Below are 118575 nucleotides of genomic sequence, written 5' to 3'. Positions count from 1 at the left end.
TGGCCTTCTGCCTCCAAGGTAACTGATACTCACTTGTGACCTGTGACTTTGCTAAGATGTGGAGCAGGAGGCAGCATGGGCCAGTATGTGGGGCAAAGAGGTGGGGCATTCGAGATGGAACAGTTTAAGGGCTCATGCAGGTCCTGGGCCCCCATCTTTTTCCCATTAGCAGCTGCACTGTGATATTGATGCTGAGAGACCCCTGGGCTGGGTGAAAACTGTGGGGTCTGGCAGAGTAGAGTAGAATGGTAAAATGTGTCATGGCGTGTCAGGGCTGCTAGGACTCACATTGGGGAAGTTTAGGGGTTCAGGCTGAAGTGTTGAATTTTAGGAAGCAAATGATGAACAATATACCAGGTTCTCCTCCTGTCCCTGTAGTCTTAATTCATGCTGAATGGGTCAACTGTCCTCGGAAACTCTCAGCTCCAGGAACTGTCGCTATGGATATGAACACACTGACGCATGGGATCTGTAACAACATCATAGCAGGAATTTCTCTCCTTGCCACTTCAATCATTTCTGAATCTCCGCTCTGAAAATCCTTAATGCCAAATGAGAGAGTTAGGAGGGTGGGATTGAGCATGGAGGGCAGTGAGAAGGAGGCAGGGAGGGAGAGTGGTGTGATTCTGCAGAAAAAAGATCCCCACAGCCATCTCCCTGCTCTGCAGCCTGCTGCGTGACTGTTGGGTACCTTCTCCACATTCTGTTTACTCTGGTGGTCCTAGCGGGGCTTTGGACACACTGGCACGCTGTGCAAGTATTTCAAACCACATTTGTGGTTGTGCTTCATGTGGGTGTATGTTTGTAAGACTGCCGAAAAGCCTGCACACACAGCACTGTGTAGGGAATGTTACGTGTGTGTATTTGTTGGCTGCATGTGGGTCAGTTTGCAGGCATGCGAGGTAAATTTGGTGGGGTAATGCTGCAGTACACATCGTTTTTTTGTGCACAGCATGCTTGTTGTCAGGCAGTGAACACGATGTATGTAAATAGAATATTTATGTACATGTTCTTGCTTGCAATCCTCACAGAGTACAGGAAGTACTGATTTAATACATCTGCTGGCAGTCTACACTGGCTTTTGTTAGGTTGTAAGGTATGTAAGCTATGTGAGGATTCTTCTATAAATTTGTGTGCGCGTGTGTGTGTGTCTGGCTGTCTGTCTGTCTGTGTAAGACTGATGTAATATTCACAATTGTTTGTGCAACTGAGTGACTGTGTGTAGGCATTTGTGTCCATTGTGCGGTGTACGTCTTTGTTATTTAAAGCAAACTCAGGAACACATGCAAGGAATGTCTCAGTGTGGCTCAGGAATTCCTGGCATTCATCTCAGGCCTGTTCATAGAGTGAAAGCCTTTTCAAATCGGCACTCTGATAAAAACACTCCCTCTCTACTGTCTTATAATGGTTATCAAAACTAAAGGCTTTGCATCAGATTAAACAACAATGACAATGAGAGACAATGAGAATCGGGTGTGTCTGCGTTCCATATATTGTGTGGCATTGTGCACTTTTTTGTGGATGTTTGTATGTCTGTGTTTGTGTGTGTGTTCCATATATTGTGTGGCATTGTGCACTTTTGTGTGTGTGTGTGTGTGTGTGTGTGTGTGTGTTATTGCTGTATTTTCTGTGTGTGTGTGTGCTCTCCTTGCTGTACCCATGGGACATGGAAGTGTATTATTACAGTGTGTCAATGGAAAGTGACAAGTAGTATTTTTAGCTGGATGTTTCAAGGATACACATTTATTAGGCCCTTAACTGTCTGCTAAATAGTCATGAGATTTTTCCATTACATTACAACAGTCCCAATAAAAGAAATGGGCTGATGTGGCACCCCCTTGTCTTGCACCGCACCTCCAGTTGGCCTGCATGTTTCAGTGCTAGCTGGATTCAGCTTTGTTTTATTTGGAGAGCTTGTATCTTGGGACATGTGTACTCCCTATTTCAGTCCTCGTGTGCAGTTACCTCCGCCTGACGATGCCCCGGCCACCGAATTGTCATGCGTGGAGAAGTTCAGTCTGCCTGTATTGTGTCAACGTCCCATAATGACCTCACTGTTTTGGGCTTTGCACAATTCTAAACCCGTGACATACCAACACATCAACACTGACAACCTTCCAATGTGTTGTGGCTCCTGAAGGGCACTTTTTTGGCAAAAACAATGTAAGGGTCTTAGTGAATATTCCGCCAAGCACTGCCGAAGTCTGCGATTCATCTAGTTGTGGAAAATATCTTTGATAAGCATAGCTTTCTAAAGGTGGGGGTGGGGCACTTAAAAACTGATTTGTCAGGAAAATAGTTATATTAAAATTAAGAATCACAGCTTGATGTGACGTTCTGTATTTGTATAATATTTCATACCATTTGGCCTCCAGTGCTAAAAATAATCAAAAGTACCTGTCTCAAAATTATTTACTCCAGATGCAGAACAAGGTGTGCATGTACTAGTGCAATGATAGCGTTTAAGTGTTTATTATTATGCAACAGGCACGGCAGTAGAAATGCTGGTGAAAAGAAAATGTCCTTGACATTGTTTTCAGGAATGGGTTTTTTAGTTTTGTGAGGAATAAACAAAGGAGACTTAAGAAAAGCTAGGAGTCAATATTGTATATGCGAGAGGCAGGAGTACACCCTGGACCGGCTGCCAGTCTATCGCAGGGCACACACACCATTCACACACCATTCACGCACCATTCACTCCCACACTCATACCTATGGGCACACAGAAACTCCACACAGAAAGGCCCAGGCCAAGATTTGAACCCAAGACCTTCTTTCTGTGAGGCAACAGTGCTAGTGACAGTGCTTTGTCACTAGCACTGTAGCTTTGTTTGTTTTTGTTGTTTTTTTTTTAGCCAAATGTATCCTAGCTCGTCTTTGTTCAGTCCCCTCATGTTTTAGCTCATGGTCATATTCTTAACCGAGGGCATAGACACTGAGAACAGGAAAAAATGTGCATTTATGTGTTATTAAGACAGGTATAGCTACATTCTATTGTGGTCTCACCCTTTTCTATACAATTCAGTTTGGGCTAAAATTATAACGTGGAGACTATCTAGGAGCAGAGAATGCCTTCTAAGTGCAATATGTCATGCATACTTTAACGGGGAGTGCCTGCAAGGTTTGACAGCTTGATTCAGTTTTGACTATGAGATCATAACCTCACCACACCTGTGTAACTTTCTGAGCAATGTCAATCTTGGCATTGCTCGAGGGCTCGCCAGCAAATTGGCATGTTAAAAAATTGTAGCAATGTCATGAGTTATTGAGAGTTTAACATAAACAAATACGAAATGTGCTCCTGTTCTCAGTTTCAGGGTTGTATACACAAGGAAATCTTAAAGGAGACAAAATCAAAAAATTTTGTTCTCAACTGAAATTCTCAGTGCCGAATATTCAGACAATATTCAGATAACAAAATGTCTGCCACTCTGGGGCTTATGCCAGGTGAGTCACTGAATGACTCAGTACCTCCTTACTTTAAGTATCTGTTTCCTTCCCAATGTCAAAAAATTGCTCACAGCCCCTGACAGGGTGTCACAAGATGATTGTAAAACTAACCGGCTAAGCCTGATTTGAAGGCCTAAAAGAAGGCCTTCAACGTCACACCATTGATTTCAGGTCGAGTTAGGGTCAAAGAGTATAAGAAATGAACAGGACTGATTCATAACTGGCAAAATACAACTCTATGGTATGTATGTCCTGCAAAAGTTGTTGCAGTTTTATTTTGCCTAACTTTTAAAGCTTAAATAAGTGTATTAACTTGTGCTGTCAAAAATAACTTAAGATGACATGCAAGGGGACAAACAGTTTGGAATACTGTTGGAAACACTGTGATCCAAAATGGTTTGTGCTTTCTGGTACACTTTCTCACACCTGCCTATCAGTCATTCTCCCGGAAAAACGCCATTGATTGAAAAACATATTTAAATCTCTTGTTCTCAGTCAGTGGGTGTTTATTTAAGCTTTTTCTGTCACTTCTGACAGCATTATCTGCTCCTGGTGTAGGGCCTAGCAAATAAACCTGGGAAACTAACCAGCAGGTGAAATTTGCAGAGAAAAATATGTAGTTCTTAGCTTGGGGTGAATTTAGGCAATGCATGTAAATTCATATTCTGTGTTAACTGAATTGAACTCAAGCCTGAGTCTAATCCTTCACCTACCTGTCAACTTGTCAGTTGCTGTACCTCCTACAATAAGATTTTTTGTATTTTTATACGCTGTTTCAAGTCTCTTATTTTATAAAGGCTTCAAAAGGTTTCGAAATGTATTTTTGGGATTTATGTTTTTTGGGAACTCCCTAGATGACATTTGGCCATATAAAAAAAAATTATTCTGGATCATTTCATTTTCTTTGAAATGTTTCATAAATAAAATATCGTGGATTGAAATCTGGCCCAAACTTGTCTGGCTCGCTCTGTGTGAATGTGGTGTAGTCTGTGTGTGTACGTGTGTACGGTTTCATGCGCATGTGTGTGCATGCGTGGTGGTGGCGTCAGATGGGGGTCATGTTACATGGGCAGTCTGTACAGCTCGTCAAGATCACAGCGCGCTGGTGGTGAATGAAGTTGACGTGAGGGGAATATCCCTGTTATACAGGAAGGAATGCTAACACTAATTCTCTATTTCAGCCCCAACTGAAGGGTGTTTCTGTTCCATCCCTCAGGTCAAGTTCACTGTGTTTTTCCCTAAAATGTTATTGCTGTCTGTCCTGTTCAGTAGTTTTCCTGATCTACACCCACGCACCGTCCAATAGAATCTGTCAATGTGGCCGTTATAGAAATTGGGAGGCATAGAAAACGTGTTTCAGACCCAGAATTCATTACGGCATTGGTGCATATTGGTATCGCTATGAATCGGTGCTGTGGAAACCTCCAATCAGGTCACCTCCGGTACTCCTGCCGTCCAGTGATGTGTAAACCCTCTTATTACCCACCTGCGTCAAGAGGCTTTGTCTGAAAGACAAAGACTATCAATCCGCCGTACCTGTGATTGCTTCAATCATGGTGGTGGTTCCTAGGAGGTTTCTTGTGGTGTAAAGATTGTGGGCACAGATTGGCTGCCCTGTCATAACAGGGCCGTGACTGCGAAGGTGGCTGCCATTGTTTGTGTGCGCCCATTTGTGTAATCGCGTGTCAGACGGTGCCAGTGGTTATAATAGAAGATGTCTCATTGGATTGGATGTACAGTAGGGGCCCACATGACTCAGTGACATGCATAGCTCAACCCATTGTTGCTTGCTGCATCTAGGTTAGGCGAATTAACCTTTTCTTCTCCCTCCAGTGTTTCAGCTGGCTGGATTAGAGCGATTTGTGTGCCATTGTGTGGCTGGGTCCGAGGATCAGAGCTTTGGGAATTCCAGAGACTCCCTCCTCCTGGCCCTTTAACCCCCAGTGGGGACACTGCAATCGGCCTTCTCTGGCTCTTCTGCTGGAGAGTTCCGTGTATAAGAGCACACAGTCCGTTGGTTTGTACATGTGTTGTTGATCCCTCCTGTGAATGGAAACGGCTTTCTTTAAATCTAATCCCCATTGAGCACTAGAACATAGGCGCTTAGTCTGTCCTGAGTTTTCAGGCAGTCTGGCGGGCTTCCTGTTGTCTCATGCAGCGCTCCTTCATGGCCTGTCTCTCCTTGTATTGTTCGGGGTGTGAAATGCTCGCACCCTCTACTCCGTGTTATTTCCACCATTTGTTTGTAACGTGTGCATGTGTTTGTGTGTGTGCATATATTTGTTCTTGTGCAGGCCAGTGTGTATGTGCGTGTGTGTATGTCATCTCTTCGAGATACTGTGCTTCTAGTGTAAGAGATAAACTGATTTCATGTGCAGTTTCTGTCCCCATTGAAGTTTTGTTTGTGTTGTTGCATCTATTAGAGTAACTGAGATTGCTGATAGAGTTGGATCAGAGTTGCTGACATGCCCGCAACATTTAAATTTGGGCACATTAGAGCTCTTCCCTAACATTTATCCTACATTCTAAATTGAAACCTACTAATTAGTGTCAGTTCCCCACCAGTGTAAGCAGCTCCTTAAGGCCAAGATAATCACAGAGCGCCCTCTATCTTACATCCTCTCAGTGCTCCAAGAGGTCGTCTTCCTCTCCATCTCTGTCTTTTTCTTTGTCCCTCTGATTGTTTTTAACTGCAAATGGACTGCTGAAATCACATTAGCTGTGTGCCAGGTCATCAGACTGTGGCCCAGTAGGCCAAAGAGACAGCAGTCTCACTGGAGAAAGGAGAACAGCTGAGGACAGCAATGTTCTCTTTTCTTTCTGTTTTTGTACTTCTTTCTTCCTCTTCCCCTCCCCCACCTCTCTCCCTCCCTCTTTGTTTGCTAGCTCCCTTCAATCAGTTGGTTCCCACCCGACAACAGTTCCCGGCCTGTGATTGGCTGAGAGGAAAGCCGGGGGAGGGCCAGGCTGGCTTGTTGTGATATTTTTCTAGTCTCCAGCTCGCTCTGGGCTTCAGTTCCAGAATCGACCAGAGAGAGTCAGACACGTAGTCGCAGTCGCACAAAAATTACAGCGACGATTATAGCTGAAACATTTTTTTTGTGCCCACCGTAACGTGAGACACATAGGGAGATCAATCTGAGAGCTGGGAAAGCTCGACTGGGGCTGTTTTTATTTACAGGGTAAAGGAATAAAAACGGCGAGCCACTTTCTCTTTCCTTTCCTGTCCTCCCCTTTGTCTAGTCGTGCCGTGGCCTGGAGATTTCAGTATCGCTGACAGAACGAGGCACTTCCTCTTAGTCTCTCAGCCGCCTCACTGCGCCTCCGTACCGGATCCCAGCGTGGCCTCGGTCCCTGCACCTGGAGTCTAATGCTTGTGGAGGATGAGTCCCGCACTAGAAGCTATCATGCAGGCGGAGCAACAGAGATATTCTAGCAAAGGGGTGCTGCTTGAACCCTTTGTACACCAGGTGGGGGGTCACTCCTGTGTGCTCCGCTTCGGCGAGCAGACCATCTGTAAGCCCCTCATCCCACGGGAGCACCAGTTCTACAAGAGCCTCCCGGCCGAAATGAGGAAGTTCACCCCGCAGTACAGAGGTAAGTTCCCCCCGCCATGATGCTGTGTGTTCCTGCTGCTGTCTTCTCTCTACCCCCCCTTCTCTTCCTCCTTCTCTCTATTTCCAGTAATGCGCTCTACTGGGGGTTAGGGACTGTTGGGTATTGCGGTGTTGTTTGATGAAGGGAGATTATATCAGGGTTTGTTGGGTGGTGTCATTGTTTCTGTGAGCCACAGTACCAGGTAAGGTTCGAGCGGAGGGTCGCCTTTTTGTGAGCAGGTGTGACTATCTTTAAAGGTAGCGGGCATTTATCTGGATTGGTGATTTGGGAAAACCATGTTAACACACTAGGCTGCCTTCCCACCCTTCCACAAGAAGTGTAGCTGTAGTATGATGACCATACTTCATCATGAAGGTGGCTATATGTAGGACAGCAGGTAAGTCACAGAGACAGGTGGGATTTTTAAAACATCTTATTTTGTCAAGTTCCATTGGCACATTGCATCATGTCTTCTTAGACTTACGCAGAGGCCTAAATCCCACTGTGTGTAACTATGATACAGTCCTTCAAGACTGGGCTCTGTAGTATTCCATAATGGATACTACAGAGCACTGGAACCGCTGTCTGACACCATCCTGGGCCATAGCCTAATGGGATCTGGGCCATAGAGCCGGGATAGTGGCACACTGTGCTGCCAGTGTTCTGAAGGAGTCTCTGGTTGTGGGAAAGGAGATACAGCGAGAGAGTGCCGGAGAGATTAATGTATAAACAGGATAGGAGCTGGATTACAGGACTCTGACTAGTGTACCGCAAGGGCATGTTGTGCCTGGACATTGGTCAAGTCAGAGCCACTTACTGTAGATCTCCTGTTAATGGACCTGAAAGCAGGGGCATATCTCCTGTGTGTTTCAGGGTCTCAACCACACACACACACAAATGCCCCACATGCACTGACGTACAAACAGACCCCCATGCCTACACGTCATTCCTGCGCCATGCGATAAGGCAGTGAAGTCGCTGCCTAAGCACCTGACCCCATAGCAATGTCTTGGGTGTCTATAAAAAGAATACAGTGATGTGGAGTATTAGTGAGAAAGGCCAGCGCATTGAGGGTGTTTCTAATGAATATGGGACAGGACAGTTTGTTCCCAAGCCTTCCAATTCAGCATTTGGAGTTTTCAGAGTGACAGAGGGTCTCGGGTCCACTGAGATGCAGCAGCTACCCCAGGAAAGGGTTAACTGAACATACAAAAGGCAATGACATCACTGTCTCTGACATCACTCTCAAGGGAAGAAGCTGCAGAAGGCTACAAACTGATGGGTCCTAAAGCTCAAAGATTCTTCAAATTTGAGTCATTTTTTGTCCCTTCACTGAGCAAGCTTGTATTTGCAATCCTTTCTCTTTTCACATACGTTTATTGTGATAAGTACTATTTTTTTGACTTATCAATTAATGAATGGCTGACCTTGCCAGACAGTTTTGCATTTTTGTGTGAAAATGAGTTTGATTTTCATACGTTGATGCTGTTGTAAGAAAGAAATTGAAACTGTGTTGCTGTCAGGGTTGGGCCTTGTGAGTCATGTGTTGAGACTCAGTTTTCTCTCTCATTCCCTGGTTTGCTTTTGTGCCAATGACCCCCCCACTCCCCCCCCCCCCAAAAAAAAAAAAGATCTCAGTGTCCCTCTAACACCCCGATCTATGGACATGACCTTGCTGCTGTTACATTGCTTTCACACCACGGAAGAGACTTTCATAAAGGACATTTGTTATCCTTGCATTTTCGATAAGAGACTCCTGCTGCTTTAATATGAATTGCACAGCAAACAGGCTGGAACAAATGGACATGCGTCTATGAACAGAGGCGCTGAGGCTGGGACATGACATGATTGTGCTTGCATTCAGACGCTTCAGTTATGTGCAGTTGTGTTGTTTTAAAATTCTGTCTATAGATGCCTCCATGTATGGTCTATCTATGGTGTGGTCTATGGCACTATGTATGTATCACTATGTTTTCTCTGGAATTCTGTGTCTGGTGTTGTCACAATGTGAGGTCCAGAAAAGCATATGTATACATATATTCTTGTGTCTGTGCGGCTTTGTGATACATTGCTGTAATGAACAGTTGTTCATTGCAAATAAAGCTGAGATTTTCATCAACTAAAGCTTCTTGTGGTTTTTGGGGGTCTCTTTCTGCTTGTTGCACTAATATTTGTTCTCTGCTACACACGTTGCATACATAAAAACATTGGTTACATTTGTTCTCTGGAGTTGTTGTCTTCCCATCCCCAATCCTCTCTGAGCTGGAGTCTGTGTGTCCTTGTGTTGTGTGTCTGTAATGGTCTTCAAATCCCTGCCAGGGTTAAGATGTACCTGTGCAGGCAGAACATAAGCTATGTCAGGCTGCAGGCTGGAGGGGTAAGAGCTGTTCAGTTCCCAGCTTCAGTCTTTTTGGATGTGATGTGTGATTTTGAGTTTCTCTTGCAGACAGTGCCTTTGTGTTGTTGCGGTTGATGGTACTCAATCTCCCTCCCCCTCTTTATTGCATTTTTTTAGGTGTTGTATCAGTCGGCTTCGAGGAGGATGAGGAGGGGAACCTGTGCCTTATCGCGTACCCCCTGCACAGCGAGCCAGGGAACCTCGAGAACATGGACCCCACTTCCGACTGCGAGCCCAAAAACAAGATGGTGAAGTGGGGCAACAAGAAGCCATCGGGTCTGCTCCTGGAGAGTGACAACTATGGCAAAGACAGAACCAGGCTGATGCGCAAAGATGACAAAATGAAGAGGTGAGGGGCCGGGGACCCACAGAGTCGACAGACCAGAAAGGAACACAGAGTTTAGACGCATTAAGCTGAAGTGTGTCCGACTGATTTGTGTAGTGAGAAGCAGCTGTTAGGAATCAGGGTTAGCGTGAGATTGCAGGTTGCATAACTTTTCTAGAATTTCAGACTGACGGAGGCATGACCTGCAGGGGGCATGTCGGCCAATTTTGGGAGTGCTCTGGTGCTGATGGTATTGGATAGGAAACAATGACCTACTAGGTCATGTACCCTATATATATGTATGTGGAAGTCAGGCATGTACCAAGCCCCTTGCTGTCACCCACCACATGGCTAGGTATTGCATTTTACTGCTGCCACTGATCACTTTACTCCCCCTCTCTGCAGTCACAACCGTGAGGACCTGCAGCAGGCTGAGGTTCTGTACTACAGCCTGGAAAAGGGCAATGTGGTATCACAAATCAAGCACAACCCCTGGAGCCTCAAATGCCACCAGCAGCACTTACAGAGGATGAAGGAGAACTCCAAACACCGTAACCAGCACAGTATCCTTTCTGTCATAAACCATCATGTCCTCTCTGAGGAAACATAACACTGTGTCTCAGTTTTTACGTGGAAACTTATCTGGGCCTTCCCAGAGGAAAATCAGCACATTGACTTATTCACTTGGAAACCATATATTTGAACATTTAAGAACAGTAAAGATTACTTAATTATTCTTAAATAGTCATACTTTGAATGCAGTTCTTAATTTAAACCTCATGTAATTTGAATTCCACCATTTTTACTTGGAGAAAACCTCTAAAATGCAGTAGATTCCACAAAGTTTCAAAAGGTTGCCGCAGTATCCATCAGAAGCGTAGAAGCTGATACTGTAGATTCATATCCGCATAGGCTTCAGAGAGATGAGAGGTGATGGTTTCCGTTTTCTGTCGATCACTCTCCTTGACTCACTGGCCTTTCAAGAATTCATCCTGCTGGAGAACCTGACATGGCGGCACACAATGCCCTGCGTGCTGGACCTGAAGATGGGAACACGTCAGCATGGGGACGATGCCACGGAAGAGAAGAAGGCCAACCAGATTCGAAAGTGCCAACAGAGCACGTCAGCCTCCATTGGAGTACGGCTTTGCGGCATGCAGGTAAGTTCGGGGAGCAAGGGATGGGAGCATGGAGGAGAAAAACAGTGCAGTCCCACAATTCTTTCTTTACCGGGTGAATCAGGAAATCATTTCAGGTTATTTGCGCATATCTGTCCCTTTGATATTACGTGAGCCTGCACTGTAAATCTAAATACTGAGTTATGAGGTAAATGAGTGGGACCATAGAAGCTTGGCAACTAAATCAGAGCAGTAACCCCTCCCCTTCTTCCTCACAGGTATATCAGTCAGAGTCAGGGCAGCTCATGTTCATGAACAAGTACCAGGGGCGCAAGCTGACACTGGCGGGCTTCAAGGAGGCACTCTTCCAGTTCTTTCACGACGGGAGCCGCCTGCGACGGGAGCTGCTGTCCCCGGTGCTGCGGCGGCTGCGTGAGATGAAGGCCGTGCTGGAGTCCTGCGAGTCGTACCGCTTCTACTCCAGCTCGCTGCTCATCATCTATGACGGCCAGCCGCCCCGCGCGCGTCACCCGCGCCACCGAGGGGGCGAGGAGGGCGAGGAGGACGAGCTCTCTGAAGAGGAGGAAGAGGAGGGGCCAGGCTTCCCCTGCGGCGGCGCGGCAGCCGGCGGGGGCGGAGGCGGGGTGGGCGTGGCCGGCCGCTCCCCCATCGGGGAGGGGAGCCCCTCGGTGGACGTGCGCATGATTGACTTTGCCCACACCACCTGCCGACATTACGGTGAGGACAGCGTGGTGCACGAAGGCCTGGACAGCGGCTACATCTTCGGCCTGCAGAACCTCATCACCATCATTTCTCAGCTGGAGGAGCACAGCGCGGACTAGGCCCCACTCCGTCTCTGAACTAACTTATGGCATGTGGTCACATACCCACTTCTCCGTGTGTGAGTTCACAAATCACGGATTTCCCGCCTTCCCCCGAGTGGGCCTGCGTGCGGGACGCAAGAGCATTTAGGAGAGCGAGAGGGGATGTCCCTAAGCCCTGGTGGCCGACCCAAAGGGACAGAACTGCTAGAGCTCTGCCAGTGCTCTGCCAGGTTTCTATGACAGCACTTGCTGCTCATTATGTGCAAGGGATGGCAGCAGCGGCGATTTTAAGAGACTACAATCTATGGTGTCTTCACTTGTTTACTGACTGCTCTTCCTCTACTGTTACAAATTTCAGGTCCTTGGTAAAAATGACGGAGTTGACGTCAAGTAGCAAGCAAAAGCTTAAACTGCAAAATAAAATAGAAGCCAGTTATGAGCTCTGTGACCCTTGAACCTTTGCTCACGCTGGCCATTCTGAAAAAAATGGTACAGTGGAGGTTCATCAATCAGACATTTTGCATGTGTTTTCATCAGCTTCCAGAGCTGTGCAGACATATCAGACTGGTCTGTACTGCTGAAGAGTCTGGAAGTAAAAAGACCAAGTGAGAGAACGAATGTTGAACTGAAAGGAGAAGCAAGATTGAGAGGCTCAAGGGAGAAATAAACTTCACTTCAACTCAGCTCTCCCACTTCCTTATCCCTTGTAAACCGATGAAGGGATAATCCTAAGGTGAATGAGAGACTAAAATATTTAGTATTTACAAGGGACAGCATCAGCACAGTTTATTTTTCCTGATATTCTGTCCCAGCTCTTCATTCCTGCAATGGTGGAAAAGGAAGAAGATATATTGAAATTAATAATAGAACTATATACAGATTTTTATTTATTTGACATATTTCTTAAAACAAACTAATTGAATGAAGACCAACTACATTCCATATTACTGTTATTCGTGTTATAATAATAATATTAATTAATATTGTTATATGACTGATACCTTTGTCTTATATACCTGTGTCGACAGTATGTTGGGAGAAAAATAAAAATATGATATGTTTCCTGTAAATGGCCTTCTCTGTTCATTTGTGTGTGGGGTATGTATTAAAGCAGTGAGAGGAGTGGAATGAAGCATTTGGGGGGGGGGGGGGTCAGTGAGTCTCAGAAGAGAGACCGGGGGGCCAAGGAGGGGGGAGTAGTTAAAAATGGTGCATGAAGACACCACAAATAGCATTCAAGATTTTCCAGCAGCCTGAAGTCTGCCCCAAATAATTAATTCTTGGGAGCAGAGGGAGGTGGTGGGTGGAATTAACACACCCCTCCGTTTTCAACTTATCAATAAAAATTATTTAAAAAAAAAAAAGTTTTCTTTACATGTTATATAGCATAGATTCATCTAAAAATTGCCTCGTGAGTTGCTGTTTATGTAATTCTGCAAAAGCAACAATTATCCTTACTGTTTGACTCTCTGAGAAAATCTATGCTTAAACCAGCTTAGGTTGCCTGGGCCGGTATTAAGCTTGTATCGGAAGCAGCTATTTCCCTCCAACAGCTCTGTGTGTGGCTCAATGAATTTTGTCCTATTTACCGGTATCCATCTGTGACTAACACGGGTGGTCCAGCACGTTCCATGAATGATAATCCACAGGATTAATTCCTGAGTTGTTGAAAAGTACTAACATTGGAAGAAACGAGAAATGAGAAGGTGGTGTTTGGGGCACGAGGCATCGAGCATCGTGAGGTGACGCTGCAGGATGCCATTGCCATTTGATCCTGTTGGCAGTGCATTCTGAACTCTGAGCTATTGGCTCCTTGATGGTGGAATGCTGAATTGCAATGTGATTCATTCCACTGATTAAAATGGAAAGTATGAGAGGAATCCAGCTCGATTCCATTCTTCCACCCAGGGCCTGTTGTGATGTGATTAAATCCCCAATGAAAAGGCAGAGCAGAAAATATGTAAAGTAGGAGCCTGATGTGTACTGAGAGAGGAAATGACTGTAACAGGGTGTGCACAGTGAAACTACAGGAGCCCAGCTTTTGAAGAGTGTGAAAGGCCTATAGCTTCTGAATAGGTTAGGGCAGGACAATTGACGCTGGTCAGTTTCACTTGTGGTTCATCCAGTTTCCACAACCAGAATATTCAGTTCTTTTGTGTAGAGTGCACACTGCCATAGCAGAGTATAAAGCAGTGGTTAAGGCCCTGAGCCAGAAGGCTAGGTCAGTTTCATTAGAACTCAATTCAGGAAATGAAATGAAATTCAGTTAATGAATTGGAAAATCCCTAAAATCTTATGTGGGTATGTTTAACTCTTGAGTGGAATTTCACTTCATTTCTGAAAAATGCCTTGAAATGGAATTGACACTAACACTGTTGAACCGAGAGCTTATACTTGATTGCTTCAATCAAATGCTGTTTAACCCCTTCTGTATCTGCCCCTTTTTTAAACACAAGCCTGAAAATAACATAGCCATAACAAAGCCAATAAAGTGGTTACTTGAACCCTTTGGACTACAGGCATAATCCTGCTCTCTTCTGAAAGGTAACCATTAGGAGTTTTCCAAGAGTCAGAATTACTCCAAATGTTTCTGAAAAAAAGTAACAGAAGCGCAAGCATAGTGGAAGTGAAAGATTTTCTTACGTAAAATATTATTTTTTGAGGGATACAGATGCTTGTGGAGCCAATGATGCCACAGCCATAGCACTGGAAAAATCCTGGTTCAAATTTGAGAACAATACCACTAAAATGAGCATTCTGCATTGTTAAGTTATGCACTGAAATTATGTCTAGGCGGGTTTCAAAAAATGCCATTTGGAGAAGTTAGCAGAAAATGAGCTCACTTTCTCCCTGCCTGTCACTCTACCCACTTCTCCCCCATCTCCACCTCCCCTCCCTTTCCCACTGGCAGCAACAGGTCTGGAAGATTGTAGAAAATAACTAAATAACTATGTTAGCTAATTGATTACTAATCCATTGATTGAGGTTTATTGATTGAAGTTTTCACCAAATACCCCACCCCCATCAAACATGTCCCACAGTTTCATACACCACATTTATTATTCAAAATCAGGCCTACTCTTTATTTATAAGCCTACTGAATAATAATAACTGAAGATAATGGCATTCATATGTAGGCTACACAATACTTTCAGCATATTTATAACTGTGAAACAGACAAAAAGAATAATAGTTTATAAAGATAGAATCGTGACACTTTCAAATGGTATACTGTGTGACCAGACTAATTGAAAATGTCACCATAAAAAACGCAAATGAATGCAAATAATCCACTTCGGATAGCTGTTTAAAGCCTTTAAGGGGTGAGCTACCCTTGCCAGTAACTGACCTACATTCAGGAACTGTAACTGTCCTGGTACACTACAGCACTCATCTGATTATTATCAAGGCATATTAAATGTTCCCATGAGTAATCACCAATAATCCACCTATTGTATGCACTATCGGTTATGCAGGCTTGTGGAACTCATGGTGCAACAATGGATTCAATCATGTAGTGCATCAATGGTTGTTTTTCATCATTTTTCTTATCTCTTGCCTTTTCTCCCACTCATCAGCCTGTATTAGTGCTTCCTGTCATAAGCCTTTGAGGATTTTAGCAGTCTGTCCGTCCTTGAGCCAGACAGCTTTCATCGCATAACCCTGTGGATTGACCCAGCTCTGGCAGCTGCAGGGATGTTATGGGGATTTGTCATTTGTGAGAAAAGAGCAGGGGAAATGAAATCAGGATTACTCAGGATAAATCGTAATCACAGTACAATCCCTAAATTTTTATTTTTGTGTTAATCCTTAGTGCACGCTCAATCTCTCTTAAATTCCAGTGATGAGCTTTTTTGTTAGTAGTGTTGACATTTCTCTTGCTAATATGTGTTGAACAAAAGTTAGGCATGATATCCAAAACTTCAAGTCTTGTCATTCCTCTTGACAGCTTCCCTATATTACCCTCCACTCAGGTGAAAAGTCTTGACATCATCCTTGACCCCTCTCTCTAATTTCAGCCACACATAAAATATATAAACTGCCATCTTTGATCTCTGTAAAATATCCTAACTCAGGGCCTCCCTATTTTATATTGCAGACATGTTTTTGCTACATCTTCTCTGGTGTAACCTTTACCCATTCTCACTGTCCTTCTTGTCAGATCCATCAACAAACTACTTCAGTTAACCCAAAATGCAGCAGTTTGAATACTGACCCATTAAAAATCACATGATCGTATCTCTCCAATTATTTAAGTCCCATGGGAGGCCTCAATCTGCCATAGTGACCTACAGTAATCTTGGACTGGTCACCTGCTCACTCACTGTGCTTTACCGCTGTGAAGGTTTTAACCATCCAGCCTCTCCACTCAAGGTGATCAAGCTTTCTCTTGTACAGCACCAATGCTTTAGAACTGTCCCCACGTCCATAATGGTGAGTCATTTCAATGTAAGAAGCATATAAAAACAAACCTTTTCACTCTAGCATATATGCGAACAGTACATAATCCCCCCACCCAACCCCCCGCCCCTTCTCTGTACTTGTAGGCGGTTAATCCTTTCCTGTGCAGTGTATTAGCATAATCCTGTCTGATTGGGGATCATTTGTACAGTGTTATTCGTACCTTACAGTGATGTTTGTATGTGTTATTTGTAGTCCCGTAAGGTGACTTTGAGTAGCTAGTAAGGCATTGGATAAATACTGTACATGCATTATTATTATTATTATTATTATTATTATTATTATTAGTAGTAGTAGTAGTAGTAGTTGTAGTAGTAGTAGCAGCAGCAGCAGCAGAGGCTGCAGTAGTAGTAGTACTATTGACAGTACAGTTATCCCTCTAGAAATTCTACCTGTAGTTTTATAATGCATCTTCACAAGGACATAGAAGACATTGTGTCCCAAATAAACAAATGTTTCAGTGCCTTTGTTGTGAAACATATACTGGAGTCTTTTAACCTGTTTGCATTTTTAAAAAATCCTATTGGCCAATTTCTGTATTCATCACTGCCATAATAATGCGGATTTGATTTCTGTACCATAATCAGTTACCATATCTTAATCTCTGATGGTGTCATTAGTGTACAGATTATAAAGACTGTAGCACAAAATATAAATGCTTTTTTGATAAAGAAATTATAGATACTCTAATACAATTATAGCTGCACTGTATATTTGTGTATAAGGAAACATACCCATACAAGTAACAGGTGTTGACCTACAAATGGAGTAGGTAGAGCATGTACCATTTTTCATAATTGTTCTAAACATGACTGTTTTACATTAATATGTGTGCCAGTTTAAATGAGATACAAATACTGGCAGCTGATTCCTTTTTAATTTGATTACATGTGGTATGTTAGCCTTTGTACAATTGACAGGAAATGTTATTTGCAAAAACATAAAACAGAATAATCATTATAAAGGGATTTCTATTCTCTTTGCTAAAATAAAACTTGTAACCCAATCTCCCTCATTTTGTTATTAAAATGGAAGAAAATGCACGAGGGTAGTGCTTCCACACTGAGCACAATTAAGCAAAAAGAAATTGCTGCTAAAATATTTTTTAATGAGAAAAATCCCACTGGACCACTAAATGTAAAGTTTCTGCTCAATGGGCGCCTCTGAAACAAGCTTTTACATGACATATCTTTCTGTACTCTTTAGAGCTAATCCCTCAATCCTCATTACACTCAATGAATGCACAGTACACTCTAGCAAGTTCAGTATTTATGCTTTAAAAAAATATTGACACTATACTCCACAACAGACGATTCACACCATGCCTTATCCAATGCGTCATTCACACTACATCTTTGCCAATGAACCATTTAGTCCACACTGCAAACAAACTAGCTAGTGTTAAAAATGTTCCATTACTTTGTTCACTAAGACTGCAATCTTGCTTTAAGATTTGTCTTGAGCTTTAGGTCACTGGAAATGAATTGCTTAAAGTTCCTTAAAACTTTATCTTTCCACTGGATTGACGTCATTGTTTTTGAGGACTTTATCACATGCTGAGGATCAGATTCTTTGCATTGCTAACTGCAAATTCAGGTGTGTGCACGAGCACGTACACTTACAGATAAACTTTTTTTTTAAAATTTTATAATATAACCTCAGTTTATACAAAATTTCACCAAAAATTGTGCTCCACTTTAGGCACACGTGTACCCTGATTCAGTAAGAACGCTGCAGCGATAACATTTGTATTGTATTTGTATTTCAACATCTAACAGTAAGATGATCAGGTTTTCCACAGACCGCCATCCCTCTGGAGAACAACCTTTGCACAGCACATGACAGCCGCTCTCACCAGTGGGGCACCAACATACAGTAGCTAAAGGCAAAACAGCCAGATCCATGTATGGCAAACACAGAGGGCTACACCACAAAAATAAGCTCTATCAGCTAATAGCTTATCGGCCGCCTCTGTGGCCTGCATGGAAAGCTGCTTGACGTCCCTACTCAGTCATTTCAACCTTCGTACCAGCACCAGTGCCCTGATTAGCATTATGTAATCAGCTAATTGATGGCCTGACCAGCTGGTTAATGAGTTTACTTAATAATGGTGGAGTGCTGAGGGATATGACTATCAGTTTGAAGTTTGGACCACAGTTCAGGTGGCTTGACAGAACCAGGAACATATCTCAAACCATATTGATTATTCTCAGAATGTAGGTTATTCGCCCATAGGACAAGTTTTGCTGTGCTACCCTGCTTGTTTCACTTAATTACAGTTCTGTATATCTGACAGTTAGTCACATATACAAATACACATCTACATTACATAAAGCCACCTCTGTTGTATATGGAGGCCACAGCCAGGTACACTAGAAATGTAGCATTTAAAAGGTGTAATTTCATCAGGTGTGTGTGTGTGAGAGAGAGAGAGAGAGAGAGTGTGCGTGTGGCTCAGTTGGCAGTGATACTGAATGCCCAGCCTTGTACATTTTGTTGAGCAAAGTGCAACAGATTTGTGCTGACAACGGAGATCTGCTGCTCTGTAGCATTCAGCCTTTGAGTCAAGGATCAAAGTGTGATCTGATGAAAGAAGATTAAATAAAAATGAGCAACCCTGTGCTGTAATTCCATACAAAAACAACACTGTAACCATTGCTCACAGACAGAATAAAGTATATGCATTGCCACACTTCCACATAGAGAAGAGAAATGCAGAATAAAACAGGCAGTGCATTATGCTGCCATGTGGCTCAAGGTCATGAGATTTGCTTTTGCTAACTGCCCAGAGCAAATGTCATAAGTGTATTGTACTGTAGCAGCACGACCATTAACTCAGAGATGGCAAAAAAAAAAAAATTAATAGGGGTTTAAATGAACTGCCAAATTTTCCGTTAATTTGCCAAAAGCTGCTGAGGATTAAACAAATACACCTGGGAAGTTTTGTTTGTTTTGTTATTTTTAAAATGTACTTATTTTTAATCCATTTAAAGATTAACCTGAATTTCTGATTTAGCAAACACAGGCTCGGATGGCACTGTTTGTCCAGTCGGCTTACCAGGGAGATAGATATAACAGTGCCCTGCCACAGGCTCAAATTCCCCGAGCATAGCGAGGTTGTGTCCATAAGGATGGGCTGAATGACCAAAGAGAAAGCAGAAAAGAAAAACTTTTGCGTAATGTTCATTTTGAAGTTGGTTTTGCTGGGACAGAAAGCCAATGGCCACTATCTACTCAACACCAAAAAGGTTATTAAAATTTCAAGTATTTAACTGACATAATTTATGTGATAAAATCAAAATAATAATATCTTGTCCCCCACTGTACATACACTCTTACTATGGCTGAAGAGGGTTAATGCAATAGGGTGGTAACAGTGTCAGAGCAAGCAGACTGAAGAGAGAAGTACCCAACAACCTCTTGAGCATTTATCAACGGGACAGGGAAAGTCTTCAGACCACTCTTATGCTACAAAACAGATACGGTAAATCTGGCACCACAAATAACAACACAGAAACCCTGAAGATATTTATGGGATCCTGTCACTGGCTTAGTTCCATTCCAGCGGCTTTCCCTTTTCAGTGGAAATCTCACTTAAGGAACAAGCGTAATTTCCTGAACTGATTGTAGATTCATAACAGGAAAAGGTGTGCAAAGGAAGCTGAACTTTGAGCAGCACTGGAATGAGAAGACAGCTGCTGACAGTGAAAGGGGAAGTTGTTTGTATTTTTAATTTTTTTTTTTTTTTGAATTTGTATGAAACCTGGACGAATAGTTCTAACTAATTCATTGTTTTCTAAATAAATATATTTTTTTATGTTATTTGGGATAGAATGAAGGTGAACTCAATGTTGAACATTCTGAAATGTGAGCAGTCCTGGAACTGATAAAGGAGATCTTGCTGAATGCCAAATCATTTTGGGATGAATTTCAAAACATCACAATGCCAGCATAGCGGTAGAGCACAGTATATTTAGTTGCCACTAAAAATAAGAAACAAAGGAGAAAAACAGTTAATCCGTTTGAGATAGCTGGGTGTCTTCGTCATACCAGGTTGCAAGTCAGCACCCACGCTTCATCCCTGAGAAGTCATCTGCGTATTTCTCTGCATGCATGTTGCTTCATGTGTGAGCGTACTTGTGCGGGAGTGTATGAGCCAGATGTCAATGAGCTCGATGTAGCTTATGGTATTTGTTGAACTTGGCTGCTTTTAGAAACTTCACCTTGCATCTCAAATGACTAATACCTGAGTGGCTTGCTTTCAGTGACATCACACCACTGCTCCTTTATCTCACATTACATCTATTCCTGCATAATCAGTGCTGATGTCACACTAGATTTCCTGTGAAATGGGGTATTGTGCCTCTCGGTGATAAATACTTAGTGATTCATTCCTGCGGGTAAATCTGCATGGGCATTTACTCGGTGTGAAAGTAGCCCAGGTGATCTGATGTACAGGACAAACCGTGTTCATATGACAGCATAGTGTAGTATCACAGTCAAACAACTCTAATTCCTGTTGGAATTTGTTAAGTACATGTCATCTGTTACAGAATTCGTTGGGGTGTCTAACATTTTCCTCAAACTCTTCTCTTCATCATTCCTCCGTTACCTACATCTTTCCATTGCGCAATTCCTGTTGCATTCGCTTTATGATCCCTGTTCTTTCTTGTAACAATGTTAATCATTCTCTAGCTCTACATTATTACTATCAAACACTCACACACCTGTTCTCATCACCTACTCTCATTATCTGCTGTAATCAATGATAGTAACTAGAATATGTGATATGTCTGATATGTCATCTGTATGTTGTGTCACCTGATCTTTGCGTGAACTACTGGTCATCTGCATATTTTGTCGTTGTGCATTTTAACAGCTCACCCATACTCAGTAACTCCGATGATAATCAGAGCACTAAACATTAAGCAGCCATTTTAATTCCCCTGGACCCATGTGTTTGTATTTCTGAGTACATGTAAGTGTATCTAAGGTGCTTAAGTACAGTGAATGTTACATTTTATAACACTTTATTGCACTGAATAGATCATTTCATACAGATATCAAAGATCTTGCTATTATTGTATTTCCCATTTTTTAGTGAATGGAGGAAATGTAAGGATAAAGATTTGTGTATTTAGTAAGGTTGTGTAAAAGGTTATTTAATGCTCTGATGACACATTGCCATGTGGGCCATGTTGTTCTTCATTAGAGGATGATGATCCTGAGAGAGGTGGGGGAGGGGTGAGCAGAGACATTGATCCACAAGATGTTTATGTAACTGGAGGTCAGAGACACAATGTTCTCTTGGATGACCAGTGAAGGGAAATAAAGGACAGGTTAAACCTCCTGAGAAATGATTGGCTCTCCCAGAGCCGTGACTCGTCCCCCTTGTGTACAGAGCGGCCCTTTAATCGAGACATGCTTCCTTTCCCAGGAGAATACTGGCTGTTTGTTTACCTCACGTCTCCCATCAGGAACACAGTCTGAAGCACCAAACTTGTAACCAGCAACAGCTGGTTTAGGTCGTACCCAGCGGGAGTATAGAAACAGGAAGCAGCTTATTCAAGGCAATAAAACTACAGTTTACTGAGCTTACAAAAGGGCCAGAGCGTCGCCTTTTCTCCAAAGTTCCTCTGTGTTACTGATTCCTGAGTTTAGTCAGTGTTTGGGGCATTTTACACAGATGGACCTCATGCAGGTCTTGTGACTGCTGTGGTTACTGCTGGTTACTGCATGGTAACACTGCTGGAGCCTTGAACTCACACTTTTATACTCATACACAAACACACATATGTACATGCACACAAACACACAAACACACACACACATATCCACGCATGCTCACATACAGACACACACACACGCACACACACACACACACACACACACACACACACAGACACAGACACACAGACACACACACATACACACACACACAGAGTCCAAAAAAAAACAACAGGGGTGATTTTGTAACAGGTCATCTGTATAAACACACCCCAGAGAGCCTCTTTCTTTGAAGTCAACTGCAGTGTGCCCTGATCTGACCTCTGCCCCCCTTTCATGTCAGATGACTTAGTAAATTCTGCTGCTGGAAGCACTGCTCTGACATTCCCCTGGGGGCATTGAGAGCTTTAGTTCAGTTATAAGCACATCAGACTGGTGCTCTGAATAGTGAGGTGCATGATAGTAGCGGTGTGCTGAGCTGTCCCAGTCTAAATCAAACCCTGGTGCTTATGGCCATCTTGGTGGCGTCCATATTGTCTATAGGCTAAAGGAACATATTATCAGGTAAATAAAAAGAGAAAAAACAATAAACTCTAGGTTGGTCCAAAATGGAAATAACAGCCTTGAAGTACAGAAATGAATAAACACACACTGTAGCCTGTTCACCCTGCAATGCAGGTCCAAAGAAAGGGATTGTAGTGGAAATTCTCTAGATCTCCAAGTTCGGTGAGAAGAGTCAAATAGACTTTCACACAATATTCAGTTCAAACATTTATTTGGCCATATTGGAGAGTTCACACAGAGAAAAAATTGTATAGGTTTCTAAGCTCCGTGTTATGAAATAGTGGCAATCAACTCAAAATTAAAAAAGGAAAAATCATCTACAAACTGAATTATCCAAATTATCTAAAACATCACAAACCCATCCGGGGCATTTTACAGAAAAATCTCCATCTCCTAGGTACAGCTGTAGTTCTACAGTCTGATGCTATTACAGGCCCCAGCTGTGAGTGAGATAAAGCCCAAAGAGATAAAATGTGGTGGGGGTGGCTGAAGATGGCCTGGGGGTGGTAGGATGTTTATATTGATAGAGTTCTCAGTATACCTCTTTCTATTGCACAACTGTTTGTGTGAGTCCATGGTATTCAGAGTCATCATTGACAACATAGCAACATCTACGGCAGTGCCATTCAACGGGCAGCCTATGGAACTCTATGTGGCCCTCGGCTCATTGACAATAATATTGTTTTTTTTTACCATAGTAGTCTTAAATGAGCTCTCTCACCCAAGACTATAGCTCTTGATCTTCCTTTCTCCTTCCTCTCTCAGCCATGTCTTTATATCTTGCTGGGTTCATCTTTACATAAAAAAGAATTTTGAAAGCTCTGTTCACTGAATGCATTTTTTGTCAATGAAAGCCCCTTTGTACTTTGGTCCACATAGACTTCTGTAGTGCTAACCTTGCAAGGAGTTCAGAAAAATTAAAGTTGCTATTGAGAAATGCTTGTAACCAATTGTAAAAAATAAAAAATAACTGTCACTGTTGGGCCAACCCACCTGTTGGTGCAGAGAATTGAAAAGAAGAATTGAAGAGAAGAGAAAAACTGAACTCAGTATTGAGAAATGCTTGTAACCAGTAAAAAAAAAAAAAACAGTAATAAAAAAAACATTATTCATATATACCCTGCATCAGAAACTCGGAATAACGATGTCCTATCCAGGTCTGTATCTGCACAGCGTTAGCAATCCTACAATTATTCACCGAATATTTAACCAGCTGTGCATATTTTGAGAAGGCATCTACTTTGTTTTGACACATCTTGTATGTACTTTTATGGCAGTATGTGTAAAATGTTTGGCAGTTAAACATCATTTTAAAATTTCCTGGAAGTAGTTGAAGAATCCTGATTTGCAGCGTAGTTCCTAAAAAAAATAAACAGTTCAAAAGGCAAGGTGCTATGACCCTCTTTCATGGAAGAAGTGATTTTGTGAGAACAAAGAAGAAAGAGTGACAGGGAATGAAGGAATCACATACGTCAGCAAGCAAGCAATGTCACCAGAGGACAGAGGGGCAAAGGAAACAAAAAGGGCAGCAAAGCGTTGGACAGAGCATGCTGGGGGTGGAGTAAGAATGTATATATTCAGTCCTCTGACTGTTACATAACCAATCAGAACAAACAATCTTTGTGAAAGGCAGAGATTTTGAGTGCATGCCCCTATGTATGTGTGTATGTTTGTTTTTGAATGCGTGCATTTGTACAAGCAAGCATCAGTGAAGATACTGTTTGTGTACGAAGTCTATGAACTATGTGTCAGCTTTATCAGTGTCACTGTGGAAAGGGGCCAATGTCATGGCCATGCATGTGAGAATTGATAATGTATAAATGTTTTGCGGTTAAGCACACACGCACACATGCACCCACACACACAACCTACTTTTGCCATTCATTTATTCATTTGATTGTTTTCTTAGTTTTTATTTTTATTTTTTATTTTTTACCACAAATACATTCCATCTGTGTGCATGCTCTTTCTTGACCCCACAGTGGTTCATAAATATGCACTTATCTGAAAGTGGTCCTGGATGAATGCAGATAATAAAATGTATTATGATGTCCATCTCTAGCTGGGGCAGGTGCTGCATTTGAGGTTATCCCATGCTATAGATGCATAGGCAATAATTGTCCCTCTACTGGCTATTCCCAGCATGCACTATGAACTCAGTTCCAGTCATTTCCATGGTTAAATCATATTTTATGCAGCTCACTTAATAACTACCCTGTATATTGCAGAATGTTGCCATCTCCATCTGGAAACTAATGTAGTGTTTTGCATCTTAGCTACATTAACCTTGCATTTGGTTGCCTGGCAACAGGGTTGCACATCCTACCCTGAGGAACCAATTTATCTCCCCTGTGCTGCTAGAGGGCACAAACCAGCATTATATTCTACTCAATTTCATGCATATATTTTTATTTTGCAAGCAAGATTCTCACCTTTAAGAGTCTGAGCAAGCTAATTAAAGGTGTGTGTGTTATATGAAATAAATAAAACTTTGAAGGGAATACATACAAATGGCCATATAAAAAGCATTGCATTTTGGACCTGAAATACACAGTAGACAGGATTTCATGGATGTGACTATATCTGCATTGTATTCTTTATGTATGGATGAAACCAATAACTGCACCAAAAATTGTATACTGCAAGGAGGCTAATGGAGTATGCCATTCATTTAGGCCTACTGTTACATTTAAATAATGATACACACATTTTTCCAAATTTATAGTAACATAGTTGGCTACCCGGCCAGGAGTGCAGAAGTGAGACACAGAAAACAAAAAATAGGCAACTCCTTTTTCCATTGTTTATCCAATATTTTAATATGTCCTGCAAATGAACAAATTTGTACCAATGCTAAACTAAGTAAAGGTCTCATAAAGTCATAAATTAGAAATTTGTCTTTCTCCAAAATTCTGTACATCTCTTGTTATGCATGACACAAAACCTCAATTATTTGGTGGTTTTGTTTCATAATAAAATTAGGTATTATTTCTGTGCTGTCTATATATTTAAAATTTGTTAAGGACATATATACATATATATATGCTTATATCCATGAAAATCCTTTTATAAAAATACATTGTGCAAGTTAAAATAGCTTTTTGAAGATTTCATTTCAGGAATTATACAGCAAATTGTGCCACCTTGTGGCACTATATTAATATGAAATGTAGAATTTGTTTTATTGATTTTCAGAACATGAACGAAATATTGATTATATTTTGCTACAGGGAAGTTCTTGCTTAATATGGCTGATACTTGATAACATGTGAAGTTCAGTTAGCACCCTCATTCCATGCACTCTAAAACACTAGCCCATTGGAACACACCATCAAATCACCATCAACTGGGCAGTGCAAACCTCACTTTTACAAATAAATAGATTGTACTTGAGAGCACTTCTATTGATTTTGGTAATAGGACTTTAGTAATTTCTTTGCAGATACTTTGTTTTGTTAAACTATAAAGCATTAATGCAATGGACAACTGTGTTTACTTGTAGTTATGCCTTGGTTGGGCATGCCCCATACCAACACAGCACCGAGAGTTTGGTACTTTTCAGTTTCCTAGAGAAATACCTACAATGACCACATACGCTCCGCCCTTATGAAAATTAACTTCAGTACCTTCCGACCTCATGTAAACAGACTATTATTACATTAAACACATTATTTAGGTCCATTAAACAAATATTGAATCTTACAAACCTATTCAGACATATGTTTGCCCCATTACTATACTATATGTTTGTGGGTCAGATAAAGATTAGCCAAATAACTATCATAGTATAATTTATTTTACAATGTTAAAAAAATTTTTTAAAAAAAACTTTACAACTTTAAAACTTTAGAAACACAATTTTCTAAATAATAAACAAATTAATAAATTATTATTATGATTGATAATAATAATAATAATTTCCATATGCACAAAGCATTAGATGCAGACAATCTTATAAACATACAGTGTAGTCATTAAAACCTTTTTATGTGTAACAGTTGAATTACTTATTTCCACTACAAATGATAATGACACTTTCATAACACACATAAAGTCTGAATGACCATTTTCTCTTCAGAATTGTAAAATGAAAAACAGGGCCAAGTTAGGCTATATTTGCTAAATAATTTAGGAAACATTGGGTAGCATTGCTTTGGAATGGAGCTTATTTAATTTGTTCAGCTAAGATTTTAAAAAATTATATTGTTTGTTGTAACTTGGCCTCATTTTACTATCAATACTTTTAACGGCAAGCCTAGTTTTTGCTAGTTTCATTAATGATTAAAGACAACACTGTTTTGTGTGTGTGAGTAAATCACAGACATGCATACACAGGCAAACACGCCTTCAGCTAATCTAAGCTTGTGAAGTCCCGGAAGTAAGCCTGTACCGCGCGTGTTGAGGACAAAACATTGGAGCTCCCATTAAAATTAGTAGGGGATATCACTATTGAAGGCAAAATAAAACACCCTCAGTGGTATTTTGAAACTCGACTGACGACAGTCACGTTTCATATGAAAAGCAAATTGAAAAATATGCATTATGTAATAAAATTTATATGCTCATTTTATATATTTTCCCATGACTTCTGAACCAAAACAATCATTGTTTCAGAAACTGCTGCACATAATTTATGATAACAAAAAAGGACCGATGAGGTTTTCTTTGTTACTTAAATCACCTTGCATTTCTACATTGAATTCAATGGGCAGCAAGCGATTTTGCCCGGTACTTCCTAGGCTTCACCGCATGGGCCTGTACACATTTCTGTACCTTGGAAACGTGTTTTTGTTGAGACCTGCCATAAATAGGGCCATCTCAAAAAAGGGAATTTTTAATCTCATTTTGCAATCGTTATTTCACAGGCGGAGTAGGATCGAATATTCTTTTTATTTTCTGAAGCAAGTATCGCGAGCCACAAGCCAAAATGTATTTTTATTTGGATTTTGATCATTGAAATCAATTGCAGGAACAGGCATTGCTAAGATAGCTTCTACGTATAAAAAGACCTGTCTCCGTCTTGACGTAACAAAACGCGAATACGTAAAGGGAGGAGGTTGAAGGTCACTAAGTGAGATATGTAATAGAAATGGAAGCTTGTCCCTTATGAAACCAGGACGAATTTACAGTAATAAAATAAATATACTAGGCTTGCGGAGCAAACGGCTGCGACAACAGACATGTCATATTGCAGAGAAGAAGGTATGATTACATTGGTCAGCTATAGGCAGTCAGACAGACTTGAATACAGAATACAGTAGACTACTGAATGAGGTAGTTTTGACGGTTTCATTCATTTGTAAGATAGCGTGTTTGAACTAGCTGGTACTTATTACATGCAAGGGAGTGACTGCAGCTGTAGCACAAATCCAGTCACATAACGGCAGGGTTAATGTTGACCTTGTGTCTGTACGGCCAACAAAGACGGAGCAAGTGTCCATGAATGTTTGCTATAGTTAACGTTATGCAGGACCTGTGTAGGAACACGGATGCACTTAGTCGACTGTAAGCTGGTAGCCTGCCTGTCCGCATCAATACATTTACTAGCGTTGTATGCATAATTGATTCTCGTGGATTTGCGCATTTTGTGTCACACCCCGTTCGTGAGCAGCCAGCGGTTGACAACCGGGTGGAATTCACCACGATTCAGTGTTTCCAAAATATGATTTGGATATCCGCAAACATTATAGCACAAACCGACTTCGAGCAAAAATAATTTTGTAACAAAGATAGCTGTTTAATTTAGTCATATAGTCTGAACTATAATAATAATAATACTCTACTCACTACATTAGTACGTGAGCGGCACATTTACAGCAGTCGTATAGGCACCTCGTGAAACGACGTTAACTGCAATCATATTTGAGCAAACCTCTATTTTGGACCTGATGTTCTGATGAGGCAAGCAAGCACTCTAGAACAGCTAGCTACACTAATAAAGGAATCATTATCAACAAAGCCTATACAACATCTAAAATGCAATGTAACCTGGCTGACTCATTCTGTCAAAATGGCGTGTGCAGTGATAATGATTCCTTTATTTAAAAGTGTAGACTCTATTAATTTCCCCTGAAATACAAGGCAACTTAGTGTATTTTTTAAAATTCCAATGTACCGTTGGGCTCCTCTGCATTTAAAGTGAATACTGTATTCTAAACCCTTAAAATGCAAAATAGCTCATTCTGTCAAAGAGAAATTACCTGTAATACTAAGAGACCCACACAATGAGAGAATTGTCCTTGCATGCTTTATGTCCCAGCTCAGGTGTATTGGTATAGGTGTACATGAATGGACATGAGGTGAAAAGACCTCAGTATGTACGCACATGCCCTCTTAGTGTAGCTAGCTGTTTCAGAATGCTTGCTTGCCTCATCAGAACATCAGACGTAGTTTTATCAGTTTAGGAATAAATTGAATCCATGCTGGTTGAGCCCCCCTGCGTTCTACCTAAAAATACAGTTGAATTCTACTACTACTGTCAACACCAATACCAAGTTTTCATTCAAAACTAAGATTAGATGGTGCTGCTGGGTTGCGTACCCAGATAAAGAATTTACTCTTTTTGCATGGATGCATGCCTGTGCTAACTGATCATTAGCCTCACAGGGTAGGCCTAATGCATGATCATCACCTCACTGAACCAATCTGCCTGTGACAGATGTGCATAAAATGCAGCTTTGCAGCACAGATGCTGCACAGATCAGCTTGTGCCTGCAGACTGAAATGCCTGTGCTCATCTGAATTGATGGAAGATGTTCTAAGATAACTTCGTTCCATTTCTGGGGATTATGGAGGCAGTATTACTTTTTCAGTCCACTGGGTGGCGCCCAATGCCAACCATTTTTTATTACGGACTCGTATCGGAATTTGAAATGGTATTGTTGATTTGTTTAAAAATGGCAAACCAACATTTAAATGTATTTCTACTGTTAATCCAAGGTTCAGTTTACAAGATCTCCTGTAACAGTGCCCTTTGCACATTGCGCAAGTATAAGCCATAAGAAATATAATCTTGCAACTTGAGGTTCTGTTCCATCTCCAAAGCAATTGTATATTAAAAGCTTTGTGTTTCTTTGAAGCAGGACAGCAATTTGCAACAGTTTGGTTTTTTTGTTGGAACACTGAAGCAGAACAGCAAACTCTGGTGGTCAAAGGCTATATTACATTAAACTAGACATTATAACAGTATAAAACTTAATTTAGCATTTTATCATGAAGGGGTTATGGAAGGGTGATATCCACAGATCATAGCTCATCCACAAATCATAGCTGATCACTATGTTGTGTATTTTATACATACTTTTTGCTCATCTTTATCTAGAGTGCCAGTAATATTGAAGAGCACTGTTATTTATTGTGGAAAAGTGTGTATATTTCTCACAGCTGTGTGCTGCTGCCTGTTAATCAATGTTTCAATGAAAAACCTCTGAAGTTATTTAGTAACTGGTTTCGTGACGGAATGCTTGGTGTTTGTTATTGCTCTGTGGATAGCCTAGAGGTTTGAGAGGGTTGAATACTGGCATATTGTCCTGTATCACTGATTCAAAATTCAGGTAATTTTATTAACACAGCAGCGTGTATATCTGGAAGCACAGCGAGAACATTTCCTTTTGAGCTGTGTTATGAGCACAGAAAGGGTGGCTTGATCCCTATGAAATGTAGCCTAACTGCTCTGTCTCCTGTGGCAGGTAAAGATCGTATCATCTTTGTAACAAAGGAGGATCATGAAGCCCCTAGCAATGCTGAGCTGATAGCTGAAGACCCCGATGACCCCTATGAGGAGCACGGTAAGGAGGAGTGAAGGAGGCCCAAGAGGGCAGGAGGAGGGAAAAGAGTAGAGATACTGAGGAGGTCAGGTGCTCAGGGTGTTTAAAGAGTATTGATCAACTCCACCCTGGTTTTCTCATTCTAGTTTGGATGGGGTCTTCTCTGTAATTGGGAATCAAAGAGTGTTGACCCTACCCACCACTTCTTGCTCCCCCAGGTCTGATCCTGCCCAGCGGGGATATCAACTGGAACTGCCCGTGCCTGGGGGGCATGGCCAGTGGCCCTTGCGGAGAGCAGTTCAAATCAGCCTTCTCCTGCTTCCACTACAGCAAGGAGGAGCTGAAGGGCTCGGACTGCCTGGACCAGTTCCGCGGGATGCAGGAGTGCATGCAGAGGTACCCCGAGCTGTACCCCCAGGAGGACGAGAAGGAGGGCGCATCCACTGACGGGCCTCCTGAAACTGAGCCTGCCGCCCCCACCTCTGCCCCCACTCAAGACTCTGCCCCCGTTCCCGCCTCGGCCCCCGACTCCCCCTCTTCCTCTAAAGACACGCCCCCCACAGACAGACCAGCCAATAGCTAACACCAAAATCCACTTGCATTCTTTAGCCAAGCCCTGAGCAATCAAAGAAGTAAGAAGCCCTGATGAATTTGAATACATGTATATGTCCGTATGTATGAGCGTCCCTGTCCATTTGAATTGTTTTTGTAACTGACATTTTTCATTAAAAAACCGCAAAAGTCGAGACAAAGGCTTTCATTTTCAGCCAACTTGTATCTTACATCAGGCGATTTCAAGCCTTAAGAGGAGATGAGAATCATGATTTTTTTTGGGTGGGGGGGGAAGTAAAAATCTGACGACGTGTATAATGACATATTTCTGAATTACACATTTTGGTATACATTTTCGCATATGAGGTAGCACAAACTCTCCAATTAAAAAGGCAAGGTTGTATTAACTATTGATAATGGTGGTATCACCATTTGATAATATTTGATTGTATTTGACCTTACACGATGGGTAAGATTGATCTGATTAATGTTGGCCATTTTCGAAATGTTGGTCTCCTTATGAACAATGCCACTTAGTTGGAATTCCTATGTTCGTATTCCTGCTCTTGGCTACTTGTTGTCTTTAAGACTTCAAAATCGAAAGTCTCTTAGTGTGTCCTCTGTCAAATTCTGCATGTCATGTCTGTCTTTAAAATGTTCTCTTGAAAATGATTTTACACTGCTAATCTTGTGTTTTCTTGTCATCAAGCTCCTATAGTTTTTTTTGAAAAGTTTTGTCTATATTGTCTGTGTGTTGTTGGTGAGTTGCTACATTGCAATTTAATTACAATGCCATATCAGAAGGTTTTAAAGAGCAATGACACAATTTTAAAAATATTTTTACATTTCTGAATGAAGCAAGCTATATGTTACTTATATTACTAGCACTATAATTGTGTTGAATTCTACCATTGTCTGAACACACACTAGCTGCTATATCACAGAAGGCACAGGATGTTGTACCTGCCGGTCAGTATGCGTTACTAGTCCCAGTGTAATCATGTCTTGCTCTGAGTAATTCAGTCTCTTCACATGCAAATGGTTTAATGAATCTGGTATGTCAAAATGCTTCTTTGTCATTTTTTTGAAATGCGGATAAATTTCATTTGTTGTATTTATTTCTTAGTTTATGTAATTCTTATTGTGATGTTTTTTTTTATTTCTCAGGTGTTTGGTCACCAAAGTGAGAATTAAACTTCTGTTCAGAAGTATTCTCTGAAAGATATGGTGCTGGCAGTCCAATGTTTTGGGTAATGAATGGAATTATGATTTCAGTGTGGCAATGCAAGGGTATAAAATGTATTTGGGTCTTGTCTGGAACTCTTCAGTCTTCGGTCACAGTTTAATATATCACCAAAGAACCAGTTCCTGGCATTATAAATACATGTTCTGCAAATCTCCACATGGGTTAAAAGGATTTGTGGGTAATTCTGAATAAGGCTTCTCAAGGTAATTCAAATAGCCTATGAATCATTTCAGAAAATGTGTAAGTGCTGTCACAAAAACACACAAGTAAAATTAAATGCAAATATTTGTAAAACGTGGGATTAAAGAACAAACCAGTTGGAGATTGCCCCAAAGGGTTTTAATATTCAGCTCTTCAACATGCAGTCAAGCCAGTACAAATGAATGGAAGCAATTTCACAGAAGAATTTAAACATCAAATGGCCACGCCAAGTCCATTTTCATTTGGATTTTTTTTTCCAGTTTAACCAACATTTACATTATAAAAGACTGCAGAGGACTTGTTTGGTAAGATCAGTCATTCTCATGTGACGACACCTGTTGAATAATGCGTAACCTTGCGAAAACTGCAGTACTGTAATCGCAGTAGGGCTGAGGTTTTCAATGCGATTGTTTAAACTTTAAAGGGGAGAGCTCTAGGAAAGAAGATTTGATTGTAAAGTTGTCTTAAGGTTAGCAGGTGGGCTTTTTTTTCATTGTCTTTTTTTTGCCATGTCTGTTTCCATCAGGAGGAAAGTTAGTAGTGTACATTTAGAGAAGCTTCACTGGGAATGTGTGACACAGCATGTTATATTGAATCAATGATTAGCAGGACACCTAGCCTGCCTGTGTTTGGGATTGGTGAAGCACAGAAGGGAGCTGGGGTTGAATGACCAATGGGTTGTAGGGGAGGGGATGAGGGGTGCACACCCCGCCCCCACTCACACACAGACACTATAAGCACATTGACACATGTCTTGATGTATTGCCAGTTTGCCTTTCTGTTTCAGACTAGTTTTTCAAGCTCATTATCTTGGCATCTCTCTGTCATTCCCTCTGTGGAAAGAACATGTCCACTCTAAAGGAGCTGTGTGCAGGCTTGCCCCTGGATCCACTTCCCCCAAACAGAGGCAGAGACCCCAGCGTCCCACATGCCCCCATCCGGACACCCAATCTTTCACAACAGGAAGAGAGGGTAAGTGCTCAGCTCCTGGTTAAAAAAATAAGCACTTGGCCACGTGTCAAGGAGTAGATGTCAACCGAAAACATGCTTTCGGTGTTTATAGGGCGTCTTAAAACACGTGTCTTATGTTACATGATTTCACTTTGAGTGATTTCATGTGGAATTAAAGCATTACAAAAGTTGAATGCACATCTCCAGTTCCTCAGAAGTACTTTTACAGTGTAATTTAACTAAATTTTTACTTCAGTTAATATGAATCAAACATTCAGATCTGGCTCAATGGATACTGTTGCACAACTTGCTGTGGATTCAAGACTACACGCTGTGAAGTATTAATCTATTAGATGTCATTTCTGACACACCAATGCTCACTTCCAGTTATGTATTTTTTTTAAGGTCTGTACGAATTACATTTTTAGCATAATTAAAAATAACATTACACCTGTTAATTGTTGCACAGTGTATAATAAAATAATAATACATTCATAAATATCACTTTGTTCAGAATTTCTGTATGGATGTTATTGATATATCCAGAAACTGGAAAAGCACAAATTCAGCTTCATGGAAAGGGCTTAGGTCTCTTCAGGACTGCTAAGGCTGAAACAGAATAGTTTATTTCAGAATATGAAGTGTTTACCTGCCCAAGCAGCAGACATGTCTGGTCAATGATTAGAAGAGATAAAAGAGTTGGAACAGGAGAGAGGGAGGGAGAGAGAGAGTGCAATCGACACATAGCTGTACTTCATAAAGAAATCAAAAAGTGTCAGGAGATGAATGAAAAATGCTTATTTTTCATTTTGCATTTGAACTAGCAAGCAAATTGAAAGCAGAATTAGCCAGATCTGTAAACAAACAAGTTATCAACCAGCTAAATGTTGAACAGATGAATGTACCAATCAATCTATCTTTATTTTTGTTTGGCACCATTTACAAACAGTGTGGCACACAGTGTTTCAGTATTACATTTTCCAGAGGGACTTTTAAAAAACTAGAAAAGTTAGCCAATTTGGGAAAAACTGGAAAATGTCTCCCCAGCTTCCCCAGGTGATAAATCCTATTGTAATTGGAGTAAAAGTGGTGTTCTCTCCGGACCTCTTCCTCTCAGCTGGCACTGAGGAATGCTCTGCGCTACTTCCCCCCTTCCCTCCACTCCACCCTGGCCTCTGAGTTTGCCCAGGAGCTGCGTCAGTATGGGCACATCTACATGTACCGCTTCTGCCCTCCTATCCGCGTGAGGTAAGGCCTCGCTACCCTGCTCCACCCTCGGGCCTGTGCTTACATGCCTTGACACAACCAGTCAGATCAGAAGGTCTGTCGCAGGTACACTGACAACCCACAAATACCCAACAGCAAGTAAGCTGCATTCCAACCATGCAGGAGACAGAATGCTGAAGGTTCAGTGTTAGCTTGAATCTTTATACACTGACCTTTGTAATTTTCCCTTGGCCGTGACTCTGCCTGGTTTAATATTGGACTCTCTGCTGTTAGACTGTTGATATCGTCCACATTGCTTCACTCACTAATACTTCACTAATACATTTGACTTTTAATCCACCTTCAACTTCTACTCCCCCCTGTGTATATAACTCCATTTTATACCCCTGTTCTTCTCCTAACCCTTTCTGCACCCTTCATCTCTCCATAAAATCTATCCCTTTGTCTCTATTGTACATCCATTTGCACTACGTCTCAGACAAAAGAAATTAACGATAGTTTCTGCAGTTCTTGTTATCATAGAGTAATATATATATATATTATCTAAGAGCTTAATGCAAAAATGTTACATTGTTTTTTATATCAGTTTGCTTGTGTATGCGTGCGTGTGTGTGTGTGTGGATCTGCATCTGCGTGTTTATATGTATGTAACGCTGTTTGTATGTACTCCACTTTAAGGGCATATCCCATAGATCAGTATCCCTGCCGCACACGCCAGGCAGCGGCCATCATACACATGATCATGAACAACCTGGACCCTGCTGTAGCACAGGTAACTAGCCCTGTCCCCCTGTCTGTGTTCTCACCTTAATTGTGTAAGATCTGCTGTGTCGTTGTGCCAGGGATTCTGTTTTGTGTGAAACACAGAAATATAGACACTGCATTTGGCAATACAGTGATGTAGTAGCCACCTACTACCTGTTATTTCAGAAGGTTTTTCTTCATTTGTGCATAGCTTAAATGTTAACTTCTTTTTTAAATTTCTGGAATATTACTAATTCAAATAATGAAAAGTCATCATTGTTAGGTAGTACACCAGTTTTTCCATTCATGAAATGAGTATGTGTTGAACCACTGCACTCCTGTCTCTCCTTCCTGTATTCCAGTTTCCTCAAGAACTGGTGACCTACGGTGGAAACGGACAAGTGTTCAGCAACTGGGCCCAGGTGAGGATACGGACGGATTTTGAGAGATGTTTTTTTTCTTTCATTTTTTAATCAATTTTTTTCTCAGACACCACTGATTTTAATTAGTGCCGCTCAATGCATTTCCTTCTGTGTGATTAGGCCTCATGACCCCTTTGCATTCAAAGGAGATGTCATCAAGTATTTACATTTGCATGAAATTGAGCTATAGCAAAGCAGTATTAGAGGGTCTCAGGCACACAGGTATTGTGTCCACACTTGGACTTTTCACTTTGATGTTACATTAATTAAGGTGACACATTTACTGTTGTTAAGGGTAAATACGGTAGTCGTGTTGGTGTACTTATTTTGTGTAAGTTGTCCACAGCTGTTGGAGAGCCTACAGTTGTAAATGGGGCACCTGTGTGTGCTGCATTGTCTCTGTAGTTCTGGCTGGAGTTGCACTACCTCAGTGAGATGTCAGAGGAGCAGACGCTGGTCATGTACAGTGGACACCCCCTTGGCCTCTTCCCCAGTCTCCCCTCCTCCCCTCGCCTGGTCATCACCAATGGCATGGTAAGAGCCCACATGCCATCCATCCGTTTGTCTGTTCATTAATGTGCTTTTGTTACTTTTTATCCCTCCCTTTGCACACACAAGCCTCTATTTTAGTTTACGTGACCTTCAAGTCACAATAACAGTATTGTTATATTTGCCAGACAGCCCTCTCTGCTGGATTTTCTCTGTCAGAGTTTCGGTTATTTCTGATGAATTTAACTTATGAAAGGTCTGTCTGTTGGCTGTATTGTTCCACTGTTTTGGGTCTAAGATCATCCCTCATCTCTCCCCCTCTGTCTCTCTCTCTCACTTTTGCTTTCTAGGTCATTCCAAATTACTCCTCCAGAGCAGACTATGAAAAGAACTTTGCTATGGGAGTTACAATGTGAGAAATCTTGGTGTTTTTACATAATACAACAAATTCCATAATAATAATGTAAAACAGTATTAATGTGTTGATTGCAACCCACCCAATTTTTTATTTTATTTTCTTTAATGTGCATGAAAAATGATCCCTTATATATGCTAAATAGAATATGTGCTTGCTTGAACTTGAATGAGCAGAATTGAGTACGAGTCAATATATCAATGTGGCTAATTTCTGGAAATGAAAGTGTTTGTCTTTTTACGAAGGTATGGACAGATGACAGCAGGAAGCTACTGCTACATTGGACCACAGGGAATCGTGCACGGAACCTTGGTGAGTTTCAGAGTCCAACTGTAGAGGGCGCTCTCATGTGGCGTGCACATAATCCAGAGATACCAGCCATAAGGGAAGGAATGAGAAAGTCTGTTAGTTCAAATCCGAAGCCTCCGTCTACAATGTCAGAATGAATGAATGAATGGTGGAAAGAGAGATACTAATTCAATTGCTTCATGAAATTCCTTGTTGACCCGGTCGTGTTCCTCATGTTAATGGTAGACAGCAGTTCCCAAAGACTCACAGCTTTTCTTCCTGAGGAAATAATTCTGTGACGTCCGACATGTTTTCTGTCTGTCCGTTTTGTTTCCCTGCCAGCTGACGGTGCTGAACGCCGGTCGGCGGTACCTGGGCACGGGGGACCTGGCTGGCCGAGTGTTTGTGACCTCTGGCCTGGGAGGAATGAGCGGGGCTCAGGCAAAGGCTGCGGTCATCGCTGGCTGTGTGGGGGTCATAGCCGAGGTTAATACCAGCAGCATTTCACTTCTGAACTGACGCCATGTGTAGTCAAGGGTCTTTTATTTTACATTTCAGTCATAGATGTGTTGCACTCTGTGTATGTACTGTTTTTACCCGTGTGCCCTGTGTGTGTGTGCCTTGTATTTGCTGTATAGTGGAATGTTGGTGTGTGAATGTGTGCTGCTGTTAGTCTCTTTAGGTTTACTAGATTCTGTGTTGTGTGTATTATGTTACGGCCTTTGGTTATACTGTTTTGTATCTGCTGAGTGTGTGGTGTAGGTACGTTTTGTAGCTCTGTTGTGTTTTCTGAGGGTGCATTTCTGCCTGTCGCCCAATGCGTGCTGGGATAGGCTCCGGCACCTATCCCAGCATGCATGGATGGATGGGTGTACTTTTTGCTGTGTTTATAGTGAGTGCTGCACTGGGTATTGTGTAGCTAACCCTGCTGTGTGTCCAGGTGGATGAGGCCCCTTTGAAGAAGAGGCATGAACAGGGCTGGCTTATGGAGGTCACCGCTGATCTGGACCATTGCATTCAGCGAATCCGGTAAGTGCAGTTGGTCGCTCGCTCATGTGGCTAAATAACCAGGGTGTGTTATTGTATTTTTATGTGAATTACATTCAGCCAAAGTACATCTGCCATATGCATGTGTTTTAAGTGTATATTTGTTTGTGGTTTTGCCATTGTGTGTCCCACAGAGACTCAAAGAAATCCAAGATGGCCCTCAGTTTGGGTTACCATGGCAACATTGTGGATCTCTGGTGAGTATTTCAATTTGTGTTTATGTGCAAACGTGTTTGTTGGGAGAGAGCTGGAATCTTGTATTATAAAATCAATTTGCATAAATTTTGTGATTTGCAGTGGACTGAATCAGTTATATATTTTGCTTAAATAACACATCTGCACAGACTAGGAGTGTTTTATTCTGGGTATGTTACGGGAGCAGATCTGGACAGTCTCCTGACTGGTGTAGTGGAGGGCTGCCCTCAGTAAACGCAGGAATGCTGGGAGTTGTCAGTGTGTGTAGAGTGATGGGGCCACGCACCGTCGTGTATCTTTCAGGGAGAGACTTGTGACTGAATATGAGTCTACAGGGGAGCTACTAGTGGATCTGGGCTCGGACCAGACCTCCCTCCATAACCCCTTCAGCGGGGGGTACTACCCAGCCGACCTCAGCCTGCGCCAAGCCAACCAGCTCATGGCCACTGACCCCACCCGCTTCCGTGCTGCTGTCCAGGAGAGGTGAGCTCAGATCCAGAGCACCCAGTGGATAACCATCCCTACGCCTGTTTCATGTCCTTCACTCTGTTATCTCACTGTTGCGTGTCTGTTTAACTGGATATTGGAGACAAATTTTCATTCAGTTCATTCAATTCAATACACGGCAGAATTCAGTTTGATTTCTCAATCTGTCTGCCCTTTTCTAGTTTCTGTAAGTAGTTTAGTGCTTTGGGGAGCTCCATGTAAAGTATTTTATAAGGGATTATACAGGGTTACACTTATATCACCATATCAAATATGAGGACTTGCCCATCTGACCAGCAACATCTGACCTCCTCCTCCTCCACAGCCTCTGTAGGCAGGTTAAAGCTATCAACAAGCTGGCTGAAGCAGGGATGTTCTTCTGGGACTATGGCAACGCCTTCCTCCTGGAGGCCCAAAGAGCAGGTAAGTGACATGGATTGAACTTTCCCTTCTGTTATTTCAGCATTCCTCTGATATAATTTAAACAAAACAAAGCATGGAAGAGATCAATCCCCTTTCAATGAATATAAGGAGGAGCCAAATTAGTTCAGGAGCTGCATCTTCACACATGGAAAATTATAATGGACATATGTTGCCTTTGGCCCTTATAAATCACTATCAAATTCTGCCTGTAATTTTGTTTTATAGATTGAATCAATTTCAGCATATAGGAAAGATTTAGATTTACAATTTAAAATGTAAAATTTAGTGGCCATAGGTCATTGCAGGTGATTCCTGTTCCAGCAAATGTGGGAGCAGTAAATGAGTGCATTGTGGGTAAATCTGGCTCTCTTGTGCACTCTGTCTCCCTCTCTCTCTGTCAGGTGCGGAGGTGGAGAAGAGTGGAGCTGGGAAGACAGAGTTCAGATACCCTTCCTATGTTCAGCACATCATGGGGTGGGTATCCCAGGCTGAGTGTCAGCCTGCTAACATGAACCAGTTCACTGAACAACTTAGGTAAATGTCCAGAGGCGGCACAACACTCTCTGTTAGAAAAATTCAGCTCAAAGTAGCAACAGAATGTTTCAGCCTACATCAGATAAAACCTCAAGAGCTGGACTGGTTATTTGGAAGGTAACGAGACACATCCCGGGTGATTACTGAATTACACCCACCGCAACTTCACTGCCTCGATGTTTATGTCACTTCTACAGGGATATCTTCTCCCTTGGCTTTGGGCCCTTCCGTTGGGTCTGTACGTCCGCTGACCCCCGTGACCTGGCACAGACTGATGACATCGCTGCCGCCGTACTGGAGGACATCAGTGCCTCAGGTGAGGGTATTACAGTGTAGTCGGCCAGAAAATGTGTGCATGAGATTTTTTTCTAAATTCACAGTGTCAATATATAATTGACATCAGTTTATGTGGGAATGATCTGAAGTATACCTCCTTGTGTTTTAGAACATTCAGAACGCGTGAAACAGCAGTACAATGACAACATCCGCTGGATCCACCAAGCAGGGAAACACAATATGGTGCGAGCCCCTAAACCCCAGTGAAAATAAATCTCAATAATGACAGAGACACAACAACACTAATAAAGACACAACAAAACATACTGAAACATGGCACATATTAAAATGCAACACATGTCTAGTAACACACAATGACACAACACATGTACAACAGCACATGTGGGTGCTAACACACACAAATAAGCACCTATGCACTCACACAGATCTCCAGACCCACAACACAACCGCACAACACCAAACAGGAACATTTTGTAAATCCAGACATTACGCTTGAATGTCTGGATTTTGCTCAAAGTTAACCACAAAGCTTAATTTTGAGACACAATAACGATATCTCACAAGATTACATTATTACATTATAGGTTCTTAGCAGACGCTCTTATCCAGAGCGACTTACAACAAGTGCATTACAATACTCAGAGACAAGCGCTTTACAACATTCCTGCAAGAGAGCTACAATAGGTATAACTTTGCTTAGGTATAAGTGTGAATTGTACACCCTTTTTTTTTTTTTTTTTTTTTTTTTTTTTATTTATTTATTTAGAAAAGAAAATGTTAGAGGGTAGTGGGGGGTGATGAGGTGAGATGTAGCTTGAAGAGGTGAGTCTTCAGTCTACGTTTGAAGACGGCCAGGGTCTCTGCTGTTCTGACTTGCACAGGAAGGTCATTCCACCACCGTGGGGCTAGAACAGACAGGAGGCGTGACCGGGTGCTGGTGCGAGCCGGGGCAGGGACCAGGCGACATGTGGCAGCAGAACGGAGAGGTCTAGCTGGGGTGTAGGGTCTGATGAGTTGGATGCAACAGCTTACATTTAATTGTTCATAAGCTTTTCTTTTCATACCCAAATGTTGACCTACTAGGATTTGTAAATTCAGGAGATTACGTTGATTCTATCTGAGTGTTACTGAGTGTGGATAATAGTTTGTCTTGTTGGCTGTGTCTCTGTATGCAGGTGGTTGGCTCCCAGGCACGAATTCTCTACTCAGACCAGAAAGGACGAGTGTCCATAGCCCTGGCCATCAATCAAGCTATTGCTGATGGGAGAGTCTCGGTAAAGACTCTTAACTCTTAACTTCAACTAACAACAATCCCCAAATGGTATTTCTTCACATTGTCCCAAACAAACAGGTAGCTCTAGCTTTTCCAGACAGTCAAATGGCTGCTGAAACACACCAAGCATTTAAGTGTGTCCCCCGCCCATTAAACAGTTGCAATTAACACTGAAATACTGCCCATTCCCCCAGTGGAATGGGGGAGTGAGGCTTCATTGGCCCTAAAAAGCATAGAGTGCTGTGCTCATTTATACTATCACTTATTTGATTGAATCACAGTGTTTTCAATGCAGAGCAGATATTTAGTTTTGAGCAAAGTACCATTTTATCCATCAGTATTGTAAATCCCATAAGTCATTTTTTTATTTGGCTGTTGACAAATACTTGAATTATTAAACTATACATAATTACTCAATTCATCAACTTGATCACAACTACTTCACCATCAAGTCAGTTACTAATTAGAACTTCAGCCTCTACATTATTTAGTGCAGTTTTAAAATCTGCACAGATATTTTGATCTATTTATTAGCCGCTGTGAAGGCTGATGGGTAAAACAATTTTCCTCACTGTTGATGGTATTAAATTGATGTGATCCTTCAAATGTAGTCTACATCTCTCAGGTGATGGCCAATCACTCTCATTTGCATTTTCTTTTTTTTTAAAAACAAGGGAAACACACACAAACATGCTGTGGTATTAGCTAATTTTTTGCATTCTAACTTGATCTGCACCTTTGGGGGGACACTGACTTTGGCAACATTTGGAGGTTAGCCTACTCTGATATTCAGGTAATTAACAGCTACTTGATGAATCTCAAGTGCCTAGTCACCTAATGTACCCACTGTGGCCAGACTGAGGGATATCTGTGTGAGGTCTGTGGCTGTCATTTTGGGGTGTGTGGGTTTGTTCTGTCTCAGGTATGGGTGATAGTGTGTAGTTCCATGTTATGGGATTTTGTTGAAGGCAGCTTTTATTGAGTTTCCTTTTCTCTGGCCAGGCGCCTGTGGTAATCAGTCGAGACCATCATGATGTCAGTGGCACCGACAGCCCCTTTAGAGAGACCTCCAATGTGTACGACGGCTCGGCCTTCTGTGCTGGTAAAAAAGAAACACCTTAATCATCAAAAGAAACTTGTTTTCACCAATAGAACTAAATCCTTTGTGCTTATCAAACAAAGCACTTTGGAAATCATGCTATTATATATCCTAAAAACCATAAACACAACCTTAGCACAGTGTTCATACAAATCTCCCTCAAGCATAGTATATCTCAATCAATTTTATACCCTCACAAGTAATCACTTATGGTCCCTAATCATATTACTTACAGTATCAAAACATTCATCTAGAGCACCTAAATTTTGGATATCACTTTCTTAACTACTGAATGGTAATTATACTCATTTGTAAATACTCTAATGCTCTTTAAGTACCTTGGACAACTAGAAAATGTATTTTAGGATACAGCTGTTTAATTTCTTGAATTTAAAAAAGGTTTAAACTTGTCCTTCCTAACCTTGATCCTCCTCATTTTGAATCCTCATCATTTGTTTGGGAACCACTGAATTTCACTCTCTCTCTCTCAGACATGGCAGTGCAGAATTTTGTGGGCGATGCCTTCCGTGGGGCCACCTGGGTATCGCTTCACAATGGAGGAGGAGTGGGCTGGTGAGGTTTAAAACATCAGTGCACCACAGCATCACAACAGTGACAGAGCACTCTCAGCACAGACAAATAGATTACTCTCAGCACTGACAAAAATATTACTCTCAGCGCTGACAGATTACTCAAAGCACTGACAAAAGGATCAGTCTCAGCACTGACAGATTACTCTCAGAACTGACAAAAATATTTCTCTCAGCACTGACAGATTACTCTCAGCACTGACCAAATGATCAGTCTCAGCACTGTCAGATTACTCTCAGCACTGACAGAAAGATCAGTCTCAGCACTGACAGATTACTCTCAGTGCTGACAGAAAGAGCAGTCTCAGCACTGACAGATTACTCTCAGCACTGACAGAAAGATCAGTCTCAGCACTGACAGATTACTCTCAGCACTGACAGAAAGATCAGTCTCAGCACTGACAGATTACTCTCAGTGCTGACAGAAAGAGCAGTCTCAGCACTGACAGATTACTCTCAGCACTGACAGAAAGATCAGTCTCAGCACTGACAGATTACTCTCAGTGCTGACAGAAAAAGCAGTCTCAGCACTGACAGATTACTCTCAGTGCTGACAGAAAGAGCAGTCTCAGCACTGACAGATTACTCTCAGTGCTGCCATGAGCAGGACACTGACAGCATTCCGTGCTCCTTGAGTTTTTGCCTAATTCTTCTGCATATTCTACACACTGGTTACAGAGTATATATACTGGCTGCATCAATTCTAGAATATGCATATTTGAATTGTATGGATAGATCTTCATCTATTCATACAATTCAAATATGTCTACTCCCTTCTGCTAGGTCCTCTGAATTTTTGTTTACTGTATTTCCAGGGGTGAGGTTATAAATGGAGGGTTTGGGCTAGTCCTGGATGGGTCAGAGGAAGCGGGTCGGCGTGCTAGCATGATGCTCAACTGGGATGTGTCCAATGGGGTAAGAGAGCGGATGATGTTGCCCTTAATTAGACCTGGGTCATATATGTAGATTAAATACACTAAGGCTTATGATGTAATGATGGTTTTAAAACATGGCTGCAGAATTTCAACAGCATGTTATTATACAAATGTTACAATCAGAGAAAGATTTAAAAAGAAAGAATTTTGTTCTGAATATTGCTGAAGATAGATGTTTGTTTTAACTGTCAGTAATCTGAAGAAATACATGGGTCTAAAATGTTAAAGTATTTCTAAGAAATTGTTTGCCCAGATCTGCCCTTAAGACAAAGATTCACTAAGAGCATGTCTACAGATGATTCACTGGAGATGCTTACAGGACCACAAACCTGATTTTGTCCTGTGTGCACTTTGATCTTTTGACCTCCAGGTGGCACGGCGGTGCTGGTCTGGGAATGCCAATGCCTATGACACCATCCAGCGCACAATGGAGGAGCACAGCCATCTGCGGGTCACCATGCCTTTCCCCGTGCAGGACGAGCATGTGCTGGACCGGGCCCTGCAGGGCTAAACCACAGCTTCTGAACACTCACTCACCTGCTCCATATACAGTACACAGCATAGGATTTCCACAGAAGTCAGAACATTACAATTATATGCACCTTCTGAAAATTAATTTATGAATGACTTTTCCTGACAGTTCCTTAGGACACCGTCTACGCTGCAATGTTCTGTACTATAGTATAGTATTTGAAATACCTGCACCTTCCAGAAGTCGTCCTGTAGTTAAATAGCAGAGAGCATGGTTGGAATGCAAAAGTTGAGTATCTGGTGGGTCAGTAAATTCTATTGACCAAAGGCCTTTCTCACCTTAGTGCTTGTGCGGAGTTGAAGTCTACATTACACATCAACATTTGATATGTTGTGCTTGGGTTCCAATGAACACGATAGTCTTGGGCAACACTGTGTTAATTCTATGATGTTTGGTTTTATACCATATTATTTATCAACTCATTTCACATGTAGTTTTGGAGTAAAGCCTTTGTACATATTGATCTTAAAGTTTAACAAACAAATTATATTCACCCTGCAATCAAACGTCTGTGTCTGCTGTCGTTACTGCCAACAAAACATGCAAAATTATATGACACTATTTCATATTAATAAGCCTAACAATAAGCCCCCTTCCCACACAACACTTTTACTATACCCCTCTACAGTCTACACTATGTTTCACAAAATCATAAGGGTAATTATAAAACCTATGGTTCAAGTTTTCAGTCAATATAGACTTGTTATGTTAAATAAAAATGTATTCTTAGCACAAATCATTATCTACTGTATAAATCAGTTTTTGCAAATCATGCATAATATAAACTATTACAAAATTATTTCGTTTCCACAAATGTTGGCATTTATTTCAAGCAAGTGTGTACTGCCATATTTCTTAAAATGGCAGATCTGCCAACCTGCACGCATTTTGTGTACCAACCACGCAATTCTTGGTCAGAATACGCAGGTACGAAATGCCAGCTGAAACTACGCAAAAAAAAAAAAAATATATATATATATACATATATATACTATATATATATATATATTCACTTATGGTTATCAGTTTATATAAGCACACATATCATATAATGAAATATTAATCATGAAAAAATTGCTTTAAGCAGGTATACTCAAACTTTTGACTTGAAAGTATATCATAATATAGCCCAGTGCAGTGCAAGTGATATTTTAGAATCAGGTCAAATTATACAATTTTGCCTGATCACTTTAACAGTCAAATGTTATGTACATTATTATCATTATGTACATAACACTACATATTGCTTATGAAGAAGCTATGTAGTGCTTAAGTTATATAGCTCTTATGATGGACCAGCCAAAAGAAGTCACAAAAATGCAATAACAAGCAGTGTAATGCATTTTTAAAACATGCCATGGAACTATTTTAATTTTTTCATAAGCATGTGTGATACTTAGTTCCTGCAATTCATCTCTTACAGCAGAAAATTCCATTATTATTCCCATTGAGCATTGAGAGTTTTGATTGTATTATTCCCTTTGTCCCATCCTCCATGCTGTTTAGAATTATGTCCACTAGGTGGCAGAAAATGTTTTTAAAAAAGGTGGTGAAACCTCACCGTTTCAACTTCTGCATTTGTAATTTAATTTGAGTTGTTCTCTGGAAAAAAATAGAGTACTCAAAATAATTAGGAGATACAGACCAAAATGAATTATATTTACTGTTTTTAGTACATTTTTAACAAATGTGGATTGTACTCATTTCAGTCATTAGAATAAGGAATTGAGAAATGCAGGAACATACGATGTATGTCAAAGAAAGGTTGGCTGAGGAGATCTGAAAGCTAGGATAGAACAGGATCAGACAGACTGACAAAGCAAGCATAATCTATCCCCAATCACAGACAAGTAAAATTAAAAATAAAATAAAATAAACGGTATCCTCACTCTCAGACTTATCAAAAACTAGTTTATCACTGCCCATGGACAAATCAAACAGACAAACCAAGAACAGGTGCCAAGACAAAAGAAAAATACAGTATCCTTGGACTGTCCTCCATGCCTTGAAACCAGAAGAGGACATTTTTATAGAGTATGAAAAGGCACATGTAGATCTATGCCATTAAACCAGGCCTCAGACCTCCTCAAATGCCTAAAGAAATGTGACACAGATTAATCAACCAAACAAGTGCGACAACAATTGACTCAGGAAAAGTGCTGATCTATAGCAATTCACAAAAAAGCCACAGCATTGGCTTACAGTATTTGTACCACTTCTGCTGCACTTTCTTGTAGAAGTATCAATAATGATGACAGAAGAAACCAGTCCTTAGACAAATTCATATTTCTGTCGTTTATATCACACCAAAAGGTGGTATTTAAAGACTAGTCAGTTTGATTGTAATAATACAGGTAATATAAATTAAAGGCTTACATGCATTATTTTATCATGGGATGTGGTAGGAGGTTGTATTGTAATAGGCTAATAATAATAATAATAATAATAATAATAATAATCACACACGATAATTTAGGTTAGGCTACTCATATTAGTTAATATTGAACGATTATTGAAATAAGGCCTGTAAAAAATGATCTGGCCATCATAAAGTTTATATATAGTGGTGCTATATTTATTTCACACCTAACTGAAAAACAAACCACAACCGGAAATGTATTCAAGGGGGTTGACAGAGAAATGGAGGAGCCCTTTTCTCCTTTAAAAGCTCAACCCCCCACCCCCATTACATTGGAGCCCCGACTTACACGTCTATCACAACTTAGAAGCACCACAGCACAGCTGAGCTGCAACCGTGACACGATCTCTCTTTCCAGAGCTTCACTGAAGTAGCCTATTGCATGTCTGTGCTGTTTTGGAAAGATCATGGGGAATCAGCGCATGGAGCCGATCATTTCCACTGAGTTCAGAGCTTGAGCCGCCTGCTTTCGTCTGCATCACTATTATGTTGGAAAGGGCTCAATGATATTTTCATTCTAAACTCAGCTATTTTGGACCACAGTCGATACAATACTTCTGTTTCTCGCCTCGCGCTCGTTGTAGCTTGCTGGTACAATGGGGTGTTGCAGTGGACGTTGCACGTTGATTTTCCTTTGCATTTTCCAGCTGGTAAGTAAATTCACTGGTTGACCTCTTAAGACATATGAGAACGATATCAAAATAATACGAACTTTGAGTGGATTTAGTTTAGTGCTTTAAAAAGTGAATATAAAATAGACAGCGTCCAGTGATGTCAATGGGTTGCAACATCCCATATTAAGTTGTTCTGTTTAACTGACAAAACATATTCATGTTTACTCAATAGCAAATGATTTAATTGCATCATTGTTTATTGTGCATGTCGTATTGTTAGAGAGAGGATATGGTGGCATCCATTGTGGAATCTTTTAACATGATGCTTTTTAAAATGCGTGTTTAGAGGGTTACTTTGTTAGAATAAGTTGTACAAGACAGATGATGTTTTATTGCGCAAATGATGACGACAGAAAATGTCAGAAAAATGCGGTTTTGGTAATGTTGAATTGACGATAGATATCCCTTTGCACAGTACCGTTTACTCACTTATTGTTAATAGTTGATGAATGGAAGAATTCGATTCACGCTGTATGGTGGGTGTTAAAAGGGCAACAAAGCACCGTGAATATTGATTCACAGTTACTTGCAGAACTGTGGGGCCCACATTGAAAGCGGTCGATATGATTTTGGTTAGGTGACAGGTTTCACGCACGGAAGGTTCAGAATTGATGGAAGGATTGCCATTCGTTTATATTGGTTTTTTTAATTCGATTTCATCCTGTGTGTATACATATTACAGTATCTTGTTGCTTCTTTGTTATTTATTAGTTATGGTCTAATGGTCAGTGTTAATGATTTTATGTTGCCAAAATATATCGCTTAAAGTTTCATACAAACATTTTAAATGTAACATGGCACCAAAAAAAAAAAATTGAAGACAATAATTAGCCCACTTTGGAAATAATGCCTTGTTAATGAAAGCTTTCTCTTTTATGACCTGGAAACTTTTTTATTATTATTTTAAACTTTAAAAAAAAAACTGCATTCAGAATTTTCAAAGGAAAGCCAGTGAGCTTGGAGACATGAAACTCCAGAAGCAGATACAATAACTGATCAGGACTGATGGCAGCATTGCAGCTGATACCTGGGAGATTCCAAGCTACGACTTAAATTGAAATACACTCTATAAACCCATTCACGGGGGGGGGGGAGACAAATGGTGTTTATCCCTTGTCTGTTGTCTTTCCAGGTTTTCAGGTGGAAAGTGTATTGGTAGCTATCAGACACTGGTGCCTTCCCTAATTGTCCAGATTGATTATCTTTGTCGGAGGAAAGTGGCTTTGCCTTGATGCAGGAGCAGTGGTTCCCTGGGAATTTGGGATCCATTTAAAGCAACACTGGCAGAAAAAGGCAGTGCCTCCTCTCCCCCACAGAGTTCAGTGGAAAGACTTGGCTCTTAAGGAAAAAGCAGTGCACTGAAGGCTTTATATTTACTCCCACACACAATGAGTGGGACTTTGTCATTGTGCTCTCTTGTCACACACAGCACAAAACTTACCCACTTACTAAGAACTTTACTGCTTTTAACTTATGGCCCCACCAAGTGATTGAGTGCAAGGAGATCGTATTTTATTCTGTTGTCATGGGCAACACATCCAGCAGAAAGTTAGTGGGGTGTAAATGCTGGCAGCCAATGCATAGGTCTACAGAGATGAATGCCAAAAAGCGTATTATCGTTACATTCTGTATCAGAGGCAGCTGTCTGAGCACAGGAGTAAAGTTTTCCATTTGTAGTCCAGATTAGAATTCAATAGAAGGAAGCTGTGAAAAGAATAATACCTTTCTCTTATCTGTAACAGAAGAGTGTGTGGCGCTGGGGGCCCTTTTATTTTTTACTTTGAGAACAGGGGAGCAATGACCATAGGGGAGAAAGAAAAGACGGCGTTTCTGGAGATGTGCTAGTTATTTGACCAGGGAAATGGTAGTGTTCCCAACTGAATAGCACACCATATGTTTTATGAAACAAAACTTGTGTAAACACTATTATTATTACAGTGTTGTCTAAACTGTAACATGATTGCTTGGCATGTTTGCTTGTTGGTTAGGATAAAAAAGTGCATTTTTCTAAACTCGAACTACACATGCCACTGGCCGTGTAGTGTTAGCTGGGTAATACTGGATGTGTGTTTTCTGAGATGCCAAAATTGATCTGTCTAGTTGATCTGTCAAATGGAGTACATCTCATAGAATACACAATGCGTTTACTGATCCGTTTAAAGTGTGTGTCCTTCATAAATTGTCAACTCTGAATATAAGATTGTAATTTAATATATGCAATAAATCTTGCATAAAAAATCTGTGATTGTGGGTGTTTGTTCTGGATGACCTAACAGGTCACTGAATCTCAGCAGTAGCTATCATGAACCTGGCATTTACTCAATTATCAATAGTAATCAGTGCTTCGGTTTTAACAAGTGCTTATAAGCTTTTGAATTTGAATGAAATTGCTTCTGAGGGACGCGAGTGGTGAAGTTAATTTTGTGTTGTTATTTTTGACCTTCAGTGCAATTCTGCGTTAGTTCTCCAGTTCAATTCTATGGGCTTCAGTTTGGTCTCAGATTCATTGAAATCCAGCCTGGCTCTTTCATATGGAATTCAAATTATAACCTGTCACCTTCTGATGTGTTTTTCAAGGTGCAAATGGGGTGAGAAAAGATAATTTGGTTTCATGAGTGAGATGCATGGCATAGATTCTTTTTTTATTTTACAACTCAAAATATGATAATATGGATCTGAGAGTCATGTTACTCATACCAGCATTCCTTGCAAATACAAATCCAGCTCACTCAATTATCTTTCTGATGACTTAAACTCCCGTGCAGGTATCACAGCCAAAATTATGCTTTGTAGATGCTCTGATTTGTCACTGTGGGCCAGTATGATGCTAGGTCACATTATTATAACCTGCGTAATACTGCTAAATGTCATGAATTGTAGTCCCATTAGTCCAACCAGCGTATAATTACAAATGTCTCTGCCATTTTTATAACATTTACATTCCATTTATTTGCCAGACGCTTTTGTCCGTAGCGACGTGCAATAAGTGCATACTGAAGATCATTGGAATAACTACAATGCACAGGTTCGATAAAGGTACAGCACACATAATGTAACAGTTATCCATAGCCATGAACACATTAAGTCCAGTTCACACAGGTCAGAAGGCTAGGTCAGAAAGTTATGGTAAGTCAAATTAGGAGGCATGATGACGTGCTACAATATCAATATAAGATAAATAATATTAAATACAATTGCTAAATGGAAATACAAGTTAGCATGAAAGTGCTACAGGATTCAAGTGATGAGAGCGATCCTAGATTGGGAGTGATGTGTAGAGTAGTGATGGTTAGTCGTGTAGGGTTGAATCATGTCCTGTAGGTAGGCATGGCCAGTCCTGTTGGCTACAATGTAGGCCAGGGTCAGGTATTTGAACCTGATCCTAGTGGCAACCGGTCGCCACTGGAGTGACCTCAGCAGGGGAGTGACATTTGAGAACTTTAGGAGGTTGAAGACAAGTTGGGCAGCAGCATTCTGAATCAGTTGTAGTGGCTGTATGGCATAAGCTGAGATGCTTGCAAGGAGGAAGTTGCAATTAATCTAGAAGGGAGATTACCATAGCCTGTACGAGTAGTAGCTGGGTGGAGTACATGGTCAGGTATGGTTGAATCCTTCTTATGTTGTACAGAAGGAATCTGCAGGACCGTGATGGTGCCATAATGTGCTCCTTGAAGTTCAGCTGGTCATCCAGGACCACCCCTAGGCTCTGTGCAGAGCGAGAGGCAGCCACTGTGGTACGATTGACAGTAATGGAGAGCTCTTGTAAAAGTGAGGTCTTGTGAGGGATGAAGAGCAGCTCCATCATGTTGAGGTTGAGCTTCTGGTGATGCCTGGCCATCCATGTCGTGATATTCTCTCATTTACCTGTATGGCAGAGGAAGGAAAAGAGAAGAAGAGTTGTGTATCGTCGGCATAACAGTGATAAGGGAAGCCGTGTGAATTAATGACTGAACAAAGAGATTTGGTGTAAATGGATAACAGCAGAGGACCCAGTACAGATCCCTGTGGGACTCCTGTAACAAGGAGATGAGGTGCAGAGATAGACCTCATCCAGGTGACCTGGTAAGACCTATCTGCAAGATAGGAAGCAAACCGAGAGATGGCAGTCCCAGAAATGCCCATCTCATCCAAATTTGAGATGAGTAGTTGGTGATTGACTGTGTTGAATGTCTTGGAGGATCTGGACAGAGCAGAGAGATGAGGCTATCGCAATGGCAAGTGCCTCCATCACAGCCAGGAGGGTAGTATCTGTTGAGTGCCATTATAATGCCATAAATAGCCATGTTCCAGTATATTCACAAAATCCTATGAATTTCCTTATTTCTGATGTTTAATGGTAGCTGTGTGGTTTGAGAAATAAATATATTAAGTGAATCGTTCGGACTGTGTTCCCCAAGCAGCATCATCTTCTTTTTATGTGTTCATTGGAAGGACTGCTAATGTACTTCAATACCTACCATAAGGATAGCAGACAATGTCCTCCAAAGAACACCTTTGCTGCTGAATTATTTGCAGATGATCAATTGCCTCCGCTTCAGTCGGTGGTTACATTAAACCCTATTGTCTACATTGAGAATGCAAAGGGATGAGTGTTTCGATGATGTGGGTATTGTGTGACTGTCGAGCCCATTCCCTGCTGTTGACAGGGGAGTGGGGCTAATAGCCACGCATGTGTCCTTGTGCAAGGACATAAGGCGCCCCTGTATATGGAACACCTCCCCTTTAGTTCATCTCTCACCAAACAAACCGTATTATTAGCCCAGTTCTTCCCTTGGATGGCTTCATTTGAGCAAATTGCTTGAGTGTGATTGGTTTTTACTGTCAAGGCTTTGCTACCATCGGATTGCTCAGATGACATTGTGAGCGTATATATAGCTGTCAAAATGTATACCTCACCCTCTACAGACCATTAAGCTTAAGCAACAGTTGTATATCTTTGATGTCTAGGCCCAGCATCGGACCTGTTAGAGCCAGAATGGCTCACCACTGCAACACTACGTTATTATCTAGGAAGAGAGCGGCATTGCTTTATGATAGTTTTTCACATAATAGTATTTTCCACTGTAACATTTGTAAACATGTGAAGACATCATCCCTAAGCTGAAGTGAGAGGCCAGCACAAGTGCCACCAATACTTGTTTGACTAACAGCCTGGGGTTAGTGGGATGTTTTACCATCGAGTAGACCAGAGGGTGAAACACCAAAGCAGTCAGTCTCTCCTAGCTCTGTGCAACACCTGTTTTTGTATTTTTTTCTCCTTCTCATTCGAAAGGAACACAATGGAGTTTGTTTAGTGGCACGTACAGCTGTCAGCAGCCTATTTCCGGAGTCCCTGTAGTCAGATAAAACCATTTTTAATGGAGGGCTTGGTGCATTTAGCATCGATGGAAAGCAGTGCTCTATAAGGTATTACTTCTTCCTCTTTGGAGTCAAGATATGATCTGAGGGTCAGGTTTGAATTTCCCCTCACCGACGTCACTGTGCTGTGGAGTGCTTTCTGAGTGAACTTAATGATTATATTTCCTGTGTAAGCTGATGGGCCACGAGGGCATTGACACCACTTAAGGTATCGTAAATTAGGAAAACTGGCCTTTCGCCTGGTCTCTCAACTTTTGCCGCTGGATATTTGACCAGTACATAACCAACTGTGCAGTATACCTCTGGCTCTTGATGCAACAATGCTTTGCATCTGTGTGAGCTAAATGTACAGAAATAGCAGTGCCTTTGAAATTCTTTTGCAAAGTGTTTTTCTTTATTTTTTAATGGACTTTAATGCCTATTTTTAGTCATCTGGTATAGTTTGCTGGTCATTTCTTTCCTATAGAATTCGATACTTTGTTCTCTGCAAACTACATTTGCATTGAATGGTTTTTCATTATTAGTGTCCTCTGTTAGATACAGCAATCAACTGTTAGAGCAGTAAGCTAGATCTCTGAAATATGGAGACAGAGACACACACACGCACAATTTTTCAGTGGAGTGCAACCATGTACCATCTTAAGACTTTGATTGGTTTCTTTATCTGTACTCAGCATGGTTATGGAAACCAGTATTTCTGAGCTTTCAGAAGAGAAAGCCTACAGAGAGATTTGTGACAGTCACTGAAAATGAAAAGGCGCTCTAAGGCAGGAAAAAACACTGTATATCGATGGCAATGTGGATGGCGAATAAGCTACCGTGAATAACATGATTGATGACTGGGGACCTTTAATTGGACATGGTAGCTTTGTCTACTCTATAAAAGGGAACCAAGGCTGCCACAGGCTCTGAGTAATGAGGTCAGAGCTGAAGAGAACTGACCACCCCCCCCCCCAACTCCCCATGATGGTCTTAACTTCATCCACCATTTATTCTGGTACTGGCCTTACTGCCCTAACTCTAGCAAATGTGAGGGAGTTATGTTGTATTGTCTGGGGATCCAAAATGAACTTTGCATGCCAATGTTGTGAAAAAAGCATAGCTGCTCACTCTGTGGTGTTTTGTGGAATTTCTGGGATATGAGAGACATCTGTAAGAGATTTGATAAGATGTAGGCTATCAGTATCATATTCAAATACTCTTAATATGTAGAACTCATTGGCCAGGAGAAAGGATACAGGGCTTGTGTGAGGACCTGATCGAAGCTGTGATTGGCGGTTGGTGAAATGCAGGCAAGCGTACTCAGTGCTGGGTTAAGTGGACATGCCTATTGTTCTGGGGGGGGGGGGGGGTGGAGAAAGCGGCTCTTTGTGTGTGGCTGCTTGGGGTGGAGTGAGCAGTGGGCCTGCTATCTCGGCACCTCCCCCAGCATTTTGGCATCTTCATCAGGAGAACCAGTTCATCTTACTGCTGCAAACACAGTGTGCTTTCACAACACCCTCTTTCTTAACCCTTAAATGTATGGGTGGGGTCGTTCTGGACCCCAAGAATGGTTTTTGTCTCTAATAAATGCATTTGATTATCTGAAATTCCAAGTGTTCCTAGAGTAATTTGTTATGAACACTCACAAATTTTGACATTTGTAATGTATTTATTTATTTATTAAAATTTTTGTGATAATTGTGCTTTAGTGCTCCTCTTGTTTAGGTTTGTGGTTTCTTTTTTGACCGCAATTAATTTTGATGGGAATTATTTTCAAACCATTGATTCCTATTTTATTCATATTCAATTTTTTTAAGGCATATTATACAGGATTTTGCCTTGAAAATATAATAAAATAACGATGCTAAGGCATATCTATGATGCACTGGCAATCTCTGTCTTCATGCACTTTTGCAGAATTTGTGCACCTTTGCTTGTATTTTGATGTTCTGTTATGTGTTTGGGATGTTTCTGGGCATGGCACTCTTTTCTGTGTGGAGAGGGGTGGGTGTGTCTACAGAGCCTGTGGTTTGGGGTCAGATTTCAGCAGAGTGTATGGTTGCCAGTTAGCTAGCTGCTACAGGGCTCCTTCAAGAACTGGAGTTAACCTTGGAATTGCTTTCCCTTGGTGGGATCAGCTGAAGTTCGCCAACAGAAAAAAAGCAACGTGGAGTTGACTTGTTTTCTGTTGGACCTGTATGTAACATTGCCTCTGGCTATCCAGCTAGCTATGTCAGGTAGCTTGACGATTGAAGACAGGTACTCATGGTGAGTGGGCGGCATTGAAGACGGAGGTGGAGACTTCTTTGATTGTAAACACAGGACCACAGCAATGCCAAAAAAATCATGCATGGTGTGCCTTTAAACACATGTTCCTAATGGCAATTCAAGTCACCGAAGAGATGTTCACAATGTTGAGGAATTGATGAATTCTACTATTAATGAAAAAATGTAGATATTTTCTTGATTGACATTATGATTTATCTGTCACAATGTATGAAAATGTGAACAAATTATATTATTTTGTCATAAAAATCTTTTTAGATTGTCAAATTCATAACGGAAACAAATGAGTAAGTATGTTTAAGTACACGTGTTTCCATTAATAAAGGAAAAGTTTGTTGGATGGGCCAAGCATCTGAGGGTTAAGGTAAGACTCAATGTGCAAAGTAAATATTAAAAGGCACAGGAGGTGTCTGCATGGAATCATTCCAAGGGGAGATGGGGGGCCAGGTTGAAACCTTATGATATGCACAAAACAGTGAGATTAGCTGCAATATTAATGTACCTGTGCGGTGTTGTCAAAGGGAAATGCAAGGAGAGGCATTCAGGGGCATGCTTATTCAATTCCCAGCTGCAACCAGAGGTTTACCTGCCCCTGGCATTTGTAATGTGAAAGAACATAAAAGGCACAACCCCAAAGGCAACTTTGAGCAGACAAAGCTCATATTTACTGTGGGTAAATGGGTTCCAAGATGCAGTTCTGGATTTCTAAATTTATTCTGTGGTTCCCTTTTGTTGTATCTCTCAAATTACAGTTGTCTAAAAGTCAACTGGAGAGAGAGAGTGCTTTCCTCTAGAATTTGTGAAGTATAGTCAATGCCAGATGATCAGTTTATTCCAGGAATGTCCATGAGCAAAAAAATGTTAAACAGTTACTGCCTTATTTTACAAAAGTCAGCTACATGCAGGCTCAGCTATAAAGGATGTATCCACTATATGCTCAACCCTGTATTGCTAACAACACAACTTATTATTAATGCATCACAACTGTCAGTAAAGGGTAATTACAACAGCTGTTATAAATGAAACTGCAATAAAACAGGCTCCCAGTAGACCTAAGACCCACAGGCAGGAGGATGTCTACTGTTTCCTCCTTCACATGAGAACTCAGGAGGTCTCATGGGATAATGGTGCATATAGTATTTCCAGTGCTGATGGTGGTCCCATCTGAGGAGCATTTCTTTCCATGTATGCGATCTGACAGCCGTAAACACGTTGAGATGGGTGGGGGTTGCGGGTGTGGGGGATGTGCTTTAAAAGTTAGCCATGCATTCATATTTTCTGCATGCTGTGAGGTCGGTTGTGTGGTACGAGAGTGAGTCTGAGCCGGCACAGACTCTCTCAGCTGTGACAGTGTGATATTAGCTTTAAAAAATTGCAGCGCACAATTCATATCTCGACAGGCAGGGGCATATTTATTTATGTGCTTCACTTTTGTTTCAGTCTGTGAAGCTAGGCTCCCTGAGCAGTGCAGAACATGATTAAGGATAAATCCAATATGCCTGTGCAGCAGTGAAATAACTGGTAATGCATATTAAATAGGGCTGGCCGTGCACAGTGCAGGGAGGCTGAATGGAGAGCACAGCGGAGACCGTGACCTCAGTATGGAGCTGAACCTTTGGCTCTGGCCTCGACAATCATTCTGTTTCTAAAAGGGTGCTTTCTGTCTTTTTTTTTTTTTTTTTTAAGCGAGTGAGAGTCTTTTCAGCACTGGGATACGTATGTGATGTAGCTTCATGCTGTCTCATCATGTCTTGTGTGAATGTGGACAGTTTCCCCTTGACTCATGTCTCAGGCATGCTGTACAGGGCACCCAGTGCTTTGTTTAAGTGTTTTTGCTTAGTGAACCTTTTCGTTTGAATTTCCTTCCAAAATTGCCACATTTTAATGGGAGAGTTGCAGGCTCCTCTGTTCTGGCTGACTGTGTTTGGCCTCTGACTGTGTGTCTTATTACTTCAGGTTTTTCGCTCAAGTTGTTGTGTTGAATGGAGACCATTGGGGTCCCTCCAGGCCTTATGCTAAAAATGAACAGACCCATTATGTGGGCCCTGTTTTGGCTGGGTCTACTGGGAGGGATAGCGTGAGCTGTACACCATGATTTCGGGAAGTTACAAAAGGCTAACACTGCAAGGAATCCATAAAGGGAATTCCAGGATGTACTGTGAATAAAGAAAGGGAATTGACCTCCACTAAAAAAACCTAAAATGTTTGTATTCTGCCAAAAGAAAAACAACTTATTCACTCACAGTTGTTACTTTTGGACAAACTTGTCATGCCTCATTAGAGCTGAACTGTGCCCCTTTTTAAGGAGTCGGATCCACTGAGGAAACAGCATTTGTGTGCCATCCATTCTCATCTGCTGTAGACCCTATAATGGACTGAGGATTCCTGTCATGTTGAAGAGCTGTGCATGAATATTTAAAGAACAGTCTGGTCTCAGTGTGTTTTTAGCATGCCTCTGGTGAGCATCAGAGCGTTCCTCTCTTCTGGTGACAAGGGGAAGCAATGGCCAAACGTGCCTAAATTATTGATTGAACCTGTGATTTATCACCATTCATGCTGGGGAGAGGGGGATCCCTTGTGGAAGGCCTGCTCCCATGACCAATTAAATGAGTGACCTCATAGAGTGAGGTGGATAAGCACCTTTTGACACATTTTGCCCTTGAAAGTGTTTTTTTTCTCCAATATATTTGAGTACATTTAGTTTCCATAAGGAATTTACTCATATGGATTGCCTATACCATTCTTCCAACATTGCTGTAAAGCAGTGTTGCAAGAATGGAATGCAGTATTAACCTTACAATGTTGCAGAAACGTTGTGAGAACGTTATGTATGAGCAGGTTAGCATCTCTTTTAAAGAAACTGGGTGTCTCTGTTTACTGTTTGCTCCTTGGCAATGGCTGCATACACTTGGCATTAGGTCATCCACTATTTTTTCACAAGGTGCTAGACTTCCCGTACCCGTTTGGTTTTTTTTGCAGGATTTCTTCTTTGAGCAGTTGTCTTGGACATCAGACTCACATGTGTTTTTATAGATTTTTAAACTAGAATGTCAGTAGCTCAGGGTAGATCAATATCTGATGTTTTTGTGTGGAATACTTTGTCTTTGTCTCCATTTGGTTGATTTGCCAGAAAAATCAAATAACCCCTCCATCTGCCCTATCCTACTTCAAGCTTGCCAGGTTAGTTTGAAAATTGCGGTCCCACAGTCGTCCGTCTGCCACACGCACTGGGTGTGCTGGCTCTCCCCACATGGGTAGCGGTTGAGAATAACGTTCCTCTGTCCCAGAGCCTACACAGGAGAGACCCTTTCCATCATTCTATTATTACAGTTTCATATTGATAACGATGAGTGATTTGAATGCTCACAGTTTTACTGTCTTTTGATGACTGGGTCATTAATCTTCTTGCTTGGAAACGTATCATTACCATCTAATTTGCGTTGGGGTATCAGACGAGCGAGAAACATGTAATCAGAAAAGATGATGCCTCCTTGGACTGGGTTCAAGGAGAGCACAGCTATTCTGCTGGCAGTGTTTGAACGAGATTTACACTAGTAGGTGTTATAAAGGCTTTAGATGTAGGTGTTAGGCATTTGCCTTGAGACATGTTTTCAAATCCTGACCTCAGCCCAAAATGAGTATGTGCTTGCATGTGCACACGTGTGAATCTATGCCTGTTGTGGGTGTGTTTGTGTGTAGTTTTTTTAGTAGATGTGTCTCATCTGGGCCATTTATTTTGTTTTTGAGTTCCAACATGATTAAAAATTATTCTGAGAAGATGTGTTGTCTCTTTGGATTGAAATTGAACTGTGAAAGCCACTCAACTATGACATGTGGCACTGCATTGGAAAGCAATGGAACACTGTCTTTTTTCTAGGTTTCCCCTTTTAAAGGTTTTAACACCCAGCCAGCTAGACCCACGAAGAACAGGGATGAATAGCCACCATGATGTTTGAATTGATCCCACTGATAGTGCTGAAAGGGAGGGAAACGGCTATGGTGCCTATGTCTATGGTATCCTGTCTGTTTGGTTTTTGTTTACTTTTCCAAACATTTTCTGTTAATTACCTTATTTTAAGCAATTAGAAACTGGTTCATATCAGGGAATTATGCAAGGCTGAGGCGTGATTGTGTTAGGATTAAAATATTTATTGCGTATAAGACTGATTCACTGGAAAAAGAACACATCACCAGCTGTATATATATATATATATCGTCTAGTAGATGTTTGTTATCAAGAGAGAGATTACTTTTATGACAAGCCTAAAATCATTTTGGGTTGTCCTTGTTTTTACAACTTTCCCTTTCAACAACCTCCAGAGTAATGTAACTGTTATGTCACATTCTGTCTTAAGCCAAAGGCTGCTTGTGTATTTCTTTTTTTTCTTTTTTGTCGAATTACCCCTGGAAGTAAAGCAGACACCAGAGAAAATAATCAGACACATGCAGAGAACTGGTACATTGTTAGGAGTATATGCTACCTTCCCAATTAATCCTCAACACTGAGCATATCAGATGCACGGAGTGATTCTTATGAAAACATAAATGTCATTTCAAGAGAATTTATTCAACATGAGACATTTTTTGTGGCCATAATGAGAAAATAAAATGAGGAGAAATGTCTTTTGAAAGTAATGTTCTTTTTTTTTTTTTTTTTTAAAAGGCAGAAAGCCCTGCATTTATTTGGATGATAAATTACAGTTTTCTTTATATCTCTCATTAACAGGGCAGAGGAGATGGAGTAATGTATGTGGGCTGGTAGGAGAGGGTTGAATGGCTAGGAGAAGGAGGAGGGGGATGATTCGGTGATGAAGGTAATAAGCTGTGATGGGGATTGTGTTTTTTTACAATGATGAATAGGATCATGATGATGATGTTGGGGGTAGTAATGAAGATGACAAATATGAGAATATGGATTAGTATGACCGTGGTGATTATGAAGATGATAAAATTATGTCTGCACATCTGATCTTCGGGGGGCTGGAGGAGACTTGAGGCGCACAGTGAAACCGCTTCATTGGTCTGTCTAATGTTCACATGTTTGTCAAACCCAAAGGGGAAGGAGATTAGCCGTTTTATCTGCAGGCCACTCTGAACCATATAGGACCTGCAGGAATTGGTTCATGGGAGAAATTCCTCAGTGTGCATGGGAACCCCGTTCTTTTACCATCACACAGAGCTGTTACATATCATTGAATTGAAGAAGATAAGAAACTAATTAACTGTCTTGTTCTGTGTCAGGGGTGTGTGTGTGTGTGTGTGTGTTGGGGGGTATAACAGGGAAAGTGATGATAATGAATTTTACAGAGTACAGACAGTTACAAGATCCATGACAGGATTCCTCTTAAGACACCCACAGAGAGACGGAAATGGGGGAGATGGAATATGGGGCGTGGGAGGAGATAAACTCAATCTCCCTTCTGCTTTTCACAAATTGTAATGTGCTTTAGCAGAAATGGTACAGAATAGGCTATGACCAAGGTCTTTGCATTTTTTCACATGGCATTTAGATGGATATGGGTTATCCTACCAAATGCACCGTATACTCATAAAGCAAGCTGTGCTTTACAGGGTTTAGTTATGTGTTCAGTCACTCCGCATTCTTCAGTTGTGCCCTATAAAGACCAGTTTAATTGTCTTAAACGTAGACTTACTCTCAAACTATGATACTGTATTTTAAAGCAATGTCACCATGCATTCATTTGAGTTTTTTTAACTTAAAGCATTTGCTGTGAAATACAACCATGTCCTGATCTTGCCTGTGCTTGGGAATGTTTATTCAGCTCACATGGAGGAGTAGAGTGCCATAATGACTGGAACCAACTTTCTGCATAGAAAAAACTCCCATTTGTATTCATTTAAATGCCATTTGAATAAGAAGGTCTGTAGCATTTGATTGTAATATAATAGCTTTATTGATGGGATATTGAGTAATGAGGGTCTCATCAACTCAACAAGAAATGGCAGTGTTTTTTGAGAGGGCTAGTATATCTGAGACAATTTCTAGCATATTGTAACTAGATTCCAGCCACTTATGGCATTGTATTGCATCCAGTCTGTAGCAAGGCACTTTCTTTCTTGCCAGCTCTTGGCAACTCTCACACATAATCTCTCTCTCTCTCTCTCTCTCTCTCTCTCTCTCTTTCACTCTCTCACTCTCCCTCTCTCTTACTCTCTCACTCTCACTCTCTCTCTCTGACACATACTGACACTGTCACACGGCCACACACGCACGGAATTTTAATGCCTCTCATGCACCTTTTTCCAACTGCCGTTCTCATTTTCTCATTGTGAGCATTGTTAACAGCATGCTTCATGTCTGCCTGTTTAAAAAAAAAAGAAGAAAAAATCTATTTTGTGGTTGCCCATGTTTCAGCAGTGGAAATGTGAGTCCAGCCTATTAAAAGGAAGCTCTGACTGACCCAATGACAGACCTCACTCGGAGAAAAACGATGCATTACTGTCATTGATTCATGGGATACATGGACCTAATTCATGGAATTGGATTATTTTGAAATTGGTGAATTTGATACAGAAAAAAATCAGTTTCCAGTACTCTCCCTGTAATCTGTTATCTGCTATCTATCTACCTTTAAAAGCATTGACCCTCTCCGGTGAGAGTTAATGAATCCCTTAGGTGGCTGATTTAGTGTGCTTGTTCCTCTGCCTTGTTCCTCTCTCGCTTCTTTCTCACAGATGGAAGCTTTGCAGCAGGTGTCTTCAATCAGGATGTGTGAAATAGCAAGATGTGAGCAGAAAAAATAGACCTCGCCACTTTTGTGTCTTACTCTAGTGCTGCACCTATTTACTCTATGGACTATGATGTTTGCACAATTATCAAAAAAACTATTTTCATTTCACTCACTAGATATGTTGGTCTGCTCTGTGCATTTCTTTTTCAAGAAAAAAGGCAACAGACATTCCATAGTAATTGATAGCATAAATATGTGCTGCAGAAAGTTCAGTTTCTCTTCTCATTATCAGTTGCATGGCTTGCTTAACACGTTTATAATTGCGCTGAAGGAGAGAACTCTTCCCAGCTAATTTTAGGGTTTGTATACTCTTGTCCTTGCTTGTGATAAGTTACTCAGGAGACTTGAGTATTCATTTGGGGCTTCTCAGCCCCTCGTTTGGTCATTAATATTTTAAGATTGAAAACAGACGCTGCATTGTGTATGCAAGATACCCAGAAACTGTCTGTCTCAAGATTGCAAGTGATTCAACCACTGCTGTATATCACAGAGTTTGAACTCCCTCCAGTGAAAAGAAATGTCATTAGTGTGTTATGTATTGCTTGTTTGTTACTTATTTTAAAACGCCATGAATTAGGTGGTATATAGCATGCAGATGTATCAATTATGGAGCCTCATTCAAGGTAGTTATGCCATCATCACAGACAACATCACATTAGATTATGAAATTGAGCTCTTGCCACAGTTGGGTATTTCTTTCCTTTTTTTGGCGACTTTGGAATGTGAATGGTGTCTCTTAGAGGAAAATGGAGGGAGGAATTTGTGACTAAGTGACAACATTTGCACGGTCTTGCCCATCACTCTGGCACAGAACAATGGAGGGGAGAGAAGACATTAGCTCACCCGGCTCCCCAGGGGGCGTCTGTACATGGCCACACTTGAGAGCTGTCGGTGCGATGAAAAATTCATGAAACACACGTGCACGCGTGCACAAACACTCTGGCACGCATTTACATATGCACACAGACACATGCATACATGTGTGCACACATACACACGTACATACACATACAGTACAGACGCACAGATGCAGCAGCCTCAGTGTAAGGAAGGCGACCTGGTGTCCTTCTGAGTAATGTTTTGGCTTCTGGGAAACCTCTCGGGTTGTCGTCACTTAAAAAAAGCAACAAAAAACAACAATTCAGATGATTCATTCGCCAGTGCGGTGACAGATGTGCACTTGCCGTGGCTTTGTGCTTTTGAGAAACATTTTTCTCATTTAAATCAACCATCAAATTGGGGAAGAGAAGAATTAACAGCTGAACTGAACTTAAAACGTGAAGTGTTGTATTGTGCATTGATGAATGAAACAGATCATTTTAATAGAGCTCTGATCTACTAAATTACTTACAGCAAAAACTATATAAAGTAAATGTATAAATAAGTAACAGTCATGTGCTGCTGAGACTTGTGAAGTGTCTTCCTAGTAGTAGATTGCAATGGATTCAAGGAAGATTCATTATCTCACACCCAATACTCACTCAATACTTTTGATGGCTTACACAGAGTTTATAGGGGAAAAAAACATTCATAACAACATAAATCCATTGAAGGATTTATAGCTTACAAGATAAAGGCATGTTGTAGCTTGTCAGGAGGGTGCTTCTCATAAAAAAGGTTTGGCAACTGAACAGTCTTTCAGTGGTATGACCTTAAAGTGAGTCATCACAGTGAGACCTCCAATCATGTATAAGTCTGTTCCTTCATTTCAAAAAGATGTCTCAGGAAATGCCTAGTTGGTATTTAGTGACAGAACATTTTAATAGCAATAGGTCTTTGGTGTTTAATAGTGGCTGTTAATAGTGTGGCTTTGTGCATAAGAGATAATACTGTTATCTGTGATTCTCAAGTCTAACAGCAAATTTGCTCAAGCATGCCAGTGGTCATAAGAGATTTCAGTGAGAATTATTGGAAAGCTACTGGGGCAACCGTCAACCTTTCATAAATAAGCTGGATTAAAAAAAAACCTGTCCTAGCCTGTTTTGAAGGATTTCAGTCTGTCGTTATTCAGCTCTTAATTGTCCTTAAGAGAACAGACAATAAATCTCCTCTTAGCACATAATTCTTGACTCTGTCTCAATGGGTACACAAGCATTATACAGACTACTAGAATTTATCTTGAAATCGCTGATTCCATATGACTCTCTGAGCAAGCCAAAAGCATTGGCTTTGTTTAAATGCCTGCTCGCTGTACTGCCTGGCAGTCTGTTACTGGCGTAGCACAAGGTGTGGCTGTGTCAGAGTCTTCCTCTCATTCATCATCATGGTTTTTCACACTGCTGACACATCAGATTTCCGCCTGACTCTCTCCATCTCAACAAAGCAGTTCCAATTAAGCGTTGTGCTCTTCCACACGAGGACTCCATGTTTTCAAACTGTATTTTAATTAAATTGATGCAAATTGGGACTCTCCAGTCAAAATTAGGATTACTGCTCATTATTTTGCATGCTGAGGTAACAGAGGAAAGTGTTGGATGTGGGTGTGTAGAAGCCGTTCAGTCAGTTGATTTGATAGCCCATCTCCCTTCTAAATTAATGACTGAATTTCCCAGGGCTGTTATTATCAGAACAAGAAAGGATGATCTGGGCACAATTTCTGGGTGTGATATTTCACAAGTGGAATGTTGTTCTTCTGAAGGGGAATGTGTATTTCTGTTCAGTTAATTCAGTTTAGAGCAGTACTTATGTTTTACTATTATTAATCTAATAGCCACTGGCTTAGATTTGAGTTATTTGTGAGAAAAGCTTTTTGTATTGCCAAGCACATCTACGCAACAACTGCTTTGGAAGGTCTGAGTGAGTTTTAGCCAGTTAATCCATTATTGGTCATTTTGCAAGGCTCCTACATTATGCTATTGCTAGGAACACCTGACTGAGTCACAGGACGATATGGTCCATACTGTATATGAATTTAAAAAAGGAAATCTTTTTTTAAATTGTGGTTGAGGCTATGACTGTAAAATGGAGATATGGGTTTACATCTGACCTGGATACGTTGTTCACTTCTGAGTGAAAATGTTATTGATTAATTATTTAGATACTGCTTTTAGACCATTTGAAAATCATGTTTTTTACTCCTACTATTGCCATTATCAGTCTAAAAATACAATTCTTAAAAATAGATTGATTGCGTATGTCATATGAATGGTACTTGCTAACAAAGCTGTTCTCTCTTTCCCTGTGGCAGATGGTGGCATTGGAAAGGCAGGTATTTGACTTCCTGGGGTACCAGTGGGCACCTATCCTGGCCAACTTCTTTCACATTATCATCGTCATCCTGGGCCTCTTCGGCACAATCCAGTACAGACCACGCTACATTGTGGTGGTGAGTGCTTGTGCTGCTTGGCTTTCTTAAAAGTAACCGTACAGACAGACAGACAGACAGGCACACAGATAGACCCGCAGACATACAGGCACATAGACGTGTACGTTTACACCCGGACTCACCTCCTCGTGAACAGCAGCAGAAATCATATTTAAATGCCCTGCATATTTTAAGGCTCGCTGAAGATGAGCAAGGCTGGTTAATAGACAGGATTTCATAAATCAGCTATATGCCTGCTGTCCCATGAAAGATAATACTAAAGGTAACAGGAAGTAGCAACTGACTACATGTAGGCAGTTTTGCATTCCCCCCAGATAAAGATTCCATTTCTCACACAGCATCAACCAACTTCATTTTTTTTTTTTTTGGATGGATACGATTCTAGTTATCAAAAAAAACCTTCCAAACACACAGTTTAGTTATCAAGGGAAAATAAATACCTGTCAAGGCAGATACCCGAAGCAAACCTACATCAGTTTTCATCAGTGACTTCACAATGAAATTGTTTACTTTGCGTATGCTGTAATAAAAATATAACAATAACATTAAGAAGAACAATAACATTATGGAAATAGTTATTGATTTTATTCATCATTCTAGTGGGAACTATTATATGAAATACTTTGGACAATCTCCTTTGTTTAGTGCATGACTACAGCACAACACAAAATAAACAGTATTCTTGAAGTGAGTGGGATTCTTATAAACATGCCTGTTAGATAATTTTTTCACAACTGAAAAATTAGCATCTTAATGTATTCTTTCAGAATGTGAACTATGGGAACGATTTTCTGGCAAAGATTTTATTCAAGGTTTATTCCAGAATGTCATGTAGTTGAGAGAGCTCAACCATACCATACCATGTATAATTCTTTGTGCAATGTCTGTAGGGTACAGCAAGAGCTTTAATCATGTTTCATCTCTAACTCAAACAGAACCTGATGCTTGGCCTGCTGAAATATTGTTTGTAATCTTAAATCTTTTAAATCTTCTTGTAATTACAGTAAAAGCACTAATTAGGTTCATAGTGCCAATCAGAAAACCCAACCCTGCGTAAAGCCAACCCCACCCTAGTTTAATGGGTTTAAATGCATTAGGAACTGAAAGCTATTAGAAGTAAGCGTGGGTGTCCTGTTTAAAGGGCACACCTTAAAATGTTGACCACAGTACCTTAAACACAATTGTCGGTGCCCTTGAAGGTAACCAGTGCCTTACATTCCTGATTCAGATTTGTCCTCCTCTCACTTTCCCTGATCCAGATATAGAGGTAGGAGATTTAATATTCTACAGGCTCCCCACAAAGAATGACAGACTGATTTATTTTTTCCTTTGGATGACCTGCCCCTACATGCAAATTACAGCACCGACTGTAGCGACCTGCTGTGGAAGCCAATTGACCAGGTGAATTATTCCATCAGTACAGTTCCTCATCTGGTTCAATTTGCACCGTCAACATTAGCCTGCTTGCACTACCTTGGAACTAAAGTCTCTCTAAAGCGCCATGGGAGTGTCCCTTTGGGGGGGTGAACGCCCAACCCCCCAGGCTCTCAGCACGCCACTGAGCCACCCATCCATTGCAGATGGTTTTGTCACAGCCAGCAATGGGTGTTGCTTCACAGTCTGTCATAGTATTCGTTAACACATAAAGAAAAAGAATGATTGACATCTAAAAGTTGGCAATCGCAGCTAGTCATATAGGCCAGACACGGTGTTGATTAGTGGCTAGACAATGTGGCTCTGAGTCTAAGGGAGTGTTGCAGAATTGTTATTCCGCTAAGCCTTAAGCTACTTGACCTCAGGTACTCAAGTAAAATTGCTGGGAAATAAATTGACTGCATGAGATGCAAGGTATCAAGTCTTAAAAGTAATGACTATCTCTAGGTGATGTTGCCTTTGTAAACAGACGTTTGTTTAGCAATTCAGCATGAAAAAATGTATTAGTTTTTTTTATAACTGCTTTGGATACCATAAGATTGAGCACCAGTAAACTTTATATAATTCTCTCCTACCTCAGTATTAGAAATACTTTGCCCTCATCTCTTCCATTATTACACACAAGTAGATCATTATTATGAATGATTACCAATATCTTTTCCCCTCAACACACATAAGAAAAGTGGTCCAACGGTGGTGCTGGGCAATGTTGATTCGCTTTATTTATGAAGACGCTCTAATTAGTTCTAATTGACTAATTATAAACAAGATTAGGGAACAATGGCCCTCTATCTTTTCCTTGTGTGAACAGCAAGGCATTATTAATGCATGCAATCAGCCATCAGATGAGCATGGTTGCTTAAACTTTAGAGGAGACTGATTTCTAATGTATGACAAACAAAAGTATCAACAGCAATAAATGGCCTCTTGCTAACAAGATTTTTTTATTTGCTAATATGCTTGCTTATTCCTATGTTTTTCCTTTCCTTAATGCCATAATACCCTGGAGGCTGTGGGTTTAACCGTTCATCACAAGATGTTAATAGTCTGTGGGATGCTGACTGTGAGGCAATTATAATTCCTGCTGTACTGTGCTCCATAAGCAATAGGCATGCATGCATTAGTTGTAGTTCTCCACAGGAAACTGACAGCGCACCAGCAACTGTGATAGTATTTGTGGTAAAAGGGTGAACTCTATGGAACTTTTAGCACTTTATGAATACATAATAAGATTAGGTCCTTGGCGTTAAGCATTGTTTATATGATTTCAGCTTCAAAGTTTTGGAAAATATTGTAAATTATGTGTAAATTATGTGCAGTGTCTGGATGTACTGGCTATGTCTGTGTGTATGTGCATGTGACCTTATCTAAAATTCTATGGGTACATTGACCTTTGGCCTCAGACCTTAGTATGATAGATGTGTCCTTAGCATGAATATTGATCACTCTGTGTGTGTGTATGTGTGTGTGTGCATGTGCGTGTGTACCCATGTTTCTTACAGTATGCTATTTGGACAGCACTCTGGGTGGCATGGAACGTTTTCATTATCTGCTTCTACCTGGAAGTAGGAGGTCTCTCCAAGGTAAGACATGTTCTGTTTGTCTACTGTCTTCCTTCACTGCTCCCCAACTGCGGGTCAGTGTTATCACTGTCTTGACCACTAATGATAAACGAACCAGTGTGACAAATGGTAATCATTGTTGCTTCAGCTTGTGTCATTTTTGTTTAAACTTGTGTGAATTATTCACCTGGAGTGTGTGCACGTGTGTGTGTGTGTGTGTGTGTGTGTGTGTGTGTTTAAAGGTGGGCATGAGTGTTCATGTTTTTGTTTGAAGTGGTCTACCTTGCAATCTGTCATTTTCACAAACATCATAGAAACTGCACGTTTAATAAGACATGAGACCCTTCCTGAGATTTCAGCAGTGGTCCACACTAGAACTTGATCTGTTCTGAGACCCTGGATGCTCCTTTGGAAAAACAAGGCTGGCTTCTCCCCTGCTTGCGCCTCCAGTATTTCTAGTAAACCACAGGGAGCAGCTGAGCCGCAGGGCCGAGTGAAGACAAGCAAATAACCCCTGTGCCCCCCATCCCCCCGCCCCACCCCAGACCCAGGAAGCAGGCTGGGTTTCCTGCGGCGTTTTCACAGGCGAGCGTCTGCATGTGCGTGCACGCAGGGCCCTCCGAGTTTGCTCTCACACGTTGTGCCGCTCTCAGGATTATGGTAATGTTTCCTCTTTCCTCACAGCGTGAGGTGTGCACTGGGCACAGAGACCGCCCCGTAGTGTTTGATTTACATGCTGTTTCTGTAGTGTCCTCCAAATACGAGGGCGGTTAAGTCATGGGGGAGGCAGGGGGTGAGGTAGGGGGAGATACAGGTGGTGTGAATAGGGCTCAGAGCTGTCCCCTAAATCTCTGGCTGTTGTCTAAAAAAAGAGAATAATGGGATGAATTTAGCTACAGGCACACTGATTAGAGTGAGGATCTGACTCATGGAATGGTCCAAGAAAATGGCTGCTCTCTTTGTGTGTGTTTTTGGCAAGTTTTTGGACCTTGAATTGCGGGGAATTAATCAGTTATTGTGCCCCTGCCTCCTGCATCAGAACAGGAGAATTTGCATAATTCACAATTGGGGCCACAAGTGCCATTTGTGAATACATCGGAACTTCACTTCCGCAATTCAAACATCTGAGAAGAATGCTTTAGAGTAGAGTCATGCAGCAGGCAGTGTAACCTCTGTGAATTATACCAAGTGTGGAGGGCAGAAATTATTCAGATGTGAACTAGTGCATCAATGGGTCAGAAGTTATGGTCAGGGCTATTGCTCATTAACAGCTTTATTGGATGCTCACTGGCCTTTTCAACCCTGCCAGAGATTCTCATCACTCTTTTATGAGAGTCGGTCATGATGAAAAGTTAGTCCTTCCTCCACTGACCTTCGCGTCACTGATGGCAAGCGCACAGGGGCTAACATTCTGTTAATAGCTATTATGTGTGTCTACCAGTGTGTCTACTTTCGTTTAGGTTTTTTTAATTTTAAATTGAACATTTTATACTGTTACTCCTGCTGAAAGACAGCTCCATAGTCTGATGCTGGCACAGCCTTGCTTGGTAGGTGATGAGATGAGCTGAAAAACATGCTTTTAGAGTGTTTGGTCTTTGGCCTCGTCAGATCACGAAATCTTCTTCCAGAAGTGGCTTCATCAAGCCTTGCTCCCAAAGAGGCCACATCTGTGAAGTGCTATAGAACTTGTTGGACGGTTTCTCCCATTTCAGCCAATGAGCAACTGTCTGTGTTGTAGCTTTCCTCATGGCCACTTCAGTTTGATAGGGTGGCCATGATCGTGATAGTGTCTGTTGTGCTCCTAAGAAGGTTCGTAACCTTGCCAGTTTTTTTTATAACCTTCTCCTGCTTTTTGCCTCCAAATAACTTAATTTTGAAATTCCACCGGCAATTTGTTGGTGTTCATGACAGTGTAGCTGATTTGATCTGCAGTTTCATTAATGAGACCATATGAAATTGGTGATATTTATTCTGTAATCATATAATTGGACCCAGGTCAATTCAAAATCAACAGGCGAACCTCTTTAACATATAGTGTGATCATATACTAGATGGAATACACCGGGCACAATTTAGGTTGTTAATACAAAGGGAGGAATACTTATCAATGAAATAATTTTATGATTTTTTAAATATATGTATAATTCTGACGTCGTCTAAATAATGTGCTTCTTTTGACTTCAATGAGAGTTGCTTATGTTGGCCAGTGGTGCCATTGGCAGCTATGGCCGGTGGTCTGATTGGCCCAGTCTTGCCCATAAATGAAGCCGGCAAATTCAGTTGATCTGTTTGCTCTCTAGCGGCCATTCCTGGTCCAACCAGGCACCCGTGGACGCTCGAACTCAGAATATGCTGACCTTGTTATCCTCTGATGTCATGAGCAGAGTATAATTGGTGATACGTCTGCGGTGTAGAAAAAGAAGTGAGAATAAACATCGCATGAATCGGAGGAGTCGCATGTCTGCCATCTCCTATAGGTCGCTGCGGGAGATCAACAAGTTCATTTGAGTTTGGGTTGGGAATATTGGGGATATAACTGGGGATAAAATATAAAAAAAGAGAGTTGCCTTTGTTGGAGTGGAAAAAAACCCCAGTTTAAATATAATTTATTTTGACACAACAAAATGAGAAATAATCAATGGGGGGGGGAGGGGGGGAGGTGACAGGAAATACATTATCTACCCTTCCATCTGGTCTGGCCGTCCGTTTTGTTTTTGGAATGCTGCCACTGGACATAAATTGGCATCCTTGACTACCTCAAAAAGTACCAGACTGCAGCCAAATACAGAGTAGTGCACAAGATGGTCTATATTGATGGTGGTATGAATTGTATCTTTATGAATTGGATGCTGATGGTATTTCTGAAGAAATGTCAGTTGAAAAAGGGAAATTTGAAACACATTTGCACTGTAGAGTAGTGCTAGTTAGATCCTGCTCTGCAAGGAAATTGGTGATGCAATTGATACAGATGCAGTCTGTTTCATTTATATTCGATTCCTCTGTTCCTTTTAAATAGTATGCACTAGAATGATGACCACTTCATCGGAGAATGACTTATAATATTAAATGCAGGCTCCTCACTTAGCTACCCTGGCAACAGTTGTAGTTTAACGCTTTCCTAGATCCTTCTTATGAGATTAGATGCCCATTAATCTTGGTAAGGTGAGTAATCGAAACTAGCGTCTTCTGCCACCCCTTGATCCTTTTCCCACTGCCGTTTCTTTACTTATTCCATTGCTTCCCCTCCACTGCCATCCTTCACAGTCAGCTAGTGCTATGAACAAACCAACAAGGCACTCTTCACCGACTTCTTTATAGATCCACCTTGTGCTTTCGGCAAACACCAAGTTCCCCATGAAAGCTAGAACATTTATGGGAGAAATAATTTTGCTATAAGGAAAGCCTTTTACTGCTTCAGTTATTCCTGGAGAGAGTTCACGGTGGGTACTATTCTCTGGAGAAAAGTGTTTGTACTTGATGTCAGTGAAACATGCAGCCTACATTTATTTGACAGACTCGTTTTAAGTAAGATAAATGAGTCTTGTGTGAATCACAATGGATTTGTCATAAGCATTCTTATAAATGTCAGACCAAGAGGTAATTGCAAGAATATATCATAAACTGGTTTTCTCTCGCTTGGTACCCTACCACTCGGTACACTGTAAACCAGCATTTTCTCCACTTATTACCTTCTACTCCGTAACTGTATTAACTAACACCTTCCCTCCTCCTATACTCTGTCCCTGAAAACCTGATCCCTGCACAGTATAAACATATAAATCGTTCCTGTACCCCTCCCCTCTGTACCCCAGCTGCCTAAGAGTGGGATGCACAGCAGACAAAATGGTTGTCAGCCACCCTCCAATGAACAAAGCGCTTCTCTGTCCGGTCAGAGTTCACAGAGAAATGATGCAGTTGAGCAGAACCTGAGAATGGGGCCCTGGCCATTTCCAGCACTTTCGCATTCAGTAAAGGATGTGGATCTTGAGTTCTAAAGCAGTTGTTCTGCCAGCAGGACCGATGACTGTAATGGTGGCTCCCCCCTGTGAACGGGTGCACCGCCTCCATTAGCCCACTCTCCTCCCGCCCACCATATGCATTAAGGTGAATCCAAGCTGTGTCCATCTGTTGGGTTAATGCAGGCGGAGCACTGGCAGCTGTGCTCCTCATGCCTAATTATTTACTGAAGCCCTCTACCGGCTGGCCCCCTCCCCCACTCCCCAAATCTTGCCGCACCAAACACTGCCTGACAGCTAATTCCCCCATAGATCATATTTAATTTCTCAGGCATCTGTTGGATGGAGCACCAAGCCACTATCTCTCTTTTGTTTCTCTTACTGTTGGTCTTTATCTTTCTTTCTCTATGATTATGTCTCTCCCTTGATCATTCTGTGCTCCCCCTGCCTCAGTCCTCTGCTCGTTTTCTCCATTTTCTTCACTCTTTTCTATCCTCCCTCTACTCTCCCCCTCCCTCCAACCTTCTCTCTCTCATACCCCATCTCTCTTTCTCACCCTCCCCCTCCCTCTGTCGTTCCCTCCCTCTGTCTCCTCCTATACCGGTCCTCGGGTAGATAGCAGTCTCTCTCCTTGTTCAGCTGGGGTTGAGCAAATCCGTTTTCAGTCCAATCCCGCGTAGCCCACATGCAGGCTGAAAGCAAGCCCAGAGCAGAGCCCCTATCCTCAAACCAAATCAAATTGATTCCTGAGAAAGTTTGCTATCTCCACACGAGCGTGTTGATGTGAGCTTGCTTTGCGGCCAAGCGAGACCTGTGAACAGTGGCAGTGGGACGGGGGTAGGGAGCTGTCAGTCAGGCTGGATGAATGTGTTTAATATGCTATCAGCACTGACAGCTCCCCATGTCGCTTTTATTGATTCGCCGAGGCCAGACACTGGGCCTGGAGCATTGCCAATACCGTCTTGTCTGACAGAGCTGCTGCTCCTGCTCCTGCTCTAGCTCAGAAAGGACATGCCGTTGGTTTCTAATCAGATTGCTGAGGGAGAAAACTAAGTATACACTCTGATGATGTGTGTGTGGTAATTTAAACTGTGCTGAAATCCACACAGACCCTGGGTGCAACGCTCCATTTCACATTTCTGTTAAAAAGTGTGGATGGGTCCATACATTATGTTCGGCACACAAAGAGGGTCTCTGTGATGGTCTTTGCTTGTGAAAATGTTGTTTTTAGCCAAGGAACTGTATTCAGTTTTTTCAGGTGTTTATTCAGAGATTAGCCAATCACCCACAGAGTCAGTGTTCCAGTGGAAAATGAGAAGGGAAGGGAGTTTATGGGGAGCTTTATGGGGCTCCCATTACCACCTTAAATGCTCCATTTAATCTGCTCACCTGTATCCATGTGTATGTGTGTATGTACTGTATGTGAATTATGTGCATGTGCTTTTCAGTGTATATGTGTGTGTGTGTGTGTGTGTGCGGATGTGGGGTGAGAGAGATGAATAATGATCTGCTGTGGTGAAGTTGCGGCGCCTCTGTGTCATTGTAGGAGAGTGACCTCCTGACCTTCAACATCTCTGCGCACCACTCGTGGTGGAGCGAGCACGGACCCGGCTGCGTGCGCAGGGAGATGCCCACCACGGGCGTCCGCAGCCTGGACAGCCAGTCCTACATCTCCGTCATGGGCTGCCTGCTGGAGTACCAGTACATCGAAGTCCTACACAGTGCTTTCCAGATCCTTGTTGCTGTGAGTTTGCTTGCATGAAGTGCACATTAACACAGTCTGCCTCAGTGTAGGGTTGGACAGCGCCAGATCTGATTCAGCACCAGATCAGGCCCCACACAGGTTCTGTCTGAATACAGAGACAGGTTTATTACGTGGCCAGGCTTCACTCAGGATCTGCCTCAGCATAGGGGCAGGCTTAAAATAAGGTCTAACTTGTCAGGCACCTTTATACACACCACAGACTGGGACAGTACGGTGCCACATGCAATTACATTATTAGGATTAAGTTGCTCAGTTTTAGTTGGTTGTCACTGGGATCGTGATCAGATTTGTCTGTCGTAAAGAGCATTGCTTTGCAGCTGAAGGAACGCAAAGGACACAGTTTCACAAGGTTCATACTCTCTCTTTTTCCCCCTATACTCATACCCTTTCTCTTGAATTTGCCCTCGATAAAAAATTGATTGCTTTTTTGTTTCGCTCCAGTGAATTGCACTTTGTGAGTCACTGTCAGGTCACTAAAACACTTTAATCAGAAAGCAGCTTCACAGTGCCATAAATTTAACTGTACTACCATGTCAGATAAATATAATAAAAAAAGATTTGTTGGCCTCTCGTGCAATATAGTCCTGTACCACCGAGTAATTGATGTTTGATTCATTCCTTCTTGTGAAATCAATTGTTCTCGGCTGTTTTCAGATTCAGCCAGATTCAGGGATTGTCGTGGTCGTGTCTGAATACAGCGCAGTTTATGTGATTCGTTTATTTATCCAGGGTTTTTGTTTTGAATCGAGTTTCGGCCTCACTTAGACACTGTCGAACAACATTATCGAAAATCCCCTACCTAAGGGCAATCTAAAACTGCTGAAAGGCACAGCGACTGTCATGTTTCCAGCCCTGCCCCATCAATGACTAACCCTTGTCAGAGGTGGAGGTTGCTCACTTGGCTCCCGGTGCTGTCGTACCGTACGTGGGAGGGGAATGCTGAAATGAGGGCGAGGGCGTGTTCATCGCTCACAGCTCCACATTCTCTCTCTCACGCCACAGTCAAGTACTTACAGGCCTCCAGTGGAAGGGAAAGGATTAGTCATTCGATAGGTAACTGTGCTACTCCTCACAGACGGAGGTACGGTATGAGATTCCTCTCCAACCTGCTCTCTGAGTCTCTCACATAGAGGCTTCTGAATGGTATTAGCCAACTGCATTTTCAGTGTCTCCCTGGGAAACAGGCTCAATAACCAGAAAGAGATTGATTTTTTATTTTTTTATTTGCTCCATTATCTTTTTGTGTAAGTGGAATCAGTTGTTCATAAGCTTGCTTGATGTTAAACATTTTGAAGAGTAAGGAAAGAGCTGTTACATTGTAAAAAATAAATGTAAAAAAGAAAGATGCTATCATCATAAACAAGGCCTCCTGTTGTTTTTTCAACAACAACAGGCCCTCCTATGGGGACAAGTGAACTATCAGCATGGCTTCTCTGCAGAGGCAAGTTGGTGCATTTGAAGTTGTGTCAGGAAGTGGAGGATTAAGAAGCCGAGTTGAGAAGCCTGGGCCCTTGTTTAATAATGGTGCCCGGCTCGTTTCTGGCCTGCTTTGTGGGGTAGAGGCTGGGACTCTGATGAGGAAGGGAAAAGACCAGAGCCTGGGGCATTAAAATTCCTCAGACCATAATGAGAGCCTGTCTGAGCTCTTCTTCCCAAAGTGGGTCACTCTGGGGAAAGTGACTGATTAGAATGTATTCTGGAAAAAATGTCAACCAGTTAAACTGCTGTAACCCCATTCTCAAAGGGAATCTGGCAAACATGCTTCCTGTGAAGTGGCTAATAATAATAATAATAATAACAATAATAATAAAAATAATAATTATAATATTGTCTGTGCCAACCTTGTTTAATTTTCTCATTAGTAAGTGTCAACTTAATGCTTTAGCCCAGAAAAACATCTTGGCCATCTGTTTCACTTTCTGTTTAATTGCTCAATTAAGGCTTCAAAGGATACAAAATGGAGCACACCTGTAGTGTCACACAAACAGTGCCCTTCATCAGTCTTTGTTTTTCTGGATTTCTGGATTTTATCATCTCCCTCTTTGTTCCCATCCTTAAGTAGTTTTGGTTCATATGAAAGATTAAGGCTTTATGTCCTTTAACATTTCATTTCCTTAGCTAGACCTCCCTGCTCCTTAACACATTGGAACCCCAGCTCCTGATAAATAAAAGATTTTGGTAAGATAATGAGACATTCGAGAGATTCAGGGAAATGGTCAGACCAGTTAGAGGGATGAATATGCAGCGAGCATCAATTTCTTGCTCGAAGTAATTTATTCCAGTTGAATGTAAATGTAAGATAAAAATAAATATTAAAAAGACATTTTCATATTTTCGCATTTTCAATTCCGACAGTGTCCTTAAAAAATGGGAGAAAAGTCATTTCCCCAGGACTAGGTTTTTCCTTCAGTGTGTTATCACTGAAAGTGCCCCAGGAAAAGGAGTGCTCTCCAAGACAATTTCCATCCAGCGACAAGGAAGGGAGTGGTGCCTGGCAGCTCACACAAGCTGTAAACACTGCTGCTTTTACACAATGAGTACTGAGTGTGGCGACTGAGGTATGTTTGGCTCTGGTAACAATCCCCCTACGCACGCATAGTGACAAATCCGGCTTTGCTTTCACTCAGTATAAAGATTTTCAAAAGCTTCTGAAGAGCCAGAATGCCAGAAGATAATATTGCTTAAATTATTTTAACGATGACTGAAAAAAGACATTTTAAGAAGTGGCACAGAAAGAAATATGGCTTCCACAAATGTTGAAGGACTGCTAAATAAATAATGTGTTCAGTTAGTAGTTTTGCATAACCTCTTTCTCGATTCCTCCATTGTTTCTACAAGACTTAACTCCTTTCGGGCTTTCCTTGTGGACCTCTGCTAGTATCTATTGGTTCAATTAATGGATCTGAACCAGTTACCAATACCTATACATTTAACAGCCTGCTTTATTAACATGAGCCTAAATAGCCAAGGCTTTGTTTTAATTTTGTTGGGTTTATAATGATGGCAATGATGGCATTTACTCAAAGGTTGTAAGAATTAATTTTGTGAACCTGTTTGATAGGGTATCCTGTAGTTGTAAATCAATACAATAATATGTAACTGTTACAGATTTCCTATGTGAGTGTGCATGTTGAGTGAGTATTGAGTGTTAGTGCGAGTGTGCGTACAGTCTCGTAACTTTAGCCAGTTGCTGGATGTTATTTTTTTTACATGGATAAAAACATGGAAGGCTATTGTTAAGATTATCTGTTGTCGATCTGACAAACACACAAGTACAGTCATACACTTACAGGCATGTATTTGCTGATGAATTGCACTTTTATATCCTCTCTTTTCTTACAATAAAACATGTTCAGTCCTTGACAGTTCGTGAGAAACTGGTTTAATTCAGAGGAAATAATATCTTTGTGATGGGCTGAGAGATGAGTAGCTGTCTTAAGAGAACAAGAGATGGCATTGGAGAGATATGTGAATACTTATTTGGCTTTAGGGTGATGGCGGTGCGCACATCCTGTGAAGACGCAGTTGAGACAACTAAATAAAAAGCTGCCTGCCTTTGTCACCACCTTGCATTTAGAGTCTGTCACTCCTCCGGGGAAAGGTATTGAACAGGACAAATGGTAGCTTGTAAAGAGTTGGCACCCTCATTAGTGACATCATTGAAATGATTAGTGTCTGATATTTGGCTTTAAAGGAGGAATATAAAACACAGCCCCTGCCATTGAAGAGAACTATATGGGAAATATGTTCGTTTATACTAGATTTTTGTCTATTCTATTTACCACTGTTTTGGGGGATAGACAAGTAAATTAAATGCAACAGTGTAATATGATTTTGCATAGTTGCAAAAGGGAGGTGGGAGTTACCGTACACTCAAAGTTCATCATAATCTCTGATATTAATGTATTGTCGAATTAAACTCAAAAGAATTGTGGCAAAGTTCATGACTCCCTTTCATGGGTCTGGTGCGGCTAGCAGAGCTCAGAAGAACAGGGATGTCTGCTGCAGAAGGTGGTGTTATCCCCCTGGGTCATGGGAAGAGTATGATTGGGTCCCTTGCCAGAGACAAGGGTATCGGCAGGCTAACCATATCTCTTGCATCTCTTTGTGATACTCTATCTTGGCCATGGAGCCAAGACACATACATACACACTCATATCTGGTGTACATACAAAAGTTGTAGTTGGCTTATTATCATTAATGTGATTAATTTTCCTGCCTTCACGTGCTTGGCAAGTGTGCCAGTCCTCTCGCTACCCCCTGAGCCCTGTGGTCTGCTTGTTTCTAAGACTAATTATGTCTGTGCTCCCAAATATAATCCCGCACAGACTCAGTGTGTCCTGCAGGGTAGCTAGAGGGGACGATCAACGAGGCTGGGAGAGGGAGAAAATCAATGGCTGCCATCAAACCCTGGAATGGGATGGTTCTTCACTGCATGTAGGACGGAATCTGCTATGATATAGATCAATGAAATGATTGAAGGCCAGTACGGCTCTGCTCAGTTCAAAGGAAGGAATCGCACTCTGTGTACTTATCTTTGTACACTTCATGTCAGAGTTCATTTGCCCCTGGCAAAGGAAACGGCAGAAGTGGAAAATTTCATTGCTCGCTCCACACAGAGTGGTCAGTCGACCCCAATATGTTCTTTACTATTCTGTCAGCTGGTATGGAAAGTATTAACTTCTCTTTGTTTTCATCATATTTTATGTTCAGTCCTGTTAATATATCACTCCTACCTAATGCATTTTTCAAGAATTCATTTTACGGTAATTGCATATGTATTCTCTATAGCAGCTCGCAAGCCGTTGTTTTCCCAGGCCTTCCCCAGCCGTACAGTTTTCCGCTCCTGTACCGAGAGGATGTGCTAGCAGTGCAGGGCTTACGTAGCCGCGCGCCGCCGCAGTGGCTGAGCTGGGCAGGCAGATGCGCCGCCCGCAGCCTGGGGCTTTCTCCCACTCGCTGTCATTCATTACGGAGAGCTGATCTCATTTCAGACCCTGCAGGGAAGCGGGAGTAGGCATCAGGTAATTAACCTGCCAGAGAAGTGGTGTCTTCCCTCCCCTGGTTCCTCTGGCACTCTGACAGGCTCGGGCGCGTGACGGACGAGGGGTTTATCTCAGCCCTTCTGTCAGGGTCGGCCGTGTTCTAAAACTGTGAAGTGTTTACCTAATTTTGCAGGCAGCCACATTTAGGGAGATTGGCTCCCTCACCAGTGAAATAATGAATTCCTTATCTGCTGCCCTTTCCAGGGAGTCTTAGATTGACTGAATTTTCTTTCACACTTGGGGCCCATGGCTGGAGGACTCCTATTTCAATTTCCCTGGCTGTGTATTGTAAATAGCTACTTAATGAAATATTTGTATGCCATACTTTTTAGGGTCATGTGTGTATGTGTGTGCGATATGATAAACAAAAAAATCATAAAGTTATGTGAAATATTGGATATATGTTGATTTTTATTCTAGTGAATTTTAAATTAATTTAAAGCAACTAATACTCATGTGAAATGATTCTGTTATTGGTTCACGTATTGCTCATTTTCCAGATAAAGAGTTGATATGCACTTAGGTTTATGTGCCTGACAACGAATTGCACGACTGTTGCAGAAACATGGGTGTATTTTGTTTTAGCAGGGATGTGGGGAGGACTGTGTGCCATTTAAGCTTGGTTTAGTTTAGTTTCGTTTATTAGGATCCCCACTAGCTGTTACACATTTAAGATCATCCTTGCCACATTATATGGTAGGTAAAGTCTTTAATTCCCCAGAAGATGCCTCACAACATTTGAACTTGGTAATATATTTCCCTGTGTGTGAAATTTTCAAATTGGCGATTAGATGGGTCGTTCTGGTTTATCACTAGTGATTTTTCCTATTGTTATTCTTATTTTGAATTGGTAGTGAGGGTCATTCATCGCGCTTGTGGTGGCGGATCACAACAGTCAGCTTGGCAGCTACTATTGGGGGATTTAGATCCATAGAACAGGCATGTTTTCAGCATCCAATCAGAGAGGGCCATGTGCAGAAGCATGGAGGGTTAATGGAGTCACAGTGCAGGTGGTAACACAGCTGAACAGATTTTGACAGTACCAGAGAGGAGGGAGGGAAACCCCTCAGATAGTGTAGTTTCATAAATTATACTATGTCGTCATGGGCCCTGAACACAGTGTGCATGCATTTTTAAAGGTTGTACCCCCATTCTTTTTGTACCTGTGAAATTAAATTGGTGGAAGGCATGTCAGTGTGTGTTTGTGTGGTGAATAAAGCTATGCAGTTGTCTCCAGCACTGTGAATGTGTGTACTTTCCCCTGGCAGTCATTATGCGAAGTCAAGCAGGTGAGAAAGATGACTATTGCACTTAGTGCATGCACATATCCCAGTATGCATCAGCTTTACCTGGTCCTTACTGCCCATCGGAAACCATGGTTATATATTCACTGTCCCAGCCCAGGGACTTGGGTGATTAGGGGGGATGGGCTGCAGAAATATCTCACCCAAATTCCCAGAATCCTCCATCGCAGAGCTTCCTGATCCCTAGCCTGGAGTCATAACTGTGGGTGGAAGAGTCTTTAGAGAATATGAAATCTCATTAATTTTCAGTGTGCCTGTTATAATGGCTGGCCTTTTAGGACTGGCCTTTCCTTAACGGAATGTGAATGTGCTCTTCTTTCTGTACGTGAACCTCTGGGTATTGGTGGCATTTTTACCCCCGGATTGCTTTTTGAAATGTGACATCCATGACCATGTTGCTAAGTGACACTGACCCATTGATTTTATGTTCACTGGGGAAAGACTTTGCTGTGATTCCTAATTAACGGTTATGATTCATACATATATACTCTGCTCAAATAACCTTAACGAGTTGTCAAAATGACAGAAAAGCATATGTAAATAAACAATAATGGGAGGTGAGACCACAGGTACACGTGACACAGGAGCAGTCAGGTGATTAATCCCAAACCATGAGCAAAGTTTGTTCCTCCCAGTCCCCTGTGCCTCTGTTGGGCTATCTGCTGAGATTCAAAACCCAGCTAAACTGCATGAGCATTTATTTATTTATGGCTTCATCATAACATGTTTTTTTTAAACTAGTTTCTGATGCCTGTAGAAGGAGCAGAAGGTTTTGATCAGTGATCGGCGCTGCCTTCAGGAGTTCACTGGTTTGCGGCTCTGTGCTTCTGGGCACAGGAAGCTGTCCACAGTGTTATTTTCTATTAGGAGATTAATTAGCCCAGTAGGCTACTGCTGCCAACACAGATATCGTCTTTAGTTAAGCTTCTCTATAGGGAAAAAAAGAGTAAAAAGTTAAGAGTAATTGACGCTGTTGAAAAAGATTTTAGTAATGTACCAACAATGCTGAAAAAGGCTGGGTTTTTTATTTTTTATTTTATTTTTTTACTGGAGGGTGAAAGTCATTTAATAGGCAGTGATATTATACACATTGACACTAAGCTAAGCTAGGTTCTAACTTTAGTCTATTTGATGAGGACTTGAACTCCCACAGATTATGAAATGTGTACTGTATGTTTCGCTTGCTACCTCAACCATTATTATTTTATATACAGGTGAAAGATTTGCCTGACTGCAGGGTATGACACAGAAATGTGTCGTCAGTTGACCTCAACTGTTTCATACTTTGATTTTATATATATTTTTATATTTAGTTTGGATTACCAAGGAAGTTAGTATGTGCTGAGAAATAGATATTACCAAGGAATCTTTTTTTAATGGAAAAAATATATCTTCCTGCATTTAGCATGTTTTAAACCTGGGTGACTGACCAATCAGTCCACTCATTAGTCAAGAGTGGGTTCTGATCAGTGGAGGCTTCTGTTCTACAGCGCTGTGTTTAGTCTGGTGTGAAGGGCACATGGAGGGAGCGGCACAAAATGGACTCCGCCAGCTTTCTCTTTTGCCTACAAACTCTCTGCCTCTGTATCACTATTTGTCTTGTGTCTCTGCAGCTCCTGGGGTTCGTGTACGCCTGCTATGTCGTCAGTGCCTTCACAGAGGAGGAAGACAGCTGTGAGTATGAGCGCCATAAAGTGAGGGAGCACAAGGCCCTGTGCAACTTGCTGACCTCCCCTCCTCCTCCTCCTCCTCCTTCTCCACTAGCCTCACCCACACTCCCTCCCCCAGTGCCACACCAGCTGGGGGGGGTTTCTTCCTGGAACCTGAATAGCTCATGTCCCCATTCCTCACCCTTTACCCCCCTTCTTCTTTCCCACCCAGGCTGTGACTCCCTCCCTCACCCCACCACCTCTCTCTTTCCTGTCTCTCCTTCCAGCAAACTGAGTCACTCCCTACTTTCCTGTTTGTTGACAAATTCTTTTCTTGATCCTCCTTTCTTTTCTTTCTTCTTTATTTCACCTAAGGGAATTATTCATAAACACATCCTTAGAAATCCACAACACTACTTACTTTCCCTTAAGACCCGCATATTAATTGGAAGCCAGAGAACAGCAAATTTAGCATTTATTTTGTTAGATCTGCAGTTTGATTGCTGTAGTAGATGCACCTACTGTAGGTATCAATGGTGGGTCACATAATGACAGATTTCAGTGTGTCTTTTAAGGTCATCGGAACAAAAGGTGCGACTACTTTGCCTCAGCTCCCAATAGACTCCCCCCCCCCCCCCTCGCACAAAGAGCAAGTGTCAGTCCTGAGTTCACCCATCTGAATAATTACTGGTGAAAATGCATCAATATTTGAAAGCTTTCTATTGGAGGCCTCCCCTGGTGTCTTGGAAAATGTACTTTTCAGTTTCTGTCCATTTACATGTCTGGAGCTGCAGCTACATTTTTTAATGTGCAAAAAGCAATAATTTCTTAGCATTTTCTTCAGCTGGTGAATGGTGTTTTTTTATTTATTTCAAATTGTAGATTTGGACTGGAGAAATCCTGGTGCAAAGTACCTGGCTTACATTAGTAAAGAGCAGCAGTAGACTTACACTGACCTTCTGCTGGAAGGTCAGAGGTCATCTTCAGGCGTGGCCTATTGGGGGAGAAGCAGTGTGGGAAAGAGGACATTTTAAGTAGCATGGTAAAATGAGTCCTCTGTGGCTCCTCCCAACAGGCTCATGCCTTTCTGCTGCTTATTTAGTACAAATTAAACTTTAATTTGGGAGATGCTGTTTTCACTTTGCTTCCTCTTGCTTACATTTGTCTTAGTCAACCAATTCACAATAAAATGTAATCCCATTTAAACTGGGACCTAAAAGGCCATTTAGCAAAAAGTGATCATGGTGTAGTAATTAGAGTTAAGTGAACGGTACAGGTGAATAATGTGTGATACCATACTTGGGTGGTAGTGTGCATTATGAGTGTCCCTAAATAAAGCTGGATCAAAACGGGAGAACCTCAAATTATAATCAATCTTGACCTTTTTCTAGAATTTTCCAGTTTACATGTTTGTTAACATTTCATTTGTCATTTACCTTGGCTACAGTTTTCTGAATATTTAAGAGACTATAAATTTCAAGCTATTTTTAGATACTGTCCCTGATCTCAAGGGAATTCACCAACTGCCTGTGGTCTCTAAATCTGATCAGGGCTCATCTTCCTGATGTGAAAAGAGGTAATATAATCAGGCAATCCTTGTCAGATTGAAACCCGTTTAGTTTGGCAGTGTGTGTGTTAAACTGCCATAATATTTTCAAACTGGTAATGATATTGGGTCAGGTTAACAATGCCTACTTTATGCATTTCTGAATCCCTTTGAAAACTAGAAAAGTGAAAGGAGAAGTTGAAATGGGGCTGTTGAAGAATTGCCACTCTTTTCATGAGGTCACATACCAAGGATTCAGTGGTTGTGAATGTTTAAACCCCCTCTGGCATGGGCTGTACCATTGTGTAATCAATCACTTCTAAGTAATCTCTGGAGGGCTGAACCATTCTGGCTGGGGTACAAACACCAAGAAACAATTGACTTTTCCTTGCTGTTTCTTCCTTCTGTTTTGTTTTTTCATTGCCTTTAATGAGCATCAATCTGTCCATGTACCAGCTGCAATAACTAAGTAACTGTCACACTTTATGAAAATATGTTTTCCAACGTAGTTTGAAAAGACTATGAGCAATGGCTTATGGATTGTTATTAAATTTAAAATTATTTTATTAAATTTTTTTTGCTACACATTTAATCTCTCCTAATGTATCAATTCCATCATAGTTTATAGTTCAGCCATATAGATCTCAATCATACTGCTCGAACTCAGGGACTTGAGAAATCAGGTTCTTGACAAACCTAAAAGCTTAATTTTCCACAATGAAATAGTTAAAGTTGGAGTCTGAATTCCTAATCTAACCTTGCAAGTCTGGATACCTGTTTTGTTGGGATAGTGTCTACACTAATGTATCGAACGTGAAGGCATTACTCTCATCCTCTCCCTCTCCTCCTAATGAAAACTGTGGATAATAAGGCTCAGGTCTCTGACTGACCACTCATTCTCACTGCCTCATTAAGCATAATGGCACCCGCAAATTCCCTTGCCACATTTGTTTATGTGACTTGGGCAGCAGAAAGGGGAGGAGGGGGGGGTTACCTGGAACAAATGAAGGGTTGATCAAGGCTGAATTCCCCTTGAGTAGACTGCAGTATGTTTTGTTGGAAAAGAAAGCAGGCTTATGTTCTTCTGGCAGGGAAAGAGGTGGCTCAGAGTGCTTTGAAGAACACTTAAAGAAGGAGCAAAGCTGAGGCATGCAGTAACAGTCTGGGTCTTATCCATTTGGGTCTCAGTATTGGAGCTGGAGTACCATCCATGTGTAGTTATCTGCCATGTGCAGATACTCAGCCAGGGTGGGGGTGGGGAGGGGTTAAAAATCCTCTTAAATCTTGGTTTATGTAGCTGTGTTCTCAGTGTGAGTGGGGCTGCTTTCTGGTGCCGAGTCACATTATTTATACATTATCATCGTAACCAAATAGGACCCACCGAGACTTTCATCTAATCACATGACACTAAGGAGGACTGGAACTGTGAGGGAAGGACACAGAGAGGAGGAGAGTGAAGGAAAGGGAAGGAAGAGGGGCGGGGGGTAGGTTTGTGTTATTAAATGATTCCACACCGTAAGCATGCTGAAACAAGGGGTACACTATCCAAAAGGTAAACAAATAAACTAACGAAGAGGGCAAACACACACTCAAACACATAAAGAAAAATGAGATTTCAGTTTCTCCGTGACTGAAGCTCTCTTTTTGCTGTTTGTAACAACAGCTGGGGGCCTTCAAATCCATTTACCTTAATGAGACGGAACTTTCCTGTGGGAGGCCCATCAGCTCTGTGAGCCGTGTGCAATCCGTTGATCCATCAATACAAGATCCACTCCCCAGGTGTAGTGATGGGGAATGATGGGGATAAATTCCTCCCATCAGTTCCACCACCCTCACTTGAAGATGAAGATGCTTTTACACACTTGCACGAATGCACACATGCACTCACACACTGACACACGTACTCTCGTTTGCGCACACACACACATACACATAAACCACTAACATCTAAACTCAGATTGGAATATGGCGTTCCAGCATTCAGGCAACATTCTGTTTGCAATGAGGCTTCAGGAAATTGAATTTAGAATTGCCACAAGACTAAAACAGGAGTATACAACAAAACATATTATTATTATTATTATTATTATTATTATTATTGTTATTATTATTATTGTTATTATTATTATTATTATTATTCATTCAGGCAAGTCTCTCGCTCTGTCTGCATTTCTCTGTCTTTCTTTGTCTCATACTGTCTGATCTGACACGTATCAAAACAAGGGTGTGTCCCAAAGGACAGCTGAATTTGCAGGTTTTCATAGTAGCTGAAATCTATGGTGCTTCTTGGCATTCAGGCCCCTGGATTAAGCCCAATATCATTTCTGGCTGCTGGGTTGATGCAAGGTGGATCAGAACAGAATGGAGACCATTTGATTTCCATTTGACTGTAATTACTCACTTCTCACATTGTGATACATAACCTTTCATCCTTTGACCCAAGAATATCTCCTCTTCAAGAGTCTCCATTAGGGTGGATCATTTGAAAGCAGTGTCCATGATTGTAATCTTTATGCATTTTATTTGGCACGTGCTATATCTGGGGAAGATTAAACTGGAAGGCCATGATGAGAAAATCCCTGATACAGAAAAATATTGGTCTTTGTTCTTTCTTCGTGGGTGACAGGATTCATAAAAAAAAACAGGTTCTTCCAAATTACTTGATTGTGTTGCTCTTTGTATTTGAGTGGCTGCTTTACCAGTGCAGGGGAAATGAGGAATTATACAATTATACGCCCCCCAAAAAAAAAAAAAAAAAAGAAATCACTGCAGCCTGCTGGAAGTGTCACCCCCTGTTAGGGTAGCTGATTATTAGTCTGCAGCAGGGACATGGGGTTCTCTGCATCACATATGCTCAACAACTGCTCCCTTCGTAAAGACAACCCACATCACTTTCATTTTTCTTCTTCCATATTTGCTGTCTGTTATCCTGTTGGTGCCTATTTAGTGGTTTGTTTTTTTTTGTTGGTATATTTATTTTATCATGTTATGATTTAGTTTTAGATTTCATTTGATCCTTTTTTTTTTTGGTTTTCAGTTGATTTTATTGGTGGATTTGATCCATTCCCCCTCTACCATGTCAATGAGAAACCATCTCACCTCCTCTTAAAGCCCATGTACCTGTAAGTATATGATATGATAAGTATATCTCTTACTCAGACTGCTGCAGTCTTTCCTCCACCCACATAAAAATGTGTGTGTGTGTGCGCGCGTTCTATTGGTTTTTCACTAATTGCTGAGGGGTTTCTTGAGGCACTGATATGATTGTAGCTTTGCCTCTCACTCTTATATTTACTTACCATTTTAAATACATTTTTGCAAGCCAAAGGCTAAAATCATCTACAAAATGATGTTGTAAACTGCAAATTGGAAATTGTTTGATGTTTAGTACAGTACTAAAATACTGCCATTGTTGAATTGTTTTTAAAAAATATTTTAAATCTTTTCTTCTTGTGGCTGATGTGGGCATGCAGGTGTAATGTATATATATTTTGTATTCTGACTCTTGCTCATTGTATTGAATGGTGCCTTTTTGTTTTGGATATTATTTAAGTTGTACCATAGTTTTTTCACATTCCAGTAACTATAATAAGATCTTAATTACTTTCTCACTGTTGCGTTCTTCGAATGAGTCTGTACAGAAGAGTAATGATGGAAGTGTAGACTGCTTGTATGTGTTATCACTGTTTTCAGGTCAAGGACGAGTGTTTGAGACAGTGAAGCTGTATGTTAAATAGGCGGTTGAGGACAACTACCTACTCAGAAGCTTGGGTTTTCTCTCTTTTTTGGAATTTTGTGTTTAAACATGGAAAGAAAATGCTATGCACTCCACACACAAGGATCACGAGATTGCGGCTGCTTACTATTTTCAACACCTTTGGGATAAACCACATAAAGTGTTGCACTTACAAGAGAATATGCAGCATCTTACATGAATCAAATCACTTTGAGCAAGCAGGGCTCTCAGAAGGGGAAATGCCCTGTGGTATTTCACGTGTTTGCATCACAAAGGGCTCTTTGAAATCCAAGTGAAGCCTTTGCTTGCAGATTTAATCAAATCCAATAAGAAAACCCAGGACACAATTGTATGTTTATGAGATTTCAAGATAATTTTTTAACAAGCACCTTTTCCATACGTTAATATTCTGTTGCCCTTTTACTGCATAAAAAGTGAATCACACATGACCCATCCCAGAAGACATTTGTATTTGTATGGCAGGTGCTATGAAGCATTTGGAGGCATTATGAACAGCCTGGAGTGTATGCACTCTAACTTAAGTCTAAAGAGCTACCAATATGTCTATTTGGCCAGGAGAGGTTTCTCCTCTCCCCATTTATTCCATTTAGTTGTTTATGTCATATTTCACTTCATATTTTCTGCAATATTTATAGAGCTACCTCTTTAAATGGAAATATCTGGAGGCCTGAGGGACATGCCATGATTTTTAGGTGTAAGAACATGAATCACAGTCACGCTTTCTTTGAGTATATGCTTAACATTTGGAAAAAGCAATATATTATGTTGGAAATTTTAAATGTGCTGAGCAATAGCACTTAATTTATTTTTGTGAATTGAGGGGAATATACTTGCCTTGAAGAATGTTTTTCCTGACAGTTTAATCATCTGTTTTTCAGACAAGACTTGGTTAAAGTTTTTTGTCAGGATAGTGAGAGAGATGGGGTGAATTTTATTCAATCAAAGGCAACGGCTCAGGAATGAATGTTTCATGGGTTTTTATAGGACTGTGTGCACACGCATGTGTGAGCATGCACATGCATACATGAGCTTTGTGTGTGTCAGCAGGTATTTTTTGCCCTTGCTGAGTTTTTTTCTTGCATATTTCAGGTCTACGTAAATAGAGCTTTAGGGTATGCAAAGGTCATTTCTGAAGATCGAGAGGAAGGTCTGACATGGAGAACTGGAAGAGAAGAGAGAGGCTGCGTAACTCAACGTTGATGCGGAAGTCCATAGGACAATGCAAAAGCATTCCTCTGCTTCACATTTCTTTTCAGTCATTTTCAGTGTTGTCAGTACACTGCTTCAAAAATACAACACTTCCAAGTTGTGTCCAATTCTCTGGGGAAAATGGTTTAGTTCTGGAGTGGGGAAATTTACAGTGAAACTTCAGAGCTATTTGGATGCACAGTTTTAACTGAAATATTAGGTGTATAACAAATGGGAGCAGTCAATAAGAATTCAGTGCCTGTGGCACTGTTTTCTCATTGTTGTCTCTGTCATTGTTGTCTGTATTTGTCAGAACTACAGAAGTGCACACTAGCCCAGCTGAGAAGTTCACAGAGTTCCTAGCCTCATTTTTATTAGTCTTTTGTTATTGTTTTTTTAAATAGCTATTGATTGAGTTATACTGTGCTGTTTGAATAAGGCCCAGGACCTATGGATACACTGGCCTTGCAGAAAGAGGAAGGAAATGAACATGCATTTGAAAACAAAGCTGTGAAACCCCAAGGAACAATTAAATAAAAAACAAAATGCTTTCCGTTGGGTTAAAAAAAACAACATGAAATGTTGATGTAAATGGCACATGAATCAAGAACTAAAGAAGAAAAAAAACATGTCAACATTTATGTTTTGACTTAAATATACAGTAGGGACCTTTTTTGTTAAAAGAAAAACCTCTTCAATTTGTAAAAAGTCTTAAGCTATATTTTGACAGTGTTTTAATAAAGTGGGTGCTTTGGAGCTGCTGGGAGTGGAATTAAGGAATACCCATTATCTTCATACACCCATTCCCCATGGGTAAAATAGGAGACGCAGCTCGGGATGATGCATGGGGAGGAGGTATTGATATAGTGGGCCAATAAAAGCTGCCTCAATCTCCAGCAGCTCTTTACTGTATCTGTTTGAATGTGCCAGAAGGGCGAGGGGGGAGGGGGGGATGGGGGGTTATTGTGGTTAAGTAAGTCATAAATATTTACAGAGGGTGTTGGATAACATTGTTCATTTACAGCCCAGTGCAGTATTAGCACTAATACTCAGGTCACCCACCCACCGCATGGTTGCAACTGTACCGAACTGTGACTGTATAACTGTTTTTTTATAGTGGGTAAGAGAGAATAGGAGAATGTACATGGATCACAAAAAAAAAAATCATGCAGGGAGCAACCCATGATTAACTGAGGTCAAGTCTGTTTTTGTGTTACCGTATATATAATAACTGGAGGCCAGCTAGTTGAAGACTATCTATAATGTTGGTAGCGCGTTCAAAGAAAAATGCAAGCAGCAGTTCTTCACTTTCTGTTTAAATTAACTATGCTGTATTACCAGTGTGCACAGAGCTGATCAGAGGTCAGAATAACTGACTAACCCGTCCTCATCATGGGTCATCTTGATGGTGATATAATGAGGAGGTGATCCCTCAATCTGTTCCCATGGCTTCATTATTGTCATGATTCTATACTGCCCCCTCGTGTTGAATGTGTGTATTAATTGTCTGGCAACTAAAGTCATTCCTAGCTAAATGTAAGCATTGCAGTTGTCTGTTTTGACATTCGACAAGATACGTAGTTGAAATGTAAATGTTAAAAAAACAGAAAACTAAAACTGTGTGCTAAAAGAACGGATACAGGGACCACTGGTGCCAGTGTTTTCTCTTGCTCTACACATTCTCTTGAACTAGTTGTTCTGCATGTGCTTTCATCTGAAGTTAATGTATTTGCATTTCATCACAGCTTGTTATTGATGTAAAATAAATCATCACTACCCCATGCAGAAAGTATATATTTCAACTTTCAAATTTGTGTTATTCCAGTCTTAAATTCATTTTTCATTCTTAATCAACACTTAAGAAGAGATGTATATGATTTGATAAATTTGAGGAAAAAAATGTTGAAAACATTTGTCACAAGGTAAGTGATCTTGTATTCGTTAAATTTTTAATTAAATTATATCAAAGTTATCGGTTCATTTAAGCATGATTGCATGCTGAGAATCAGGTGAAGCATAAGGCTATCAGATTGCCCTGGCAGTTTACGTCTTGGTTAGCTGATGAGATAATGTTCAAGGCCCTCTGTTCTGCTCGCAGGCAGACATCATTGATTAAGTAATGTACATAACAGCTTGTGAATAGAACTTATGAGGGCTAACAAAAACTGAGTATCCTGGCAAGATTTTCTTTTGACGCACTTGTATGAGCTAGTGTGTAGGATGTTGTTTTTCAGTGGTCACACAGTGAACAAACCAAACTGTCATTGCTTTACATCACAGTGAATAGAGTCTGCTGTATCATTTTTTAATGGTATGATTGTCTTGCCTGATGTATCATGTTCATTAGATGATTTATTGTCTCAATGCTTTTTGTATTCCATAACATGTTGCCACTGTTACATACAAGTCATCCATCTCTTAATTATGTGATCCTGTTAACGTCTGTGGTTTGTACTCAAAAAGTGTAAATAGAAGTTTGTTAATAAATTGTGTACTTTTAATTAACCAATCCTGTTTATTCATATATTTTTCTTGGTAAAGCATATCATGCCAGAATATAGCCCTATTTTTGCATTTTGAACAGAATTCTAAAACGCTTTTACATCTTTCGTCTGGTTTGCAAAAAGAACAGTATAACTGTTGTTTTGTAGTAACATGTAAAATACCATCAGCATGTGAAAATGTCCTAAATGGTTGTCAGTACATTTTTATTTTAGAAAAAAACAGTATATAAATACAGTCTGTATTTCAGCAAAAAAAAAATAGTGATATATTTTGAATTGGTCATTATATTTACATGAATCATAATTTATAGCAGAATTGTTTCCATTTTATTTTGAAGGAAAAATCCACAACAGAAAGTCTGTACATTCCTGTCCGTACTCATAGCCCACAGTAAAACTCTGCTTCTTTGTCTTAGCTCAGCACAACAGCCCACACAGGGTCTGACCATCCCAGCACACGCAGAACATTCTCACTATTTCCTCACCACACTGGGGGAATATTTTTTTTCAGTTGGGCATTTTTTTCTTCTTCAGTGGGAATCATCTAGCATGGCATGGTGTGGTAATTCTGTAACTGCGGAAGGGAAAAAAAAGCCTTTCATCAGTGTGCAAAGTGCAATTTGAATATTTTATTTATTAAATCATACAGAAAGCTCTTGGATATTGGAGCTAGCATATGGTTGTTGGTCAGTGATATAAGAGGAGAATCAAAAATATAAATATAAAATGAGCGTAATTTTTAATATATTTTCTGTTAATGTCAATTAGACGTTTACTGAAACAGGGATCACTTATTTGTATATATTTCTGCAGTACGACTATGGGTATAAATATAAATGTATACTCCATTAATGGAGTAAAATGAACTCCATTAGGAAAAGTAGGGGGAACTCATACCGTGGGTACTGTGCGGATCTTAAGACATGAAGGCTCGGACGCTCCCGCGGATGACAGCACGGCAGATGGGGCAGTGACGCAGGCTGGCTGCGCAGTCGGTGCAGACCACCAGGTGACCGCAGGGGATGAACACGATGGACACCAGCTTGTCCATGCAGACCTTACAGGTGCGCTCCTCCTGCAGCTGCCTCAGCTGTTCCTCTGGACTCAGGTCCCCCACTACTCTCTCACACACACACGCTCACATGCACGCATACACATGTGCACACACGCACACACACGTACACACATGCACATGCAGGCACACGCATGGACATTCACACACACACATGCATACACATGGACAGCAAGAGAGAGACCGCACATAATAACACAAAATATAAAGGTCCTGTGCAATTTATTTGTATTCTCATTTTTTCCTAATTTGTAAGCATGATAAAAATCACATTTCCTTTTCACATAATATCTGATTTCACAAGAGCTGGACATTGGGCACAAAGTGACTGTCTGTAATAGATATTCACAAGTCACACTACTGATGCTAATGTGTATTACCATGTTACTGGTGTTTGTAACATGATCTCCAAAAGATCAATACCAAGTCCTCCTGTAGCAGACAGTATCAGGATGTTGTTGCTTTCTCAAATGAATAGAATACGTTAAATATCATCACTTGTTTTCTTTGGTTCTTTTTTGTATAACTATTAAAAATACTACTTTTGATTACATACATTTTAAACTATGGTTATGCTCTAACAGAGCCAAAGAAACATGGCAGGGGGATAGTGATGACATCATCTCCCGAGAGAATGAGTGGTGCATGTTGTTTCATCCACGCAGGGCTGAAACTTTAAGCCTATTGACACATGCTGAACGCACAGCTCACCTACTACACCGCATTCTTACAATGTTTATGCAATCAGTGTGATCATATTGGTAATATGTTCAGAAAATGTTGTGAGGATGCTATGCATTGGCTGGATACATAAGCACTGATTCACTTTCGACAGGTCTCCCATCCATTACTGCAAGTAACTCTCCCCAAAAGCAGACAGAAAATATTTTCAGTGAACTCTGAGAAATGTATTCTCTTGTATTATACCTCAGGAAATGCCATGGACAGGCTGTAACTACTGAAACTACACAGAGAGAGTTCATGACGTGATAGGGCAGGGGACAGCACTCCATATCATGTCCCATTACAGCCCAGTGCACTGAGAAAAACTAAAAAGGCTCTTCTGTGAAAATAACCCATTTCTTTGTAGGATGTAGAGGTATGTATATAGATTGAGGAAGCCTGAACTCACCTTTCTCTTTAACATGAGGGTGTGTCCCCTCCACTCCTGCACTTGTGCCCAGCCTCTCTACAGGCTCTGGGGAATGACCACAAACAATGACATCATATGAATGAGGAAAAGAGATAGCAAACGGTTTGGGACTTAACTGAGAGCAGGTATGAGTTATAGAAAATGTTACATAGTGATGAAGGATAAATTATTTTTGAACCAAAAGATTCATTGTACCTCATTATCTATGTAATATGTTCATGAAGGGGAATGAGAGTGGTGTCAGGTCACAAAAAAAGACACCACAGGGAAGGCCCAGTGTACAAAAACCACTTGCATCCAAAGACCACATGTGAACACCCAACATGTGAAAAGCACACGTGAAGTCTAAAAATACCCCTGCTAATATGGTGAGAGCAAGAAAAGCAAACACAAAAGTCACACGTTTCGTTTTACGCATTACGCATACGTTTAAATTTTCATTCACGTGAAAAAAGCCAATCACATGTGAAGATGTCCAGTTCAATTTTCTTTTCACATGTGAACGTAAATATTTGCATGTGAAATTGTTTTCATGAGGGGGAAGCTAGCACTTCCAGCCCTGGTTTGCTGCAGCACACTGCTGCATGGGACACTACTGTACCTCTGGTCTGCTCTGACCCCTGCCTGTCCTCCTCCTCAGCCTGCAGCACGTCAGCCACCAGGTCGGACACAGACGTGTAATGGCTGCCAGTGAGCAGGTATTTGGTCTGCACTAAACTCTCCACCAATCCAGCATCAAAGCCCATCTGCAGCACCGTCTGGACAACAGGGGACAACAGAGCAGATGAGGAGCCCTGGCCCCGGCCCAGGTCTGTGGGGGAAGAGAAGGTAGAATGCGTGGGTACTGCTGGTCCAAATGTACACTGTCCCACGCAGCAATGTGCTGGGGAGGCGTTAAGATGGAATGGCTCCCAATGATAATGTCAATTTAGAAAGGTTCAAATAAACAGGTCTTTTTTTTAAATGAATAATGTCAAAATTCACACCACAGATAAATGTTTGCCAGAAAATGCAATCCTTTGAATTACCTTCAACAACTGAAATAGCTTTATGAGTAGTTTATGTGCACAGCAATATTTTTTTTAATCCATCAAAGATACTGTTTGGACGTTAGATCTGTTAATACTTTTTGATACATGTTCAGTTTACTTCTTTGATAAATATGGCCTTTTTCCATGAATGAAAACGGTGCAAATACAAATGTAGAGCTGTACAAATTAACACCTTGGACTGGAGAAATCCATGTCTGAAAAAGACTGAGTGTGTGTAACATTTTACACTGAACACATGTTTCTTTCTTACAGTAAGTTAATATAGAGGTTTTCTCTTTGGGGGCTATGTGGGATTGTTTGAATAGGGAGAAGTGACATTTTGTTTCCTGCCAGATTCACAGAGAAAACCAGAGTGTGGGCTCAGATAGTAATCAATGCCTGTTTTAGGAAGTTTGACAAATGAAGCCAAAATGGTGCTGGAGGGAGGAGCCCCTGAGGGTCAGCACACCAAGCAACAAACATGTAGCACTTACACTAATTAAAATGGAGATCAAAATAGAGTTGTTCTCCACAATACATACTCAGGAAGTCCGAGATTTCTTGAGACATCTTTTATATATATATAAAACACTGTGTTGTGCTTTTTTCTGCTTCCCGCTGTGCATTCATGAGACTTTTCTTAATATGTCCCCCACTGTCTGCAGCTAAGGGCGTACTTGCTACCTTTAGCAGAAAATTCATATTTATTACATTTTTGAAGCTGATCCTGGTTTAAAACTATCTAAAGTAAAAGAATGCTAAAGAAGCACAGCCTGGAGAGCAAAGCATACATTATCATTTGTGCTCCAAGGCATTCATTGTGGGAGAAAGGGGAATCTATTTTCAGTCTCATCTGAATTAAGATCTCATTGATGAAAGGTATGATTTCGAGTCATGACTTCATTATGTGCCTGTTTCTGAGCTTGTCCTGAAGATACCTTTTTTAAATTCTGTATTTATGCAATAGACACACATTAATTCCACAGACAGATTTAATACACTGAGATTGAATCCTCAGTTCTTTGCTACAGAACATACCCAACTTTATATTTCCTTTCACAAGACCACGAATGGATTCTTTACTGGACTCACCATGTCCTGAGCTGATATCTCTGGCCAAAGCACTCTGTCCACTACCCTGGAGAAGGAAAAACAATGATTTTTGAAGTATTAGGAAATTTTCATATGCATACGATCTATGTTGCTGCTGAATGCCATTTCACTTACCCTGGTTTCACCAATATTGAAATAGGACTCTTGGATGCTGCTGACATATTGCTGTCCTCTTGTTTGAAGCAAAAACTCACATCTATGAGAAAAATAATGGGAGTGCTCATCTCAAAGGCCTCTCACCTTTGAATGCTTTGGAAAGAGAATAAGAACAGTGGATGGCAGAGGGAATCCTGGCCTGACTTTTACTTTACAATTGATTTTTCTTTCAGACCACGGTGATCCAATTAAAACAGGCCAAAAAAATTATTATGCACATAAATGGCGCACAGGAAGAAGTACTGTATATAGCATGCAAGTCAGTACAATTTGTATCAGTTTCTAAGTATTACTTCTATTAAAATCACTTCACCCCATTTGTCACATTAAATGCCTCATTTGCACTTTAACAAATAGGGACCTATCAGGAGTAGATTTTTGTTGTAGTTGTTGTTGTGTTCTGAGTCTTACTAGGTCTTTTCTTTTTGAGAGACAAGACAGAACATTTGAGATAATATTAATGCTTGACTTTCAAAGGGCATCCAAAGTGTTCTCTAATTCATTTCTTGTAAATCTTGTGCTATCTGCATTATATTTGGCTTGTTACCGTGGAAACCATTTGGCATGTTCCTGCCATGGATCATCCCCTGGCTCCCAGTTCCTCAGGCCTCCATCACAGTAGAAGCATTTGACATTGTCACCATGGCCTTAGAAGGAAACCAGCAGGAATTACCCATCAGCACTTGTGCACACTCACATTTCTTCACACAGAGACACACACGTACATATACCACTTACAGTATATATATAATATATATATATATATATATATATATATATATATATAATCATGTTACTTGTGGTACATCTAATGAGTCAGTGCCATACCTACCAAACTGCAATTTTGAGTTCAATGAGACTCATCTAGAACAATGAGTGAGCCACAATAGCCAATCATACAAATTAGGCATAGTATTTTTTACATAAATATCCATCTCAAAATTAGCCTACAGGGCTCCGTGAAGCTTTCACATTGTGATTCTATCTCAAAAGATAAAAAGCAACAATAGTAGCAGTCCTAGTTCTCTCCGGTGTTTTCTACCCATAATTCCATGACTCTGCAGCTCTATTGTAAAGGGAATTGGCACAAAGACATGGGGCTATTAGCATTCACTATTGAATATACCATTGCTGTCTTTTTTAACATGGTGCTGTAATTAATTTTGTGGAATTATATTACATTTTCAACAATTACCATAAATGTTAACAACTTCCGTAGAGCACAACTACAACCAACACAAACATCAGGTTCTAATTCTTGCGAGATTGTGAACTGCACTAAGTGACAGATGGATTTTATTGATATTAAACAGTATTATATTTTAGTTGCCATCTGATAATAGTCTAATGCTTTACACAGAAGGGTGTGCGTACCAGTGTAGAAGAAGCCTGCGCTTGCCAGAACCTCTGGCTGGACTAAGGCACCGGTCGGCCAGTTGTGAAATGTGGTCAATCGTGACTCCTCAGCTTCCATCTCCGGATATACCGCCTGTCCAACGACCACCTGGTCATCCACTGTCATCCTCTGAAGCTGACTCAAGAGTTGCCCATCAACGGCATCTGGGGATCCAGGCGCAGGAAGCCGTTGAATGTTTCCAACGTTTCTTCCCAAAACGAAGCTACACGTTGGGAAGTGTCTTTCGTGCTCCCCCAACGGGCTGTCGCCATGGACCCAGAATCTCAATATTCCACCACAACAGAAACATTTCACCTTATCCCCTGGTCCAAGGAAGTAAAACCCAGCTTTGGCTAAGTCGACAGCGGTCACCGGTGCATCGCTAGGCCAGTCTTGAAAAGTTCTAAACCTCTCCTCCTCGCTCCTCATCCTGGGCTCCACCAGAATAAACAACAGCACGTTCCTGTCATCCGACATGTTGGGGTCCGTGGTGTTTTCGTTGCCCTCCGATCGTGTTCCTGTCATCCCCTGTGCGTTCCATTATGGACTGTGCGGCTGTGGCTCGCTCTCACCGCCTGTCATATGTTTGCCAGCTACAGTGTTGACAGCGGCAATACATCAAATAGCATTCCAGAAAACTCAATGGCCAGAATCAAGTCCCGTGTGGTCCAGCCTTGAATGGCGTAGACACAATAAAGAATTTCAATGGCATAAAAAGCCTATAACACTGATGCGGAGGGGGAAAAAATCACAGAAGTTTGAAAGTTTATATAGTATATACGTCGAAGTTAGGATGGGGAAGTATAGCCTATAACGAAGGAAGTTACTTAAAATAAGAATGTTAGAATAGTCTACTTTATAAAGATCAGTTAAATTATTATCTGTCACTATAAATACATAAATAAACAAATAAATAATTAAGTAATCCCCGCACTATAGGTGAAAAACAGCAATGTGAGGTTATGCACTGTGGATGCATTCTATTAATTGCTCGTCCAGTTGCTTTTTACATACTGGCGACATCATCACAGTTTGTTATTTTTATTGCATTTATCGTCGAGAGAGTGTCGGTCTGTCCAATATTAATAAATAACTCCAAAAACGCTATCTTCATGATAACAACTCAATTTACTCCATGGAATTACCGAACCACAGACATATGGATATTGAAATATCACTATTGCTTGGCTGTTTCTATGTTATAGTGCCATCCAGCGGATATGCTGTAGGCTATAAGAAAGCGTGCGTGTCCGAAGACCCAGGAGGTAGCCTAGACAAGCAAACGTTGTGGAACATGTCAAACAATGTGATAGCTACCGATTATCAAGCGTTTGCTGTATTATAACCATTTCCCAATTTGAACTTATTTCAAAATACACAGAAAGGAATCACAAGTTCTCCATTCTTCAGCAAACCATCCATGAAAAAAGACATTTTGGATAGGGCCTGTCAAAATCACTATGACTAGGTCCCAGCTATAGGACCTAAGCTATACGTATGGTAGGATGCTTATTGAAATACCTTTTTCAAATAACTTTAATTGTTAATTAGTGGACATAACAAAGATTATGGATTAGTTTTTTAAACAGAAAAAGTAATAGTATTCAAAGCAATAGATTGTTTTGATAAGAAACAATCTAAAGTCCTATTTGATTTTAGACATTAAAGGCATACTAGGCTATGCAAGATTTTTACCTTGAAAATATAAAATAACCATGGTAAGGCATATCTGTTATGCACTGGAAAACTCTGTCTTTATGCATTCTTTCTGAATTAGCGCATCCTTTGTGCTCCTCTGTCTTCCCAAGGTGCTCCTCTTAGCTCTCCCCACTTGATACCACCACTGCCGAACATCAGTCCTCAGAGCCAATCGCATGGACCAACAAGCTCCGACAGTCCTTCCAGAGTGCACAACACGCCCTGTCATCCGCCCGCACCATCACATTTCCCAGGCCTTCAGACCAACTGTGGATCGTGAGAGATGGTGCGGATGTTTCTGGGTATGGCGCTGTTTCCTGTGCAGGGAGGGGTGGGCGTGGCTGCAGAGCTAGCTAACGAAGAAGTCCAGATACAGCGAAGCAAAAAGACAAGCCGACAGGGTTCCTTCAAGACAGTTAACCTTGAAATTGCTTTTCCTTGGTGCTGTCAGCTGAAGCCAATGGGCAAAGCTGGCCACAATAAGGACTTTGGTGAGTGTCTGAAATGTTCAAGATTAAGGTTCCAACAATAAAACCACTACTACTTTCAACAAAATGGAATAAATTAAGCTGTAATTCAATTTGCCTTCTTACTGTCATTCACAGTTGTCTGTGGGGCTGTAGCTGGGTACTATTTGAGTCATTTCAGAACAATGTTACATGCAGTGATCAAAATGGTCAATCATACATGCAAGATAATAGATGATCAAATTCATGTAAATTTGCAATTTAAGTAAGGAAGCGTTTATAACTTTATTTCCTTATATGATATTTACATTCAAATTATATCAGAACATTCAGTACAATATTCTGGAAAAGTCAGGAAAGGGGAGCCATAAGGATTTCATGATGGCAGGTTTATCAAATTATTAGTGACAATGATCAAACTGACTACTGTGGGGTTTCCAGTGTCAACTACTTTTCAACTATACTACTCTACTTACCTTGAAAATGGCAAATTTCTAAATCAATGTTAGCTAGGCCTATAGATCATCAACGGACATACAAACAATTTAAAAATATGACAAACACTTTCATGTATTTGTAATTCATGGCAAAGCAAAAATGACTGAATCCATACCTATTTGTTTATTTGAGCTATAATGTATATGTGTTTGCTTATGAATATATAGGCTATGCATGTGTCTATGCATAAGATTTACTCATCTTATGGTTCAGAAATGTGCAGTATGCATTGTCATCATCAGATACTCATAACAAACACAGTAAAATAAGAAATGATATCTCAACAAAAAAAAAAAAACGTTTTCAATGTACCAAAATGGCAAGTTAGTCATGCATACAAAGCATTGTCTGTAAGACATGAATTGAACCTTGCTAAATCTAGGCCTGCCATTAAACGTATTGATATCAAAATGACGCCAAGTTACAACAAACAATATTGGCTATCTTAGCTCACACAAATTAAGCTCTATTCCAAATAAATGCTCCCCAATATTTTCTAAATTATTTAATGTAACTTCGCCCTGTATTTTGAAAACGTTTTTGTTAAGAACACACTCTGTGTGAAAGCTCTACGGTCATACTTTAAAAACCCCGGCGTTGGTGACGTCACTCCCATCTCTCAGACCCCGGATGGAACTGCCATTGGGGGAAGTGGACTGGGCTGCACAATACTGAGGAGGTTGTTGGAGTAAAAAAAAAAAAGAAAGAAAGAAAAAAGAAAACAGCAAGCGACATCAACTGTGAAAAGAGATTGTCTTACATCGGAAAAACAATAAACTGTTGGAATCTGAAAATACCATCATTGCAGTCTCCTCCAAACTGGACTTGGTTAATCCGTGCGGACTGGAAAGAGAATTAAATAGTGGAACTTGTGTTGGGGATACGTGCTGTGAAAAAAGCACTAGCTACTGAGTGGTGAACGAAACACGGGGCTTGGAAAGACATTGACTAAGGCTCCACTCCAGTCCAGGGGCTTGCTTAATGAACTATGTCTGCCACAAGCATTGACCCTCAGGTAGGCAGGACGGGATGTGCCGGCGACTAGTTAGACAGCAGTCTGTCCTTGTTAAGGCCTTTAGCTAGCTAAGTTAGCTTGCTATATGAGAATGAACGGAATTTGCATCAGTGTTGTCTTGAGCATGATCGTCATCGACGAAAGATGTATAGGGCCAGCTAGCAAGTGTTATTGCTAGCTTACAAACTGAATTTAAGTGGGAGGCAAATAAGGTGTTCAATAACGTCCACTCTGCTAGCTACCTTGGGACCTGTTAAGAGGAGTGCTTCAGTTGGCTAACATTGGGTGGTGAGATTTCTGGTTACCTTGCCATGCAGCTAGCAAGCTAACTCATCTGTTCGAGAGATAACGTTAGCCGCTTGATTGTCCCTTCATTGGTGGATAGCTGGCTACACATATGACTGATAAGCTAGCTTCTTTTTTAAAAGGGACAGTTTGGTCATTCCTATCAAAGACTTCCCTGAGAAACATTAATAAAGTATCACTAGTAGCCAGTAGCATCTTGTTGTCCCACCTAGTTAATTGGTTGCTAGCTAACGTTAGCTACCTTGAAAACTAAGATCAAGTTAAAGTTAGCCTACCGTCTTTATTCACGCTAGCAAAAGAATCGCTAACGTTAGCTAATTTGTTGTTTCTTTTTTGCATGATATCCATCTGAATGGAAATTCAGAGATCAAAGGGACAAGCTTCGAAAGGTAAGAAAACATTGTAAGATTTCACAGTCCTTTCGTAGTACTATTGTGACTCAGAGTTAGCGGCTATGAAGTTCTCGGAGTTGGTTAGCTAGCCAGCTAGTCAGCTGTTAAATATTTTCGGGGGTTAAGTGGGATGTCACTGTCAATGAATAGCAGTAAAATAGCTAAATTGCTAGCAAGCTACTTGTTTACGCTGCGCAGCTTGGTAATAAGTTCAGGCGAAACTTGTGAATTGTGGTTAGGTTGCCAGTGGATCGTAGTATAACCTAGTTGGCTTGGCTACGATGATTTGCTCAGTTTACTCTACAACATGACAACAGCGAGGCCTACGTCATGACGTTTTATTCGCTAGTTACTCCTCCAAAGATGGTTAACTTAGCTAACGTTAGCGCGCTACACTTAATGTTTTTTGTTCGTTTCTTTAGCTAAGTAAAATGTACTGTCTTTCGAATTTGATCACCCACTCACTGTACAGTTGAACGTACTGTGCTGGACCACATTTTGGTTATGTTTGGTTAACTAGCTAGCTCGTGCTGACCGCACTATTTATAGCGATGATATTGCGCATACATAGGAGACATGTTCAACTTTACTAACCCGGTTTTTGTAAGGTTATACCGATTTAGTCGATGGGGTTTCACGCTTTTGGTGAATTTTAATCAATTGAGCATTTTATGATTGTGCCCCAAAATCTCTTTATCTGATGGCGTTTATCTTGTAAGCTATTACAAATAATGTGATCCATTATAAAATCCAGTCCAAATTAAACATTGCACTGTAAATTAGCTAAATTTCCAATGCCGCATGTTTGCTTTTTTGTTGTCTTCCAGGGTGTAAACATAATCATTTTTTCCCACTAGAATTTAGTAAATATTTTAAGTTTTTGAAGTTTAGTTATGAAGGGGAGCCATGTTGCAGTCACTGGGTGAAGAGTTGGCTATGCATTCATATTAGGAATTATCAGAAATAATTGGGTGTGGTCTGAGGTGACTACCAAAGTGTTTTATAAACATCCAAATCCTAGCTGGTTGCCTGTATCTGATGATGATCTGATGTGTGATTGACACAAGTGTGTCAGACAATAGAGAAGGTGTCTCAGTGCCACAGACTGGGTGGGCCGGTAAGCAGACAGGCAAACACATCGGCCTTGACTCATGGTGACAGATGACTGGCGCATGGGTCATACTACGGCTGATTCATTTCTCGGTTAATGCTAAACTGGCCTTATAGGGACATAAGCTAGCGGATGTGTTCTTATTTTTGATGTGCAGAGGCTCTTTTTTGGAATAGGACTACAACTGCACCAGCACGATGAGCTAATGATCAGGAGACGTTACCTACGATTAAATGCATACCCATGGTCCTGCGGGAGGGGCAGATGCATCCTTGTGGTGAAATCTTTTGAGTCATATAGTATGTATTGTTCAAGATTGACTGCTTTTTGATATTGCTAGGTGTATATTTTGTTTAGTTGAAAATTTGTCCTTTTTATGTCTTTCACATTCAAGGGCTGTGTATTTATAAAGTCATCACACAGTCATTCTTTGTTTATAATTTCAGTGCAAAATGGTTCTCTCCATCAGAAGGACACTGTTCATGACAATGATTTTGAACCGTACCTCACTGGCCAGTCTAATCAGGTGAGTATGAGCGTAAAGACCTCATCAGCATACATGTGAGAGATGGTAAAAGTCTCATCCTGTAGCATTAGCAAAATCTTGGTTTTACACAATACCCATGTAATCAGAAAAGCCCCCAGAGATTTAATTGGCTACAGCCATTAGACATGTAAACAGGGAGGGGAACACCAGAGGAGATAATTATTGGGTACTCTGCTGCCACCCAACAAAAATTCTTCCTGGGTGCCTTAACTTCCAGTCAATGAAAATTCTAAAGAAGCCAGCTTCCTTTTTGAACACATTCAATTAAATGGTCAAGGGCTTGCCTTCTGAGATTGAAATGCTCCATACCAAAGCAGTGTATGGACCCTGCACCTTCAGCACTTGGTTATGTGAAAGATTTGTATAATTTTTCTCATTGGGAATTTATTGCTAGGTGGATACCTGATACCAAATTGACCTTACTTGCTTTGTAGACCATTCTCAGCTTAACCAGAGAAGTAGTATATTGCTTAGTAGAGACAATGCTTTAGAAGACCTTATTGTATCTTTTCAGTTATTCAAAAAATTAGTTTCTGAGATAATCTGATCTCTGAAGCATGCATGGGTCCTCTTTGGTGATTTGGTGTAAATTGTTAACTAGAGGGAATTATTTCCAACTCAGGGATTCAATTCTTATTTTGAAAGAACCCGCTAAACCTTGCATAGGTCACCTTTAATTAACATTACATCAAATAAGTCTGTATCCCTTATGAAGCAGTGCTTTAGTAGCCTAAGTTGTATTTAATAACTTTAGTAACAGCCTAAGGGAAAAAAAGAAAAGAACAGCGGAAGGATAGAACCAATTAAAACCTGTAAAATGCACACTCACACATATTTTACAATGTTTCTTTGGTTGCTTGGCATTTTTGCTTAATGAATACAGTAAATACCAACAAATGCATTTGCTCATTAAACGCCCTAGGTGCCCCGTAAGGATAACTGTGACAGTTCATGCTGGAAAGGTTATTGGAGCCATTCATATAATTGCTAAAATGCAATAATGTTACCACTTGTGCCAAATCATACCCAATGATGGTACAAGACAACCTTTGAATTTAAATTAAATGTGGTTGTGTTGTGGAAAAGTTGAGCCTACATCTAGAATTATCTGACTGTTAAATTTTAGTTTTTTATTACGATTTCCCCAGTTTCTGTTGGCAGGAAGGCTTGATATGATCAGTTCCTTGGCTGAAATTGAATTTGCTTGGTTGGGCTGACATGAAAACATTAATTTCAATCTATACCCTCTGGATTACTTCCATTAAATATGGTTCATTGTATTGACTTTTTAATGAACACATTTAGCACCATTTTAGGAGGCAGTGCTGTGGCTTCAGTGTCTTGCAGTCTTCCAAAGAAAGTTTAGCCACTAAACAGCAGTACTTTGATTCCCACTCATTGTGACCTTATTAGGCTCCCCAGAATGATGAGAACAATTTTTTTTAGGAATTGAGCAAAACATGTCAAAACGAGATGTAATATTCTTCAGTGAAATTCTGCAGTTGCAGAATAGGATATGCTAAGTGATATTTGCTTGTAAAAGTTTCAAATAAAGTACAGGCAGGAAAATAATATAGGCCTATATTGGGTTGTTTTAGGAAAGTTGTCCTTCAAGAGTTTAATTAAGGACAGAAAACTTGTTCTTGTCAATTGTCTCAAATAATAAGAATGTAGCTTGTTCTGCAGCCAAAATGGCAACACACGTTGAGTGATTTGCACATGCTTGTGTTCTCAGAAATGTTTGTTAGTGCGACATATGTCCTGGGTAGAATATGCAGGATTGTTCCTTATCAGGCCTATGACCACTGTCCTGTCTGAGCATAACATGTGTGTTGAGAATCCTAGAGAAGTTGAAATGGAGTAGCCTATATGATGTATTTAAGGTGTCTCTCTTATGGCAATGTGCTATATATTTATGCCATACATTTATCTTGGCATCCTCATGGAGTTGCTAGTTTAGGAGCTCAAAATCTGAAGTAATATTTATATTAGAATAGCGTTTTTGCTTATAAAGTGTCTGTGGAAATATCAGTGCTTCAATTAGCCTCCTTTGTGTGGGGTAGGCCATCACACATTGGTTTTCAACTGCTTACTTCACGTGCTGGTTATTAAATGTTATGAACAATTGTGTAGTAATACATTTTGTCATAGGCTTGATATCTTCTGACTCGATTAATTAAACCACTTTGTTGCTTTGCGCATGTATATTCCCACTTTATTATACAATTGCCCGACCCAGTACTGTCATTGTTTGTAGATGTATCCTCCTTTTAGGAACCCAAAGAGCTAGTGTGTCTCAGGTGGATTGCTTAGTTGTAGTGAATAGCATGACAGCGCAGAGTTGTTTAGTGATATTCACAAGAGAAAGGCTTTTCTTCTGCAGTATTTGTTGCAATATTAATTAAGAGGCTGGTTTGAATGGCGTAGGTCTGAGCATGATCAATTGTAGTTTCACCATTTATTTATAAGAATCGGCTGTACTTCAATTAACATGGTTTTATATAGCCAGGTTAAATCAGAAGTCATTAATGTGGCAGAAAGAAAAAACGTCACGAGAAGTGGAAGCAAACAATATGCAAACATTTTAAAAATTTCGACCCTGTTGTGCTGTAGGTTACTTACACTTAAACTTACTTCTAATGTATGAACTATAGAGAGGCATAACAAGATATGTAATGTCATCACAAAGTCCTTCTACCATGTGCTGTGCATCAGAATATTTGCAGTAAGAAGAATAGACCATAAGGAATTTAAGGGAATGTGAGGTTCAGAATGTAGCCGTCAAACACATGGGTGTTAGGTAGGCCCAGATTTTCCAAAGCTAATGGAATGAGACTTGCCAAGTTCTCACTGAAATCACAGTTTGCAACCACAGCCCTGGGATTGTGTTCTCAGGAATGGTTGACGTGCAGGGCAGTAGTGCTTTTCTGAGATTGTAAACATTGACTGTGGAGTCTGAACCCCAAGACTCATGGGTATTGATCACTGACAGGCCCTTTTTGGTACCATTTTACTTTGTATCACTTTTCTCCTTGGACTGGAATTTAAACTGCAGAGAGTGGGCCAGTTATAGGCTATTTAAAGTGTGATAATCATTCAAGGAGATGATGCAGCTGGAGTTGGTTTAATTGGAAAATATTGTGGTTATAGGGAACTATCTTCCCCAGGAGAATTGAATTTATTTTCACTGAGAAACTGAACTGGTGATGCATCATGGTACATATTAGGACTCCTTTTGAAAATAGTTGGAAACAATTTGTGAGAAGGGCAAGCTGCCCTTTATTTACCACTCGGATTTCTCCATTTACTTGGGTGATTTGCTGCTGTCTGGGTTTCTCTCTGTGGTCTGTTTGCAAACATTCACTCTCCCATCAAGTAGCCCAGGTGGAATATCAGTTTAGCAGATGCCTGTGGGGCCCTGTTACTCAAATCGGTCCTCGAGGGCATACAACTGCTGGTTTTCCATCCTCCCTTTACCTGGGAGTCAGGTGTGAGGACAGTCTGGCCAATCTGCAGCACTAATTGTTCAGTTAATTACCTTGGAAAACAGAAAACAGGGCTGGATTTGAATTTGCGCTCCAGATTTGAGTATCCATTCTAGAGGGCTTTATCTGTTCCCTGTAAATATAAAGGAAATCAATGCAGTCAATTTATAGTAAACAAGCAGTGATGTGTAATGAAAATTGTAAAACGAATGGTTATTGAATGATATTGGTTGTGTAGTGATGATTTATTTGTCTGCTCTCACCACTATGACTGTCTATCTGTCTGTATATGTAGAAGCATCTGTGCAACAGTTTGAATTGAGATTCATGTAATTCAGTTGTCCGCTGCTTTGTTTGTTAGAGTAAAGTTGGTAAAGATTATGGTGTCTGTGCAATTCATTGAGTCTGCCATCACGCTGATCCTAACAGCTCATATCTAAGTTTGACAAACACAGAATACCTGGCCTTTCATGATTTTTATCCTTACATTTGAGTATTCATTGTTACAGGAAATTGAGCCAACCTGATCTTTACAGGCAATAGAACAGGTCATGGATAGGGGACTGCACTTTAATCTTTCATCACTGAGCTTGAATGGGAAATGCAATACATTTACAGTGAACAAAAGTGCAGCATCATATTTCAGGGATGCTTCCAATGGCTTAGAACTCATGAAATGACTTGTATGACATAAGCAATGGTTCTGTGCATCAGTATGCATCTGTAGCTTCCCATTGCCAAGTATCCAGAATAACTGTAAAGTCATTGTAATAGAATGATTTTGGTTCACCTGCATTTGAGAATCTTTGTTATGCAGGAGAGGGGAAAATGCTTTCGTTTTTTTTTTTAGGTTTAGGAAGAGATAAGTTGGGCCAAGAACTTAGATCAGTGGTAACCCTGTTTCTGGAGATCTACCGTCCTGGTGGGTTAGGGTTAGGGTTAGGGTTGCGCTGCTAAATAGTTGAATCAGGTGTGCCAAATTTGGGAAATGAAAACCTACAGGATGGTAGCTCTCCAGGAACAGAATTGGTTACCACTGATTTAAACCATATAAAAAGCATGTTCGTTATTTATTTTGATGTGTTTTGTGTTTGGTGTATGGTGTCTATTGTAAGTTCTGTTAACTGTGCATCTGCGTTGCAGGTATTGTAGTGAGTCTTACGCTAATTTTTGTGCTCTTCCTTTTTTCCCTGTTATTTTTTTGTCGGTTAGATGGATGTTGTGTATTGCTTGTAGCAGTGTTGTGTTTCTGTGCGGTGTGTCCGCATTGTGCTGAGGCTTCTCTGCCCTGGGCCCCTCCCAGGAGAGTTATTGTCCTGTGACTGATGCCGTCTTTCACAGGCATCCATGCATAGCCCTCTACTCCAGTATATCTGTCCATGGCTCACTGCTTAAGAAAAAGGGCGAGGATGCAGTGGAGTGACTGCTCCCACCGTATTGCCGAAGAGGGAGATAAATCTGCAGTGAAGTTAAATAGGTTTCCAGAGTAGGCATATGCGGATGTTTATTACCTATTAGAGCCTTGCTGTTGTGTTTATGGTCCCATTCTGTGTGAGCTGAGAACAGTATGCTGCTGGGGACGTTCTGGCTTGAGGGTTTAAAATTATTATTATTATTGTTTTTTTCTGAATCAGCGCAGTCTGCAGCGCACCAGTTTTAAAGTAAGATCAGGCGTATCCTCTCCCTTCAGTTGGAACGTGATGCATTTAGAAAAATGAATTTGCAAAGGAGTGTGGATTGTGTTTAACCTGATAATGTTTCACTCCACAGAATAACAGCTATCAATCCATGACTGACCCGTACATGTCCAGCTACTACGCCCCTTCCATTGGGTTCCCCTACCCTCTCAGCGAAGCCCCCTGGTCGACCGGCGGAGACCCCCCTATCCCTTACCTGACCCCCTATGCACCCTTGAGCAATGGAGATCACCATTTTATGCACGACACAGTTTTCGGACAGCCGGGGGGACTGGGGAGCAACATCTACCCTCACAGGTTTAACTTTTTCCCAGAGAACCCGGCCTTCTCCACCTGGGGCACCAGCGGCTCCCAGGGACAGCAGACTCAGAGCTCGGCCTACGGGGGCAGCTACAGCTACCCGCCCAGCTCCCTGGGGGGCACCCTGGTGGACGGGCAAACGGGCTTTCACAACGACACTTTAAACAAAGCGCCGGGCATGAACAGCATTGAGCAAGGCATGGTGGGACTGAAGATCGGGGGCGACATGGCGGGCTCCGGGGTGAAGGCGGTGGGCTCCGTTATTGGCGGGGCGCTGGCGGGGAACGGCGGGACGCCCATCGGCATGCCCCCTCCCAAGCCCACCTCCTGGGCGGCCATCGCCAGCAAGCCCGCCAAGCCGCAGCTGAAAGCCAAGGTGAAGCCGGGGATGCCTCTCCCTGGGGGAGCCCTGCCCCCGCCCCCCATCAAACACAACATGGACATCGGCACCTGGGACAACAAGGGGCCCGTGACCAAAGTGCCCCAGTCGCACCCGCAGCTCCCCCACTCCCTGACGCAGCAGCCCCCCCTGCAGGCCCCGCAGTCGCTGCTCCAGCAGGTGGCCTTGCAGCCCCCCCCACACCAGCAGCTGCCTCCACAGCCCTATCAGAATCACGCCCCGGCCCCTCCCCCGCAGACCCGCTGGGTGGCCCCCCGCAACCGAAACCCGGGTTACGGCCTGGGCGGCGGGGACGGCTGCGCCTCCCCTTGCGGTGGCGGCCCTGGGGGGCCCCCCGGCTCGGGCGGGCCGGGCCCCGCCGTGGACTCCCACCCCGTCCTGGAGAAGCTGAGGGCCGCTCACAGCTACAACCCAAAGGACTTTGACTGGAACGTGAAGAACGGCCGGGTGTTCATCATCAAGAGCTACTCGGAGGACGACATCCACCGCTCCATCAAGTACTCCATCTGGTGCAGCACGGAGCACGGCAACAAGCGGCTGGACGGCGCCTTCCGCGCCATGAACGCCAAGGGCCCCGTGTACCTGCTGTTCAGCGTGAACGGCAGCGGGCACTTCTGCGGCGTGGCCGAGATGCGCTCGCCCGTGGACTACGGCACCAGCGCCGGCGTCTGGTCGCAGGACAAGTGGAAGGGCAAGTTCGACGTCAACTGGCTCTTCGTCAAGGACGTGCCCAACAGCCAGCTGAGGCACATCCGCCTGGAGAACAATGACAACAAGCCCGTCACCAACTCGCGGGACACGCAGGAAGTCCCGCTGGAGAAGGCCAAGCAAGTGCTCAAAATCATCGCCACGTACAAGCACACCACCTCCATCTTCGATGACTTTTCTCATTACGAGAAGCGGCAGGAGGAGGAGGAGGTGGTCCGAAAGGTAACTCCACTCACCTGTCCCCACCCACCCCGCCACCACGAGCCTTCAGTTTTGTCTGAGCTTTGCTCTAACAAATAACCCGTTTTTGAAATCTTTGAATGAACATGTTTTCTTTTGTAATTGCCTGGCTTCTTTATTGTGGTGGTTATTAGGTTTTTTTTAAGAGGAGGGAGTTGGTGATGGGGTTACATATATTTATTTTGCTCACAAGACTTCTATACTACTCACTTGCAACTCTGACCTAACAGCAATAAGTACAGTATGAAGGTGATCATATTCTGCCTTGCTTTTTATTATATTTCTGTTATGTATCTATATGGTACTATCCCAAGCTGAAATGACTTATTTTTGCCTATAAATCTGAATTTATTTGAGATCTTAACCCATAATATATGACATCTCTATAAACTTGCATTTTACACTGATTTATCCTTGCTCATTATGGGTGTTTTGGCCTGATACATGGTCTAATATAAACACTGGAATGACGTTTGTTTATTTAAGGTAACTGCCATGGTTTTTGCTGCATTAAAGGTGTAGCTGTTCATCTGTTTTGCATTTGGCCTTTCCTTCCTTGGTAGAGTCATTAAGCCATCAGAGAAGATTTGAACTGCACACACTATCCATCCTCAAGAACATGAATCAAAAATGGAATGCACTGAGTTGGCCGTCATTTAAAAATATATATTTCTGTGAAATAAATTATTAAAATGACAGTTGTAGTTTGCAGATACCCATTTTGGGAACCAGGATTACAGAGACGTGTTTTTGCCCCGTTCTTGAAATAGAAACATTACAAAGTGGAGCATGTATGCTTGATGTTGGTCAAGGTTTCAGGCAAAAAGAGTTGACTAGGTAGCTGCTCCAGCAATGATTAGCTGAGGTATTTGTTTCATCTGAATGGCTTCCATCACCCTGCCCTGAAATAACAAAAAAGGGTTCCCTTTATTCGTATGTGAAATATCCACAAAATAATATAAACTAGCTTGCTACCCGAGGATAGCCTTGAGAAGGCTTGTTTCAGTTCTGTAGTTTTCTACATAACCTGTTATCTATGCTAGTTCTGTAGGTTCACTGCCGTGTGATAAACACAAGACACACAAAGCACATGTTTCCATTGCCAATGTTTTGATAACAACAGTTGCATAATCGATTAGATGTGAAAATCTCAGCAATGTTACCAATAGCTTTGTTACTCACTGGGAATGTTAGCTAGCTTGCTCAGGAGCCACATTTGACTAAAAAAACAAAACGTGAACTTGGAAAATATGAAATGTAATGTTGCTTAATTTGCATGGGTGGGATAGATAAAGTAGAAATCATAATACAATAATACTTTCTGGTGTGCCTTGTCATTTGTGTGGGTTAGAACACATTTTGTCTAATCCTTAAAAATTGGGAAAAATGACTGCTGCTTTCACCCCTTCTTTTCCACGTTCACCTTTTTCTTGTCGTCGCACATGATTTTGCTGATATCGCACTGTCTGATGCAGATCTGGACTTTTGTGCACCCAAAATCTGTATTACTATCAGACTTTTATATCTGTTGTAAATGCTGGTATCTGAGTGAAACATGATCACCACCAACTAATGAACAGAATGCAAATGAGCCTGTGTGCCGTTGGGTTGCATGGTGCTGAATTTTCTGTACAGCTCTACCTGTATGTCAGCGTGCTAATTTTGAACAAAAATATGTTCTAAAATATTTTTGCACCCATTTGCTATGGTACATGAACCCTTCAAAAACTTTTACTGAAACACTTGACCAATTTGTGTGACTGTTAGCCTGCAAGATCTGTGAGTAATTACCTGGTTTAATGTTTTTGGCAAACAAAATTACAGAGAAAATAAAATTTACAAGATAGTTGAACGAGTGTTAAACTGTTTGAATTGAATGTAACTTGACTGCATTAGGGAGCTTTCTTTGTGACCTTTTTTTTGTTTTTCTATCTTGTTGACCAGCCTCTCTATTGCATTTTGAACTGATGAATCGTCCATGAGTGATAGTGAAGATTTATACTTGTATTTTCATACATTGTCTGAATTTCCTTTAGTCTTCTCTGGTACCTGTGTATGGACAGAAATGAGTGCATAACTTGAATTTGTATTGAAGTAATTTCATTTGTAGTGTTTAACCTGAATTATTGTGTTTAAAAAATTGAATTTGAATTGCAGAACTTGATTTTGTGGTTCATGAATTTAAATCAAATTAAATGCTTTTAAATTGAATTTGGTCTTCATAAAATTCAGTCTTCAGTTGTAATGTAAGGTTAAATTCTAGTTCAATCCTTACAAATTCAGTTCTTGTAATTCAATTTCAATTTTCTGTAACACAATTCAAGCTACCAAGAAAAAGCATGTGAGCAAGCGTTCACTGGAACTGCAAACAGCAATTAGCCCCTCAGCGGGTGCCAATATTTTTCCCATCATCCTTTGGTACTGAGGTAGTGCTTGGAGCAGACACTGACAATGTTTATCCATGGACGCCAGAGACCGAATTCACAGGTAGGCTATGTAAAGTTGTGTAAAGCTAGCCACAATTAGGCTTAAGTTTTAGGCTACAAATTCAAATTATTGCAATGCAAATGGAAGTTATGCAATTCAAATTCAGTTTCTTTTGGCATACATTTCTGCCCATACCCGTGCTTTGCTTTGATTTACATTCATTCAGACATTTAAGTAATTGGACTTTTGCCAGGATTTTTGAGAATATAATTTCAATTTTTAATTTTGCAAAGTTTAGTGCATTCACTGTTTTATGCCTAAATGTATGAAAAATAATTTGTTGCTGTGCATCATATTGAATCTTATTTTGCTTGTGTTTTCTGTTTTTATTCTGAATGTGAACCCACCATTTTTCATTGACTGTCACATGACTGAGTTTGTTTGCACCTTTTCTCTATTGATAGAACTTTGATCTGGCTCCCATCCAGAACCGGTCACGACTGGATCAGGTAAGGTATCAGTGTATGAAGCATCTCGATTGGGAGGGGAAATAAGGCTGTGAGAATTGTCTTGAATTTTTCCAGGACAGTCACAGTAAAAATCCACATGTAGTGGGGAGAATTTATTATGAACTCGCTGATATGTTTTCATATGGTACAATTTTTTTTGTATATTTTTTTTATTTATTTATTTATTTATTGTGACACTGATTGAGATTTCATTGTCATCATCAAGTTATATCCCTAGAGATTACATTGTCTAAAGAAGAATTAAATTAAAAATTAAATATAAAGAATTAATATTGATTTCACCCCCCATTTTTGTCCCCACCCTCCTCCAGGAACGTCAAAATCGAAGCAAACAATAGAAGACTCTATTCTTGGCTTGATGGACGGTTATACTTGGACTGAAATTTGATTTAAGAGACAAAAGACAAAATTCAAACAAATCTTTTTTTTTTCTTTCTATTTAATCCTGGTGATTTCGGCCAGCGTGGAGACTTAAGTTTTCTGCTCCAAGTACCTTTTTCTTGCAGGGATAACAAGCTGGTTTAAGAATCACATAGCTGCAGAATATTATTTTCAATTTGTTCCATTTTCAGTTTTCATAGCCAGTTCCCCTGTCCCCTCTTCCCCCTTTATTTGAATCAGGGTTCAACAGCAGAAATTCAACTTTGCCACTTTTTCTTATAAGTACAATCAGAAATAGATGTGTTACCCTCTTTTCCCATTAGGGGGTGCTGTTGATATGTATGGGATGTATTAAACCACCAGGTTTAGGATCCTTGTGGACATGCAATGCTATGACAGGATGATGATCAATATTGTTGTACAACTGCTTTTTTTGGCTCATTACTGTTGTGACAACTTAAAGTCAATTCATAAACTATTTGTACAATTTTTCTTTTCCTATCTGGAGCCTTAACATGTTAAATAATGATGTGAAATTAACTGAGTAGTCTTTCTAAAGTCAACAGTAATAATCAGGGGAAGAGGCTCTCTTAGATAGCTGCTGCAGTGGAGCAGCCATTCGCTCTGCTCACAGGATTGAAGATGGACATGTTCTTTCTGTTGGACTAATTTTGTTCAGCTCTTACTGGTGCAATTTTTATTTTGCCCCCCTCCCCCACCTTGTTGTTTATATGATGTGACTTGGAACTGTTTCATGTTTCCTGTCAGGAGCTCTTCATGTGTTTAATCCATTCTGAAGAAATGTAGCATTCACTGCTTTTAAGTCAATGAGAAATATGCTTTTTTATTAGAATGTGATGACGTAATTACCACATTTGCGTGAATCATTTATATTTTATCACTTGAGTTACTTTTCACTTATCTTTTTTGGCCTCTCTTAATCTTTTCTGTTAAGTTATGTTTTGGCTATAAATCTTTCATTTGTCCTTATTAACGCCAAGCTTTGACATAGGAGCTTATAGCTATGGAGAAGCCTCAGTCGTGTAACCCGAAATTAATGTTACTGATTTATTGTCAAAAGCAAGAAAAATGAGAAAGAAATGTGGTTTGCGTGTGATTTCTTTTAAAGTTTTTTCTTTGTGATATTTGCCATTGCGATATATGGCCACTTTATTAGGTAAACCTGCTTGTTGATACAGATGGCCAGCTACTCATGTGGCTGCAGCTCAGTATTGTATAAAGAATGCAGCCGTGGTGAAGAGGTGTAGTTGTTGTTCAACAAAATATGAGAATGGGCAGGACTTGTGATCTAAGCGACTTTAACTGGTATGATTGTTGGGTTTCAGCATGTCAGAAACGGCTGATCACCTGGGATTTTCATGCACTACATTCTCCTGAGTTTACAGAGAGTGGAGAGGTTAGAGGAGAACGTGGAAACTCATTCAAGCTAACAGAGAGGCCGCAAATGCTCAAATACCCCTTATTTACAATCATGCTGTGCAGAAGGGCATCTCTGAATGCAGGACATGTTGAACCTTTAAGTGGATGGGCTACAGCAGCAGAGGACCGTACAGGGTTCCAGTCCTGTCAGCTAGAAACAGGAAGATGAGGCTACAGTGGGCATGTGAGTACCAAACTGGATAATTTAAGATTGGAAAGACATCACCTACTCTCATGAATCTCAATTTATGATGCAACTTGCAGATGTTAGTGTCAGGATTTGGCATGAAAGATCCATGGATCCATCCTGCTTTGTGTCAATGGTGCAGGCTGGTAGTGGTGGTTTAATGGTCTGGGTAATGTTTTATTGGTGCACATTAGGCCGCTTAATACCAACTGCGCATCATTTGAATGCCACAGAATACCTATCATAACAGTGATTTCAGTTTACTCCAATGATCTGCATAGTCCCCACATCTCAGTCCAATAGAGCAGCTTTGGGATGAGGTGGAACAGGAGGTTCACAGCATGAACGTGTGTCTGAAAATCATGGATGCTATCCAGTCACCATGGACCAAAATCCCAAGGATTGTGTCCAGCACCTGGTTGAATCCATACTATGAAGAGTTTAGGCTTTTCAGAATGCAAAAGTGGTCATACCCAGTACTGCATAGGTGTGCCTAATAAAGTGGCAACTGTGTGTGTGTGTGTGTGTGTGTGTGTGTATACACCAATCAGCCACAACATTAAAACCACCTGCATTTCTCTGCTTTTTTCTGATTTAATATTTTATTTTCTCTGTTTGTAATCAAACAATTCACACGTGGTCAAAGTGCAGACTCAGAGCTTTTATTAAAGGGTATTCTTATACATTTTGGTTTCACCATGTAGTAATTACAGCACTTTTTTATACGTAGTCCCCCATTTCAGTGTTTTCAGACAAATTAACATAATGTCAAATAAAAGAGTCATGTTTTGTATTTGGTTGCATATCATTTGCATGCCATGACTTCCTGATGTCTGTGACCTATCAACATCATCAGAGTCAGGTTGTCCTACAAGCAATAAAAAAACTCTCTGCATTTCAATGGATCTCTATGGGAATTGGGGGGTGGGACTAGATTCAGCTGTAAATTATGCTGATATGCTGATATGCAGTATGGAACACATTTGTTGGCTAAATGGCTTTAAGTCATCAAGGGTCCAAGGTATTAAGTGAGCCTCAAACCACTGTGCTGCTGCCAGATATGCAGTAGATACTACAAGCATTGTTTCTCCTGAATATTTTTTTTTCCATTGAGTTCAACAGGAAAATTAATCAGGAGAAACAATTCTTGTAGTATCTACTGCATATCTGGCAGCAGCATGATGGTTTGAGGCTCATTTGATACCTTAGACACTTGATACCTTAAAGCCATTTAGCCAACAAATGTGTTCCATACTGTATCAGCAAAATTTACAGCTGAATCTAGTCCCACACACACATACATATATATGTATGTACACACACACACACACACACACACAGTGCCTACCCATAATGTTTGGGACAAAGACATTTTTTGACATATTTTTTTTCCATTAATTTGGCTCTGTTCTCCACAATTCTAGATTTGTAATCAAACAATTTACATGGGGTTAAAGTGGAAATTATAAGCTTTTATTAAAGGGTATACAGGGTTTATACATTTTGGTTTCATCATTTAGGGATTATAGCAGTTTTAAACATACTCCATCCAAACATTTGTTCCAAACATTATGGTGAGAATTATTTTTCATCAACTGTTTCCTTGGTTGTTCAGGATGGTATGAAAGGTATGAAAGGGAAACTCTCAGTCTTAAGTCACTGGGCAACCTACTAAACTGCCATTACATACTCCTGAATCTCATCTTCAAAATAAGATGATCTGATCATTTAAATGTTCTCCAAGTTGACATTGTGGGTGAAACCCCAGGATATTTTGTGGGTCATGGGAGTTTTCCTGTCCACGCTTACTTGTGTGGCTCTGATTCAATGACCTCACACTTTTGTGTATGATTTGTGGAGCAATCCTGCTATTTGGTGATGTTAATTTGCAAGATAATTCAGGAAGTCTGCACAAAAAATTACATCCCAAGACCCTTTCTTGGAGTGCTGTAGCTGTACCATATTGTAGTTTGAACAATATTTAATTTAATTTTTTTTTTTTTTTCCTGAAAATGGCGCTGTGACCTTTAACCTTGAGGGGGATATCCTGTTGCCTTTGAGTGTAGAAGCATGAAACGATGATGCCTGTTGCTCTAGTACAGGAAAACATGCACATGCTAATCAATAGAGGGAGTTCACTGCATGGAAGCTGCTGCTTATCTGTCTCTAAAAATAAAGTACACAAAAGGAACTAAATTAAATTTTAAAATAAGATGAATATGAATCTATAAAGAAATGATTTAGTAATTAGACCACTTTAGTCGTGTCTGTGGATTTTGCCTGTAAGGTTAAACATTGATTCTATTCTTCCTCTACCTTTAGAATATTCCAAGCCTTAATAAAAAAAATATCTATTTAGCAAGTGATGTGATGTGTTTTTATTTATTTATTTATTTTATTTTTTTAAGCTTTCGCATGTCTAGGTTCTTGTTTTAAAAGTACATGGATGTACTCTGATCAGTCTATCTGTAGTGCTCTTTGTTTAATATGAATAACCAATTAAAGCATGTCCTACATTTATTGGACTTGTGCTATAGAAGTTTGATGGTCAGTGAAGTTGAAATTATTTTAAAATTTTAAAAATAAAAAAGCCTGCAAAAATTATTTTATGGGCTAATATGTATCAAGCTAAACGGATTTAACTCATTTTTAATTAAAGTATTCATCTGAAATGGACATTCTTCCTAAATGTTTGCACAGTGATCACCAAAAATATTTGTACAATTGAAAAAATATTTAAAATTCTTTTCTTTTTTTTTTTTGCTAAAATACCATTCATATTATTCATTTCCCCTTATCAAAGTCACATTATCTGTCAGTTGCTTATTCGAAAGACAAATGGGCAAACTTATTGTAATTATATCAAAATGAAATATCTATGTATGTTGTATTAAGTGTCTCTTGTCCTAAAATTCAATAGGAACTGCTGTAACAGAAGCTTTTAAAATCTGTCACCATCAAGTTTAAAAAGGCTGTGTACAAAAGTGACTGATAAGTATTGTCATTATCATTGCTAAAGTGAAGACAGCAGTCTGAAATGTTCATGCAAACAGTTGTTGCTTCCAAAAGTTGTGTCATGGCTTCCGTAACATTTTTGTTACGGAAGCCATGGCAGGAGTATTGGCAGGAGTTTTGGGCTTTTGGTGTGACTTGGAATGTGATGTTTGCTACTATGCCAAAAAGAGGACAAATGGAAACTTACTGTGTTACACAGTCTAAGGAATGGGTTTTTGCCAACCTCAAACTCAGATGCAAGCATGAGACAGTTTTTAATAGTTTGTAAGGTGGAAAAGTAACAATTATTTTCCATGACACTTGGAACTTATGCTTTGTGGTCCCGTGGAAAAAGAAGCAGTGTGGATGTGTTGGAGTTGAAAAATGTCATCCCCTTTATATATAATTTGCAGGCAGAACTGTTTTGACAGAGGTTTTGCTAAGACTACTTTGGTAGACTACTAGAAAAGGAAGGAAGACAATGTTTATGTTCAAACGTTTTGTCTTCCCTTAAACTTCAATATTTTGTAAAGGGGCGGCGGCCTAGTTAAAGTTTGCTATATTAAAGTTGATCCTGGAAAACCCAGTGGTTTTGTTCATGGAAACGCTGAATTAATTGGGAAAAACAATCGTATTCTTTGGTGTCGTAGTAGTACCATATAAACGGCTAAAGCTACAGCACTTTGTTGCGGTTACAATCATGCGACAATAGATGGTGCACTACTCTTCGTTAAACGAGAGCTGTAGCTGTACGGATTTGGTTCCAATAAAATACATAAATTCTAATGCAAAGGTAGGTACATGTTGAAACCTAACACAAGTGCAACAAAGTCCTGCATATAGAAAGTGTAAAACTGTGTTGGCTATATAATGCAGTTAATGCCAATTATTTAAGAGGGCAAGTGGATTTTCAAGTTGCCAAAGTAGCTTAATACGTTGGATTGTGTTTAAACGTTATCGATAATTGCGCGTTTAGAAAGAAACTATATAATTGCTATTATTCTTAGTTATTTATTCTTATTGGTATACATTAAGTGGCACGTATGTGTTTGCAATTTGTGGCATGAAAACAGCAGTAACGCAGGAATGAAGCCTTTGACAATGCCTTAGTTTACCGTGGTTATTTGATACAGAAAACGGTTGGCGTTT

At 40.9% G+C, this 118575-nt stretch overlaps 6 protein-coding genes across 15 annotated transcripts; 5 read left to right on the top strand and 1 right to left on the bottom strand.

The window, feature by feature from the left end:
* Positions 1 to 6455: 6455 nt before the first annotated feature.
* Positions 6456 to 12782, top strand: ip6k2b (inositol hexakisphosphate kinase 2b). The gene is made up of 5 exons (XM_064298468.1): positions 6456 to 7047; positions 9563 to 9794; positions 10176 to 10333; positions 10755 to 10930; positions 11167 to 12782. Exons 1-5 carry the CDS (start codon positions 6834 to 6836, stop codon positions 11728 to 11730), a joined length of 1344 nt encoding a protein of 447 aa, XP_064154538.1. The 5' UTR covers positions 6456 to 6833; the 3' UTR covers positions 11731 to 12782.
* Positions 12783 to 27494: 14712 nt separating this feature from the next.
* LOC135234165 (mitochondrial intermembrane space import and assembly protein 40-like) lies at positions 27495 to 32003 on the top strand. Its single transcript, XM_064298467.1, has 3 exons — positions 27495 to 27666; positions 30153 to 30251; positions 30449 to 32003. The coding sequence occupies exons 1-3, from the start codon at positions 27645 to 27647 to the stop codon at positions 30811 to 30813; spliced, it is 486 nt and encodes a 161-aa protein (XP_064154537.1). The 5' UTR covers positions 27495 to 27644; the 3' UTR covers positions 30814 to 32003.
* A 926-nt stretch (positions 32004 to 32929) lies between these two features.
* On the top strand, positions 32930 to 44682 carry uroc1 (urocanate hydratase 1). 2 transcript variants are annotated; one of them, XM_064298465.1, is made up of 20 exons: positions 32930 to 33201; positions 34298 to 34428; positions 35086 to 35179; positions 35514 to 35573; positions 35979 to 36107; positions 36413 to 36474; positions 36723 to 36789; positions 37108 to 37251; positions 37706 to 37794; positions 37947 to 38009; positions 38311 to 38490; positions 38819 to 38916; positions 39318 to 39390; positions 39648 to 39772; positions 39905 to 39969; positions 40923 to 41021; positions 42023 to 42122; positions 42611 to 42692; positions 43525 to 43624; positions 44015 to 44682. In XM_064298465.1, the coding sequence occupies exons 1-20, from the start codon at positions 33076 to 33078 to the stop codon at positions 44153 to 44155; spliced, it is 2028 nt and encodes a 675-aa protein (XP_064154535.1). In that variant the 5' UTR covers positions 32930 to 33075; the 3' UTR covers positions 44156 to 44682. The 2 variants fall into 2 exon arrangements, with proteins under 2 accessions (XP_064154535.1, XP_064154534.1); XM_064298464.1 differs by having other exon boundaries at positions 32933 to 33201; positions 39648 to 39766; positions 39896 to 39969.
* Positions 44683 to 46854: 2172 nt separating this feature from the next.
* nkain4 (sodium/potassium transporting ATPase interacting 4) lies at positions 46855 to 90687 on the top strand. Of its 2 annotated transcripts, XM_064298462.1 has the most exons (7): positions 46856 to 47245; positions 64835 to 64972; positions 67909 to 67989; positions 73471 to 73668; positions 81652 to 81712; positions 86271 to 86355; positions 88080 to 90687. In XM_064298462.1, the coding sequence occupies exons 1-7, from the start codon at positions 47192 to 47194 to the stop codon at positions 88087 to 88089; spliced, it is 627 nt and encodes a 208-aa protein (XP_064154532.1). In that variant the 5' UTR covers positions 46856 to 47191; the 3' UTR covers positions 88090 to 90687. The 2 variants fall into 2 exon arrangements, with proteins under 2 accessions (XP_064154533.1, XP_064154532.1); XM_064298463.1 differs by lacking the exon at positions 86271 to 86355 and having other exon boundaries at positions 46855 to 47245.
* Positions 90688 to 90869: 182 nt separating this feature from the next.
* Positions 90870 to 97195, bottom strand: birc7 (baculoviral IAP repeat containing 7). Of its 6 annotated transcripts, none has more exons than XM_064298455.1 (8): positions 96582 to 97195; positions 95755 to 95854; positions 95166 to 95247; positions 95031 to 95076; positions 93509 to 93718; positions 92887 to 92952; positions 91580 to 91819; positions 90870 to 91256 (listed from the first exon to the last, which is right to left on the bottom strand). In XM_064298455.1, exons 1-7 carry the CDS (start codon positions 97126 to 97128, stop codon positions 91599 to 91601), a joined length of 1272 nt encoding a protein of 423 aa, XP_064154525.1. In that variant the 5' UTR covers positions 97129 to 97195; the 3' UTR covers positions 90870 to 91256; positions 91580 to 91598. The 6 variants fall into 6 exon arrangements, with proteins under 6 accessions (XP_064154525.1, XP_064154527.1, XP_064154528.1 ...); XM_064298457.1 differs by having other exon boundaries at positions 91580 to 91798; positions 96582 to 97194; XM_064298458.1 differs by having other exon boundaries at positions 91580 to 91780; positions 96582 to 97194.
* A 2684-nt stretch (positions 97196 to 99879) lies between these two features.
* Positions 99880 to 113906, top strand: LOC135234159 (YTH domain-containing family protein 1-like). 3 transcript variants are annotated; one of them, XM_064298453.1, is made up of 6 exons: positions 99880 to 100281; positions 100952 to 100976; positions 102537 to 102616; positions 107893 to 109449; positions 112359 to 112403; positions 112736 to 113906. In XM_064298453.1, the coding sequence occupies exons 1-6, from the start codon at positions 100255 to 100257 to the stop codon at positions 112760 to 112762; spliced, it is 1761 nt and encodes a 586-aa protein (XP_064154523.1). In that variant the 5' UTR covers positions 99880 to 100254; the 3' UTR covers positions 112763 to 113906. The 3 variants fall into 3 exon arrangements, with proteins under 3 accessions (XP_064154523.1, XP_064154522.1, XP_064154524.1); XM_064298452.1 differs by lacking the exons at positions 112359 to 112403; positions 112736 to 113906 and having other exon boundaries at positions 107893 to 109994; XM_064298454.1 differs by lacking the exons at positions 99880 to 100281; positions 112359 to 112403; positions 112736 to 113906 and adding an exon at positions 100314 to 100569 and having other exon boundaries at positions 107893 to 109994.
* Positions 113907 to 118575: the final 4669 nt, after the last annotated feature.

The sequence above is a fragment of the Anguilla rostrata genome, chromosome 11 (genome assembly GCF_018555375.3).
Source record: "Anguilla rostrata isolate EN2019 chromosome 11, ASM1855537v3, whole genome shotgun sequence".
In the NCBI taxonomy this organism is placed as follows: Eukaryota; Metazoa; Chordata; class Actinopteri; order Anguilliformes; family Anguillidae; genus Anguilla; species Anguilla rostrata.
Note: the sequence above shows the minus strand (reverse complement) of the source record. Positions and strands in the feature narration are given on the sequence as shown.

Bases quoted from the DNA above. Each gene is read 5' to 3' on its own strand.
- ip6k2b (XM_064298468.1), top strand. From the start codon at position 6,834: ATGAGTCCCGCACTAGAAGCTATCATGCAGGCGGAGCAACAGAGATAT. The intron at 7,048-9,562 runs GTAAGTTCCCCC...GCATTTTTTTAG, and splicing joins GTTCACCCCGCAGTACAGAG to GTGTTGTATCAGTCGGCTTC. The intron at 10,931-11,166 runs GTAAGTTCGGGG...TCTTCCTCACAG, and splicing joins TACGGCTTTGCGGCATGCAG to GTATATCAGTCAGAGTCAGG.
- LOC135234165 (XM_064298467.1), top strand. From the start codon at position 27,645: ATGTCATATTGCAGAGAAGAAG. The intron at 27,667-30,152 runs GTATGATTACAT...CTCCTGTGGCAG, and splicing joins GTCATATTGCAGAGAAGAAG to GTAAAGATCGTATCATCTTT. The intron at 30,252-30,448 runs GTAAGGAGGAGT...TTGCTCCCCCAG, and splicing joins TGACCCCTATGAGGAGCACG to GTCTGATCCTGCCCAGCGGG.
- uroc1 (XM_064298464.1), top strand. From the start codon at position 33,076: ATGTCCACTCTAAAGGAGCTGTGTGCAGGCTTGCCCCTGGATCCACTT. The intron at 33,202-34,297 runs GTAAGTGCTCAG...TCTTCCTCTCAG, and splicing joins TTTCACAACAGGAAGAGAGG to CTGGCACTGAGGAATGCTCT. The intron at 41,022-42,022 runs GTAAAGACTCTT...TTCTCTGGCCAG, and splicing joins TTGCTGATGGGAGAGTCTCG to GCGCCTGTGGTAATCAGTCG.
- nkain4 (XM_064298462.1), top strand. From the start codon at position 47,192: ATGGGGTGTTGCAGTGGACGTTGCACGTTGATTTTCCTTTGCATTTTC. The intron at 67,990-73,470 runs GTAAGACATGTT...GTGTCATTGTAG, and splicing joins AAGTAGGAGGTCTCTCCAAG to GAGAGTGACCTCCTGACCTT. The intron at 81,713-86,270 runs GTGAGTATGAGC...TTTGGTTTTCAG, and splicing joins CACAGAGGAGGAAGACAGCT to TTGATTTTATTGGTGGATTT.
- birc7 (XM_064298455.1), bottom strand. From the start codon at position 97,128: ATGACAGGAACACGATCGGAGGGCAACGAAAACACCACGGACCCCAAC. The intron at 95,855-96,581 runs GTACGCACACCC...TTTCCTTCTAAG, and splicing joins CGCAGGCTTCTTCTACACTG to GCCATGGTGACAATGTCAAA. The intron at 95,248-95,754 runs GTAACAAGCCAA...TTTTTCTCATAG, and splicing joins CATGCCAAATGGTTTCCACG to ATGTGAGTTTTTGCTTCAAA.
- LOC135234159 (XM_064298452.1), top strand. From the start codon at position 100,255: ATGTCTGCCACAAGCATTGACCCTCAG. The intron at 100,282-100,951 runs GTAGGCAGGACG...ATGGAAATTCAG, and splicing joins CCACAAGCATTGACCCTCAG to AGATCAAAGGGACAAGCTTC. The intron at 100,977-102,536 runs GTAAGAAAACAT...TTATAATTTCAG, and splicing joins AAAGGGACAAGCTTCGAAAG to TGCAAAATGGTTCTCTCCAT.